The sequence below is a fragment of the Molothrus aeneus genome, chromosome 11 (genome assembly GCF_037042795.1).
Source record: "Molothrus aeneus isolate 106 chromosome 11, BPBGC_Maene_1.0, whole genome shotgun sequence".
Lineage (NCBI taxonomy): Eukaryota > Metazoa > Chordata > Aves > Passeriformes > Icteridae > Molothrus > Molothrus aeneus.
Genome location: NC_089656.1, coordinates 8,800,506 through 8,909,867, shown reverse-complemented (window position 1 = coordinate 8,909,867; position 109,362 = coordinate 8,800,506). Strand labels below are relative to the sequence as shown.

At 41.5% G+C, this 109,362-nt stretch overlaps 3 protein-coding genes and 1 long non-coding RNA gene across 5 annotated transcripts; 1 reads left to right on the top strand and 3 right to left on the bottom strand.

Moving 5' to 3' along the window:
- Positions 1–7,300: 7,300 nt before the first annotated feature.
- Positions 7,301–46,424, bottom strand: TENT4B (terminal nucleotidyltransferase 4B). Its single transcript, XM_066557162.1, has 12 exons — positions 45,862–46,424; positions 24,735–24,858; positions 19,585–19,631; positions 16,698–16,818; positions 15,582–15,689; positions 13,473–13,601; positions 11,973–12,186; positions 11,496–11,622; positions 11,292–11,395; positions 9,626–9,813; positions 8,885–9,049; positions 7,301–7,681 (listed from the first exon to the last, which is right to left on the bottom strand). The coding sequence occupies exons 1-12, from the start codon at positions 46,407–46,409 to the stop codon at positions 7,502–7,504; spliced, it is 2,055 nt and encodes a 684-aa protein (XP_066413259.1). The 5' UTR covers positions 46,410–46,424; the 3' UTR covers positions 7,301–7,501.
- A 706-nt stretch (positions 46,425–47,130) lies between these two features.
- HEATR3 (HEAT repeat containing 3) lies at positions 47,131–70,132 on the bottom strand. Its single transcript, XM_066557318.1, has 15 exons — positions 70,013–70,132; positions 68,487–68,659; positions 67,591–67,678; positions 66,543–66,655; positions 64,725–64,834; positions 63,820–63,960; positions 62,787–63,070; positions 62,435–62,525; positions 59,314–59,471; positions 58,230–58,312; positions 57,836–57,972; positions 55,163–55,251; positions 54,248–54,391; positions 53,969–54,145; positions 47,131–53,134 (listed from the first exon to the last, which is right to left on the bottom strand). Exons 1-15 carry the CDS (start codon positions 70,130–70,132, stop codon positions 53,015–53,017), a joined length of 2,028 nt encoding a protein of 675 aa, XP_066413415.1. The 3' UTR covers positions 47,131–53,014.
- Positions 70,133–70,536: 404 nt separating this feature from the next.
- Positions 70,537–76,454, bottom strand: CNEP1R1 (CTD nuclear envelope phosphatase 1 regulatory subunit 1). Of its 2 annotated transcripts, XR_010784300.1 has the most exons (7): positions 76,349–76,454; positions 74,115–74,186; positions 72,700–72,773; positions 72,262–72,371; positions 72,072–72,126; positions 71,719–71,821; positions 70,537–71,292 (listed from the first exon to the last, which is right to left on the bottom strand). XR_010784300.1 is itself a non-coding variant. In XM_066557327.1 (6 exons), exons 1-6 carry the CDS (start codon positions 76,371–76,373, stop codon positions 71,780–71,782), a joined length of 378 nt encoding a protein of 125 aa, XP_066413424.1. In that variant the 5' UTR covers positions 76,374–76,454; the 3' UTR covers positions 70,537–71,779. The 2 variants fall into 2 exon arrangements, 1 of the variants encoding a protein (XP_066413424.1); XM_066557327.1 differs by having other exon boundaries at positions 70,537–71,821.
- Positions 76,455–76,556: 102 nt separating this feature from the next.
- On the top strand, positions 76,557–88,744 carry LOC136561357 (uncharacterized). Its single transcript, XR_010784320.1, has 4 exons — positions 76,557–76,749; positions 79,356–79,483; positions 87,775–87,909; positions 88,512–88,744. It is a non-coding gene; the product is annotated as an uncharacterized lncRNA (long non-coding RNA).
- Positions 88,745–109,362: the final 20,618 nt, after the last annotated feature.

Sequence of the window (109,362 nt, the reverse complement as noted above, 5' to 3'; positions counted from 1 at the left end):
AACTTTCCAATAATGACATTTGAGAAATAAACATCAGTCCTAATTTATGTTCTTTTAGTGTTTCACCAGCTCATCACAATTGTCTGTTATAGTTTTCACTCACTAAGCAGCACCAGAACATTAGACTTTCATAAATGTCCAAAGACAGTAATTATAGTTCACAACTACTGGGTTTTTTGTGGACAGGTTTTTATGTCAAAGTGTGATAATTAGCAAAATAATTACATAATACAGAAACTACAGAACTGAATTATTTAATGACTTGTTATTATTCTTTTCTATAGCTTTTACTTTTAAAATACTCCTCTAAAATTGTAACATAAAATATCACTTTATTCAATAGAAATGAAGTGTAGCAATGCATATGAAGATTTAGGCGTTGTTTTGGTTTGTTTTTTAATAATCAGACTGTCCATGCCAGGTAAAATTACCAGACTAGTGCTCTCTGTATCTGCAAAGGTTGGATTTATTCTTTTTCACATTAATGCCTCCGCTTCTGGATTCCCAATGTCTGTATTTGCCTGAACTCCCCAAGAAGTTTGTTCTGCTTCTGACAGACCATCGTGTGACTCACCTGAAGAGCTCAGAAGTGCTGACTTGTTACAAAGCACTTGGTGTAGGAGAGCAGGTGCAGGGCAGCGTGGTCTCTGCACAACAGAAAAGGCCAGGGCAGCCTCTCCCTTGGAGCCAGTGTTGCTCCTACCCCCTTGGCTTTCTACCCTACTAACACTGTGCCAATATTTTTTTGCAACAAATTTCAGTTTTCTCAGTTCTACCCTTAGATTAGTGGGATTCTGTGGGTAGTTACCACTACCTGAAGGTGCTACTGTCTGCATTCAAAAAACATTATAAAGCCAGAGCCTTCAAACTACCTTTTATAGTTGGAGCTGGTGGCTTAAACACTGCACAGAAGCAATTCAGGAGGTGGCACACACTGCAGGTCAGACATACTTGAAATTGTCAGCAATCATGCTTTATGACATTATAGTGATGGATAAAAGTTGATATCATAACATTGGGTTAGTAAGACACTTTGGGATGAAAAGACTCTTATAGAAATAATACATTATTTTATAAGTTATTCCTCCCATGCACCATGAAAAATTTTGAAAAGGAAAAGCAAACATGCATTGAAGGAAGACAATATGAAAGATTTCTACCTGCTGTTGGGTTAGCCATTGATTTTTCTGACCGAGAATGTCTTTTCATAGTTACTCATTACCAGGCAACCACAAAGCAGCTTGATTCAAGATCCACTTTAGTGAAGAGGGACAAAACCCCAACCCAGCCTTAATCAGTCTCCTATTTATTCTAAGAATGAACAACAGTCCTGTTTGGAAATAGGTCACAGGAGGAGGGAAATGCAAACAGCAACCATTAATGCACATTTCACCTAAACCACATCATATTATTTTTAAAGAAAAATATTTCTCCACACTCCTGGTGCAATAATATGTTGCGTACAGACCAGGAAGATGTATTTGTTTGGGGATTTGGGGTTTTTTTAAGATGGGAGCTTTAAGTTCAGAACAGATATTTTTTGTGTTACATTGCCAGGCAGCATAAATGAGCAATTTGAACCAGGATTATTTTCAGATTTCGCTGTCACCAAATCTAACACAACAAATGAACTTTAGACCTGAGAAAATGTAGCTGAGAGTGCAGATTAGTTTCACCAACAGCTATTCAGAAGCATTTGATTGCTTAATGATCTTTAAGCTCAAGAGTCAAACATTGCTTCATACAGCAGCAAAGGTCTTTTCATATATCCACACAAGAGCATTTTATTTATTTTAAACAAGCAAAGCACTCACCAAATCTGCACTCATGGTTCCTCAGATTTCTCTACCACCACACAAATGCATTCTTTACAAGCCAGCTCTTGCACACAATCAAGTGTTTTTTTCTGGCAGAGTTTTGCACTATGGAAAGTAGGACTTCATTATACAGACTCACTAAAAAAATCAGCCTCACATCCCAACATTAGATTGTCAAATAATTTACAGGGAAACGAGCTTCAAATATGGATATGTGAGGGCTAAGGGGTCGTATTCCTACTTCAGCCTGCTCAATCAAAGGGTTTTTGGTCTATTTTCTTTTAAAGAGCTGCTGTAGCAGCAGAAAATACCCTTCTTAAAGCACTAACGATCTGCATCCCCTTTGTGCTTCCCTATAACCTGTTGGACAGCATTTGAAAAATGTCACATTTAGCATCAAAAAACAAAGGGTGGGCTCAGAGTTGAAAAAGGATTAGGAAACTCAATGCAGCAAGTTTCAAATGCCAAGAGCTATTTAGGCCTGCTACAGAGCAGAGACACCTGCAAGAGATTCACTGCTGAGGTCATTTGGTATCCTAAGGCAGTGCCTGAGCAAAGGGACCCACCAGAACCCCACAGCACCTCTGCACCTTGGAAGCAGAAAGATGGCATTCCTCAAAAGGCTCTTATGCAGAGGACGCCCAAGATTTTTCATCTTCCTCTACTAATAGGTGTACTTAAATGATTTTCAGGATCCCATCAGCTTTCAACAATTAACTTACAGCAAAATAAAATTCACATTCTTTTTCTTGCCCAGTTTCATCCATATCCTGCACTGCTACAGGAAGGAGCAAGTGGAACAGGCCACCTCTGAGCTGGCTATTGCCAGGAGAAAGGTCCATTGCACAGCACAACCAAGATTCCCAACAAAGGCACCACACTTCTCTCTTACAAGTTTTTGGAGTCCACAGATTAATAAAATTAACATGGTGGGCCAGCCACTAAATATACAAAGAATTAAAATCAAAGCTTTCCAAAAATAACTGATCTAAATTTTTGAGTTATCTGAAATGGACATCAATTTGATCCAGCACTACCATGCCCAAGTAACAGCCACTTTCTGCCTCTTTCTATTTTCTTTTCAAGCAGGTATTTGACAGAAACTTTGGGCTTGTAAAGACTCAATAAAGCCATTTCAATTTGAATTAATGTGTTACTCAGGACACTTAGTAACTTGCAAAGGATTCTTGGTGTTGGATATTTCTTTCCCTAGGATCACCTCAAACATCCTAACAATCAAGGTTAGGTTTGAAGGTTAGTTCATTAGGCTTCAGAGCAAATTACTACAGGGAAGACCCTAAGAGATCTTTGGCACAGGAAAATCTACAACCATGAAGAAATTAAGCACCACAAGAAAAGCAAATCTGTTTTCAATCTGTAGATGAAATCATGAATAATGTATCTGTTAGAACTGCTAGTAAATAACTTGTGGAAATACAGTCAAGACACACATTTAGCTCACTACACCCAGAAAACATTTTTGAGGAAAACTTTTTTGAAACCACTACAGATTAGGTAGAATATAAAGCCCTCGAAATCTGCACTTTCAAGACAAACAGTTTCAAGACATACTAAACTTGATCCTTATAAAATTATTTTGCATTGTTAAGTAAAAGAATTAAGTTCTAGGAATCAGCAGAATAATCACCTTTTGCCCTTTAACAGTAGCTGGAATAATTTATTTTTTGTTACAACCTCTAAATAGGTAAATATACTCCCTTCTTGAGTAATTGCACACTTTATCTCCTATGGCTTTTACTCTTTACAAAATAAAGTTGGAGTCAAACATTCTGTTTTAAGATCTATCATGAGTTTTAGCATCCATCAAGATGTCAAATGACTGGCTGCATTTATTTACAATACATTTTCCAGGTAAGACTATTTCTAACCAGCTGCCCACATTATATTTAGGATATACTCATGATGACTCCAGACATAAAATGGAAAGGGTCCATTTTGAAAGGACATTAAAAGTGTTGTCACCAGCCACTGGACAACAATTAATTATTTTCTAAAGATTTAGTTCTAAGAAAACAAGTTTGGTTTTAGTATTTAAAAACCTGAGCTGAAATTCTGACAAAACAGAAATCAAGTTATGTCTCACAAACAGGAAGATTTACTTACATTTCAGCTTCTTTTCTGCCACAAGGGAGAAGACTGTCAATTAAAAAAGACATAGATTTTTAACCATAAACACCATTTGATCAATTTGCTTTTTAATGAAAAGAGTCTCAGCAAATCAATTTAATGCCAAACAGGACAATATACAAACATTTCAAATTATTTATGTATTTCCAATGGTGTACAGTGGACTACCAGAAGGAAAACTACCAGAACCTGCAGTATGTGCACATCTCCCAGGGAAGGACAAGAACACACTTCAGTAACATCAGCTGTGCTTCAGGAACTGCTGAACATGGATTTTAGCTGCAAGTAAATCCAATTAACTCTTGAATAGTTCTACACAACCCCCTCAGCATGGCAGCTTTGAGCAGCTGCTGCCCTGCAGCTGCAACACCACCCCACAGCCAATTTCAGAAGACAAGGAAAATGGATCCTTCCATAGGTTTCCTATGTATTTGAGGATGAAAATTAGACAAAAGTCATACATTAAGAAATCTTTACACATGTATTATCTTCCATTTATTCTCAGGCTTACAGGCTCTGCTCCAGCTTTCCTGAAAGGAGAACCAGCAGATCAGGGTCACCTGAACAAAATCAGCTTCCAAACTCCAGGCAGGGGGGCCCAGGACTCAGCTGGGGAAGGACCCTGATCCTACAAAAAATGCAACTCGAGTAACTCTTTCCACAGTGCTCTGAAGGGGAAGACAGGGCGTCAAGAATGGTGATAAACTGCAGTAGTTAGATTAAACATTTATTTTTTTCATATATTCACAAAATCTTCACAAAAGTATTGAAACTCAAAAAGGAATTAGACTTGAGTCAAATACAGAGATGAAATGTACAAGACAAATGAGCAGGCAAACTAAAAGGTCTTGAAAGTATTTTACTTCAGATTGAAAAACGAACAGTTCAACTGTTCCGTTTAAATAAAGTTTTGCAAGATATACAGTATTTTATGAATACAATGCTGGTCATTTGAGGCAATGTAAAATACCTCAATTTTTCCTTCATGCTTTTTTTTTTTCTTTTTTTTTTCTTTTTTTTTTTTCTTTTAGAAAGATACTGTTTACCAAAAAGAAACTTGAGCAGTCCAGGAAAAGCTTTTTTCCATTAAATTTATGAAAACCATAAATTGAGGCAAACCTAAGATTCCCAATGGAATCAAGATTATCTTCCCGCTACCACCACCTTAAAATTATCACATGCTTATTGGAACACTAATATCTGCACCCTAGGAGTACATTTGCTTTCAACAATGAGGGTGATTCTTTTAAAAAACACTTCAGTGTGGTAAATGCGATACAGATCTTTGCAAGTATTAAGTTTTGGAACAGTTTTGCTAATAGCAGCTAACAATACTGGATTAATATAATTTATAAATAATTGTTCCCTAAGCGGTGAACATAAGTCTACACATTCACAATAATCTAAAACAAAATAAATAGTGACTATGCATAATGTGGTACAACTTTCACTAGTTTCTATGAAGAAAAGCTGAACATCTTGATAAAATTATCTGATCAAATTAAAATATGACTCTAAAAATTAAAAAAAAAATTGTCAAATTAACATCACGTAAGCTTAGTGTTGGAGTAAATGTTATGAATTGCTGTATTTTTGGAATATATATATATATTTTCCTTTTTGAAGTAAAACACTTTAACACATTGAAAATGTTTATTAATTTAAGTGATAACATTGGTTCTGGTCTCATTTTACTTTAAAAATCATTGCACTCATTAGTGCCCATAAAGGTCAGGTTGGTCTGTAGTATTCTGTAAATGTATATAAAAAGTTTCTCTAAGCTAACAGTACTTTTTATAAAAGCATCATCTCAGAACTGCTGCATTTAATACAGCCAGGTAAGCCAAGTATAGAGTCTCCTCTTTACAGAAATATGTGAAAGTAAATGCCACTTAACTCTCTAGCACTGAAGTGTCCCCAGTCCTGTTCCAAACTACGCCTGTGAGTGCAATTTTCCATTTCTTCCGCATTCATGGCATCAAAGGTACTGCAACCTAGACTTGTGATGTGACTGAACCACACACATGTGGAGTTTCAATGAAATGAGAACTAGGTCAATGAAGAAATATTATGAGATATGAAAGGTTTGGGTCTTTAAGGCAATATAAAGTATATTTCATTATTTGAAATTGTTTTGTTTTTAATAATTAAGTGTATATATAAAAATGCCTAAGAGGGGAGTGAGAAAAAAATACTTTAATTGTAAAATTTACTTAAAGCTTCAACAGTTATCATCTCCTACAGGAGTTAGCAAAAATATAAAAGACAAAAAAACCCAGACCTGGAAGGGGGAGGAAAGGCACAAACAAGGAGGCATGGGATTAAAGCAGCCCAGGAATGCAAACGTCTGTAACAAACTGACTTTTGTTGTTTTGTTTCTTTTTTTTAAACAAAAAAAAAACCAAAAAAAAAAAACAAAAAACCCAAAACCAAAAAAAACAAAAAAAAAAAAAAAAAAAACAAACCAAACCAAAATAAAACAATCATCACCATCAATCAAACAAACAAAAAAAAAAAAGAAAAAAAAAACCCCAAACCCCAAGTGGCCCTTTGTTTTTCTTTAAAAAAAAGAAGGTAGGGTCGAGGAGAGACCACTAAGGGGAGGAAGAGAAGGATGCAACTATAAAACCCCACTGCCTGAAATGATGGCACTCTAGAAAACAAGGTGAAGGTTACTTCTCAGAGATGACAAGCTCAGTGTCTACACAAAGTACATGTACACTTTATACAAATGAAAATCATCATTTGTCACCATAAACCTTTCTTTCAGAGGAACAGCTTTTGCAGATCAAAAGTTCTATGAGATCTTCCAAATGCCAAGAAAAGAAAATCTGAGCAATATAACTAGTAATGTCTCTTTATATGGATGTTAAGATGACAATTCAGATTATTTTCCAAACTAATCCTGAGAAAAATTTATGTTTACAATTTAAACAGTAATGTTATGTAAAAAGTATTAACAAATCCACTATTACAAATGTCAGTTTTCCTATATGGTCATCTATATATACACAATAAAATGGTAAGTATATGCAAAAATAATTAAAAAATCATGCACAAATTACTTTCACCTTTAAAGGCTGGGTTTCCCTCAAAATACAATTTTTTGCCTTTTTTTTCCTATTTTTTGTGTTTTATTTGTTTGTTACCACCCCCTAGACACACTGAGTACTATCTCTACAGGTCAGCATGAGCTGATGGGAAATACATTTATTTTACATTCAAGCTTTTATATCCTAAATGACCCTGTTGTAGCATATGACTTATCAAATGAGCAGCCTTTTTCCTCATTTAAAAAAATTAATTTTTTCCTTTTTTTTCCATTTTTTCTCTTTTTTTTTCTTTTTTTTTTTTTTTTTTTTTTTTGCAGTGATCAATCTTCATGTTCCGTTCCGTGGCGAGCTGGGAAAAAAAAATGCAGTTGCTAATCTATGTCTGAACAGTCTGAAGCTCCAGAAGAGATCCAAGGAGTCACTATCAAACTATCCTGTAGCATGAGATCATTGCACACAGAAGAACAGTCATAAAGTAGGCAACTATCTACAAAGGTCTGACAGGGCTGCATCCCTCTTGTGTTTCCTCTTTTTGCCGTGGAAAAACTGATGGTGTGATTTGCTGCCTTGGTGCTGTTTGTTTGTGACTGAGGTACCATGGCTTGAGTTTGTTGGACCTTGGAAGCCTTTGTTAGAGGAGCGAAATAACCGTGCAGATCCGTGCTGTGGAGGAAAGAGAACATGGTCAATAATCCCTGCAGTGGATAAAGCCTGGCAGTCACACAGCCCTGCTCCTGCACAACCAGCATGCTGACTCCTGAGAACAGCACACCTGAAAACCTGCCATGGCAGAAGGAACCTGAGACAGCACTGCAGGGCCAATCTCCCACCCATCTCTCTGGGTGGTTGCAAACAAATGTTCCTCTCCAGCCCCTAACAAGAGGAGCAGAGCACTTGGAATTTTGGAAAGTATAAAGGTATTTTACAGAAATGTCCATAATCCAAGATAACACAGGAAGATTGTTCAAATCTGTGCATGCCCATGATCTGACATACCCCATCTTTTCAGAGATGAGATCATGGGCATGCACGTTCCAGCCTGGAATTAGTTCTGCCCAATAATACAAACACACACTCACAGTATAGCCAAGGCCAGGTGTGTGAATTGTCTTGTTAGAGGACAGATCATCAGCAGGTAAGAGGCATTTCTTCAGAATTATTTTCAAGGAAAGTATTCCAGAAGGTTCTGGACTATGTTTCAAACATTAAGACCCAATTTCTGAAAAAGCGTAAGAATTTAAACTGCATACATCCAGGGTATACTGTATATAGAGGCATAGAATATTTTCAGAATACTGAAGCATTCCTCAGTTGGAAAATCTCCTAAATGCATAAGCTCTGATAGGTGTCATCATAAGGATGATGTTTGGCTATAGGGGAAAATGAGGGTGAATGTCACATATCACAAAGAATCTTCACCTCCCTTAGTGGAAGACAGATCAACAAGTATCAACAGCTAAAAGAGCAGTCAGTCAGAGTTCTAAACACACATTTTTGCTAACTGCTTTCACTGAGTGTAGGCACACCTCATCTCTCGTATTTTGCAATCAAAACTGGACTGATGTGCTTTTTGCAAAGGAGGAAATGGGTGCAACACAGCTGAATACCTCTGGCAAATTTGGTGTACAAGCCAGACCAACTTCATCTGTTTTAAAGTTGGGAAAGCCACGGTTGCAAATTCATCTGTGCAAGCTTAACAGAGAACCAGGTGGCTTTAGATACAATCAGTGCTGGAAGCTTTTTAATGGGGCAAAAGGGAGGTGAAAAATGCAGTGCTCCCTTTCCAGAACAAGTTACCCTTCCATGGAGGATATGTGTAATATTCAAATAATCTACACAGTTGTTGTTTTCAAACATTTCACAAACCTGAGATTTGTTCGTGTTGCTGGATGTATTGGCTGTTTGGCTATTTTGTGTTTTCCCACTTGACTGGGAGGATTCCAGTGACACTTCTTGTGACCCCACTCTGTTTGTGGTAGACTGACGACAACTCAACTGTTTAGAGGTTTTGCAAGGTGTTCCATCAGAATCCTTCAGGAAAATGTAAAGGATTAGTGAGCTTTTCTTAAGAGTGAGTATTTCTAAAAGTGAATTTTCTTTTAAAAATAAAGTTAACAGTGGACAAAACTGAAAACTTGTTTATTTTACTAGATATTAAAATTCTTTCAATCCAGAATTCTTATCATGTAAAACAGATTTAAAGATGTATTGATGTATGATTCTGGTTTTGAGATTTGCCTTTTATTTTTTAAGTAAAATTCCCAAATATATCTTTTTCAAAGCTTTTGGCCTGTTTGTTTTTTAAAGCATGTGGCTTAGGATTACCAGTCTGTTTTACTTTTGAAATACAGTTTTCCCAGAGAAAAGAGGGCTGTGGATCTTTGTGTCTATATATTCACTTTCTACATGTATTGTGTCAAAAACACACTGCAACTTGTATGTGTAGAAATTGCATAAGAATTAACATCTTATGCAAGTTAGGATTCTGGATGAATTAATTGACTAGGATTGTGAGCTCCCAAAATGTATTTTGTGACAATATAAATCAGAGGGGAAAAAACTCAAAGAAATTTTTAAAAGCACAGTCAGAAAACTTCCAGTACTTACTACATCACTAGAGCTGGACAATGTAGATGATGATGATGATAAAGGACCTGATGAAGAATTTGAAGAATGTTTACTAAGTGTTTCTGAAGTTTTATTTCTAGGTTTTCCCAGTGCTTCATTCTCTTCAGCAAGATTATTGTTGCATTTGTCCAGCTGCTGAGTATCTACTATCAAGGTTACTCCATTACCTAGTAAAAACAAAACAGAAGCATCACCACACATTTAAATGCAAAAATATGTTGCCTTGGGGTTTTTTAATATAGCCCCTAAGATACAAAATACATGTTACATCCACAGTAACACGTGGACATTAACATTAATGTACTGAGCATTGTCCATGGCTTGAGATGGAAATTAGGGACAGCAGATGTGAAAGAAGGCAGCAACAAAGTTCAGATGTGCTGCTGCAGATTGTTTTGTGCCACACTTCAACAGCACTCAAATACAGAGATATAAATTCTGTTCCTATATGCCCAATACTCAGTAACTTCAATTTTCCTTCTGCTGGAGCTTCTAGGATCAGAAGAATACCAAATAAGCCTCATTGCTTTGTAGGATTTCCTCCACTGAAAATTCAAGATACAGAACTCTCATATATCACTAAGCTCTGCCTTAAAAAAAAAAAATTTGGAACTTAGATCTGAACTAAATCAACAAGACAACCACTGTTACTGTCACCATTACTTCCTTAATACAGGGTTATTTTTCTTTTTTGATTGCTGTTCTATTTGAAATAAGACACTTAGGAGGTAGAGATTTACATGATGTCTGTGCCAAAGGCAGCTCAAAGGGAGGTGATGGGGCTCAGGGCCTGCAGGGTGACAGCTCCAATGGCACAGAGTACATCCAGCTGACAAATCACTCACACAAGTTCTAAAAACAAGTTTAAAAAAATCCCAGCCTAGCCAAAAGAACAGGTCCTTGAAACATCCTCTCTGATTAATCGCTAACAAGAGAACACTTCTGACAGGAAACATTCTAAAATTAACTGGAGAGTATGAAAATTAATTCTAGTTAAAAAAACTTCCAGACAGCAGATACACCTGCACCAAAAGAGGGTGGCAACTGGCTGCTGAAGTCAGAAGATGGGCAATGGATTAAAGATGATTCCAAGGGGCATTGTCACCAAGTTCTCTGGCTAGATTTTGTGTTTCCATTTGTTAAAAACAAGATTGTGATTGACATTTCAAGACTTTCTGATAAAAGACTTATTCCACTTACATAGTGAATCCTGGCTTAAGCATTGCTTCCTTACACATACCGTATGTTAGACTTTAAAATTACTAGTAAAAATGCAGAATTTAAGGATTCAGATATAAACTAGCATGCCCAGCAATTCTTGTTAAAACCTCGTCCACATTTAAAGGACAAAGGAAGCATGACACTGACAATGTGGTAATTTAAATTGGAAGTTTTTCCAAAGTCTCTTTTTGGAAGGCAGCACTCTTTACAGATCTCTCTACTAACCAAATCTATTATAGTACAATAAAGATGGGGACATTTTACTCTTGTACAAATCTGACTTTTCTGGATGAAAAGACATGAATACTGAAAAAAAAGAAGAACTGCTACACATAGACTTATGTGAGGCAAAAGCAACAATACAATCTACACAAGCAAAATGTGCAGGAAGTTTCCCCCTCATCCCTGCTGAGTCAGAACTCACCATTACATGAAGATTCTGTTCTGCTTTGCATTCCCCACTGCTTGGATATCCAGTCTCTGTATGTGGCCACTTCTTGTGTTACTCTAATTATTCTCCCTAATATACTGCAAACCAGGAACAAAAAAACCAAATCACCACAATGAATTTTTAGACACAGAAAAATGTAAGCAATGAATGTCTGAGATTTAGACTTGCAGACTTTACCTTTCTGTTTCGTTGTTAGGATAATATTTAGCTATTGGGGAAACAGCATGGCTCAGAACAACATAGGCATAATCAAAAGCCTGCTTCACTTGCATGGCACCATAGGAACTCCTCCCAACATCATTACCTTAAAATAAGAATATAAACAAATGAGTAAGATTGAAACTGTGGTTTTCACCTTTCAGGCAGGAGACAGTTATCTGTTTTAAAAATTGCCCTTAAGTACCAACTAACTGCAGCCATCTCTTGTAGAAGAGGATTAGCATAAAGCAGAAATTTTATTTATTTATTTATTTATTTATTTATTTATTTATTTAGCATAAACAGCTTAAAAGATCTACAGGGATTTAGATGCAAAGAAGTCCAGACCAGCAATTCTCTGGGTACAAGTACAATATATGAAGAGAAAAAAAATCCTGCAGTGCATCTATTAAACATTTAATAGTAGTGCTATTCCATTTTGGTTTCTGAGGATACCTGGCTGTAATGGATCCTCAATGTAGAGCATTGATGGTCTGTAGCCATCCAACATGCTTTTCTGCACTTCATCCTTGGCAACATAAGAGCCACCATCCTTTATTCGGATTCCAGTCTTCAGATAATTGAAGTGACGTCCATATAATTCAAAAAACTCTATTAAAAGAACACCATAGTTGGCATTGGGCATACAGGCATCTTCCCTGGGATGCAGCTATTAAGAAGAGAGAAAAAAAATTCATTCTTTTAAGACTTCAAGTTCTTCTCTTTTTCACAGAAAACATGTCTCAATACAGCAATAAAAAATAATAAACTAGATATGTCTAAATAAAGTATTTTCCCTTGATAAAGCAGTTTTGCATCTTTAAAACAAGATGCTATGACAACTTTTATAAAATAATTACCTCTTCAAAAAAGGCTGTCAAACACTAATCTTTGTGCATTTGAACTTTTAGTCCAATAAGTGAACTTCCAGCACTAATGGCAGGGTTCTTGTGAAAAAGCAGATATTTGCACCTCACAAACCTGGGTCTGCAATACAAATACAGACTTCCCATGTGCACAGCTATACACAGGATCCCCTCTACTATTAAGTGAGCAGCCTGAGAGGCAGCCTGAGTGGACAAAACCAGCTCAGAGTTGTAAGAGATATGAAATTTAACTTTTTTTAAAATTATTTTTTAATGAGCATATGGAAGTGCTGTTACTCAACATAAGAAAAAAAATGGATTAGGAGAGATTTTGGTTTTAAACTATATGCATGTTGCTCTTATTTCCTCTGTGCTCAGCAGGGAACTGCAAAGGCACTCAGCAAACACCAAGCTCCAGTTCCAGGCTCAGGTTTTAGAGTAATTACAGTCTGGAAAAGTATGGACATAAACTTGCAAAAACAGTTATACATAACATTAGTTCAGGAAAATAACAGGGCTGATACAGCCAGAAATCAGCTACTTCATATTTGTCCAGTATTTCCCTCTCCCAGGCACAACAATATAGATTTAGCTCACGCATTTTGTTCTATTAGATTTAAGAGAAAGTTGTAAAATATGTTTGTGTGCTATCAGCTTAGTAACCCAGAGAACCAAGATTACACTGCATTTGTGAAAGCACATACAGGGTGTGTGACCTGGAGACCAATCAGGACTGTTATAAAGGACAGCTGCAGCTAACACCAACCTTATGGAACTTCTTCCAAGCAAGTTATACAATATTCAAGTTGTTTTACCATGAATGACACATGTCATATCATGTGTATCAAAATCATATGTATCAGTGCCTGGCATTGGTACACCAACAGATGTTCCAAACACCTTTAGTACCAAAAGTACCAGCATCAGAGAAGGAACAGAAGATAGATGGGACATATCTAATTTTAAATGAAAAGGGGGTGCAACCCCAAAAAATGATAGCTTAAATGATTAAATTTGAGGGTTGATCAAATTCCTTCTTAAGGTGATGTCCTTAGGCACCAATGGCATTGATAGATTCCATTGAACTTACCTGAAGGAAACTGACAGCCATTAAAAAGAGACTATAAGAACCAATTCCACCTGTAAATACTTCATTAAGGTCCCTCTGCAACAGGAACTGTTTCAATACTAAAACTAGAAATGGTAACACAGGATATTTCTGAAAGAGAAAAACAAAGCTGTTACAATACTGTGATGCATGCATACAATGGAGAGCATATTGAAACCATGTTTTATTATATTTTGTCTTTAAGGTAACTATCATTAATCTAACCTATCATTTTTAGTAACTGTGGAGAAGAGCCAATGCCCTGCCTATAATCAACACAGGTATTTTACCTGCTTGACTCTGGTGGCAGATATTAACAACAGAAAAGAGTTATTACATTGTAAAATCACAAGTATTTGGGTTGAATATATATATATATATATATACACACACATATATATACACTTTTCTCATACAAGTGAAAAGTATAGCAAAGGAACAACTGTGGAGATATTGACATCTGTAACAAAACCTTCTTGCTGCAATTGAGAGGTAGCTCAAAGTGTACTGAGATTTCTGTCCTGCAAGTACTTCAGATGCCCAGAGTTAAAGAAAGCCCTTCAAAATTATTACACCCAGGCAACATTTTCAATCAAGCAAAATACCTTTGGGTAACTGGTCCTTTAAAGGGTTTATCTGCATGGATTCCCCTAAGAGGTCTGGTGAACACAGACCTTTGGGACAGCAGTGGAGGCTGGGCTATGGCTGCACTCTGTACACCCCTCACAGGGGAGGGGCAAAAGAGGCTTAATAAGATCACTGCTCTTATCAACACAGAGCCAAAAAGTTCCTTAGTGTCACAGATGAAATGTGGATCACTATGTCTGTGACCGCAAAAAGATTAAAGGGAAAGAAGAATTTTGACAAGAACCTCTCTGCAGGAGCCTCATGGTGAGTATTGGGAGCCCTATTTAACTGAATAGCCCTATTTAACTATCTAACTGAAGATTTTGAACTATTAAAAACTTCCAGTCACAAGCTGAAGTGTTGAATACCAGTATATACCAAAATTTAAATATGGGATTTTTCTTGGAAAACTGCACACCCTTAATAAAGGCTCCAACTGCCTCGGATTTCCTAAATAACCTGGATGAAGAGAAAGAGGCATTTCCAAGCCTAATGCCAAATATGACATCTCAGTTAGGTACTGAAGGTTTGTGGGACAAAATAAGAGCCAAGAGAATGCCCTGCATGTGTTACATAGAGAGTGCCTCAAGAACACCAACAAAGTCACTTGGCAAGAACGCAGCAAGTTTTCTCCAAGTCAAACAAAGGACCCTCCAGAGCAGCACAGCAGCCTGTGCCACCCCCTCCTCAGCTGTCCGTGCTCAAGGCCAGCTGTGCTGGGGCACAGCTGCACAGCCTTGGCTCAGCCTGCAGGGAGAACAGCCCTGTGGGAAAGCACCACGTGGGGAGCCTTGCTGGGAGTGCCTCCACTCTGCTGAGAGCTGCTTCCCTGCACTGTCAGCCTGATCCACCTGCACTGCTGCTCATCCTGACCCTGACCCTGATCCTGACCCTACCCACAGCCTGCACATCCTCCCTGGCCACTTCCCTGCCCCAGCTACTGGCACCAGACCTGCTCTGCTCTTTGGGCTGGGGTAACACGGGGCTGCAGCCTTGTCCCTGCTGCCACAGACAGCTCCTGCTCCAACCCCAGGGGCACAGATCCTGTGCCTCCTGACCCAAGGCCAGAGGGTCACAAGTAACCCAGGCAACTTGATTTTCTATGCTTTCACACGCAGAAATGCTCTCAGGCTTCCATGAGAAGACTATCTCCCATCTTGAAATTCAGAAGTGCAGAGCTAAATGAACTGCAGTTAAAAGAGCAGAACACTTAAAACAGGGAATAGTGCATTTTTCTTAATAATTGTACCATTAAACCGACGCCACATTTTATTCTTCTATTTTAGTATCTTCATGCTTTTTAAGGCAATATATCTACAACTTAAGACCATCCCTCAGCAATATCAGACAACAAAAAACAACAGAGTAAAAGTGTTTCTCTAGTAAGGATGCAGTTAAAGTAAAACAAAATAAAATTAAGTTATCAAATACTCAGCGTGTAGTTCCATGAGAGTGTTGCCTAACCTCGATAAAATCTTTGATGAGCTGGGCTGCTTTAACCCCATTCTGTACATTAAAGCTTATATCAACTTTTACTTCAGTGAAGGAATCTGTCAGTTTAATAATAGGTACCTGCAAATAAAAGATATAATAAGTCAATACAGATTTCCAAGACATACTCGGTTTCATTTATGACTTATATACACCAGCAAACCTGAAGTTTTTTATGAATTTATAGAGAGGAGGTAGGCAGTGAAATCAGGACTCCTATTTATGAACTCATTGCCTTGCCAATCTGTTTACATAAACTTGGCTTTTCTAACTCATAAACACTATTTTCAATTTACTGTCCTGCTGAACAGAACTTAATGCTTCAGCTTCCAGGTGATTTATTTTGGACTGGTTTGGGTGAGTTGCTGTTGCAGCAGCTCAGCTCTGGCGGAGACCACAGACACCAGAGGGAGACAAACACTGGAGAAACACAGAGAAATGGTCCTGGAGACATCAGAAATTACACAACTCATGTCACCGGGGTCATCACTTCCTCACCAAAATGAACTTCAATTGAGAAGTACGAGATATGGAGAGTATTCTGATGTGCCTCCACCTGAGTGACCATCCAATTACCTCTCTCTACCAATAACAGCTATGACTTAGATATCCCAATACTCTTACAATTAGCAAAAGGTAGGAAATTAGAATGGAATTAATCTATTTTTTGCAAGACATACCACTACCTATTTAGACAATGCTGTACTTAGTACTTCTATGTGAAAACTGATTATACCTGCTTACTTGCAAGAAAAATTACTTACTTATGTAAAAACTCAGTCCAGAAATGCACTGGTTTAAAAACACCAATGCACAACACTGACTAGTCCAATCTCTCTTAAAAGCAACATGTTGTGCGTATCAAATATCAGACAATTTCCACAATAGAAAAAATGCTTTGTTATTGCAGTATCAATTATTTTGTCAGTAGTAAAAATCATACTAAATAAAAAAGTTCTTTATGTTCTATTTCAAATTTAATATACAAAATAAGTTTCTGCTTATAAAAATTCATTCTTTTAACCAACATCTTTCTTTGATTAAAAATTTAGCTTAAAACAAGAGAATACCCTCTTCCCCCAAACTTACAGTTGCTTTATCTAAAACCTTTACTGAGTTTTCATCTGCTACATTGTGCTTTCTAAGAGCTTCTTCCAGGGTCCAAAGAGGTAATGTCTCCCATTTTCCAAACACAACTAAATCAATATCACTGAAATGGAAAAAAAAATATTTATTCAAATTAAAAGAATGATACACTTAAAATAAAAACAACTGACATCTATACATAACTCGGATAAAGCTGACAGAACATAGCTGAACCAAATAATTAATTCTGATTTTTCTGAGGAAACTCTTACACTTGGGGAAATACAGACCATTTCAGGTTACTTGGAGGAGGGGACAGATAAACATAAATCAATTAGGCTGCAAAGCCTAAAATTAGACTCCTCAGGCCACATTGTGAGCAGAGAGGTATCAGCTTCTCTGGAGTGATTCAGAGCAAGAAATGAACTTGTTGTGAATCACCACCTTTGGGCTGTATTCTTCAGGAATGTTGATTTAACAGCCTGACACCAAAAGGAAAAGTCCTGTTTCCCATCCTCTACCCCCACATGTATGACCTGGTCTCCTCCTTTGCTCCAGGTCTCGTGTTTGCCTAATCCACAGCAAATCAGTTCAACCTATTAATGGGTCTGGCAGAAACCTTCTTCACTCCTTTAAAGAACCCACAGAATATTCTGGGGTAATTTCCTGCCTCTTTGCATCTCTGAGTTGGTTTTCTGGATGATCAGAGCACCAGAGGGCACAGGGTAAGCTGCTGGCCTGTATTACCAAGAACAGGGACAAGGCAAGTGAGAAGAAAACATGGCAACTTGGACTTCAGGAAGCAATAAGCTATTAAATAAGATCAAGCCACTAATTAACTTCACTCATTAACTCAGCTCCTTGAAGGGGTGTCTCCATCTTACTGCACTTCCTCCCTATGCACACACCAAACCATTTCATTACACAGGAAGCTGACACCCTAATCCAATCCCTGAACTCAAACTCAAAAGGTGGCTGGTGTCACATCTGAGCCATGGAGGGCTACTGTGAGATTCTGAGCTTCTCCCTCCTTGCTCCCCAAGTCCTTTGATTCTCCTGCTTGGCCAGGAACACAGAGGAGGTGAGTGTGCAAACAACCCTATAGTTATGCTAGCAGGGTGCTTCAATGATATGGGAAACTGTGTAACAGAAAACACAAAAAAGTTTAGAAATACTTCCCCCTGCAACAGATTCTATAGATCTGCTGATTGACAAACACCACTGCTTTAACAATCCCAAAGAAACTGCATCTGCACTAGAGGAGCTGTCCCCTGAAGCAGCAGTTCAGCCACAGACCCCTGGGCTGACAAGGACAGGCAGCACCTGCCACTTCCAGAAAGGTGCTCAAAACTGGCTTGGAGAGCAGGAAATGCTGCTGGACATGTCTCTTCTAAAGTAAATTAGTGTTAAACCCTCTGCTGACAGTTAAAAACAGGAGACATTTTCCTGATGCGCACCAAGAGAGAAAAAGCAGCTCTGTTGCCACCTTGAGCACAGACACTGCCTGCAAAGGGACACAGAGATGCACCAGCAAAGCCACTGTGTGCCCAAACCTTCAGCAGCAGCTTAAGCTAATGGATACAGAGCAAATCCCAACAGAGACACAGCATTAAAAAAACACTTCAGGCATGTCTGAACCCCAGGGCCTGAGATCTAAATAAACTGAGAGGTAGGGAAAACCTAGGGCAGAGGGAAGCTCTGATAGAAGGCAACAGTGAATTAATGACCAACACACAGATGATGAGTATTTTAAAAGTTTGGCAAGCACTGCCACAGGAAGGTTTTTTGTGGGTTTATGTACTACATTTGAAGTATCTGCATTTGCTCTCCCCCAAAACCTCACCTGAAACAAATACTCAAGAAAGGCAGTATATGACAGCAGAAAAGCATTTTTGTTATATCTGTTTCAAAACAATCAAGCAAATATAGTAAAATATCCATCAAGTGGCCAGGAATAGATCTCTAGCATTACCAGCATCAAATCATATTTAATTAAGCCTATTTAAAATAAATTTTAATAAGGCCAGGAATGAGGCCAAATGTGAAAACAGTGAGTATTTGTACACCTCACTTTTGGCTTTACAAACAAAAAGTGAGAAATTAGACTTCCTTACAACTCCTGAAACTAAAGCAGAAACTAAAGCATCTGTCAGGTTCTTTCTTTTACAAATAGAGATGAAACATTGATGAGGATATCCCTCACCTGCAGTCAGTACTAGATGTTCTCCTGTTCCCAAAGTATGGAACTCAGTTCAAAAGTTATCCTCAGATTTATGCTATTTAAATGTGTTTATCCCCTACAGCCATGTAAGCCTTTCACTCCATTTCTATTTAGTTGTCATAAATACTCAGAATTTCTACACAGAAGATACCAGTGTCACTGCTTAAAGACTCTTTTTAAAAACTAGCAGTAAATTTGGTAGTAAAAAAGGTAGATGTTGACTATTGTACAGATTTCACAAAAGAAGACTGAAAGAAAAAACCCAATTCTGTTGTAACATTTTCTCTTCAGGACTAATATTAACAACATTATGTTAAAGGTTTCAGTTTAGTCATCTGTGGAGATAAAGTTAGCTTTTCTTTTAGGGCCAACATCATCTTTTTGTATTAATGAAGCCAAATTCCAACATAAGCCTTTTCTGACCACATGGTAATTCAGAACCTTCTACTGATACATGCAAGATCTATAGAGACACGTGTTACAGTCAATAGTCTTATTTATTGCATTTCTATACACTTTGCAGAGAACTAATAGCTTAACACTTGCTTAGCATAACAAGTATTGACACAAGTAATACAGATCCTGGGAGAGCAGATAAATGACCCCAGGGTTACAAGTCCAACAAGTTACTTTACTTTTGTGTAGAATTTACACTGAAAAATTACTAACCTTGTAGGTAAATATAAACCAGTTTTAAAACTTCCAAATATCTGCACCTGAAACACAAGAAAAGGATATATAAGAAAACATATAGGATGAATTAAGAAATTTTTCAGGCTTCAAAAGACAAAGTTTATCAAGCTGCTTGTAAAGGCTGGCTATTGCTACCCTCCATTGGTAGATTTTGGTATTGCTAACAGGCACTGAACACTTCTGTTAAAGCATACACATCTTCAATGTACTAGAAGCAGCTGATCCTCATTGTTTTACTCATAAAACATTAATAACTTTGGCTTTTCTAATAAACAACTGCTTTGCAATGTAAAAATTGTTCCCATGACCAAATATGTCAAAAACCCAGAACTCAAGATTTTGAAATGCTTAACGATGACAGAATATTTAAGAAAAACAGTATCAGTTTAATTTGATTTTTGTGTACACATTCCAAAGTATACCTCTCAGTATTTAAGCATTTCGAAGTTTAACATATTTGCATTGCTTTGCATACTTAAAAAAAATCAATTCCATCATGCCCCTTTTTTTTTCCTGCATTACAAAGCAAGTAGCACAACTCTATTTCTGCTTAAACAACAAACAGAAGTTTCAGAGAGCTTCACATCCCACAGAATCACTTTGTTATGCTGGATTTTTACTAGCACTGGAGGTGTAAACCATCAGGTTTCCCCTGTAAGCTGTCCAAAACCACGCTCTCATTACTTAGCCAAGCCTTGCAGGGAGGTCAGATTCATGTGCTGAGCCTCAAAGGGGGGTTGGGGAGACTTCAAAGTAAAAAATATCTACACATTTGGGCTCATTTTCAGCCATTCTTCTGATGTGTTTCCTGAAGCCATCTTAAACAGACTTGAGTATTCTGCTTTAATGAGTCTCATACACCAGCTTGATTGCCACCTATTTGTATGTCAAGTGACCCACTTTTTATGTTTTTCCCCTTCAGGATAAGAAAAAGGGGGAGACAAGAAAAGATGATGTTTTGCAAGTGCCTTAATACTTTAGTAGACTAAGAAGCAGTTTGAGTGCTTCTTTCTGATTATTTTTTATCACTTCACTCCTCTTAGCCCCTCACCCCAAGCCCAATGAAAAGTACATACACAACTTAATATTGAAAGTTCATAGCTTCTCAAACTGCCAAAGACTGTGAGAGGTGCCACAGCATGAACATCAATATTGTACAAAAGCATAAAGGCATCACAAAACTAAGAATGTAATAATAATAATAATCACTATGTTTATCCAGGGTAGTAATAAAAGTATCCTCTGTGAAAGTGGATTCAGTCAAACCAGGATTCATTCGGGCACCAAAAACACCAGAAAAGTGCTTTTGCACAATAAAACAGCCACTGATGGGTTTGGAAAAAACTAAATGTGCTTTCACAATATCAAACAAAATAGTGTGTTCAGCTGAACAGCAAAGAGAGCCTTTAATGAATAAACAACCCTGAAAGTATTCATAAACTTACTGATACAACATATATGACCTTTACCAAAAGGAATGAGACAACATCTGCTCTTCTACAATAATCTGGAGTATGAGAAACACTGAACTATTAAAAAAGAAAACCACACCCACATTTCAACCACTCTCTCACAAAAACTGGAAAGACAAAAGAGGAAGAGTGGAGAAATCAGACACAAATTTTAAAGGATTTTGATTTATTATCGATTTGGAATTTAAATTGTTGAAGCACTGTAGCCATGCATGCATTGAAAGCATCCCAAACCAGAACACTATTATGACTTGAGATGTAAGCATTAGTTTTTGTGGTGTGCCAATGCTGCTGATCATGTTTTTATTGCTTGTGGACAGAGATCTGTATTTGCACTCATAAAATACCTTCAGTCTTCACAGTAGTGTAATGACTCCTGCTCCTCTAGGTTATTGTTACTGTTTATCCCACACTTCTGTGAACTTGTTCATATTAAATTCCACAGTTCCTGAAGGAGCTTTAGTAACAGTATGTGTCCAAATATAGGCTCATTAAGCACAAGAGAACTTGGAAATCCACAAAAGCATGGTAAATTTCTGGTACCAAAATCCCTCTGTCAAAACAACAAAAAACCCATCCACAGCCAATTTAATTTCCCTTTCTTCTACAGCTTTCAGTAGAATTTTCTGAAGTTGGTTGAACTAAATAGAGTTCATCTTTCTACCTTCATTCTCAATCTTAGTATCTTCATAATTTAAGTGTGTGAAATATATAACATTCCCTCTTTTCAAATCTATGTGGTCACATGGACATGAAGCTGAGATATCACTACAAATGTATCCTAAATTCAACTGCTTAAGTACTTATTTGTTTAGTAGCCAAATTTTTCTACATTTGTCTTAAAAAGTTTTCATTTAAATGTTTTGGGTTGTTTGGTTTCAGCGTAATTAAAGTGTTTCTTATGGTCAGAGCCCTGCTGATGCCAAGAACAGTTCTCACTTACTAGGAATGTTTCCTTCTAAGCACATTCCCTTGAGTAAGAGAGCAAATGACACAATTGCTAACTTCTATAAATAAAGTAACAGTTTAGGATACCTAGTTTTATCCCCCCTCCATCTGCTTTTTCAGCCTTTTCCTAAGTGGAACAGGGAGGGGAGGGGGAAAAAAAAGGATGTGCTCAGGCACATTCCACATGTACATTCTCTGTACATTTAAATACATGAAGCCCTATTTTTCTTTTCTTAGTATTGGATTTTTATGTATTTATATATTTTTTATATCTTACCTATGTGTTTAGTGAGAAACTACAAGCTAAATGTGTATGTTTAACTTCCAAGTTTATTTAAGCTGGTTTGGCTGTATCAACTACTCAAAATGAACAGCTTAAACATTAACTCATCACTTTACACTACAGCTAGAGCTGAGGACATTGGACCAGGTAACACTCCACCTTCCCAGAGCATGTACCCAAAACCTGAATCTTAGAAGTAGCTAAACCAACACAGATTGTCAAAAGGTTAGTGATTAACTCAAAGGACTGAAAAATTACAAGAGACTGTCCAAGTCAGACACAGTTGAGTTCAGCAGTTCAGTTCCCAAGCTGATCTAGCAAAATAAGTTTTAGAAAAATAACACCACAGTAATGCTGTTGTCACCATTCAGTTCCCTTTCAGACTCCAGAAAACGGAAGGACATACAAAAGGAGAATTCTTCCTCAACGTAACAACTGCAGACAAAATGCAGTTGGGCTTTGAAGAACAGTTACTGACTTGAGAAAAAGGAACTGGCACGCTCTTGCTCTCTAACATTTTCAAGCACAGTGGAGAAAGACAGTCCTGGCAGATTTAAGTGGCACTAATTGAAAAGTGAACTTTAGTTTTTCAACTACACAGTGTGTGCTTCCTCTCAGTCACATTACAGCTAAGCCCCGTGGTCAGCTGTCGCTTGTGGTAGGACATGTAATTTCCTTCCCCTCCTTAAATACCTGGGGGGAACAAAAACCTTTCAGCAGCTTAAGGAAAGACAATTTTCTCAAGGATGCAAAGTTACACATACACACATGTATGTTACATATGTACATAAAAAGTTACTTTTAATACAAAAGACTTTTACAGATCAAGCCTGTCCCACAGAGTATCTCTGGAAGCAGTATGTTCTTGTGCCCCACTCAAAGTGCTAGTGGTAACAAAGAGAGATCCCCTGGTAATAAATCCATTCACCCCATTAGACTAGTTAAGTTTGCAGCACACAAACTTGCCTAGGAAATTGCAACATCTCTAGGCTGAAGCCTCAGTGGTTTTGGTGAAATCCTCTCCTCCAAGGCACTCACAGGGTGGGGCACCCACACTGTTCCCTACACTATTGCCTGCCAGACCACTACTCCTGCTCTTGATTAGGGTCCACCTGACTGTCTCACTGGGCTAGAGGAGAGCTGTGCAACACCTGTGGCACATGCTGCTCTCTTACACAGTTCCCATGGAAAGGTTACTGCATTTGCTCAAAGAGAAAATTGCCAGATCCGTGGAGTAATGCCTCAAACACCTCCCTCCAGCTGTGCAAAGGCAGCAATCACAGAGGGGAGAGTGCTCCTTCCATATGATGCTGATACATTGTCCATAACAATAACCTCTTGGAAAATGTGAGTATATTTTACACACAAACTCACACAACACATACATAGAGCCTATACAGAATTCACATTCTGTCATATTCTGCCAATTTCTAAAAAGGCATTCCAAAAAACAGGTTAAGAAGATTTGAAATTAACAGTGGATTTAAGTCACTCATGTCAAAACACTGTCTTTTACTGTGGCAGGATCAAAGAGCATTCCTTATACTAGAGATTCTGCTGTCTGAATCTGGTTTGCTATTCTGGCTAACGAGCCCTTATTTTCAGCTACTGTTCTCTACAAATAGATGACTACAGCTTGAAATTTACATTCTGGAAATGAACACAATATTAGGAGAAGAATATAATTAAAATAGATTCAATTATGCCAGAAACCCAACTGTGTCCCCATAAAACCATACTGACTTATAAATGCAACTTCTCTGTCTTCTTTTTAATCCAACCTTTATCAAAAAAACCCACAGCTCTGCATAGGAGAAGCTCTTGTTTTCAATGAGTATGTACTAGCAAAAACCCATCTTCAGTGGAAAGAGGCATTACACAGCTCAGCACACAGATCTAGAGATTTGTTTCTTCCTAAACACAGACTCCTGAGTTTTTTAAATTTGTAAAATATATCAATGTAGTATAACTGCCCATTAAAAATACCATGGTCTACATAATATGATATTGCTGGTACACCACCTTAACAGATTTATTCAAGATCACAAGTCTTTGAACTAAAAGCCCTACTACTAAAGACAGGAGTTTCAGAAGATCTTTTTAAACACAATACATGTATACACGCATGTCTGATATGTTTCCATTCATCTTATCAAATAAATATTCACAAGACTGAACATTGCCACACCTTATGCCTTTTCTTTGACTACAGCAGGACTAACTTGACTTTGATCTTATGTGTGATAGAAAATGTTACCCTGTATTATTTGAGTAAGAAAGATGACCCCTCTCATTTCACCAGAAGTATTTTTATGTTTAACATGGAAAAACAAACAGCATTTGCAATATTCAATATTCCATAAAGTAAACAGGCACAAAATGTTGCTTTTATATATTAACAAATAAAACAGTGTCCTACTCACATCTGCATTAGGCCAGAGCTCTTTGATAACATTTTCTATTCTGGACACCACTTCCATCCGCATTCTCTCTTCTTCAGGTCTGGGAGACATATACTTATAAAAGTCAATGATTTCTTCATGAAGACTAAGAAAGAAATAAAACGAGAAAGAACAAGGAATCAGAAAAAAATCCACATGCAAATGAAATATCAACTATTCTAACAAAAAATATTTTAAGCTCCTAGTTCTCAATTTCATTAAGGGGCAATTTTAGAGCAGCATGCAATTAAAAAAAATCCACATTCACAACACTTTGTAGCATTTAGTTCCAATTAACTTCTTATGCCAACAGGTCAATATTGCACTTGATTTGCTAAAAGCATGGAAGCAAATCTAAATCCAAGTGCCTTCAATTCACATTAAAAGTCACACTCTATTTTAATGCCAGCATAACACAGAAATGGTTCAGTCTTCAACCATGAACACAGCTGTAGCTCTGAGTACACACTTCACAAAAACACTTCCTAGTCAGCCCCTTGGCACCAGGCAGGGAGTTTCAGGCAGCAGTCTGTATTCAGTACCACGCTTGCAAAAGTTGACAGTAATTGTGCCAGTACTAGAGCTAGAAAAACTGCTTCTTTTACTGCTTATAGAAGTCACATAAACTAAAAATGTACTCTCCCCCTATAACCCCAGAAAATACATAGCATGCATGCAGCAGCAATTGCTCAGAGAATAAGTGACTGACAGACAGTTAACCCATATATAATTTACCATATTACATGTGTTTTTCATTGTCAGTTATGTTTAGCTTCCCTGTAAGGAGACCTGAAATAAAAATGTCTCCATACAGTGCTACAAATTTCTGTGCTTCTGTAGTACTAGAAACACATCATCAACTTGACTAATAATGTAATTCCAGCCACAGAGTAACTAAATTAATTTCATTTGTTTCCTGCATGACCATTCCAGTAATAGCTAGTTATCTTTTAAGAATGTATTGTTTCTAGTTACCAAGTACAACTGCATCTTTCATTAAAGCTCTGAGGGACCACCAGAAGAGAGCAATTTATTAAGACCAAGCCCTTAGCTGAGATGGGGAATCTAATACTTCTCTACTGCACATACACTTAAATAAATCAAATGTTAATAACTGGAAGCTGTATACAGGGTGTCAACAAAACGGATCAAAATATCCAACAGTTGTGTTTAACAGAGTCAGAGCAGGCAAAGAACTCACACCACCTGCGTGAGGTTCTTCCAATATTGCAGTGTTATGAACAACACAAACTTCTCTCCCTCCTCCCCAAGTTAGGGAAACACTCACAATAGCCTGGCAGCTTGGGGTGGCCATTCCCATAACTCTCTATATAGATAAGGCTAAGAGAAAAACTCCTCTGACAGAGGACATCTCTTACCTCCTCCTACAGCTGCTTTCTTGCTTTCCTTGGAAGCTTACATCCTGGAGTTACTGTGCACATTCCAAACCACATTTACACCTTACACCAGACTGACTACTCTGCCTTCAGCTTCTCAGCCAATTCTACTCTTCACTGCTATTCCATGTGTTGGCATTTAAACTTTCTCACTGTTATCTTCCCAGTGCAAGTACTGGATCCAGGTGAGAAATAGCTGATAAAGGACAAGTTGAGCACTTCAATGACCAAGTTCATTCTGTCCTCACTGCTAGTCACGTGTACTGAATTGCTAATTTGTTTCCACATGCTTGACCATTAATCTAGCTTTCAAAACCAGAAGTAACAAGGAAAATGGGCAAACCCCCAATAATTAACCTCCTGAAAATAAAAATCATGTTTCAACTGTAATTGGTATACCAGCTTACAGGAAGACCTGGGAGTCAGGTCTGTTTTTAGGGGCTACACAGTGGGGAACCGATCAAGAAACACAGCCCCATTTCTGCCTCTGCTCCTCTGGACCAGCTGGAGCAGACTGGTGACATCCACAAGGCACATGGAACTGCTCTGGGGCAGTGTTTCCAGCAAGGACTCAATGCCCACATGCACGGTGAGCCACGAGGAGCAACAGCACACCGCCTGAGGGCACTGAATGGCATGAGACATACTGGGAGGATACCAAGGGAGTATCCCTGGGGAGAAATTCATGCATGGCACAGCACAAATCCATACTGCCCATCATTAGTGGGCCCAGCTGCTCCCAGGCTCGTGCTTTATGGGAGTTAATTGTTGCCCTGTCCCATCAGGGAACTTTGAAAGAACAAAGCAATCAGAAAAGAGGTCCCCAAAGTGCACAGAGAGCCAAGCCATACACACACTGCAGTTCTCAGGGCACTGCTCTTTATTAACTCCACTGACACCCTGAATCCAGATAATTATATCAATTGCTGCATTCTTTAGAAGCACATAAAATAATGATGTGTTGTCAGAACCAGATGTATTTCTTTTTCTAAAGATAAATAACAGATGTCTGCATTTCTTTGAATGGAATCCCTCTTATTCTTAGGTAGTCATGAAAAGCTTTGTGGCAAAACAAAAAATTAAGCTACCTGCAAACACACAAACCTACATTACACATGCACAGAATGTTAGTAAACACTGCACATGTAGAAAAGAATGAAATCTGAACTTTTTCAATGACAGAAGAAAGGCTTAAAGACTACTAGAGAGTTCTCATCAGCACTCCAGTTGGAAACAGTACAGACATATCTGTGTTTCATCTGCTGCAAGACTCCTGCTGCCAGGACCTCCTGTGCTGCACAGAGCCATGGTGTGCAGAAGGCAGGCAGAAGCTACAGGGGCTCAAGACTACACCTGGATCCATATTTCCCTGCCCAATAACAGGCTGCTGCCAAGAAATAAGGGAATGATTAATTAAAGCCAAGACAAACAGAAGTAGGCACACGTGGATTTCAGAGCAGTACAACATGACTTAGAGGCGTGACTCCAATTAATGTGGAGTTAACTCATGCTGTATTGAAAATTAAAACTCAAGGTTATTCACTGTCTTAATCAACATCTATTACAGTTGCTGTTTTTCAAAACAATTTGTTAGGATTAATGGAGTCTGTTTACAAAAGTCTCTAGTGAAATTTTCTATATTTAGCCAAAATGAAGATCAAAGAGACTGAGATGTTCTTTTTGGCATCATAACAGTATTTTATTATTTAATAGCATTACATTCATCAGTAATTTCAGATAAAAGTCCTTAAAAGGAGACTTGTTTATAGAAGGAAATTACACTGTAATAAACCTGATTACACTATTGAAAGGTATTTCATTTGGCTTTATAGTCATACTGAACCACATTCAAAACATACTTAGGATGCATGGAGAGAATTCTCTGCCATTCACAAGAGCATTAGTTTGCCATTTTTGTTACAGCAAATAGGAGTAAACAAGTGGATCTTTGTCCTGTACTTCAGAAAATCTTAACACATAGGGAAAAGTAAAATAAAAAGCTCTCCTACACTTTTCTCTAAACAGGTTTTAAAACAAAGTTCTACCTGCATCACACCTGTTTTCAAGTCTGGTAAGCTGATTCCATCAGAATTTCACAGCAAGAACAGAATTATAATGAAGCCACTCAATTTAATTTCATGTCCCACTGAGAAGGACAGTAATGCATCATTAAAAAATAAACTATGGCTGCAAAATCACAAGAATTACTTCCCATGGTAACATCACTGAATGGCCCCACCAGGAACACAAGACTGTGAGACTCAAGTCTCTTAGGTGAAAAGCTGCAGCTTTTGTGAGGAGCAAGTACCATGGAACACAGTGCATTACATTACTTTCTTAGTTTGATCACAACTTACTTTATTTTGTAGCACAACTTGTGGGCTCTAAATGTAAAACTCAGGAATGTGAAACTCCTTTACATAAGACATTGTTCTGGAGTGTGAATCTTGCTGCATGTCTGGCAATCAATTAAAAAATAATCATGTATGAACAAAATGTCATTTCTGTTTGATATGCAGAGCACACAGATAATGTGGCCTAGCACATACATGTGTATGGCCTAGCTGTGCACTTCAGCTACCTGACACCTAAACCAGCACAACTCTCCTGCTGCAAATCCAGAACTGGAACCAAAGTGACTCTGGGAGGGACATCACACTATGAAGCACAACTGGAGATATACAAGTGTCACTTCTCTGCACTCCGATCTGGATGCAGAATAAATGAGCAGCCCACTGTCCTCACAGATTTTGGCAGCTCGGAGGAAGCCAGCCAGACTGAACCAGTGCCCAGGGCTTGAAAGCCACACCAGTGGCTGAGTGAGACCATTCCCTCAGCCCCCACTGTCCCAAGCAGCTGAGCAGCAGAGCCCAGCCCTGCTAAAGCAGAGCAGTCAGCGAGGTGAAGATCATTCTGACCTGTTTTGCTTCATCACAGGATAGCAGTGAAGTGTTGTTTTGTGTCTCAACACGCTGTATTATACTAACCAGAATAATTGGTTTTATTTTAAAAAATTCCTGTTCCAGACATTCTGGAATTGTGCTATACTTCCACTCTCCTCTGGCTCTTCTTTATTCTTCATTTCACAGGAGAAATTACGCAGGCATGCATGTTCTAATTTCTCTCATCAGGGCGTTACCCATGGCTTCTGCTCCAACTGTTCAAAATTCTGCTCATCCATCCCAAAGAGCTTCTCTGCCTTGGGCTTATATGTTCCTTTGCACACAAAAGGCTATTTGCAACATCACTGAAGATAATTTAAAACAGTGGATATCAACTACACTCAAAGAAATCATCTAGTGCTCATGCACTATTGTTTGGTTTTGTCAGGTTTTCTGAAGAAAGTTTCATTTGCAGAATGATGAAAATCTAAATTATTTAGAAATTCCATGGATGGTGGGCTGAAGCAAGCAATGAACACACAGGTGAATTCCATCTTCCCAAACTCTATGCTTTTAACTTTAAAGGATATTTGCAACATAGTCCTGCAGCACTGAATGGGTCTTTTGTATCTGAGTTTTCTTTGGATAAGTAATTCCTAAAAGACAGTGTTTAATTGCCCCTATCATTTAAAATTTAAAAATTGAAGGAAACAAGGAGAAATACTGTAGTATTTCAGGATTATAATTGTCTTTGGAGAAGAATGTGAAGGAGGAACTTGAGGTATTCTAGCCACTGAAAGCATCAATACTTAAGAATCCAAACTGCATCCATCCCTGCACTCCCACAGCATTGCACAGGAGAGAGAATAACTTCAGTTTGAAGCCTCCAAAGGAATTTTACTAAGAAAAACATGGTAAATTCTGCCAAAACTTTGTAAGTTTCATGAACTAAACAAAGCTTTACCCCTTACTATTCATGACCTACTTGCTTCTGAAATAGTTTTGAACAACAATTGTATTAAGATAAAAACAGAGAAAGCCAAATCCTCACTCTGTCCCTCACAATTATATTAGGGAATTCAACACCTTCCTAAATTAACCTTCAATTTTAACGCTGCTTTTCCACAAGCTTAATAAAATATTTTCTAGATTACTATTACATCTACATGTACTGAATAATGAAGTAGGAACAACAGCAGACACTGTAAAGATCACAAATTATTTTCCCACCTACAAACTCAGGCAAAACCAAACATGAGAGTCCTGAAGGGAACGTAAATATGAAGCATCTGGTGAGGTCCTTTCCCTACCACCTGGGCCTCCAGAGCAGACAAATCCTTTTAATATTTGCTGGCTTAAGCTACTGAAAAAAAACCACTTAACTGCATTTGCAGGTGATTTAATAGGCATTTAAGTTTCATGGTGACTGACACATCAGTCCTCATAAGAAAATAAAATTATGCATAATAAAGGAAACAATTTTCAAAAGCCTCAGAGACTTTGACTATCAAGTTTTATATCCTTAGTTACTGAACCATATCAATATATTATAGGTCACACAGTAATCATATTTTGAGACACATATGCCCTACAGGAGCTTTAAAATCAAACATCCCAAAACATGTCCATAATAGCAACTTGACAAAACCAAGAAAGCTTAAGGAGCTAGGTTTTTGATATCACACATTTTTTTCTTCAGTTCTCCCATTTGAATTACAGCTTCACAGACCATCTTTTCACAGTTTACCTAAAAACAGACATGCAACAGAAAAACAGGTATTCCACTGCCATAAGATTGCTAAACATCACTAAACATCAGGATATCCACTGTATAAACAGTTTCTAAGGTGCAAATGGAGAATTTCCCTTTGCAGACAGGTAGGCAAATGAGGTTTGTATCTGTCCCTGTCCACTGTAGCCCAGGTGTTTGTTACCAGTGCCTGGATTCCCAGACACAGGGTCTGTTATAACAGGATCACACAAACCAACCTAATCCAGCCAGGCAAAGTTAACCAAGCTCAATCCCACTACCATTATCAGTTCAGGTAAAGCAGCCACTTCTCAGAGCTGTGGGGAGCCCAGGGAGGAGTCTGAGCCCCCTGAGCCCCCCAAGATGGCAAAGGGTGGAAAGATGCAAGCAGAACTTCAAAGGGCACAGCTACACCCAAAAAAACACCTCTGGCAACCACCTCTGGTAGCTTTCAGGGTTTACCCAAAACCAGCTTGCCCTTTCTAACTAACATTTGTTATCTGCTGTGAAATTCAAAGAATTGCCTTTTAGGACCAAGGGAGAGCAAAATTTCCACAAATGTGTAAATGACTGAGGAACCCTGATCTTATTTCCAGGACTAAAGTCTTTTGGGATTAATCTGATCATGCTGATACTGAGTTTTGAAAACATGGAGATAGTCTGTTCACTTCCACCAATTATGGTGGACTGATTATGCATGTTTCTTCAAATGCTGTGGGAAAAAAAGTCACTAAATTTACACTACAAGACCTACACTTTCTATACTGAGCAAATACTTGAAAGCCTATTTCTTCCTCCAATCAACACTCACTGCCCCTAAATCCCTCAAATTAATGGGGTTTTTTACCTATGTTCTGTATTTTACATTAACTTATGGGTTTAACTGCATCATAAAAGACACTAAAATAGCACTGCTTTATGGAAACAGTGTGGTGTAGTAGAGACATAAAAATCCTGGACTAAGAAGAAATGTGGACAGTTCTTTTTAATTATTTAGACTGGTATCTCTATCTTTCCAGTTTTTTCTTTATTTTATAGCCCCTTTGTTTCAATCAGCATGAGTGTTCTCTTCTTTAAACTGATTTGAGCTACTTCTACCTAAAATTCCCAAGCATATTCTTTAGTCAGAAGTAATGTAATAGACTCTTTTCCTACCAAGGTAAAAGTGAGCATTTTTTGTCTGTTTATAAAGTTTATTGTGTGCTTTGCCTTCCTAAAGTACACTTGGATGTACTAGAATTCTTCCTACAGAAATCTGTCTTTCAAGAGGGGGAAAAATCCTACTGAACTTTAATTATAAATCAGATGCTTGAATTAGTCCTACCACTAAATGATTTGAAGTGTAACTCGGCAACTAATCCACTGGCTTTTAAATCCTTGCCATATGCATTCTCAGTCTTGCTCTTTATTTTTTGCAGCATTTCCAGCAAAGACATCAAATGCCAACTGGAAAGACTGTTTTGAGAAATACCCTTACTTCCCACTGCTTTTTTTTTTTTTTTCAATCACACTGTACATAAAAACAATCTAGCTGAATCACTGCATGTGTGGAAATAACCTTCTATTTCTTCCCTGGAAAGTATCTCCATATCATCCCTCCTTCCCATCTCTGTAAGCAAGTGCTGTGAGAGTCTGTTGCTTCTCTTCCCTCAGGTGATGGAAGATGCATTTTGCTAACAGAGGAGTGAAGAAAAAAAAAAAGAGGAACTGTTACCTCAACTGATCTGAAAGAAAAAGTCCTTACAAAACAAAAGGATGAGCAGGAGAAAAAGGTTTTGTGCAGGAAAAACAGTGGGAAGAGCAGCAATGGGAAGAAGCTGATTTATTTCATAATGACAAAGAGTTCAACTCTAGTAATATCTAATTATCTTGAAACACACCAGTAATTCTAACATCTCCTATAAAATACAGCCACATGGTTTTTCTTTTGCTTACTTGCAAAACAGTGTTAGTCTGCTGGAACAGCTGCACATACAGACTATGCAGTTTGCAAACTCATCATTTAAAATACAGATATATATTTTTTCAAAGCCCTAAAGTGCAACTATTAGCATGCACTTTGTATATTCTGAAATTACAGCTTCAGGTAAATTCCTAAACATTCAAAACCACAGAGAAGTTGAAGGTAACTTTTTTCTACAGTGGGGAATTAGGATTTCCTCAGCCTGTCAATTCCCTTTGCTTAAAAAAGCACTCAGAAAGACCAAACAACAGTTTATAAGTTCGCTTTAAAACAAGAGCTAACAAGTAAAAGTAGTATCAACAGTAGTTAAATTAATGTTAATTAGTTAACCTTTCCCAGTAAAACAGAAACATTTGGGTTTGTGTTAGAGCTGTAACAAAAGCTACAACTACTAAATTACTGTAACACACAGATAGTTCTGACCCCCTCTGAACCAGCACAACAGATATGATCAGGAGTTTTAAAACAAATAAAGGTCTATTACATCAGTTCTGCAAATCATACCAGTGGTGTTACCATTAAACCAAACCAGAAGGAAACAGCAGGTCATGTAATCTGCCTTTCTGTCTGTCTCCGTAAAGCCAGGTAGCACAGATCTTTATAGAGCTCTAGTATATTGCTTCTATTTTGTTAGTGTAGTAAATATTATCACATAAACAAACAATCTGTGACCTTCTGATAACTAGCACGACATGCTATCTGGGCAGAGGTGAGACTAACACACTCCCAGCAGACTGATGAGTACTGCTGGAGGATAACAGGCTTGGAAAAAACCTCCACCTGAAAACTCTGATGGGAGCAAAAAGCCTGCAGCAGACCTTTGCCACCATGTGCACCCAACAGGAAGCTTGGCAGGTCACCCAACAGGAAGCTTGGCAAGCCTTGCACAGGGTTTTCTCACATAGAACAGAGTGGAGAAAACTCTACTTCCACACACACACACTGGGTTCTGCCTGGCAAATATTCTTGTTTATGACTTGATAAATTATTTGACTTGAAAGATTAGTTAAATGAAAGAATGGAGAGCAGTGTAATTATTAACTCCTGTCTCCTTCCATCAGAGTAGATTTTCACTCTCAGATGTCTACTCCAAACAAGGCCACAGCAGTCCCTAAGAAGGAAGGGACCCTACCACGCTGCCAGGCTTACCCTGCTCACCTGGAAGCCAAGACAAAAGGCAGTTTGGGGTCGGGGCTCCCACCCTCACTTGGCCGCACAGATCAGTTCCGCACCCTGCGTGCGCCCCGCTCGCTCCAGAAACCCTCTGCACGTCCATCTGTGCAGCAAACCTGCTCTGGAACTGCTCAGTAGGCAGGGGAACCAAGAACAGAATCAAACTCTCAACATCTCTCCTTCAGGAATGTGGGATCAAACTGAAAATAATAATTTAATATAAAAATATTAAGTCCAATAACTAGGCACAGTTGCAGTTCATTAATAACTTTACAGCTCCAGAATAAGAACATTTTCAAATTAAATCTGAAGTGCCAGTATGCCATCTGGAAAGTCAATGCAGATTCCTAAGCCTTTCCAGCATCTTCTTATATTCACAGTCTTTTGGACAGTGGGGTTTTTTTAGGGTTGTTTTTTTTTAAGAGAAGGGATTTTTGCACCGCATTTTGGAACATTCAAGGAATACAAAACTGAGCTCCAAATTACTTTGCTACATTTCCTATATCAAAAGTGTTCAAAACTTCTTATGAAAATATCTAAAGCTATTATTACAATTACAATTTAAACCATAAGGTTGAGTTTGTAGGTTAAATTTCTATTCCCTGAGCAAAATGAAGAATGACCCCAAGTTACCTGTTTTGAAACAAGTTTATCACCCATTTATTACTTGTTACTTTGGTGACACTCTCCTACAGTACTAATACAAGCTTAGATGCCCTGCTGTCATAGTCAGGCAAAATTAAAATCACAGATGTAGCTCCCCCTCTCACTTCTAAATGCTTAAAAGCCACTGCAGTGGGTGCACTTTAAAGGGAAGGAACAATCACATCCACTCTGGCAAAGGTGCAAGGAACATTTCAGGTAACTTTTCATTTTGATGAATTGTTATCTTTACAGTAGGGGTGTGCACAGTGAACTATGTTCAAATTAAACAATGCAGTACTCATTTTGGGATTCATGATGTAGTATTATGCTCCCTTAAAGGAGGGAGCATGCTCCCTTAAAATTAGAAAATGTTCATATTCTGATTTGTTCTCCTGTCCTCAGATACTCTTATCTGCAAGGCAGGATGCACAGGTACCAGAAACACCCTGAGCTGGGAGCAGTAACATTGCAAAGTATTTTGCAGTCAACAGCCTCCATTTGCTCTCCTTATTGTCACAGGATAGAAAGCTACAAACAATAACAAGCAAAAAAGGACACTACCTAAGCAGATCACAGAAAAATGTTTCCCACATCACCTCCATCAGCCCAGTGATAAACATGCATGCTTAAGAGCTTCCATGTCATGAACTGCAAAAAATGCTTCTTCTAACATAGGTGACAGATCTCATCTTTGCAAGTACCTGGAGAAGTTGGTCCCTGACTAACCCTGACGATCAAATCATGGGGTTTTATCTTCTAAATTTCCCCTGAAGCTTCACCTAGTATATCTGTCAGAAAACTACCAAGAAGTAGTTTAGTAGAGAGGAAAATACTAGAAAATACTGCACTGGAATACTCCCCATGAATCCAAAATGTTAAAAGAGCAATCCATACTGAAAGATGACTTAGTAAAGATTTCACACAGCTACCTCAAATGCTGGGTTTTGCTTGGACATGAAGACGGAAGAATCAGCACATGATGGAAAAAGGGGGACTTCTAATGGTCTGACTCAGACCTAGTATCACAAAGGTGACTACTGGAACTCCCTCCAGGATGGGGCATCCCTCACTTGGCACACCTGCTCACGCCATCCACATGTGCATTGACACATTTGTGCACAGAACAAAAGAAGTAGCAAATGCACTTCCATTTGTGCACTTCCAATAGAAGTAGCAAATATAGAGTGAAAGGCTGTGCAGAGCTCTCAGAAACACCCTCAAGATTCATCCAACTCACTTGATCAAAACAGTCTCTAAAAATAATTTGAAGATTATGTAGAAGTCTCCTGTGTACCCAAAAAATGAGTAGAAGATGCAGCAGTGACCAGTTGTAAGAGAGGTATAAGAGGGTCGCTGTGAGCTCCACAAAGAGCAGAATCAATAGCAACTGAAAGAGCATGTTTCAGCATGCCTGCAGCAGCTTTGCTTCAGAGCAGCAAAGGCTGAAGTGAACTATTACAGCATATAATGTTCAGTGACTCGCTGCCTACAGGCAAATACCACACTGCACAAAAAACAAGGGAGGAAGTTTGTTAATACAGTTATTCTCTTCTTTACTCCTGGGTACTTCTATGCCAGGAGCTGACACTGTTACTTACTGGCATTGAAACTTTATCTTTTACCAACTGTATGTGCCCTGTCACCTTTGTCCAGGTTGTAACAACAGCAGCTTCAGAAGATCACTGGTTAGGTAAAATTCAGATAGAAAACAATGCACATTATGTACAAAGTAATTACAAGAAAGCAAAAGAAGCAGGACTGTACTGTCCTTTCTGCCTCATCTCAAAAACTATCCCATAAGAAGTAATCTAACAGCTTGATGAGGCAAACTTCCACCTGATGCTGGAAGCAGAGGTACATGTAAAGAAGCTGCTTAACTCAATAACAAACTAGTTCTTCAGGGCAAAAATCAACATGAAAATTTTCTCATGTGAGTACCTGCCAAGTATGACTACTACAGTAGTCATTCCCCATGGATGAATGAGTGTAAGATACTGAGGCTGAAGCACAACCAGAAGGCTGAGTATATAGAAGATCCTCAAACATATGAGTTGAATCACCCAGCTGGAGAGGGCGACAGAACAAAGCAAAAATTAAATAAAATTAACCTTAGGACCTAATTTTTTCAGCCTGACTCAGTACTGCGACCTAAGACTGTGATGTGCAATCATGACCATTATTCAGATCAAGACAGTTCCTTCACCACACTATGTTTAACTCAAGACTTTAACTGGCAACTGTGGAAAGCTTGCCAACCAGGAGTGCCTCTGAATACATAAGAGATAAAGCCAGATGCAAGGCACAAGTCATTCACACCACTTACAGAAATGATATGCATACTTTAGATTAAAGCCAAAATCTTACTGAGGGATAAGGGGGAGGAATGCAAATGCATAGAAAGAAGTATACTTTTTATAACAACCCTGTTGAAATGAAACAAACAAAAAATCCCTCAAAACCAGAACAAAAACCACTTGCTTTTTGAGGCACACAGGAAAAGATAGCTGTTCCTAAAGTAACATAGGAAGTGAACAGCTCTAAAATTAACAGTGAGAATTAAGAAAGCTTAAGAAAGTAAGTTATCACACTTCCTCAGTCTAGCTTAAACACAGCATCAAGAGGTCAGGCAGGGTCAACAAGCTTTGATTAAGGACTCCCTGTCTTGAGACCATACACCGTGACTCAAACAGAAAGATCATCACCTTAGTCATCACTCAAACTACAGCACAACATTGCTGCATGCTGTATTTTAGAAGACATTCAAAGAAAGGCTTATCTATACTTAATATTTGTGACAGGTTAGTGCAAGTTCTTTCAGGTATTGCTGCATCCATAAACAAAGTAATTGTAAGAAATCATATGACACTTTCAATGGGTGTACTTAAATGTAACTGAAAGTGAATCTACACTGAGGGAAGGTGATGAGCCAATGTTGCTGTTACTCACCTATACACCTCTCACTTATCATAGTTTCCCTCGTTTCCCTGATTTAGAAGTTTTAGAGGTTTTTAATATTTGAATTTGTCCCTTGTTATATTTATTACTTGCAGAATCACAATACTATTTCCTCCATGCTGTCTTAACATCTTCAACACATCTTCAATACAGTGTTGGCTACTTCTCCAATAAGAGACCACACTGACACGACAGAAGAGTGGAGGTGCACAAACATTGACTTTGATTTTATGTCTCTGCTACCATTGCTGTCCAGTAAAAATCCTAAAAAATGCAATGCAAAACAAAAAATTGCACATTGTATGCAATACAGTATGGTGATGCAAAATAGCACACCATAAAGCCTTCTCAAGGCATTGTTGCAACACTGTGCCTCTTTCACTGAACATCACTTTTGAGTAAGTCAGAGGGAGGTGTCATACCATGGAGGATGTTATGAGACTGTCAAAGAGGCTGATCTGGAGTGAGGGCTGCCAAATAATCTTAATTGTTACTACAGGAGGAAGAAAATCAACAAATGCTGTTGCATCCCAGCACAAGACAAGCCCAGCCTCAGTGAGGCAGCAGCTCACCCTCACTCTGAGCTGCTGTGCCAGGGCTGCCCTCCCACCCATGACCCACCCTGAGAGCTTGGCAGCCCCAAGGGACACGATCTGTGTGGCTCAGGGCCTCACAGATTTTGTGACACAGCTTTAAGGGTCAGGAAGACAGCCATCAGGGACAGGCAGGATCAGAAGACCTGTACTGAATGCAGCAATACTGACACCTTGACTGCATGACTATGATAGAATACACCAGGATCACCAATACAAAGTTACTGGGAAGATTTATACTGGCTCTAGTGATGTGTAGGAGAGAGTTTTGTACAAACCTACAAACAAAAGTTCTGTTCCCTTAATTCATGTCTGTCTCCTGTTTTGATATCTTAAGTTCATAGTATTGCCGGAAAAAAATTTCTGCTCTTATTTATTGCTTAAAGTTACAAAATTATTAAAGTTCAAACTGCTCCTGCTATAGCTATTTGCAGCCTAGGAAAAACATCTGCAGCTCATATCGACTTCAGCAGTTTTCCTCTCTTTTTCTTGGTTTTAGAAATATTTCCTTTAGCCCCCATTTCTAGGCAAAGGCACAGAAAGCCATACTCAAATACTCATGACATTTTGAGCACTCTTTAGTACTTTGTCCAAAAAGATAATTCAAAAAGAGAAACACTCATAATTTAAGAATTCCCAGCATGTTCAAATAATGAATTAGCATTCCAACTGCCCACTAAGAACAGCAATAGCATTTATTTGCTTATATGCAAATCTTATGTATTATGCAAGATTTGCACTGGTTGTGTTGCTCTATCACTACCAGCACAACTCCCTCCCTCAACACAACACCTAAGCTGGCTCTAGGCTGCATTCTGCTCCTGCTGCCAGTTCCAACATCCAGCAAGGAGAGAACAGGAACCACTGTTTTACATCACATACAACATAAACAAAAAGCTTTAAAGGAACCGTCATCTCTGAAATTTTAGCATATGCATGATTTTGGGAGCACATAGATCATATTGAAAGATGTATTCAGAATCCCCACATGATGAGATCAATAAAAAGAAATATTAAATACTCCTATTTTAGTCTATTTTATCATTTTAATAGCAAAGTTATGCACACAGCTTCTGAAAACCACATTTAAAGTGAATCCCTAAAGCGATAAACAGACTTAACATTCTAATTTTAAATAAATTATTAGAAACGGAGAGGAACATCGTATAATATGGAGAGAGCAGAAAAAAAATTGAAGAGGAGAGAAAAGCAATAATGTGCTCTCATGATACAGGTCTCCATTTATCTGTCTTTCCTGGGACTGACAACGTGATACCAGCCTTCCTAAAACTGACCTTATGCTAACAGTTTGACAATTAAAAAGTAAGAGCTACAACCCCAACATGGTTTGATATGACACTAATAAAGATTCAGGGTGAACAGCTCCTCCTTCTTCAATGCATACTGCTGCATAAAACACACAGCAGCTCTTGGGAATCAGCAAGCACACAAGAGGGAATGACACACTCTTCCTATTACTTAATATAGACATCCCCATCTACCAAAAAAAAGTCTGCCAAACTTGTGTTCCTTATATAGCCACTCCAAGGTAAATAGGTATCCAAGTCCCAAACAGAAGATATGAATTGGAGAAAACAGAACAGTTCACAAGAATACATCCACATGCTGTTCCCTTGCACATGCAGAAATCAGCAGCCTCTGAAGTCCTCCTTAAACTGTTTAAACAAAACACACCAAAATGTTGGCTCTATTCCAAAATCCTGCAACCTCAAGTAATACTGTTATATAATATTCACCATACATTTCTCAAAAGGTTTCATCAAACTGCCTTCAGTCCACATCTTCATCCCTAGTAAACCTGTTTTTCTCTCCCAGCCCCTCCAAAAGAAGTCATTTCTTACTACAGGAGGCTGTGGGAAATATCCAGTTTCACTTCCATAAAGCACAGCTGACTGCCTCCAAGAGCTGCACAAGCTGTCACAAGGATACTGCCAGGAGGGTGCTGTGGCACGACTCAGGACGAGACAGAGAGTGACAGTGGCTCTCATCAGGCGGGTACAAGAAAGGATCTGCACTCCAGTCACATCCCTGCACTTGCACCTCACAGCAGCCACGGAGACAGCACTGAGTGCTGCTCCACCAGGCTCTCTCAGGAAGCAAGCAGTGACTATGGATTTTTCCAAATAACTCCTTTTTACATGTGATGTTCGCAGGGCAGCCTATGTTTTAATGTACATGAGTTCACCAAATCCAAAACACGTGCAACTATTCAAACAGAATTACTGTTATTCTAACAGCATGCACCTTGCTGTTTCACCAGAAGTCTGTTTGCTTGTTTGTTTCACCTACATTAAGCTTTTGTGTCAAATAATGTAACAGTAAATCAGGCAACAACCCTGCATTTGATTTAAGCACTTAAGAGTATATGATGAAAACCCACACAAATTATTAGATTTCCCCCAAGTCAGGCATTCCAGTTTGTTTTATATTTTGCTAGAGGTTCACAGACTTGTTCTGCTCACATCACCCTCAGCCCTTTCTGTCTGTGCTCCAGCCCACATGGAAATCATGCTCCCAAGGCTGATACCATGCAAGGGCCTGAGCAAACAGAGCCAGGGACATGTAGGGTAAGTTATCACAGGCAGACAGCTGCCTTAACGTGCCTCCATGTCCTCTGGTCAGCTCACACGTGGGACAATGGGTTTGTGTTTGCCTTAATGCACTTGGCTTCTTTCAAAAATGAGACTAAAAGATCTGAGAAGCTGGCAAACTTCATATGAAAAACTCATAATGGAATTTCTGTAGCAAAGACTTATGGCTTTAAGCTATTTTCTTCCCTAAAGTAGTTATGGTTTTATTTCATGGTACTCTCTGCAATCCTGGGTAACATGCTGAGAACCCTTACATTAAACAAGCAGAAGTGTGCTCAAGTCTGTGCCAACCACTTCAGCAGCGTGGGAGTGTGCGCATGTGTGTGTGCAACCCCCTCCTGTGGGGGTCACAGGATTCTCTCCCTTTCATGGCAAAGTTTCCATCACTACTTCAAAAAGTGCATTCAGTATTTCAAAATGCAGTTTTCTATCTAATCAATGTTTCTTCTCAGCAGTACACATCACAAATTTATCTCCTTAAACTCACACATTAACTGAGCTCTTGCCTTCAGCTGCAGATTACTGTGAAAACAGCTCCCTACAGAGTCCCAAATCCACATCTCCTTCCTGGGAACTGTGTAGCATTGGGCTCTTTCCTTTGGCACAAGAATCACAGAAACCTACAATAAATAGGCCAAACTTAAGTGCAGGTCTTTATTTTTGGGTTTTGTTGCACTTAAGGCTTCTTGTTTCAGCAGTTCTTTTCTCACATTTTAGCCAGGCTCAATCTAAACATGGTAAAAGCTGTAAAATAGACATTTCACATCCCAAATACTTTTTCTTTCTAATTGTGACACTACTAACATTATTTACTGCTGCCCTTGGGATACACACACACACACACACACACACACAGAGAATCCTGTCCAAAACCCCCAACCCACACATCTTCCTACATCCCTGAGTTTTGCTACTAACTACCCTGCCAAGGCAAACACAATTTAACTCTTTAAAGGTATGTATTAAGCTAATAGTAACATCATTCTCATGCTGTGAAACTTTTCATTCATATTCTGCATTATCTGTTCTTTTCAGAACTGCTGTCTGATGACAGTCCCCAGAGGATGGGAGACATGGAAGCTGACTCTGACTAGTGCAAAGCAACCTGCAGGCAGCACTACACAACTGATTTACAGTGATATTTCACAAATCACCATGTTAAGAATGCCACAACACAGTAGAGTACCTGTCATGCAAACACCTGCATTATTAATAGAACTGCAAGTCTGAGAACTTAGACTAAGGAAAAACATTAAAGATAAGCCAGAATACAATGTACACAACAGCACCATTAACTCCAAGAGAGCAAAAACTCCCTTGTATTGAATGTATTTCAGCACAGGAAAATGTTAGGAATATTGTGCATACTTCAGAAAAAATCTATCATCTTGAAACCAAACCCAATACTGTTGTGGGCTATTTTTTAATTCTTTGACTATCTCTTTATATGTGTACATAGCCTTAACTAAGAGAGTGTATTTCTCAAACCTGGCAGAAAAAAATCAAGATTTAACTGAACAGCTACTTAGCTTCTAACAAAAATCTCTATTCCAACGTTTACCTTACCTAAATCTTTAGACAGCTAGTTGCATACTGTTATGTGTTTACAAAATCTGTTCAACTTGCCAAAAATTATTGGACTGGTTTTCCAGACAGCTGATCAATAAAATTGCACAGCCATATACAACAAGTGACATCCTTGCACTAGAAATGCGAATGCCACATGTCAGCTTTCAACTGTGTTTGCCAGCAAATCTGGTCTCATCTTCATGAAGGTGGGACTGTTCCACAATTCTGTTGTATTCCAAAGAGTCAAAGTTTGAAGTGATCAATTTAACAAAATTACAGGATGATACAGAGGGAAAAGCACTGAGAGCCATTACTACTTTCTCACAATTTGCATAATAACAATCAGGGAAGAAAAAGATACCTGTTAACATAGAAGTAATGCTAACATAGTAATGCCAGTATCTTTTTTTCCCATTAACTGCTACAACACAATTTTGGAAATTTATATTGAAAACAATGAATTTAAAATATTTACTTTAGCAACAACCTCATTTTCTAGGTTACAAACCTCTCTATCCATGCTTACTGCCCAGTGCCTCAAGATGCAGACAGAGAACAGACAGTTGTTAAAGAGAAGCTTGCAGTGGGGAGAGAAGGCAGCACCTCAGGTCCAGGAGGCTTCACCCAGCCCTGCCAGCAGCCAGTCACACTGCAACCTTCACAGACCTAGGCATTGTCTAGGCTTTCCTAGGAAGCTTCTGCTCCTTTTAACAATTATTTCCACAATTTTTCATTCGAGAGTGCTAGCCAACAGCCTCTAAAACTTGTTGTAGCTTTTTAAAAAGAAAACTTCAGTAATTTAGGAAAAGTAGTGTAGGGGTGTATTTGAGAGACACTCTTTGAGAGACCTTGCTCTGCTTCGAATAAAGGAAATAGCTGAAACAGAAGCTCAGGATCATGTAAATATATGCCACAAACTAGACAGTCAATACGCATGCAGACTAAGATACCTGAGTATGTCTTGATACTGTTAAAAAAAAACTCCACAAGGGCCTACCACTTGGAGTTTGAAACTGATTCCACCAAAATTTAACTCTAGCAACACTTTGAATACTTTGGCAAAGTTGTTATTATTGTTATTAATCTCTTGCTGAAGCTCACTCTTTTTTCACCCCATTATTACAATTACTCTCTTGTTGAAACTTACCCTTTTCCACCCTATATCTTCAATACAGAAAAAAATTTACAAATTTACAAGACAGAGAGAGAGCAAAGCACTTCTAAAAATGTTCCGCAGCCTCCAAGTAAATAAGTTACAAGGCAGAATACAACCAGAGTCCAAAAACTAACTTAAAAAAATTCAGTACTTAGTATGTTCTACACACGTTACTTTTAAGTTGTGTGAAGAAATTTGCAGAATGTTCCAAGGTACAGTGACTAAAACACTTAAAATAGTACACTTCTGCCGTGTCATTTTACGAATTATTGTAAGCCCAGCAGTAAAGGTAACACAGGAGCTGGTAAGGAAACAGGTAGCTAGAGCTGGTAATAACTAGTCTTCCAAAATGATCAGCAAATTTGAATAGCCATTTTGACAAATCTCACAGAACAGCAATTTCAGTAGGCAAAGAGGCTGTGGCTTTCCTGTGTGAGGGGACTGAAGGACCCTTAGGTACAAGCTGAGCACACAAAAACTCATGCAACTAAATCACTACTGATTTCTAAAGTGAGCTCTGCCAGGCCTTCAACTCTTACCATACACCTCTGTCATCTAGACCCTGAAGGGTTCAAGGCAAAGGTTATGTTTTGAAAAGCGTGAACTTTACAAAAAAAAAAAAAAAATCCACAGATGTTACCGAATGGCCTTTATCCAGGGCATCGCCCATATCAAAAGCCATCACTGTGTTCAAAAAAAGGGGAGGGCTCAAACCAGTTTTCAGGTAAACAGAAGATAGGTGATTGCCTGCCCTCCGTCTCCATGGGCTCATCATGCAATGCCCACTGATGAGACCTAAGCTAACACAAAAACACTAATGACAAAATATTCAGATCAGCATATGCATTCCATAGCCAGAGATCCATGACAAACATTAATAACCCCACAAGAAAAACCACTGCACACTATACACGCATGGAAGTTTATTTCTGAGAGCAGGTGCCTGCCTGCATGCAGACCTTCTCAGTCAGGTCTCAGAAAACACGCTCCCCGGGAAACTGCCCTGTCTGTGCGCTTTATTTTGACACCAGCAGATGATTATTGTTTTTTTAAGTTCTAGTCCCTACCACGCATTTGTTCTGCAGGCAGCACAAAGGGCTCGAGGTGAGCTTGACAGCGCTGCAGAGGGCAGGCAGGCCGGCCCTGTGCCTGTCCCCGGCCCTGTGCCTGTCCCCAGCCCTGTGCCTGTACCCCGGCCCTGTGCCCCAGCCCTGTTCTTGTACCCCGGCCCTGTGCCTGTCCCCGGCCCTGTGCCTGTCCCCCGGCCCTGTGCCTGCCCCAGCCCTGTGCCTGTGCCCCGGCCCTGTGCCTGTCCCCGGCCCTGTGCCTGTCCCCCGGCCCTGTGCCTGCCCCAGCCCTGTGCCTGTGCCCCGGCCCTGTGCCTGTCCCCGGCCCTGTGCCTGTCCCCCGGCCCTGTGCCTGTGCCCCAGCCCTGCGCCTGTACCCCGGCCCTGTGCCTGTGCCCCGGCCCTGTGCCTGTGCCCCGGCCCTGTGCCTGTCCCCGGCCCTGTGCCTGTCCCCCGGCCCTGTGCCTGTGCCCCAGCCCTGCGCCTGTACCCCGGCCCTGTGCCTGTGCCCCGGCCCTGTGCCTGTGCCCCGGCCCTGTGCCTGTCCCCGGCCCTGTGCCTGTCCCCCGGCCCTGTGCCTGTGCCCCAGCCCTGCGCCTGTACCCCGGCCCTGTGCCTGTGCCCCGGCCCTGTGCCTGTACCCCGGCCCTGTGCCTGTCCCACGGCCCTGTGCCTGTCCCCCGCCCTGTGCCTGCCCCGGCCCTGTGCCCCAGCCCTGTGCCTGTCCCCCGCCCTGTGCCTGTGCCAGCCGCACGTGCGTGAACAGCGAGGGCAGCACCCGGCGCTACAGCAGCGACAACGCCGAGCAGAGCGCGAAGCGGCGCTGACAGCGGAACGACGTGTCCGAGGAGCCCGGCGGCACCGGCCGGCAGCGTGTAACACGTGCACGGGTGGTGACAGCGGAGGGCCGGCGGGGCCCCGGTCCCTGCGGATAGGCGTGCCCGCCCCATCAGCATGCACACGGGCACCGCCGCCGCACGCGTGTGGCCCCGGCCCCGCGGAGCCGCCGCCCCGGCGGGACGCTCGGCGCAGGGGCTGCCCCGCACAGGCCGCTCGAGCACCGGCGGGGCGTAGCTGTCACCACGGCCGGGCGGCACCGGCCCGGCACCCACCGCCCGCCGCCCCTGCCCAACCCCGCGGACCCGGCCCGGCTCCCTGCGCCACCCGCCGGGCCCGCGCCGCGCCCCAGGTGCCGCGGCCCAGCGGCCCCTCGGCGGCCGCTGCCCGGCCTCGGCGTGCGGCCCCGGGGCGGGGAAGGACCTCGGCCCCCGCCTCCTCCTCCTCCTTCTCCGGAGGCCGAGCGCGGTCGGGTCCGGCGCCCCCCTGGCCCGCCCCGCGGACGCTCACCCCACGACTCCCTGGCTGTAGTTCCTCTTCTTCCAGGGGGTGCCGGTGTAGAGCGGCTCGGCCAGGCCGGGCTGGGCGCGGGCGGCCGGCTCGTCGGCCGGGGCGGGGGCGCGGCCCAGCAGCAGGCTGTAGTTGAGCCCGAAGGTGCTGGCCTTGTTGTCGCGCTTCCTCTTGTTGCTGGCGGCGGCGGCGGCGGCGGCGGGCGGCGCCCCCCGCGCGGGCCGGGCCCAGGCGGCGGCCCCCGGGGGCGGCGAGGCCTGGCGGTGGCCGCGGCTGTGCGGGTTGTTGGCGCTCTCGAGCGGCAGGAAGTCGGGCGGGGGGTCGGCGCGGGGGGCGCGGTACATGCCGGGCGGGGAGGCCGGGCCGGCCGCGGCGGGGGCGCTCTGCTGCTGCTGCTGCTGCTGCTGTTGCTGCTGCTGCTCCTGCTGCTGCTGCTGCTGCTGGAAGTAGAGGTTGCGGACCCCCTGCGTGGTCTCCCAGATCTGCATCCACAGGCGGTTCGAGGGGCCGAGCTGCTCTGGCTGGAACCAGGCTATCCGGGGATCCATCAAACGGGGACCCACCCCGGCTGATCCGCTCCCCGCGCCGCGCCGGCCGCCGCCGCCGAGACCCTGTCAGCGGGTCCCAGCGCTAATGGCGGCTCCTATGGAAGGGCAGCTCCGCGCCTGCCTGCTCGCTGCTGCCGCCGTCGCTCCACAGCCCCCGCCCCTCCTGGCGAGCGCGGCGAGGCGGGGCCGGGCCGGGAGAGCCGCCGGCACGCGGGCCGCGCGCAGCACGGGGGGCGGCGGCGCCCCGGCCGCTCCCCCGGCGCCCCCGCGCTGCCCCGGGCCGGGCCGAGCCGCGGAGCGGGACCCGGGGCCGCCGGCTCCTGTCCCGGCACGGCCGCCGCCGACGCGCAGCGGCCCCGCGCCCCACGGGGCAACAGCCGCGCTCCCAGGGCCGAGCGCTCGTCCGGCACCGCGGGCGCCCGAGCGGCCGCGGCTCCGGCCCTGCCGCTGCCAGCGCGCCGGGCTGCGGCTCGGGCACAGCCGGAGCAGCGTTCCCCTGTGGGCACACCCGGAGCAGCGTTCGCCTGTGGGCACACCGACAGCTGCCGCTGCCCTCCCCACCCCAAAACTCTTGTGAGGACGCGTAGGGGTAGTTCAGGGTCTTCCTTCCTTTCATTCTGCACCAGAGGAGGGGCAAAGGCAGCCTAGGTGCAGCCTTTTTTGTAGATGGAAAATACATCACATACACAATACCCCAAACAGCAACAGTGAGTAGTACCAGTTCTTGTCAGACTCGGTTTTATTTTTAGTGTTTTCATACTACAGCTTTAAAACATCTTTAATATCAGCTACAAAGTTTCCAGCGTTTTGCACGAAGGGCCTGGTGCTTCCCCCACTTGCAGAATTGCATGGGAGATGATTTCTCTTTAGGAAGCTGGAGGTGGAGGGTTTAGAATTAAAAAGTCGCATTCCAATTTCAAGCATGTGAAGTGAACAGTTTGCAAGGAAGACTTAGCACCATTTCCTGGTGACAGCCGAAGTCTGAAGTTCTGGCTTCTCCCCACCACCCCAGAGCAGAACATACTGTCCTCAGCACTCCTCTGTTATGTCACAGCATGGCTGATCTGCGTAGCCCAAGAGAAAATTAACCACAGCAAGATGGTTAATTTGGGGGTTAAGCTGACAAACTTAATTGCTTTGAGAATTAGGACCTGCACCTAAAGCTACCAGTGAAAGTCAAATGGAAACTAGTGGGACTTGAACATGTCTTGGAATTGGGAAATAACCACTATGAATAACCGCATTTTCCAAACCCCACATTCTTCAGTTATTCTGATATTTATAAGCATGGCAGGAAAAGGTAACAAGAAGAGTCTGATATTCCCTGCACATCAAAAATTCAAATAAAGTTTCAATTAGCAAACCTTTTTAAAAATGCAACAAAGAAAAGTCAAATAAATGATTTTACATTACCCTTAAGAAGGGTAATGCAACAGGAAAAATAACTGATTTGTTTCCTTTTCTTTTTTAATAAAGCTAATTCTGCAAAAATCTGTGATTTAGTCTACACTTATAGCACGACCTTATATAAAGGTCAACAGGTTTTGTTATAGGACTGAGGTTTATTGATTTGCAGGATTCCTCAGCAGCAACCCTAGTCCCAAGCAAACGTGCCAAGCCAAGACACAATACAGGTGGTGTAGTAACACAAATGCTTTAGATTACCAAGTGTGCCATGGGGGGCATAAAAACTTTAATATCAAAATGGTAAAACTGGGGTTTTTTATCGCTGCTCTGAATTTTAACACTTTTATTTACTAAAAATGGAACTTCCCAGGAAGGGTTATCTGGAAACATCATGCATTTACTAGCTGAATCAGCCATTCTTCCATGAAGTTCTGAAGTGCTTTTCACTCTCCATTTGAAGGGGCAGAGAGGAGGGAAGAGGCTAATGCAATATTCCTTAAAAGTTGGAAAAAAACTCACATCAGAGGAGAAAGAAAACAATTCTAAATGGGATTTTTATCATAGCAGGAACATAAAACCAGAAGTTTTACTGAAAGCCCACAACATCTTCCAGCAGGGTGCAGGGATTTATGTGAGCACCTCACAACGCCAGGGCTGCATCAGGACCTCACTGTGCTGAGAACACACAGCAGCCACAATCCAACAGCATACAGATTATTACCATGGGATCTCACTGCAGTTCCCAAACAGTCTGATTAAAACCCATAAGGTAACAGTAGTGGCCAGGAGCTCCTGACACCCAGATTCAAAAGAAAAAATCATGTTCCTATATCCTCATGTGTGCAAGCCTCAAACTAGGCTTTATGTGGTCACTGAATTACGTCTGTGTGTTTGACAAAACACGTCTCACAGAGAGAAGAAACTTACAAAATTATACAGAAACAAAATGAAATTTAAGTGAATTTACTTCAATGCTTTCAATTTTTATCCCAGAGGGTACAAAAAATAAGTTTCAAAATATCTAAAAATTAGACGGAAAAACCCCCACCACTCAAAGAAAAGCTTCTTCAAATAGAAAGGCTCACTATGTGTCAGCTCTGGTGGAAAAACTTCAAGTTCCTTCATTTGCTGTCTGTCAGAGACCTCAGATTTTGCCAATTATCCTAAAGTTATATATCTTAACAGCTTGTCCAGAACAAACAATATATAGATTGTTTGCTCCAGTCACTTGTGCCAGAAAGGAACAATTACATTATTTTCAATTACCACTACCATTGCCTGAACTGGAATTTGAAACAGTAAATGTAAGGCTAGACTTTTCCATCCAATCCTTGGGAATGTTTTTATTGAAAATCCCTCACTAAGGAAACAGAACTTGAGGTTATGGACATTTTTGGCTGGTTGTTTTATGTTAATATTCCACAAGATATGAATTTAATTTATAATACTTAAACTGCAAACTAATTTTAAACTCATTAGTTCTCCAACACAATTCTCATTTTGTAATTTTATTGTGCTCTCATTTTTTTTCATATTTGTCTCTCAAAATGTAAACATCAAACCAAGCCAAGTACTACCAGTTGAAGTTATTCCTGTTCCTCTAGGAAGACCATCTTAAAAAAAAAAACAAAAACTCCATACTGTGCAAAAAATTACTATACCATAACCCCCAAAAAGTTAAACTATTGTATACTTGACTGTGGTATACAGCCATCTTCTGCTTCTGAATGTCAAGGCATGATGTATAAACAACAAATACACATTTAAAGCTTGCCACTTGTTTCTTTTCATAGAGAGCAAGAATAAAAGCAAACAAGTGATAATTCCTTATTTCTAGAGCTGGGAATTTGACATTTTGCAGGCAGCAGAAAATGTCAGTGGTCTGCTGCTCCTGAACAGGGCAGGGGACCCACAGCCTCATTCACCCTCTACTTGATCCCAGAGCAAGGTAGGCTCAGCACCTATTTTGGTATCACAGCTCAGCTCAGAGCCAGTCTGCTGTGCTCAGCATCAGGCAGGGCCACAAGCAGAGCAGCAATCCATACTTTCCAAGGACTGTGGTTTTTAACTGAAGCAGACAGATGATGCCTTAGGGACCAAAATAAGCAACCCAATTCAGATACCTGTTTTGATACCAGTCTTATCTGTGTGATCAAATTAACTGATGAAGATCACTTACATATATTTAGTATCTATTTACTTATGCTACACACTGTCTACATCAGTCCAATTTCTGCCATCAAGATGTCTTCCCCTTCTGTAGGCTGTAAAGAATCTTGTCTTTGTCTGAAGCTTACCCTAGACCTATTAAATAAACCAGTGTTCAAAGAGCCCCCAAAACATTTAATTGCATATTATCATCACTTCTGCTGCTGCCTTGATTTTCCTTAGTTGTGTAAGAACAACTTTTGTAGCCCCAATCTTGTAGCTTAGCTCTTTTGTGCCAGTGTATCTCATCTGGTTTTAGTCCCTGGTTTGATGCTTCTTTACTCATAACTTGCTTTGTCTTCCATAGATGCATTAATATTCCTCTTTAAGTGATATGGTTTGTACTATGCACCAATCTCATTGTGAATAGCAAAAAAATAATCTGTGCCTTCCTATTGCCAAAACAGTTTAAGATCTAAATGTCAGTCTGTTTTTTCACTTGAAGGAAAAAAAAACAGAGTCTAACTGATAATATTAAGAAAACCATGTTTCTAGTGGATGCCTTCTCTTCTGTATATTTATCTGCAACTTCCAGATTTGTATTTGTAGATTAAATGTTTCTTGTCATTATCAACCTAAAAGAAAAACCCAAACCAAAAAATAACATACTTTGGTTTTCTAATGGTCCCCAGGAAACAGATTCTGGCTGCTACACTTGTAAAATGCAAATTCCTACATTTGGGACAGTGCTCTTGACTGGAGAGAAGGACCAAAGGGTCCTGGTGGACAGCAAGCTGAAGCCAGCAGGGCACCCTTGCAGTGACAACAGCTAACAAATAACAGGCTGTGCTGGCAGAAGCAGGGCCAGCAGGACAAGAAAACCAATCACTTGCCTCTATTGAGCACCTAGGAGATCACATCTGGAGTAGTGTGTCCAGTTTTGGGCCTCAGTACAAGACACAGCAGAGCAGGTCAAGCAGAAGGCCACTAGGATGGCTGGAGGGTGAGAGGGTGTACAAGGAACAGCTGGGAAAGCTGGGTTTATTTGGCTTGGAGAAGAGGGAAATACAATTGCTGTTTTCAGCTGCCAAGTGGGGGTTAGGAGATGGAGCCAGGCTCTTCTTGGTCGTGTGCAGTCAAAGGACAAGAGGCACATTTTGCAGCAGGGGAAAGTCCTACAAGGCACAAGGGGAAAAGGGAAGAAAAAAAAAGTCTTTCCAGTGAGAGAAGTCAAGCCCTGGAAAAGGCTGTCCATCCAGTGTTGCAGAATTTCCATTCTGGGCGGTGCTCAAGGCCTAGCACAACCTGTCTCCCAAGTCAGCCTTGCTCTGATCTGAGGACTAGACTAAGAGACCTCCAGAGATCCCTTCCAATCTAGAACTTTACAATTTAATATAGTACCCAAAAAATGAGAGCAGAAATTTTCATGTGGAAGTCCTTTAAGTGCTCCAAACAAATACTAATACCTTTCATCTGGCTAACAGTACACTATCCTCAGTGTACAGCAAATATAACTAATACCAGGATTAAAATCCACACACTGTAGGGTATTATGCCATAATCCACCTTTCCTCAGCTGTTACACTGCAGACTTCTTCACTGCCTGCCTTGCCAGATCCCTGGATAACCTTTCAACTGCCCCATGCTCTTGACTTCTGCTTTTCCTTAGTCCAGCCCCATTGGCCCTTGAGCCCTCCCAATGCCACCTCTCACTCCTTTGAGTGGCAGGCATCACATCACACATTTCATCTGACTCCTGTCAAGTAACAGCAGTAACAGCACTTCCAGGCAGCACAGCTGCTTAAACTCATCTTTCCTTCCTCTTGCAACTGATGAAATACCTTGTCAGGGTTTCAGAAAGTCAGGCATTTGCAAGTTACCAGTCAGTTTTCAAGTCTACTTTGCAATCTTAAGAGACTGAAATCTAACAAACCAAGAAAATTTCGTCTTTTTAAGTTCCATGCTTTTAACATGGGAAAAAATTAGCTAAAAACTGGATGCCTGAGCTAAGGCAGCACATTGAGAGAGGAGAAAAAACCTCCCATTTCAAAACCCAGCAAAACAAATGCTTTTGTGTTTAGTTGTGGGGTTTTTTCTTGAAAAATGTGTATGAGGACATCTCATTCACAGAAACAAAACCAAAGCTTTTGATATATGGAAAATATCATACAATTTGCATAAAGTGATGATATTATTAAAAATATTTTCTGTATTTTACAGCTTAAAAATCTCCATCACAAATATTTGCAAAAGGTATTTTAAGCAAATATAAATTTACTTCAGGTAATACTTCAGTATAAAAAATACTTTCTGTTAGGTTTACTACTTTCCAGAATTCAGACTTGTGCTGATGTAGAATTAAAAGGAAGACTGTAAAATAGGAGACCTAATTTTCAGAAATACCAATAAAAATAAAGACAGGGTGCTGTGTCTAAGTGTAAGATCTGCTTACACTGATTTTCACAGCAAAGAGCTATCATACTGAATTTATCATAAATGAATCTGAAAATTTTCTCCTGATGAACCTCATGAAATAACAGATCCAAGCTGACTGGGATCTACACATTTGTCACACACTTCTTTGGGGAAGTCTGCCATAAGTGCCTGTGCAATTCTAGGAACAGGTAAGAGCAAATATGAACATTCTCCCACTGCTCCATTCCCTGAAACAGACCTTGAGCTTTTACTTTTTTTTTCCAATCTGTCACATGACCAAGAATATTTTCAGAATTACTTTTTCACACAAGTGTAGTTTTCTGCCAGGGTACATGAAGATATCCAGGCAATGACAGTGGTGCTATGTACAGCCCTCAGGACCTGAAGAGCACCTTCTTACTACTCCAACAACCGCAGGGTATGCTACGGGGTTTTTTATGCTGATATGTCTTTCATATTGCATCAACCCAAAAGTATAAAAATACTGAATGTTATAAAATGTAGCATTAACATCAAAGCAAAACTGCTCTGCTCAGTAAAGTTTGGAAGTTCAAAACAGTTATATTTTTGAAAACATTACTCATTAAGGAAAACCTTAAAAGTTCCTCGATGTTTCAAGTTGGGGTTTTCCCTAGTGTCTCCTGATATGCAATGAATCTTCTCAAATTCATCTTCACATTGTCAAGAACACACAGTTGATCTGTACTATATTGTCCTTTGCCTTCTTTTCGTATCTGTAAAACCAAAAGAACACATGGTTTACTGATGGAGAAGCTTCTCCTGCCAGATCACCTCAAGTTTACTGTAATTCTGTATACAGGTGTTCTATGAGAACTCCAAGGTGTTCCCGTGTGCACATGTGGAGCTCAGCAATTATTTCTGCAAGTCAATTTACTATAATGCACTGCTGCCTAAAGCTAGACTAATAGCACATTATTTCATCCAAAAATCTGAGACATGCACTTCTTTTCTGTGGCTTTTTATACGGAAAACCTTGCACATTTAACCTATCAACTGAAGCACCATCAGGTATGTACTTCTGGACTATGGAAGTCACTCCTCAGGCTGCATCTGACCAAAGAAACAATGTGTGGAAGGTCAGTCTCTGTTTAAGTCTGGATGTACCTAAAATCACAGTTTAGAATGCCAGCCTTGTTATTCTTGAAAATACAGGATACATGAACTGTTTTAATTAACCAAGAATGGAACAAAAACATCCAACTGCTACTGCAAGTTAAAAACCAAAGATGTCAATGTAACTTCAGAAAGGACTTTTCTTCCACCTCCAGAGACATCTGCAGGATTTTTGCACAACTGTTTCAGAACAATACAGTGATTTGGACATCAGTAGTACTGATGGTGTAATGCAGATGTTGCAATGCAGGTGCTGCACTGTTACCTTGACACATCCATGAATTTTAAGGTATTTGCTTTCTTCTAAAGCGGAATATCAGAAAATCACTTTTTTTTCTGTCACCTTAATAAATTAAATCTTCTAGGAGCCCAAAACTCAACTTTTAACCCACATTGTGTGCTGAGACCCTGAGCAGGCTGCCCTTGATGCCTACCCTCATTCTGAACACTGGCTGAAATTCCTTCAGTGTTGAAAGCAACTTGATCTGTAACGCTGCCCTTTCTGCTTCTTCACCATCTGCAAATACATCAAAAAGTGCATCCAAGGCTTCTCCTGCTACCACAAGAGAAGATTCCTTCATAGCAACCTCAAGAAGAAATTTTCCAATCATCTGTAATAAGAAAGAAGAATTGATTTTTCCAGCAATGCTAAAGAAAATTGAAAGAAACATCAAAATTCTTTTAAGCTTGCAATGCAAAGTTTGCTTTTTCACCTTTAGTGTTTCAGCTGTATCTTGTCCTTTTGCCAGGACACTGCCAGAAATTCCAAGGATGCTCACCACGTTCACTCTAACACTGGCATTGCTGCTTTGAATACCAGCCTCACACAAAGCCAACAGCTGCTCAGGAGTCATACACTGGTCAGCAAGGGGAAAGGAGGCAAAGAAGGAAGACACACACAGTTACACTTTCATGGAAATTTTGAAATATGACATTTAGACACTGTACTTTTACAAAACACAGGCAAATTCTTCACAGAGTCCTAGATTATGAAAACTTTAAGAATTCTGAAAATGCAATTACCAAGAAATTTCAATTCCCTTTCATTTTGGTTCTTCCAGAACATATCCAAGGCTGACATGAAGTTGAAGGAAAAGTTCTGAGATTCTCACAAATTTACCTAGCTCAATAGCTGCTTCCAGCTCATTACAACTTACAGCATAAAAGCTCAGTTTTCAGTTTAAGGCCAGAAAGGACTAGCAGACTAGCTAGCATTGTGTCTTGTGTAACAAATCATTATGCTTCATTCCTGTATTCAACTCACTAATTCATATCCAACCAAGATTCAAGGACCACCAGATAGGTGACATCAGGAAATAAGCCATATTTCTAGGTGCTAAAATTCTGAATATTTATCATTATAACTATCTTCTAAAGATACCTGTTGATTTATTGCTATTCTGGTTTCGTAATACCTTTCGTTTGTTTACATGTTGAGGAGGAGATCTATAAAAAAATATTCCAATAAGCTCCATGAAAAACACAGTAAATGCTACTAATCTGTTTTTCCAGTCTTCACAACTGCTGAATTTTTGAACTAAAATTATATTGCTTTGTTTCAAAAACTTTTCAGCCCAATCTCACAGGAATTTGAACCTACCAGAGCATTTGAGTTTGAAAGCTTTTACCTGGGAGATGTTCTTTGATGCCATTGTTTGTAGGAGAGCCCTCAAAGCACTGGTTACAGCTTCCAGGAATTCTGTGTCTGTAGGGAGTTCTGTCAAAGAATAGAACCCAGAGCAGAAGTTAAACAGTAATATGAGGGACACAGGAAGCAAAGAAATACAAATTCCTTAATCCCTAATTGCTTCTCCAGGTACTACCACAACAGGAAAAGCTAGATTTTCAGAGACTAGTCTCTGTAGGTTGTAACCATAGTGATTTGTTTGAATTCAGCATTGAGGTTGGAACACAGCTGGGCCTCGTTTCCAGGCACATCCCTGGTTGAGACGCTGTGTGACCTAAGGGACAGTGCCAGCCACTGTCACCAGAACAGCAGCTGAAAACTGCTATCACATGGAGGAACATACAGGAACTGAGGAAACTGCAGGAGCTGACTGCATACTTCATCTCCTTTCTTCTGCCTTCTTAAGCAAGCTTTTCAGACACCCAGAGCCCTGGACTCTTTCCAATTCATATAAAGAGGATGTTTTCCGGTGGTTTAATAATATTCCAGGAATGTATGACTCAAACACTGCATTATTCTTGTTTAACTACAAACTCATCAGTAGCAGCCATCACCTCCAATCTGTGTTCTGCATTTCCTGAGGCTTTTCATTTTCCTCTAATGGGTTTATTTTCTGGACCACTCCAGATGCAACTTCTTGATTTATGTGCATCTCCTCCCTTCTCATGTAAACAATCAGATCTTTATGCCTCTCTTTCACTCTGTAAACCACAGAATTCCTTCTAACCACATGTTGGTATGTTATCAGCTCTATCTGGCAGTTTTCATTACACAGCATTTAAACACGAAAAAATGGGCCTGTGTCAATTAATTAATTTTAGCATCCTTAGCTGTCTTCAGATAGCAACTTCTCCAGCTTCATCTGAGAGCTTTCTATAACAAAGCATAACATGCAGACCCAAAATTTGGAAGTCCTATCTTCAAGCATGAGCATATTTTATGTGAACTTCCTTGGATATGTTTTCATAGATATTTTCTGCATTTTAGTGTTCCACACACTGCATTTTAGTGTTCCCATAGACTAATCACATGTCTTTAAAGACATTGAGAAAAAAGTATGTTTTGCAGGCAGATGCATTTTCAAGCACTAATGCAGTGTCATTTTATACATCACAGCAGAGCACTACATGAGCTACATCTATGGCTACAAATAGAGACACTTGAAGGAAGGGAAGGAAACTAAATTTCTTGAGCTTTTAAGAGATGAGAAATGACAAAGCCACACATATGCCAGACTTCAACAGAACTGTCTTAGGGAAAATGTTTTCTGACAGTTTGGAGAATTGGCAGCTTTTCCAGGCTATAAGAATCGCTCTTATTTTTTGGAAACCCATCACCACTGACCTTAAAACAAAGATTATCAGAATAGTCTGAAGAAAACAGCCTGTCAGGGACCCAACATCTTCAGTCTGGAAACAGGTGGGCTTTTCTTAAACCTTTTTTTTTTCTCCAATCTTGATTCAGCTTCTCTCATGTCAGTAACAGAGAGATCATAGCATAAATGATCCAACAGGATTATGGAAATGATGCTGCTCTCATGTACAGGATCCCAGAAAGCAGCTGGAAATGCTACCTGCTGTAGACATGATCCAGTAACACTGTACTAGCAGGTGCATGGGGAGACCTCCACAGCATGTCCATGAAATAATGCACCCTGGAGGAACCACAGTGAAGGCATTCTAGTGTTCATCAGGATGTATCACAGAATCTGTGAGGCTGGGAAAGACCTCTGAGATCAGTCCAACCTGTGACCGATCACTGCCTTGCCAACCAGACCCTGGCACTGAGTGCCACATCCAGTCTGTCCTTCAACATCTCCAGGGATGGTGACTCCACTGTCTAAACACAGATCTAATATATATCTACATGTACATACATATAGGTTATATATATATATACATATAGGTTTTTAGAAGAATTAAATTTATTACCTTCTCTGTTGAAATTGAACCCACAACCAGAACAGGGAGCTGAGCAGCTTTAACACTTAGTTGTAACAACTTTGCACACTTTCTTACTACAAGTATAATTCCAATAAAGCTAAGCCATCATAATCATAAAACACATCCTGGGAACAAGGTGGCTGCTCTCTTTTCTACTATAATAAGCATGAACATTCTTGAGATTTTTGCACCAATTGCTTTTGCCATAATTTGGTAAGATTACTAGGAAAAAATGATGTGAAAGACTGTGCTAGACATGTTTTGTTTTCACATCTCCTTAGGCTAGTTAGGGCATTTAAAAAGAAAATGTCCCATCTTCTTCATGCTTGTCTGATAGCTGAAAAACTGTTATTACCACAAATATGATTCAGCAAACAGTTCTGGTCTCCCAAGAAGGCAGTGTTAATCCACTCAGAGACTTTCTGTGCAGACCCAAACGTGAAGCAGGTTCTTGCACTATGAGCAGACCTGCTCAAGGTGCACTTTGGATAAACACATCTTAACAGGATACATTGTCCTGTCAGTACATTGCCAACATTCAGTATCCTTATCTTGAAGGATGAGAGGGATAAAGTTAGTAATAAACAGCATTGGAACATGGCTGCCTTCTATCTAGATGATCAGCAAATCCAAAAAGGGGGTCAGCAAGCCCCCTTTACCAAACATCTTACCTGTTTTAGAAAAGATCAGCTGTGAGAGATGCTGTGCAAGGGACTGAAGTGCTGAAGCTCCCCCAAGACAATCCACATCTGACACCAACAAAATGCTCTGAAGACACGTTAAAGCTCTACACTGTACTGCATTCAGTCTGAAACAAACAAAAAACACACTGAGCAGGTATTTTTGAACACACCTGTTGAAATATAAAGAGGAATCTTTAATTTAATAAGGCTGTGATGCAGTATGCAGTTCAGAAAAACATTCGTAGCTCTTTATTTAAAATCATCTATCAGATCTACCAGTTTCCAGATCTTAAGAGCAGCCCAAAGATGGACAATCCTTCTAAGAGTTCTAAAACAACTGAATATACATGAAAAACAGTAAGAGAGACAATGAAATGCCTACTTTTTAATTAATGGTTTCCAAGATGGATTGTGCATACAGATGTCTACAGCAACACTGTTCGGAAAAGCAGTTTTTTCAAGAATCTGAGGAGGGGAAAAAGAAAGGTTTAGCAATAAGCCCTTTTTCCTTTTCTTTTTTTATAGTGTGTTCAGAGGGAAGACTGAAAATTTAGCTTAATGACAAACAGATACTTCAAACTACATATTTGTAGTTTTCCAGATAGCAAATATCTTGCTTCTAAAAATGCCAGAGTTTTTCTCTATCACTTAAATGTTGCAATTATGCACTGGGTTTAGCATAGAGTACTTAAAGTGTTCAACCGTACTGACAACAGGTGATTTTCTAGGTCTCTGCTATTCTTTCTTCTTTAGCTCTTTCTTCTTATAGATTCTGCTACAGGATTTTCAGATAGCTGCAAGTCTGGAAGGCCTTGCCATGAAACTCTGGCTATTAAGTACAAAAAGCCTTCAAAGTTTTCATCTCACACCCTGATGTCTTAGCTCAGAATTCTACAATGCTGCCGAGCTAACACAATAACTGATTCAAATAACAAACTTCACCTTTACAACCCCAAATAAAAATGAGCAAAAAAACTCTGAAACAAAAACATCTGATTTCCTGTCAGTGCCAAGTACTGTATTTCACACACTTTGTATAAAACAGAGGGAGAGGAACTTGCACTTTTTCAGTGCTGACTGTTGCCATTCATTAATGTTACTTCCACCTCATTTAGCTAATACAGAAATCTGGCTGTCACGCTTCAGCCAAGTTTCCTTTCTTTCTGTGGGTAATCTTTTTCATGTCCAAATCAAGGAATAAAAATCTTTGTATTTTGGGGGGGGGAAATTTTAAAAAGACCTACCAGATTTCTGAAACACGTGACCCTGCTACTCTCACATGAGCAAATTATTTAGGTCATGCAACGATGCACCACCTCTAGGCCAAAAAAGTGGGGCCAAACTCACTTAAAAATACTCCCTTCCTCCAGGTGGATTGAAGTAATTTGTTTGCCTAACCTGGGATACAGAGCAGGAACAAGGGAAAGACCGTAACATGTGCTGGAAATAATACAGAAGACAACTACCTTCTTTGGAATGAGGTTGTTCAGAAATGCTGAGTTAACTTCATCAGAGAGGCACAGGGGTGACAGCAGCAGCCCACTCCCCTCGTTGTATGAGTTTTCCATGAACAAGTCACTCTCATCACTACTGGAGACTTCTTCCCACTCATCATCAGAGGGATCTGAGAGCACAAGACAGATTCGTAAATGTAACAGCCCTCACGCAACAGGTATCTCATTTCCCAACTGAAACTGGTGCCTCCAGACATCTTTGTTTAGGAATCTTTAAGTTCTTGGGCTCTAACAAACTCCTCACAAACCAAGTGCCACTAAGCCACACTTCTAAATATTTTATTAAAAATATTTTATACTCACTGAGACACAAATATACTTATGAGAGAGGTTCTTCATAGGTGTGCATGTTAATTGCTAATACTAACAATGGGTTGTTTAAAAATATCAAAAAAGGTATAGAAGAATCATTTCACAAAGACTTACTAAGATTTTAACTTGGACTGTACCACTTCATTTTCTGAGGTTGATTCAAGCATGCAAATACACCAGTTTAACTTAACTTGTTTACTAATTGCAGTCAGTTTAAGGCAATTGTTTCCTCTGGCAATACTGAAGCCACAGACAGATGTCCTCTGCCTGGGCAGTAACTGGGCTGGATGAAGATGTTACTGTCTTCACAGCAAGGTCAGTTGAAACAAAATGATGACAGCAAAGAAAGCCAAATAATCTCTGATAGTCATTTCAAGCAACACATTTCACATAAATTAGATTTATTATCTTAAACCTGAACTAGGCTACTTACATGATTATACTACCAGCAGATCTTTAAAGGCAGATATGGTGAGAGGAGTTGAAGTTCTATTACAACAGGCTGCTGTGTGAATAACCTGTCCACAGCTGAAGGGGGACTTTGGCTGACAAGCACAAACTAAAATCACCCTCATTTATATTTGAACTCGTCTATCTACATCCACAGAGTTCACACTCATTTAGCTGAAGTTTCTTTAAATCTGGTTACATTTTAACTAGTGTTTACCCAAGTCCTAAGACTACAGGTTGGACTGATCCTCCTTTCCAACAGATGAAACCTCTGTGTACATAGGTCAGGATATTTAACTATTGTGACAAAAAAACCCACCTATCACATTCACCCCCAAGTAATTTTGTTTGACAACACAGATTCTCACGAGATGTAGGTCCTGTAGTAACTACAGGAACAGCCACACATTTCTGGGGCAAAAGGTAAATTCTCAAAAAATACAGCAAGAAAGATCCAAACGAATGCATTTCACTTGTACTGTGCAAATTTATTTGAAGGTTATGGTTTATCAGGTGTGGTTATGGGTTATCAGGTTATGGTTATGGTTTATCAGATGTAAAGGCTTGTAAAGACATCAAGGTGTGGCAACTTGACCACACAGGCATCTTATGGTAATATCCAATTAATTCTACAGCCATAACTTGCTGGTGTTAATAGCCTTTGCATGAGAAAATGGTTGTCTTTCATGCTTTACCAAACCATGGCAGCAAGAGACATGAAAACAAAGCAAGACATCCCCTTTCCAGTCTCCTGCCTCTTCTAAAAAATTCCTTTTGCATCTTTAGAAAACAAAGAAAGCAAAAAACATCCCTCGAAAACGAACTGATTACAACACAAGCTGACAATGCAATTCAGCGATAACAAAGACAGCAGTTGTCATTAGTTGACAGCAAGCGACCAGGGCAGAGCAGGAACTGGGATCTAGAACACTGGCCCATAATTATGATCAGATTTCTTCTAATGCTCTGGGAAACACAGGCATTTCCAGCAGCAATGCCTTCACCACCTAGCACTGGTGACCCAGAACTACAGACTGGACAGCAGTGAAGGAGGAGCACTCTGCTCCTTCCAAGCACTGGTCAGTGCTCAGAACAACACAGCCCTCACCAGCCTGGTTACTTCTCTCAGTTCTGTTGCAAGTTGAGTGTTATTATGAACTCAGCATAATGGCTAAAGCTATTTTAGTCCTCAAATAATTTGAAAATTAAATGAACAGCTGCCTCTGGATTCATCCTAATTTCTAGAGACTGTCTGCCCGCGAATGGGTCAAGTACTGTAGCAAAATACAACACAATCAATCTTACATTACACTGAGTGAATGGTAGAGTATGCAGCTTATCCACAAGAGATTTTCCAATTAAAGGGGAAAGCTATGAATTACAGCTCATTAGATGAGAAATGCAGTTATGAAAGGAGCTTCATACACTAGGTGCAGAATTTCCTTGTGCTGTAAAAGAAAAAAAAAGTTACCATTGGGAATAACTGGGCATTACTGTGGATTTTATAAGAACCTGAACATTTTACTCAGTTACTTTCTACACAATTACTCCTACAGCAGGCTAAAACTATAATAGCAATCAAAGTTTTCAGGTTTTGGAGGGTTTAGGGGATTAGTTTTGTTTGTTTGTTGGCTTTATGAAATAGAATTTGATAATCTCTCATTTGTTTTCCTGAAGATTAGAAAAAAAGCTATCAAAACAGAGTTTCAGAGTTCATAAAAGATACAGAATATCTATATCCTACTCCCCTCCAAATAACAGCCTCTCTCTCTCCTCCTCCTCAAGGCTCAAAAAGGCAGAACTCTGGAAGCCAAGATCTACATTGTTGCCAGAGTTCCATGCAAAAGCTGTCCCTACTCCTAATTTTGCAACACTTGTGGTATCAAAACTAAATCAAAGCCATAAGATTTATCTGCTTTAAAAAATGTGATGCCCCCATCCTGCAATCAGATTCACACACATCTTGCACCAGAAGTCAGACCTCACTCTAACTGAACAAAGATATTGCTGCAACACTTCAGGAAATATCTCTCTGGCATGAGTCCCTTTTTGTTTGTTCTTAAATGTTTGCACATGCAGGATCACACAAAAAAAATAAAATTAAGCAATGTACGTCACTTAAATGAAGAAAAAAACAATTACCTTAGCAATAGAAATGAAAACCTACTTTGCCACCAGAGGAGGATATCAGGGACAACGTGCCCAAGGGCATTTGCCCTTGAAAACCCAGATGAGCAAACAGCAACCTAAAGGTGACCTACTCAGAAACAAAACACACCACAACAGTTGCACTGAACGAGACTGTACAAACCTTCACTGCAGCACATGTTAACAATGATCTCCAGAGCAGTCTGCTGAGCTGTCAGTAAAGCTGTCACTTCTTTCAGTTCCCACTTATCAGACTAAAAAATTAAAAACATGAACCAAATTTGATTTTGGAAAACAACATACAAGTGCCATTTAAAGTATCCAAGCTGTCAGTTAAAAATACAGTCCCAGCCATTTCCTCTTCTCAGTCTACACCCAAACTTGAAAAAAACCCCAAAACACAAACCCAAGCAGTGTTATCTACCATCTTTTTCTTGGATGTTCCAGAGCAAATCTAATTCTCAAGGAATGCCACTTGCACTAAAGCTGTCCAAAAGCCAGTCAGCCACACTTACTGGAAGTAAATCTGAAACATCATTTTCTCTTCTGAATTTTCCTTTTGGTATTTCTTCCATGTTATCATCTTCACTCAAAACACAGTTTTCTGTAGTATCACTCATGTTTTCTTCAGTTTCTGGTTCCACAGCAAGTTTTAACCTGTTTTTCTCAGCTTCATTCATACGAATAATTGTTTCACCAGCATCTATTGCCAAAGATTCTGAAAATATCTTCAGGATTGCATTAACCGTGCTTCCCAGGCTGCCTGGTGGAATGGTATCCTTTATATTCCAGATAGTGCCTAAATACAAGGTAACCAAATTATATAAATTATTGAAGTGCTCAATTCCTAGTTCTGTAATAGCCACTTTGTAAGGACACAGCCTCCACTACTTAAAATACTCAGTGCTTATATTCACTATGAATATTAAAGTCTTTTCTCTACAGATTTCTATTTTTTTTTGTATAACATTTCATATACCCATCTGTAGTAATTGCTATCCTCACATCTTAAGCTCAAGTAAATTTCAGCATGTAAATATTTACAGAATATTTATGTGGAGCGACGTTGGTGTCACTCTGTACCTGAGATAACAAATCCACACGCAAAAATCATTTTCTAAGGAGTCTCAAAATTAATTTATTACACTCCAGTATCAAAAATCACCATGGTTAAACATTTGAGGTAATAAAAATTCAAGGTAGAGAATCTGAGGCAAAAAAACTTACAGCCAGTAAGATCAAAACAACTCCTGCACCACTTATTATTGACTCATTTAACTGTTAAAACCTAAATGAGCAGTTAAAGTGGGCTATCACACTGAGCAGGGGCTGAATTCAGAATCAAGCATTCAAGCCAGTTTTAAAACTAGTTGCAAATACCTACTTGCAGTTCCAAAAGGCAGATATAACCTCACAAACCATCTGTACACCTTGACAATCAGATGTGCAGACCAGAGCAGAGAAGACAAAGCCTTCTGTCCTTCCCAGCCTCCTTTACCTGCCAGGTTCCCCATCCCCAAGCAGTGAACCCCCCCTTGAGCACTGTACCTGCTATCAGCGTTCTCAGAAGGATGTGCTTCATGGTGCTCTCTGGACTCAACATCACTGCTTCCAGTATTTGCTGTGCAGAAGCATTAAATGAAGAAAGAAGATCTGGATTATCTTCTGTCACTGCCTGCAAGCAGTTTGCTGCAGCAAACAACAAGAGCAAACATAATTAACAAACCCAGTAGTAGCTTTTGCTCTGCTAATGAGACAGCATTATCCTCCTGAAAGCTGGAGTAATGAAATGCTGACACAGGAAAAAAATTTCATGCAGCATCATGTTGTAATGGCCTGACACTGTGCTTCACAAGCTGTGTTTTGGATTGAAAGACATTCTGTGGCAAACCCATACATAAAACAGGGTGAGGATGATACCACACCAGCCATAGAATTGGTTATATTAATTTCAGCTACTCAAAATTAAATTTATCCATTATATACTGACAATGGACAACATAAAAAAATGTTGGAAGCACACATACCTGTATGACCATTATGAAACTATAATAACAATAATACTGATAAAACCAGACTGAGAGTGATTGGAATTGTTTGGGGTTTTTTCAGAAGGGCTATCTCCTCTGCTCAACAAATTAAACCTTCCATTACCAAAACATGAAAATAAAATGAAAAACACAGCCTGTCTTTAAAGCCCTCATCCCACAAAATTTTTCTTCCCATGTAACCACCAATAAGCCATTCTCTTTTGGACTGAAAATAAGAGCAACAGAGGTCAACTTCTTTATTATGTGCTGCTCAAAAATGAATTTACAGTCTTACACTCATTGCAAACTTCAGCAATGCTAAAGCAGGTCCATTATGCAATGAATGTAATATGAGTGTTACATTCATACAATTTAAAAACGAAAGGTATCTTTAAAGCCTTTTCTTCTCTTTTTACCACTTACCTACTGAAATAGCCAGATCCACATTTGTGGCAAATTTCTTCATGTAATGTAAGACAGCCTCCAGACATCCTTCTTTATTGAATATGTATAGGGCAGTATTGTTGCATTCACTAATGTATGGAAAAGATCAGTCAAATATTTTTCCAGGAAAAAAAGTACTGTAGCAACATCTTAAGCACCCCATACTTGTTATTACTCACATTTTTAAAAGCTACCTAAGAATTATGCATTAGTCAAAGAGCTATCCTTCATTATGATCAACTATACAAAATGCTGAAAGAGAGGCTGCAAAATCCTGGACACTTTTGAGGAAAGTTGGCTTGTGCCAGCTGCTTCCTCACACAGTGTTTGGAGTTTATCTGGGAGCCTCACTACGGCTCCTGCTGGAGTGAGCAGGGCAGCTCAGAGCTGTGGGCTGCCAGCCAGCCCAGGCCTTCCTGCAGCCACAGGAGACTTCACCCACAAACCCACTGCCAGCAGAGCAGGCTGCTGCCTCTCACTCAGTACCCACTCACCCCAAAAATGACTGTTCTTACCATTCAGAAATGCAGTTACTGTCATTACCTAACAGTGGGATTTGTGTTTCTTCAAGTTCTCACAGCTACTCTCTCTTTTAAATTGATATATTGATATAAGAGTAATTCAAACTAAAAAAAGCACAGGAGCTAACTAGCTGCAAGGGTCTTCAAAACTTTAATTTTGAAAATATAATGTCCCAGCATCGATGCCAGCCCTAATTTTATCAGAATCAAACTTAGCAAGGAAACAAGCAGTTCACACTCATTACCACAAAGTTCAAAATACAGAAGTGATTTACATCACACTTAATAATCATACTTCCTGTTCTCAAGCACTGACTAAAAAGCAAAAATAAATATGAACACACAACATTGCTGAGTCAGTTACAAAGGGTCATGTATTCTGTGCAAGATGCTGAACAAGGAGTTTATCTACTGTCCTAGATTCCAATCCCTAAAAAATAAATATCCCAGTTTAAAAATAAGGCCTCAAGGCAGCAGCCCCAACACACAAGCAGGCACAGAGGCAGTTCCACTGAGGCACTGTACAGTGCTAAACAAAATTCTCTATGCAAAGTGTACAATGTGAGGGGAAAAAAAGAGAAACAACGCTAAGTTCAAGGAGAAGTTTTGGAACAGATTTGTATCACTTCAATGTTTACAGTAATTTCTGTATTAATAGTGTTGCCATTTCTCTTCCTTCACCTGGTGTTTCCAATATAAACTACTAATAGAACAATTTACATTATTTTCTCACATAATAAGTAAATTTTTATCAGTGTCCCAGTAACTAAGGGATAGTTGTCCCAAACAGTTTGGGATGACCTGCAGAGGAAGAAAGTAGTATAAAAACTCCTCATATTTCTAGAGCACTGATCCACTGATTAGAATTTCATTTTCCCCATTTCTTGTATTGTGATATGGACCTACAGGAAATTCCTGCAAGAAGCCACAACCCAAACAACAGACTATGACAGAACATATTCAGAAAACAGGATCAGAACTCAGGATGAAGGACCAGTAGAAAAAGAATTTGTTACTCTTCTAAAACTACCTGCCAACTTTTAGAATCCTTCACTTTAAAAAAGTAATATATACTAGAAGATAAACTTTTATTTCAGATGAGATGAGGGCTCATCATTATTAAAGCAAGGTACATGTAGGAGCAACACAATCAGAATCAGCAAATGAATGCATCTTCCCATGCCAGGACAACAATTTCTTTTCTGCCTCAATTACCACAGTCCTTTTCAGGAACAATTTAATTTGGGTAAAATGCCAGCCTTTACACAGTACTTACCATATATTCCACAGCAAATTAATAGCCTCATTGGCTATGTCTTCAATATAATTTTTGTTCACCCCTCTGCATTTCTTTGGAGAGAGCTGGTTAGCATCCAGTCCAGTGCTGCACTACAACCAAACAAAAGAAGCAAGGTTGGGAAATAATCAGCCACAAAGAGAAGCAAAACTTTAAAGTGTTATCAGCACTGAGTGGAGAGATCCTCTAATGCAGTGTTTATTACCACAACACCTGTCTAGCTTCCTTTCTTTATAAAAACTTGAACCATTGATAACTTTCCTCTTGTAGAAAGACTCATACAGTACTCGCTTTGCAGTTAGTCTTTAGAAGCACTTTCTATAAAAAATAAAAAAAATACTTGGGAATTTTGCAACCTGAAGTACTCTTTCTTGCTAATTGTCTGTCTGGAGCTGTCAACAGTTGTTTCTAACCACAAAGATTAACTCAGCTAATACCTTACTGACCTCTATAGTAATGCTATTACTCATAATTTAAAATGGGGAAGAAACACACAAAAAATTATAATACTGCTCAAGGTTGTTCATATAAAGACAGCAGGTAAGAGAAACCAACGCAACATCCAAACTGCAGTGCAACACCTGGACCAAACAAAAAATACAAATTCAGTACATGTTATTCTCCACTAACTACCCAGCTCTACATCCAAATATCCATTGAAACAAAATTGCTCACCAAAAAACACCACTAGAATAATACTGCAACATAAATGAAGGACCTTGATTCTCACTGACAGAATAAACTTGTCTTAACTGACATTACAGACCCAAAATCTCCAGACCTTTCACTCAAAAATAATCCTAGACAGTAAACCTCACCATGGACACAAGTTAGCTGGCCAGGAGCCAGAAGGCAGTGGTTAGAAATCTTTGGAATAACTTTTGTATCACTAAACCTATCAAAACATTCTTTAAAAAGATCTTTCAAGTACCTTATTGTACTAACAGCTATGGAAATAGAACTGTTTTTGTTATGGGACAATTCAATGCCTAGATCAGGTTTAAAATCAAAATAAAAACAAGCACACCTCTTTCAGAAGTACAACCAGGGGTGTCATGATGTCATTTGTTACCATGTCATCACAGACATCAAATCCTCCACAAGCACTCAGATTTCTAGGGAAAACAAAGAATTAATGCTTCAGATGAGATACAATACTTGCCAAGAATGTTTCAAAAACCCCATACCTTTGATATTCTTCTCTGAAAGTTATGGCATGTTATCATCTTATCGCAGGGGTTCCACACTGTTGTCTCCTTATCACATAACTTTCACCTTCTTGGTGTTTCTCGCAGGCAGCTCCTCAGATCACTGACTCTTTCTTCTTCACAAAGCAGCCAATTGACTCCAGTTCCTTCTCAACCAGCCACCCCACTCTTTTATAGCACTCTTCTCATTGGGTACAGCTGTGGCCTGTTAAAGTCAGGCCTGTTCCTAATCTTTGCTAATTGGCCCAGCTGCAACTCCTTAGGGATAAGATAACTTTCTACACTATCTTTACTTTCTTATATTCTATCCCCCTACATGGTACTTTTTGTTTTAAACTCAATTTGCTTAAACAGTAGCTTTAGTCTTCTACCTCACTAACACAAGAGAATAGCTTTGGAGTTAAAAATAAAACATTATTTCCATTTATTCATGAATTAGAATGCTTATCTGTACTAAAACATCATGACACAAAATGCCATCCAAACTGCACTCAAGTTCTCTCTATTTCCTCATAAAGCCATACATTTCATAAAGCCTGCTCCTGACATTGAAGTCTCACAGAGCAAGAAAAGCCCCTCTCTCACAGACTTCAGCTGATGTAGGCATAGTTCCTCAGACCAGAATTAAAGCAAGAGAGGCTGGCACTGCAGTCCACAGCTGTCATCAGCAGGACCCCACAGTTCCCCCCGTGCAGGATCCCCCACTCGCGCTTACCGGAGAGCGCCCGCAGCCGTCTCGCGCACAGCCAGGCTGGGATCCATCAGCAGCGGCCCCAGGCAGCGTACCACGTCCCGCTGCACAAAGGCTGGGATGACCTGCTTCTGCTGCAGCAGCTGCGAAATACTGGCACACGCATACTCCCTCACTTCAGCACTGGGATGCTGCAGCTGAGGAGGAGACACAGAGCACGTCACACTGAGGGAGAAGGGAGCTGGACGGTTTTACTGAGTGAAGAGATTGATCAGGGCTCTGTGGCTCCCATTCTACTGCTCCTGAGTGGAAGCAGGAATTTTTAACTTCCATGAAAGCTTATAAATCCTTGCCTGGGTTATGTGTGTTAACTTTATGACTAGATAAATGCTGTTCTGGGTATTTGACAAGACAGCCATAGTCCAGACACAGATTTGACACTAGCTGGCACTGGTGAGACCTCAATTACCACATATTAAAAAAAGGACTGAAGTGGAGGGGAAAATATCATCAGTTAAGTATAAGAGACGTAACACATGCCAACATATAGAAAAGCCAAAGAAACATTTAAAAAAAAATAGACTTTAAATTAAAAGCATCTGCATAACACCAAGAAACAAGTGTTCCCGACATTCCCCAAGACAATGTTGACAAATGCTGTAACAGAATTTTAGGTGAGATACAAGAATTACAAATTGCAAAAATAATAACACAGTAGAAATGCATATCCTGGAAGGCCATGGAGTTTGTTGAAAACCTGGCAAATAAACATCTGCTGAAGAGCAGAACAGAAGAGTAGCAACATCAGATCCTGCCTCTATTGAAAAAGATGGCTCAGCTCATCCTCACCTGTGCCATTATTTACTCTCTCTTCCCCTCACTTTCCTAAACAGGTTAGTCCAGAAGAATAATCAATCAGTCAGCTATTCAATGAATTAAGCTGAAGTGAAGTGAGCAAAGGGGATTTAATTTCTTAAAGGAAAACGGATTTTCGTTTCGGATTCTAAAGTCACATCTGCAGAAGGAGATTTACATCAGTTTTCACCCGCAATACTTAAACCAGGACTATGGCCTACAAGTGGCCAAACCCAGTCTTTCTCAGCATTTTCTATCCCTTATTCCTTACATGTGTCTCTTGGACACTTGGCTCTGGCCGAGTAGAAGTCTCCGGCCGGGGAGACGGAACGCAAGCCCCGCCAGGACGGCCCGGCGGCCCGCGCAGGGCCGAGGGCACGGCGCTGTCCCGGCCCGCCGCCGCAGCGCGCACGGCAGCGCGGGCGGTGCCGGTGCCGCCCCGCCGTGACGCCGCGGGAGCGACAGCCGGGAGGGGAGGGGAGGGGAGCGGAGCGGAGGGAGGGGCGGCTCCGCGCGGCCGCTCGGCTCCTTCCCGCCGGGGGCGCGACCGCGCCCGGGCCCTCGCCCGGCACCGCCGCGGGGGAAGCCGAGTCCTCGCCCCCCGCGCCCGGCCCCGCAGCCCCCGCCGCTCCTCCGGTCCGGAGCGCGGCTCCCGCCGAGCCCGCCCCGCGCCCGCCGCCCGCCCCCGCCCGCACCTTCTCCAGCAGCTCCGCCGCCGCCTCCTCCTCGGGGCCGCGCTCGCTGTCGCGCTGCAGCGCGGGGCCGGCGGGGGCTGGGGGCGCCCTGCGGAACCGCCGCGCCCGGCTCTTGCCCATGGCTGCGCTCGGCGCCGGCGCGCCCACGTGTGCGGCCCCGCGCAGGCGCCGCGCCCGCCCCGCTCCGCACACCCCGCCCTGCCGCCGCCGCCGGACATCCGCGCTCGACCCCCGCCGCAGCCCGCACCGAGGGAGGACACCGCGCCTGCTGCGCTCAAACAAGAAAATTATCAATAGAAACAGTTTCCTCTAAGGGCACTTACAGAGGCGGGATTGACCTGGAGGATGGAAACCTGGAAGGGGTTTCCTCTCTGGTGTCAGTATCTTAGATTATAAGACCCACATCAAATACAGGAAATGTTGGTCCGGTATGAAAGTTACAGAGTGCAGCTATAAATTTTCTGAAGTTCTTCTGTGTTCAGTGGAGATCTGTATTTGCACAGTACAAAAGAAGATAACACCTGTTTATACAAAGATTTTATTTTATACACATTTACCTACAAAATATACAGCAGTTAAAAATAATGGATGGGCAGAAGACTTACTGGAAAAAAAATCCAGAAGACAATTCTTAAAGTTTCAACTGACAAAGTTACATCAATAGGCTGCCTTTAAAAGCCAGTCTACCCTGTAGTAGGGGTTACTGAAGTTGCAAGAGCTTTGCAGTTAGAGTCAATTTAAAGAGTTCAAAACATTTAAAAAGGCACCTTGAACAACTTAAACTCTTAAAACTTGACAGTTTTAGCTATTCAAAAGTTACACTTTATGCATATATCATCCACACCTGGTTGTTAACACTCTGAATAACAAATTTTGTTATTTTATTGTGGCACTCTTTAGACTTTCTTCACCAAATCTGATGTTATACATTTGCAATACCAGTTTCATATTCTGACTATCAGAGCATAAAAATCCACTCAGAATGGTCAGGTGGATTTAGATACAGTACAACCTTACAATTGGGAAGATACAAGCATATTTAAGACAATTTTAAAAAAATTAAAATCTTAAAATAAGTGTTTTGAACCAGATCAAACAAGGAACTACGTATGACCACAAGGAAAGTGGCTGGTGCACTATATACACAACTTGACAAATGTAATCCTTGATATATTTGTGAAGTTCTTTAACAGTAAGACCAGTTTTCTCCGGCACAAACAGTCAGTCTTCCTGCGAGCCTTTAAACCAGTTCCAAAAGTGTGACCAGGAGACAAGGACGGCTGTAATGAGGAAGTGTGCTAATAAAACATCAGGAGAATGGCAAACGTTCCTTTCAATACTCCTCATGAGAACAAGAAAATCCATACACCAGATATTTCTTTTTTTCCTCAACATTGGCATCCATCTGCTATTTACAATAGCTTAGAAAGACACGTAACACAAATGAGGTTTCATTTTCAAGTTCAACTTCATTGCCAATTAACATACTTCACCTGTATGTTCTGTTCTAGCTGAAGTAAAAAAGTGACACTAATACTGAAAAAGAGGTAATCAGAAGTAGCAAAAGCACTGATAATGTGATAACAAAGAATTTGGATAAATATTCAAGAAAGTAATATTGCACACTTTCACTGTCAACTGTGTTAAGACTTTTACTCCCAGGCAGTGACAACCAGTCCCATTTGATTTTTTTGCTGTCATACTACCTTAAAAAAGGTCATTTTTGGTTTCCATGGCAGTGGAAAAAAAAATGAAGGAAGACAGCCCTTATTGAACATGAGGCCTAGGTTTCAAAATTAATTTTCCAGTCTGCAAGACAGAAAACAAAATAAATAAAGTTTAAACCCTGAAAGTTGAACCCAACAATTAAGCTTTACGTTCAATGTTACAAGGAGAGTTTAAAACAACACACAAAATGATACTAAGGATTCCACATTCCAGTTTTACAGACACACAGAATTTGCTGAGGTATATACAAATGCTGTTCAGAAAAACAGACTGTGTGTCTTTTTGAATTATTTAACAAAGAAGGTTTAGGCAATGAAGCAGCAACACTTACATCATCACAGGACATATTATATTCTGCCAAAACAGTTCGGCATCGGGCTGCTATACTGCGTGGATTGTGTCAAGGAAAGCAACCAACACTTGTACACACAGTAAGCAAAAACTACCAAAGCAGTATTGGCACAGGCTTCAACAACTGCAGGAATTACACTTTTAACATGACAAACATTATCAAAGGATACATTGATGGTGCCACCACTCTTTTATGTATTCCAGCAAAGAACAAGCCTATTAGGGTAATACAGCTAATTGTGAAAAATGGGTGATTCCAAAGTGACGTGAAAAATGATACCTAGGAAAGAAATCAGGTTAGTTCAACTGCATACTTTCTAAAACACACACAAAGTCACTGCCTAGATCCCTTAACTAAAAATAAAATACTGCTCCCAGCCATCTCCAAGTACTTGTGAACAATTCTTTAGATAAGCATTCAGGGTACAGTGTTTTGGCAGGCATTGTCCCAGGACACATTCCACAATGTCTCCAGACAGCTTGATAGCTTTACTAAAAATCACCTCCCAGTTTCATGTGAGAATGTGTTCAGCCTTTCAGTTTTCAATACACCTGACTGTAGCACCAAGCTACGGAACACAGCACATTTGGCATTAGGCTGACCTTACCTTTTGTGTCTCTGGGTCTATTAACCAGTTCCAAGCCCCAGTTGCTGTGCAGACTGACACCACTATCAAAATCACTGATGAAGAAAAGAATGAGAGTCATAAACAGTATACCTCACTCAAATTTAAATGCATTTATTTTTCAGCAGCAACTCAAACACTTATTTCTTTTCTCACTTCTGAGAGAGGAAAAGCTCTTAATTGGAAAGCAGAAATGAAAATATGCAAAACCACTTCTCATATGTGAAACCCTAAGGATTCTGTACCAAGTTCTTGGACAGAACAAGTACATCTGAAAATCAAAATTCTGTCAAGTAAAAACATCCTGGTCCTTTGAAAGAACCAAAGTTATTTTTTCAAAAGGAAGTTGAAAAAATTTAATCAAAAGCATAGAGCTTCTCCTCTACATCACATAAACACTTTCTTTTCAGGATAACAGGAAGAAAAGTTAACATTGGTCACACACCCCATTATAATTAAAAAAGAAAGTCCCCCTTTTATGTGAATTATGAAACAAACAACTTTGGAAAAAACATGAGCCACTGAATACAATATTAGTCATGCAGACCTCATTTAAATATGCTTAAAAGTTTGCGGTATTTTTTTAAATTATAACTGACAGAAAATAGCAATTTTGGAAGCCAAATGCATTCCTAAAGTAGGTGTGCACAAACTCAGCAGAACTACATATAAATATCTGTTTGCTCTGAAACAAAGGGGTTTGAGGTGGTGCTGGTGTTTGGTTTTGCTTTCTGAGTAGTCATTCCTTCAGTTCCTTCAGTCAAAATTGACCTCAGGAGAAAAGATACTGTTTTATGTGTTCAAAAAAAAGTCTGTATTCTTTCAGTAGGAAAACTTCAGCAGAGTCTCAAAAAAAAAACAAAACAAACAAAAAACCCACCAAAGTTGTGTGTTTCTACCACAGACCACTGATCCCAAAGCTGGCAGCGTATCTGTGGAATTTTTTGCCTTCCCCCCTCCTTCAAACCTTCCTGTCATAACAAAGCTGCCTTTATGGCAAACTGGTGTAACTTTTTCACCTTCAATTTTATAGGGACTATCTCACCTAATCATATTTTGTTTAAGTAACTACAGAACAGCCTGGGAAGCCTGAGTCTTGAAGAAAAAAACTTCAGTAACATAATAAAAACCAAATAAAACAGAAACAAACACAACTTATTGTTTCAGATATTTCCAGAATAATTCAGTCTTGAGCCAACTCAATCTTAACCTCATTTTCCTAATTCTGGCTAAAATATTAGTTTATTATCCTGTATGAACTTACTGCAGAGTGTTTGAATGTATGCCACAAATTTTAAAGCAAGTATAAATAAAAATTTTTCTTTGGGATAAACACTGGTAAATCTAACAAGCTTGAAAGACAGACTCCTATTTATTCCTTGGAACACCAAACTTACTTCTCCAACGTCCTGTAGCTGGTTGCAAACATGCAATGTATTCAGTAAGTCTTCTTTCAAAAGCTTTGAGATCTGGGAAAGATGTATATCAAGCATAATTAGAGCTTCGTCTATTTAGTCATGTTTTGAAGTAGAAGATAAAAAGAATTCCCCCATGCACACTCAGCTCTTAAACAGGCAGAGAAAACCAATGCAATGATCCTTCATATGCAGTAGAAGTCCAGTCACAGTAGCTTTACTCAGCTCCAGTTAAAAAGTACAGTGGTGGAGTTAATCTAAAAGCAAAAAAACTTCCCACTTACAAAAAGAAAAATCAATACAGTTGAGAAATCACACTATTTCAGACATCTTTAGAAATAGTGACTTAGATTTCTAGTAACTTAAATTGCCTCTCAAAACAAGACAAAAGAAAGTATCACATTTTGAAGTAGTAAGTATATCAGGAAACCATTACGTTCTACTATCAATATAAAGGCAATTTAAAAAGTTGGCCATTTGCCACTGTTCAAGGGGTTACTGTAGCAGTGTGGCTTTGATGATTTTGTTTCATAGAAACTTTGAATGTCATTATATATATACACACACATATGCAAAAAATCCCACAGCAACCACTGCTCCAATGATCTTATTCCAATCAATAATCCTTAAAAATAGATCTTCCTTCTCACTGCCATCGTTCTCCCATGGTCTTTCCACTGCAATTGCTGTTAAATCCATTTCAAGTTGATACTCCTAATTGTCTCCAAGGAGCTGTTTCACTTTAAGTCCAAGTTAGATTTACACTTCCTTTCAACAACGTCAATATTTGATAACATTCCAGTTAAAGCTAGAATTCTACCTGAATAAAAGTTGTAATTAGGAACAACTTAACTTTCAGCTAAAGTATCTGTCAGCACCTATGAGGAACTTCAACTTCCAACTACTACTATATTAGTTATCTCAATAAAGCAATTAAAGAATAAGCTTGGAAGAAATAAATCTATTATGACTACTATGAAAGTAGTTCTCTACACTGTAAATTTATTCCTAAATGGTTTGCAGGTGAATTTACGGGGGAAGATTACAGTACCTTGACTTCAGCCACAGAACAGCTAACTAGTCTTAATTACTGCCAAGAAGACGGAAGTTAATGGCCTGTCCTCCACATCCCTTCTGGGGAAGTTAAACCACCGCCGGCAATTACAGCTAATTAACTGTTCCCTGACTAGCACAAACCCCTCCAACTAGTCACTGAAGCGAGAGGGGGAACACGAGACACCACACGAAAACCTGCTAGTTGAGAAACAGCACCCTGAAGGCATAAAAAGAGGCTATTGACAACAAAGCCCTCAAGAAAACACTCACATAATGCAGCCATCACTGAAAGAAAATATGAAAAAAACTTTGTCAGAAAAAAGAAAACGGAAGTTTAAACTTATTTTCAACTATGCACGTTCTAAGAACCTTCTCTGAGTTGATCCCTTTGGCAGCTGTGACTAGCAGGGCACACTTTGGGAACCCTCAGATTGCCCAAGCATAGCAACAAAGCCCTGACAACGCCGGACTATCGGTTTCTGCGGACACTGCCTACTTCTGGTGCCAGCTACGAAACACCTGCTAATTCCGAAACACTGGGCCATTTTAAAAATCCCTACCAGTCTTTGGACATTGAAAAGTCCTTTCAGGGTTTTGACATTCTGTAAGCTGTAACTTCAAAAGATCTTGTAACCCAAACCATCAAGTGTCCCCAGACAAGAAGGGACTACTTGAGGTCGCGTTCTCCAAAGGCGAAAGGAGCCCCGGCTCTGTGTAGCGCCTAGCGGGGCTCAAGAGCTGTAAGAAACGCGTCTCCCGCAAAAAGCCGGGAGCGGGCAAGGAGATCCCACAGCCCAATAGGATTTTCCTCAGCTGCAGCCGAGCAGCGGCACCGAAAGGGAACCGCGGGCACTCCCTCCTCCCGGGGCAGGCAGCAGCCCTCAGCACAGGCCCTCCCGCGGCGCTGCTCTCCGGGGAGCAGCACAGCCCGCCCCGAGCGGGGGACGCCGAGGAGGCCCCGGAACCCCGCCCTAGCTCGCCTGTCTGGGCCGAGGAGGAGCGCCGGGAGCGCGGTGCAGAGGGAGCCGAGGCCTCCCGCGGCCGCTTCGTCCCGCTCCGCAGGGACGGGGCAGCGCGCTTGGGCAGCCCGGGCGCAGAGCCGGCAGCTCCCGGCGCGCCGAAGAAGCAGCTCCGGGCTCGCTCCGAGCGGCCGCACTCACCCTCAGCCTGGTCCAGGGAGTTCATGGCGGGCGGGCGGGCGGGCGGAGCGGCGCGCACCGGGCGGAGCACCGAGCACGGGCCGTTCCCCGCGGCTCCGCGCACCGCCCCGCCGGCCCGGCCCCGCAACAACGCCCCGTGCTACTCGTCCGCCGCGCCGCCCGCAGCAAGCGCGCCTCGCATTGGCTACCGGCAGCCAAGGGGCGCGGCTCGGCCGGCTTTGGGGATGTTGTCGAGCAGCTGTGTTGAACTTTATTTATTAAACAGCAGCGTCGCGGTTTTTTCCTTTTCTGCGCCTACTGACATCCTCACAACACTTGAGACGGCTGTTCAGTATACGTGTCTCGGCAGAAAATAAAAGCTAGGAAAGAAGATACAATATTCTTCCTTCAAGACAGCACAGGTCAACCTCTACACTTGTTCATTTGGGGTTTTTCTGCATCCCCCCACTCGCAGTCACCGGCCAGCGCTCCGGCACGGCCGGCTGCTCGCCCAGGTGCTTGTGAGAGCCACTGCAGTGCACAGGTTTAAAGGCTGCTTTGAAAACAGGTCCAGTAAGACTGACCTGGGATCTCCTCAGTAGGGCCAGGCAAAGCTATTGCAAGCTGCAGGCCCGAGCAGTAGGCTGAAAATCCTACACAGGCAATTCAATTGATCAGGGTTTCTGTGCAGGAGGATGGCACTGGGGCACGAAGACCATGTGTCTCTGGGTATGGGTCTGTATCTCTGTCAGAAGGGCTGTGAGGTGCTTCCACACATCACCCCTCGCCTCTATCCCCTGGGTTTGTTGCTACAGGAGCGGTGTGGCCCCAGAGGGACAGGGTTTGTGACAGGGACAGCAGCAGTGGTGGCGGCCCTGCTGTGCTGCCGGCCCGGGCCCGGCTGTGCTCCAGCGGCAGCAATCGCGGACTGGATGGCTATAGCCGAGTGGTCGGCCAAAAGTAGCGCTGAAGGGTTGGGTTTCTTTGCCGGTTGTAAGTGTCCCATGGGACATCAGGGATCAGCCATCATGATCCCACAGCCCTGCCTGCTGCTAGCCCAGCTGGGCCACAGAGGTAACTGAACTGGTCTGTTTGCTAAATGAAAGCTTTCTGAGTTACTGAGTGACTCGATTAGTGAGCTCTCCCGAGACCCGGGCTCTCTGCACTGCCATCTGTTTTCAGCTAACTGGTACTGGAGCCTGGATTGTATTTTGTAGTCCGGTAAGAATTTTGTGTTGCTTAAAGCAGAGGTGCTGCAGTGCTCTCGAGGTTGGGATGTGGTCTAATTTCTCTCCTTCTGTTTCTTAAAAGGAACCTAGAAAATAATGAAAATGTGATTTATAGCAATTCTGCTCTCATTGGTTTAAGCATAATTACAAAAAATTGTGTATTCTAGAAATTCATACATTACTTTTACTTTGGTGATGGCTCACTGAATATAAATGATGGCCTATTATTTTCTTAAGAGTGTTTGAGTCCAGCCTATTATAGTTTTGCCTAGTTAATTTTTACCGATTTTGCCACTGTAAAAACCAGAAGAAACACGGTACTGGTGGTAGTTGAAATTATGTCTTCCATGTGGAAAAGGCAGAGCACCTCAGTGGTGTTTTTTCTGACTGTTGACAAAGACTATAGCAGATATTAGCACTGGAGTTTCACTGAATCAAAGACTGCAGTATGGGAAGGAGATGTTTTCTTCCTTTCTACAACTGTACTCTTGCAGTTTGTAGAACCTTAAATTAATCAGACCCCAGGAAACTGGATGCTGCTCTGAAAAAGTGAGTTCTCTGCATAGCCCTTGGAGATTTCCAGCACCCCAAAAGGATCAGAAATTTTTTATTTGCATTAAGCTATTTATATTTGTGTGAGCTTGCTGATGTGCAGATCTCCTCTGGTCTTTTACATTGCTCGAGCTATTAGGTTTATATCTGAACAGATACAGATATCATAAAGCTGTTTTTTATTCAAACCTCAATGATTTGTGACACTCAGAGGCTGAACCTACATCAGGGAAAAATTCCAAGATCTATAACCCTTGATATACCTAAGTAGATTATAATTCCTTTATTGTTTCTAATGTAAAACTTCTTGGGTTGTTAAAAATGTTTTGGGTGTTTTTTTTCCCCCAAATAGCTTTTACTGTACAACTCTGTTGACTAGCCAGGATAAATGAGGCAAGGCAATGTAACTGTCATCACACTACAGCTATGACTTAAATAAACTGTTTCTTAGGGTTAGTGCATCTGCTAGTAACCCTTGATATCTTTCTCTGCCAACATGTGTGGAGCCTGAAAATGAGCAGCCTAAGCAAAAGGGCTGGATGTACACTTGGATTGCCTCAGAAGGCAGAGGTGTTGCAGAACCATGCTTTGTCAGATTCGAGTGCTGTCTCAAGTATCTCTTCTTGAGGTGCAAGGAATGCATCTTTCTGACTTTAGCATCTTTGGTATCTATTTCTGATTCTCACAGCTGTACTTGGAGCATAATGTGAGAGCATCTGTTGGCAGCATCTGCTATCAGAGATAATTAGGATGGGTCACTTGTTTCTTAGTTTGCTTTTCCAGCCGTCTGCATTTTTTAGTCTACATATCCTTTCTCATAATCATTTTCCTCTGAACAATCCCTCCCTCTTGAGGCAGCATGTTACTTCAGAGATTCTGTGGTAATGTTTAAGACTGTTACATATTCAGTCTTTTTGCATTTACTAAACCTGTATTTTTATAAATCTGTTTACTGTAGTAAATTTGAAGAATATAATCCTAACTTGTATTTAGTGATACAGTGATAGTGTTTACATGCTTCATATTCCTTTCTTGAGTAGATTTTGGAAGCTTAAAGCTTAAATCTTATCAAGAGACTGTCCTTCTTTTCTTCATTCTATCTCATTTTCCCTGTGGAGTCTTTTACTTATCTGCAGTACTGCTGGGGTTTTTCTGTAAGAGGATCCATACTCTGGACTTTTTGGTTTAGACAACAAAAAAAAATCTGATCAGAAAACTCCATAACTTTTTTTTTTTTTTTTAAGCAGGCCTATAGAAAATATTTTAAAGTTTATCCTGGAAGATGAGCTTCATCAAATAGATGCATATTCTGTAGAAGAGAGAATGCCTTTTGCTAGACATCTGAACGAAGTCCAGAGGATCATCTCTACACAATGTAAGTATAGTGTAGAAATATGGATTTTGTGTGTGTGGCTTGATGTAATAGAAGATTCGTTTTCACTTCTTAGAAGTATAGTATGAAACTTGTTCTGCCACATTGAACATGATAAGTTATGTCTTGAGATGGTTTGAATGGTTTGAATTTTGGTAGACTGTAAAGCTAATTTGTGTTGCTCTGCTCTTTTTCTGCAACTGGAATGACATTTTTTACCATTTGAGGTACTTACAGCAGGTGTGGTAAAACTTCACCCTCATATTCCATCTAAGACTTCAGAAGGCAGGCTTCTTTTATTCAGGATAACTTAATCTCTTATTTAGCTTATTGTTCTTCTTTACACAGCTTTAACACTAGAGGCACATCAGTTTCTGAGCAAGAAATCAAATCCAGCAATCCAATAAGAATCTGCATTTCTGCTGCTTCAATAATTTGCTATTTGTGAATGAGGCTGTGATATTTCTTATGGACTGTGGCTGAACTTGTAGTGCTGAACTGGCTCTGCATTTATTTACTGTGTTGAATTGGCTTTTACACAGAAATTAGGCCCAGCCACCCCCAGCCCTCTGATAACTGAGGACCTGCTGGAATGCAAGGGAATTTATTTTCTGCCAAGTTTGCTTACACTTAGCACAAGAAACTCCCTCATCAACTTCTTGTTCACTTTTTTGTCACTTTCCAAAAATAGGATATGGATTCTTGCTCAGTCTTGAGCCATATGTATTCAGCTTTTCCATTTTCTAGTCCTTCCCATTTAATTCCCCAGTGGAGTCTTCTCAGCCTCTTAATCCCCATGTTCTCTTACACATTGTATTTAGTTTTCTAAAAGCTGTCAGGGAACAGATGTATTCACCTGATTTTGCCTTGTTTTCAAGGCTGCTTTACTGCTTCAAATGTCACTCTTGGTATGATAATAGAGTGACAACATTGTCTTCTTTTACTGACTCTCAGGTTGAAAGTTAAATGTTTAGAACAAGGACATTTTTCTTTGAAATCTTAGATTTATGCCAAAAACATTAGACCAAAACAAGGCTCATAGGAAAACCAAACTGTCTATTACTAACAATGCAGAGAAGGCAAGACTGGAAGCTGGATTTGTTTCATTTCTTTTGGAGGTAGTGGTGTGGAATCTGTGCTGTGGGCAGGCAAACCCCGAGAGGTGATGGGGCCACTGTTCCTGTGTGCCTGGGCATTTCCCGTGGGTATGTCCCCATCTCCCTCCCTGGCTGGCAGCTGCCACCTCTGAGTGGGGCAGCCCTGAGGTGTTGTCAGCAGCTGTGATGGGTGCAGAACACAGTGGGACAGGTTGTGCCGCTGAAACAGCTGCATTCCTGTGGCAGCTTCTGAGAGCTGGCATCCAATCCCTTGTTTGAACTGCTCTGCTCACAGTCTGCTTTGTGCCAGACACAGGAGTAGGAGGTTTGTTGGCTTTTGAAATCATGAGCCATGTACACTACTGGCTTGCCAGGATATGCTGTATTTCTTGCTGTATTTCTTGTTGTTTCCAGCCATCACTTTGGGCATTTGTTTGTTCAGCTTGAGATCCTATTCGCAGCAGCTGCTGTGAGGGCTGTTTGCATTCAGTTGTCTGCTTGTCCTGTAGGGTTAAAGTTGATACTACTTTTGCATAACAAGGATTCCTTCCAGCTTAATAAGTGCTTCTTATGAAAAACAAACAAACTAACCACAAGAACACAAATCTGATTATAGCTTTTTGCTCACATAGCTCCATCCTACACCTGTTTCCCGAAGGGCATATCCTGAAATAACATGGCAATCTCTCTGTTAAGTAAACTTCTCTTGCTTTTCTCTCTGTAGTATTGCAGCTATACCAGAGAAGTGGGAGATAATTTCTCTTGAGGTTTTTGGTTAATCATCTTCTGAGGAAAAACACTGTTTCTATATAAATACAGAATTTAAATGGATTCTTTATATTTAATTATTTGTACTCAGGTTATCAGTACCTTTATAAAACAAAATCCATTGTTAATGCCCTTATAACTGGCACTCCTGAACCCGCTTTCCTGTTGCTTCAATAAACTGTACTATTTATGAACCTGTAATCATGGAAGTTCTTATTGAATTTGACCAGACCTGTAGTGCTGAATTGACTCTAATCAGAAATCAAGCCTGGTCACACCCAGCCCCTCTGATCTCTGAGGACCAGATGGAATGCAAAGGGGGTGTTTATTCTGCTAAATTTCTATTCCCTTAATGCAGAAGTCACTCCTAGCTGCTGATGCTTAATGAAGGCACTTGCTGCTGTACAGTGCAGCAAGTACCTCTTTAAAGTACCTCTTTACTTAAGGGGAAAGTAGATGTAGCAAAAGCTTTAGAAGCATCTTGTGTAAGCAGAAAGTTTGGATTAAAATGTCCCACTGTGGCTGCAAATTTTTGCCATGACTGTTATGATGTCCATATACTTTAGGTTTTATTTAAGCAGTGTCAGGAGGAGCTGACTGAGCTGCTCTAAGTGTGTTACCAGGCATTCAGTAATTTAGGCAAGCCCAAAGAAGGAAATCTGACCTTTTCACATCTCCCTAGCGTTTGTTAATGAAGAGTGTTGAAGGAAAAATAGTACATCACTTCTACTTGATGTGGCACTCTTTACAAAACAAATGTAGTATGAAAATCTATTAAATATGCTTATTTTATCTGTTTAACACCTTGGATTAGTTTAGCTTTTAAAAGTCTTTTCTGGTAACATATAACTAAACTCATATTCTTATCTTTTCTGGTAGAAATCTTTACAAAATGCACTGTACCTTTAAATCAAGGTGAGAGAAACTTAAGCAAATAATCATATTTAATAGTATCTAATAATAATAATAGTAGCTTAGCCAAGTAGTGAGGTAGATTCATTATGCAAATATTGCCTGAATAGAACTGTATAAATATGCTTGTACTTTTGGCCTTTGGTATGTTGTGTGTAGATTTTGCAGATCTCCAAAATATTGGAAGGTAGCTTCTGTTGGAGATAGGCAAGCAAGCTCATTTCTGATGACTCCTACACTGGTGTAGGTCTGTTGTAGGTATTTTTTCAACATGGCTTTAAAAGTATTTAGGAAAGATGTTTTGTAACACAGGTGAAAAATGTTCCTGTTTAGTCTCTAGTGTCTGGCTGTAGTCTGGTTGCTTTTCCTAGTCCCACTGCCTTCCCTTGGAGTGAGATTTGAGTCCCAGCATCAAAATGGAAGACAGTTGAGGAGAGAATCCTACAAGAGTAATATTCTGTGGATTGGAATAGATTAATGGGCTGCTCTCAGTAGAATAATTCTGAGAAGTTTGCAGCCCAGTTTAACCAGCCATGTTCTTAGCATTTTTTACATGTCTAAGAAATATACGCAGGGGAAATGAAAAGGGGGGGGGGAACCCCTTGCTTTAAGGAACTGTTTTTATAATTTTTAGCAGCATTGTTAAGCAGTAAAGTAGTGAAACTTGGTGACATTCTAGTACAGTTTTGCAGTCTCTGCTGCTCCTAAATTGATTTTCCAGTTGGTTGCAGATGACTACACCAGGGGTGATTGTAGAGAGAAGCAGTTTTACCAACAGATACAGAAAGAATCCGACACCTTCTGACTGTCACTGCTGCCACCAGCAAGGAGGAAAAGTAGGTTTCTGTTAAAGGATTTGGATAATTCTGTTACAAAGATGGTAATTACATAGGTAGGGGTAACCCAGTTCAGAAATGTGACCCTGCAAACATGTAGATAATGTTTGAAGATCATGCCTATTTAATGTTTCTGGATCACCTTAAAACTTCTAGTTAGTTTTAAAATTTCTTATGCATCTAAGCAACATCTTTTGCAATATTTAATTCCCTTCCTCTTCACTGACTTCCAAATTTGTTGTATGTCCTTCTGATAGTGATATGACTGGAACTACACCAGAGATTCTCTCTTCTGGTTCATGGAATGTTGCACATGTGTAGCAGTACACAATCTCTTCAAATGGGAGTTAGAAATTCTCTGCCACTATCACAGTTTAGTGATCTATTGAAATGTTTAGGCACAGGAATCCAGATAGAACTACAGCTGCTGCAGCTGGGTTGGTTAATATATCTGAAATGCAAAGACCATGTGGGATCATTGGAGCAGGTTGTAAATGGACATAGAATTTTTTTAAAACAATTAAATAGCAAAGCTGAGAAATTAATTTGTTTTCAGTTGTTTTAAACCAAATATGTGGCTTTATTATGTATACGAGACACTTTTAGAACTGCTTTAAAAAGTAGGTGTATTCCAATATAAAACAATTAGTTCTTCCTTGACTATCTACTGTTCCACTCATAATTTCAGGATCAATGTGAACAAACATTTTTGTTGATGAAGCAAATGGAACTTGTGACTTTCATCTCTTTACATTGCTAAGAAATGTAATCTTCCAAGTTAAATGACTAAAATCAAGTTATCAGTAAAATTCTTAAAGGTTAACATTCAGCATCAATCCTCAGAACATATGTATTGCTTGTCTTAATTTTGAGCTATCTTCAGTATTTTTGCAAAAAACTAGGCTACTAACAAAATTACAGTAATGTCAGTGTAATAGTTCATAATAGACAATATTATTTTCAGCTACATGTTTCTCAGTATGCTAGGATGATGAAATAAAATCAGATTATAAATATAAATTTTAATATAAATTTTAATAATTTTTCACTCTAGCACTAAAATGATCAAACAGGAATCATTAACTAAAAATTTTCCTCTGATGTATATTACAGCTTCCTACTGTAACAAATACTTTCTTTTCTGCATAGCTTAAAATAGAGATCACAGATAGCTCCCATTGTTGTAGAAGGTGTTTCTGATCAAAGAACACATTGTTCTGTGGACTTCTCAGAGCTCAGCATTTGACTTGGTGCTTGTGGCTTGTGGTGCATACAGGGTGGCAACAGCACAGCAATGGGAAACAGTGACACAGACTTTTAGTTTGGTAAAACCAATTTCTCCTTTCTTCAGGGGATTGTTCTAGAATTATAAGCAATCACTTACAGGAACTTGAACATGAGGTGAAAATAACATACCTCACATAAGTCAGATCTCACACCTGCACTCCAAGAAGTTAAATGACTGTTTTGTATTCTTGAACAGCTCAACATAGCGTTTTCCTCTTGCCCTGTAATCAGACTTCATTATTCTATCTAGAGAAAGTTTAGGTTGTTTGAGAGATGTCGCTTAAAATATTCTCCATTTAGAAGTGCAGTTTAAATTTCTTTCAACGCCTTTAAATTTAAAACACAGATTCATTGCATTTCTGGGTAACAGAATTTGACCTAGTTAAAATGAGGCAGCTTTGAAATAGTTCACTGAATTAATTTCTAATAATGCATAATACATGTAGTGATTCAATGTCTGTCCTGCTGCTTGCATGGCATAAAATGCACTTAACAGACTCATATATAATAATTAAATGATAGGAAGCTATATAGTAATTGCCTAATTATAATTTCAGTTTCTTGTGTTGATTCTATGTAACTAAATAAAAATGCTTTTTAAGATTTATCTCTATTTGTTTCAGAACTTTGAACTTTTTATTGTAAATTTACAAATTTCACATATTTCCGTGTATCAGGAACACAGTAATAAAAATGCAATTTCTCCTGGAGAAAAAGTAACTGCCCTGTTCTTCAATTAAAAATATTCTGAAATTAAGAAAAAATCTATACCAATCCTATTGTTTTGGGTGTTTGTGAAAGACTTTGTGTAGAATTGGGAATCTTTATCTTGTTCGTGATCTAAAGTTAAAAGTGACCAATAATGATTTGACATGGGGAAGGAGAACTTACAGCTTTTCATTTATATTTCAAATTGAGTTCATATACTGGTTTTAAATCAAAACTAACCTCTGCAGCTACAGGAGGGCTGGGTCAATACTGAGCTTTAAACATCTCCCTCAGTTATATTGCACAGACTCAACAGCTGTATTTTTCTATCTGTCTGGAGAAGTGCAAAGTCGATGAAAGCACCAGTTTGATAAAGCCATCTCTGTTCTCTGTAGCACATCATGATGTGCCTGTGCAGGGTGCACTGGCTCTCATAGCCAAAGCTCTTGGGAACAGATCTGCTGAGTGTACCAGGGTTTCACACAAGACAGCTGATCTGGTAGGTGACTGCTTAGCATGGGAGCTGTGAGATGTGCAGTGTGCCTCTGGACATGAGACTTATTTCTATTACAAGCAGGAAAATACTTGGATTGGTTGGAGTTGAACCCAGTAAGTGACCCTGTAACTACCAGATAATTGAAGGTATTCATTTTTTTCCCTCTGAAATACAACTTCAAGCAACTTTTAAATATGATTTAAGCGTGCTTATAGATAAGAAATAATCTGTAAATTAATGACAGGCACTAGAGATCAATTTTTTTGTATAAAATGCTGGCATGTCTATTAATGGGCATGTGCACCCTGCAGTATGTGCAGATATTCTTCATAAAATTAGACAAGTTCTAAGGAAATATACACAGGTCCCTAAGGGGAATTGCTCTCTCCCAGGTTACGGTTGCAAAGGGTTTGATCATCTGCTAATGCTGTTGAGGATTTAAGTTGTAATAGCACTGTACACAGAAATGCATTTAAGTTAGTGATATCCCTCAAAATCAAATGCAACTCTTGGTTTAACAAGAGTTAGACTTGGAATGTTGGTGTCATTTTGTCTGTAGAACTGCTGTATAGAAAATTCTTCAATGCCTTTTTTGATAAGAGGGTTGTGAGATTCTCACAGGCTTCTACTTGTGCTCCTAGTTTCTTTTGAAGAGTTGCTCACTACTTCTGTAGACTCAGACTTATTGAACAAACTCATCCTTTACCTGAAGATGAAGACAATCTCATGAGGATGTGAGGCCATGGACAGGCACTGCCATCCACACCTTGAACACACTTTCACCTCCTCTGCTGCCAAGCAGTACTGCTGTCTTAGGCTGGTCATCCTTTCCTGAGGTTAAACCTTGACTTGGGTAAAAGGCTGTCAGGGGCTCTTCTTCCAGCACTCTTTCAGCTTTGTATTTCAAAGTAATTCGTTCTCTTTCTGTGACTGACTTGATCCCTTGCCACAGTACATTTATTCATAGAAGTAGAACAAAACATAGTAGATACTACATGAACTGCAATCAAGTAGATGGGTGAGATGTGGAAAAATCTGAACTTGCAAATATTTGGCAGTGATCAAATAATAGTAGAAAGAGTGGAACTCAGCCATGCTATTTTCAGAGCAAATTTTATGTGAAAGAATTGGAGAGTAGGGGAGTATACTATTCTTTATCTAAAAATGAATTCGTTCTAACATTATAAAAGCATAAGAACATAAAACTCATCTTTCATGTCCTTAGTCAGAAATCAGATTCAACTACTGTCCTTGCATCTGTTTGAAGTTGGTATGGGTTGAGGTGAACACCTGGCTATTTTAGAATGCTTTTTTCCTCCCCTGTTGTGAACTTTTCCCATTCCACAAAGCTTTCTTTTTTAGTTACCAAGTTGGTTGCAATTCTTTTGAGTTACTGAAGCTCATGGGGAAACCAGAAGGGCAGCAGAAACGGTGAGGGCGGTTCAGGTTTTAAACATGAATATTCTTGGATGCATAGAATTAGAGCATAGTGTTTTGTTGTAAATAAATACTGCTTTAATGATTGAAAGTTATGAGGAAGTCAGCAGAAAAATATTGTGACATCTGCTTAATTGGATTATTTTCTTTTATTAAATGCTGGTGTAAAAAGAAACTACACGTACACTCTTGACAACTATTGATGTGCTGAGTCTGATTCCTTGGATGAATACCAGGCACGAACTCTATCAAAACTAGTGACCTACATTATGGTCATGGATTAAATCCTTGCTTAGAACCAGCCTCAGATGACATCTGTTTGTCATGAAATAAAATCTGGCTTTAACTTTTCATACCAATTGCATTTCATTTGTCAGTTTGTTTTAACTTGTGTGCAGGTTAACATTAATATCAGAGTTTGACTTTGTAGTGTGCTCATGCTATGATTAGTAACCCTGCAGGTCAGTGTGCTCTGTTGTTAATACCTATGGGACTGGTAGCTCAGTGCCTGTACATCATTTAAAGTAGGGCACTGAATGAGAGAGGCCAAGGTGTTTGCAGCTCTTGGGCTGTGGTGCCACAGCTTTGGCTGCACATTGCTGTATCTGCTTTCAGTTACTGTTTTCAGGCATTGCTTAAGCCTGGTGGTTTTAGACCTTCACAGTTTAAGGAGTATCCTGTACAAACAAAGGTGGATTTTACTGTTTGTTTTAAAGCAGTTGACAACAAAACACAAAAACTATTTCCAAACAGGACTCTCAGATGCAAAGGAAAATCCTCGACCTCTTCTTTTAGCACCTCTTAAAAGGTTTGGACTTCCGGGATGTTCTTCATATCAACCTGCAGAATGGCCACAGCTTGGAGGGACACCTGCCCTTTTACCACCAGGTGAGTGGCAAAGCCCTGTAGCTGTTTGGTTTAATAACTGTAAATCATTTCTCCTTAGAACCTGATGCTGACAACTACACATCTACTCTAGCTTGAGAACTTAAATCATTTAAATAATGATGTAAAGGGATTTTCATTTAAATAATGAAAACAGCAGCCATGTCTGCCTGAAAAGTACTGTTTCTATATGGAAAATAATTCCTTCCTTCCCTCTCTCCTTCCTCCCTTCCCTACCCCTTACTCAAAAATTCACCACTGTGTTTTTATGCTAGAAGGGACTAAATAACCAGTTTTTCATGCCAAAATAAAACTTTGTGAGTTTTGGTGGTCCCTCTGACTTCTGTCATTCCTATCCAGCCATGGGCATCTATGGAACTGCCTGGTTCTTTCCCTTTCTGTGGGACACCATAAGGACATGGAACACACAAAAGTGTATATCAAATCATTAGGTTTGATAATACAATAAAATGAAACATTAAGGTGGCAATTAACCTTTGACTGATGAAAGAGGGGATTGATTTTTAGATGTAAGCAGATGTGGGGAGGATGACCAAACACAGAAACTACAACTGCCTTACAGTATTTGTTGTTTTTTATCACAGACATTCATGTTAAACCAGTGCAGCACCAATGGGGCACTAAGAAGACACTGACAGCACTGAGAATGTGGAAGTCCTGCAACCACCATCACACCCCCTGTCACCTGCAAGAAGTGAAAAATTTAAGAAGGCTTTTCCTTTAAAACAAATGCTCATGAATGTCACTGCTGCACCTTTGTGATTTTAAATTAAAGTTGTAAAGAGTCACAGAATAAAGTTGTGTGTTTTACACAGTTGCCGCCAGTTTCAGCTTGTGTTTGAAATTCTTCAGACTATTCAGATTAGAATGGGCAGGTCTCATCAGACCTGGCTTTCTCTGCATCTTGGGTAGGATGGAATTTCTCTTAATTCATGGAAAGTCCCTCAGTCATTTCTGCATTTTACATTAGAGAGATGAAGGTGAAGACACTGCCCAAGAACTGTTGGTGTGAATTGCTGGTCTGTTAACTGACAGTTTGAAACAGTTTTATAGCAGTCTCTTGAATGTTGAACTTGCTTGTGATTGGATATTTTTAATTTTCAACTGCTTTAGCTTCTGTTATAAGTTGAAACTATAACAGTGGGAAAATTAAAGAAAAAAATGGAAATAATTATAATTAGAAAAGCAGTGAAGTAAAATAATGTGAAGAACTGCCTTAATTTGTAGTTACATACATTCCAATCAAATATCAGATTTAAACATTTTTAATATCCATTCCACAAATATACCAAGTATGCTTGGACTTAATAAATGTAAAATAAATGGCAGATGCTCTGCCAAAATATTTAACATTAGGTTTAAAATATGGCTTATAGATTGAACATAAACAAACATGCCAGCAATGCTGTTCTTGAAGTTTTATGTGGATTTTTCCAACTTCTGAGAGAGACAATTGTTCTCACACAGAAAATAGTTTAGAAGTATGTGAAGTATATGTCTAGTTACTGAAAGTAACTTTTGTAATGCATTAAATACATCATTACCTGCAACCATAATAGGCATAGTAACTTTGCAGAAATGAGTGAAATTTTAAAATGATTGCCATATCTTTAAAAATGTGAAGTACCTTTTGCTTTATATTTCTAGTGTGTGGCAGCTGTTTTTCATTATAGTAGGAGAAAATTTCCACTGGTAGTGAATAGCAAAGAATATGACTAGTACGTGTTCTTATCAGTATTTCAGAGTAATTAAATTGTTTTGTTCTTTTTGTAAGACAGATTGTCTGATGTCATCACAGTGCATTGTGTGGTGCAGTGCTTCACTGTCTAGAAGGTGACTACACAGTGACTTCAGTATTATGTTTTTCTGATAGTGCTTTCTGGATTTTCTCTATCACAACTCATTGTCAGATGAGTTTTCATTATTAAATTTATTCATTCTATGAATTAGATCAATTCTTTTTTTTTTTTTTTTTTTTGCCAAGAAACAATACCAGCTATAAATCTTAATGGAACAAAATTGCTCTGCAGTGCAAACCATAGAAAATAGTCCTGTGCTTGAGAGCTAAGTGGTGTCATTCTGTAAGACCTGCCAATTTATTTTTATCTTGCAGGTTTTTTCATTCATTCATCATTTTCATTAATACATTAACTAAACCCTTAGGAACTACCTGTCAGCCCAGGAGTAAGTAATAATGTAGCTCACTATTTTTCAAGAATGTAATACCAATTTTTAAGAATGATTTATGGTAAGTGATAGTGTAATGGTAGTGCTGTCATTGAATAGGTAACTAGCCCTCAAAATTATTGAACCTCACCTAAGTCCTAACTATGAATTTATTTAGCTGTTGGTACTACAATGTCTGAGGGCTGCACACACTTACAAATTGCCCTGCTGGTGTCCATGTGAGATAGGAGATTGCATAGGCTTTCCCAGGGGAACCTGGAAGCTTGTTTCAGAGTCTGGAATTGAACTAATTCTCTTGAGCCCCACAGTAGGTCCTTAATCACAAAATCATTCCCCACTTTCCCCAAAGGGATTAAATGTAATAACTTGTATCATTTAAGGGCTTTTCTTTTTTAACACTTGAGGTTGAGGGTTTGAGGTGAACTTTGCTAAAGAGTTAGCTGTCATGGTGTAGAATTTCTCTTTCCAAAGAGGGGGGGTGGGAAGTTGAGATGCTGCTCTGGCACACAGGGATTGATCAGGCCCTGCTGGCCCTGCAGTGGCCTCCAGCTCTGAGTGGCACCCTGGCAAACACTAATCCCTCTGTGTCCTGAGGAAGGTGTTAAACCAAGTATCCCAAGGAAACAGAGTGAAAGATGTGCACACCTGCACTGTGAAGAAATGAAACATGTAAAAGGGAAAAGGAATAATATGTTGCCATTTTAGGAGTCAGCTTGGGCCTCTGCTTTCACATACAAACAGGAAATTTAAGGGAGCTAAAAACCACCAAACCAGTTTATACGTGCATTTGGACACAAGTGGAGCCCTTCTATGGATGCTTACTTTTCAAGTGAATTAACCTAAAGTTAGTGTTTTGACATGAAATTAGTGTAAAACTAAATTCAGCACACCTGTGCACAAAGGAGATCATGTTTGAAATTTCAGTGATTTAAATACAGGAAAAAACCCCACACAAACCAACTGAGCCAAGCAAACAAACCCAAGCTTTGCAGAATGTTATCATGTAAGTGAATTGTAATTTATTTTTCTGAGAAAAATTCTGAGCAGCATATGTACCTCTCATTGTCCTGCTGTTTTCAGATTCTCACAAATGGTCTTAATCACTTTTGGGCAAACAAAAATGCTTGTTTCTCCTTCAATTAGGTGTTTGGGTGAGGTATAGTCTTTTAAAATCGGTTTAAACAGCCAGTAGTCCTTAAACATTCACAGTGCGTATTTTCTTCTTCCACACTGACAAGTGTGGAAGAAGAAAATATGAAGCACTGTAGAGGTGAATAAAGAGAAAGAAAAGGTAAACTGAACCATGGACAGTTCCTAAGTCCTACTGGACATTGGAAGAGCTGGCAGTGCTTCCCTCAGGGAAGAAGTGCTGCAGTGGTTGAGGCACGGTGTGAGGGAGGTGGGCACACAGCACTGCCCAGCACGGTGTGAGGGAGGTGGGCACACAGCACTGCCCAGCATAGTGTGAGGGAGGTGAGCACACAGCACTGCCCAGCACGGTGTGAGGGAGGTGGGCACACAGCACTGCCCAGCACGGTGTGAGGGAGGTGGGCACACAGCACTGCCCAGCACGGTGTGAGGGAGGTGGGCACACAGCACTGCCCAGCACGGGAGGGAGGGAGGTGGGCACACAGCACTGCCCAGCACGGTGTGAGGGAGGTGGGCACACAGCACTGCCCAGCATAGTGTGAGGGAGGTGGGCACACAGCACTGCCCAGCACGGTGTGAGGGAGGTGGGCACACAGCACTGCCCAGCACGGTGTGAGGGAGGTGGGCACACAGCACTGCCCAGCACGGTGTGAGGGAGGTGGGCACACAGCACTGCCCAGCATAGTGTGAGGGAGGTGGGCACACAGCACTGCCCAGCACGGTGTGAGGGAGGTGGGCACACAGCACTGCCCAGCATAGTGTGAGGGAGGTGGGCACACAGCACTGCCCAGCATAGTGTGAGGGAGTGGGCACACAGCACTGCCCAGCATAGTGTGAGGGAGGTGGGCACACAGCACTGCCCAGCACGGTGTGAGGGAGTGGGCACACAGCACTGCCCAGCATAGTGTGAGGGAGGTGGGCACACAGCACTGCCCAGCACGGTGTGAGGGAGGTGGGCACACAGCACTGCCCAGCACGGTGTGAGGGAGGTGGGCACACAGCACTGCCCAGCACGGTGTGAGGGAGGTGGGCACACAGCACTGCCCAGCACGGTGTGAGGGAGGGAGGTGGGCACACAGCACTGCCCAGCACGGTGTGAGGGAGGGAGGTGGGCACACAGCACTGCCCAGCACGGGAGGGAGGGAGGTGGGCACACAGCACTGCCCAGCATAGTGTGAGGGAGGTGGGCACACAGCACTGCCCAGCATAGTGTGAGGGAGGTGGGCACACAGCACTGCCCAGCGCAGGAGCACCTCCTTGCCCAGGAGCGTGAGGGCTCCAGCACAGCCTGCCCTGGGCCCCTGCTTGTGGAGAGCCAAGTGGAGAGATCCAATTCCCACTTGGCTGCTTTTGCTGTTTGTTCTTGAGTCACCTGGGAGCTTTCTGAGGTGCCTCTGCTCTCCTCCGAGCCGGCAGCGTGTGGAGTGTGGGGCTGTGTGAAGCAGCCACCTGCCTGAGGCCAGGGTGCAGTACACAAACTGTCTCCATTGTCTGTCTCAAACCTCTGTGTTACGCCTGAGGATGGGAACAAACCCATGTTTGACCAGCATCAGGGCCCACAGGAGGGCTGCTGAGGGCAGAAAATTGCTCTCAACACATCCTTTGATCAATCTGCTGTTTGTTTTCCGAACTGCTTAGCTGGGCAGGAGTCACTTGAGGCCTACATTGCATTTTACCAAAAAGAAAACATACCAGGTGAGATTTAACCAGAACCGTGCTCCAGTGATCAAGTAGAAAGAGGAATGATAACTTTCATCTATAGTTAAGGCTAAAATATTGCCCAGAGTGCTTGAATTATTGACTTTCTTCATGTCGCCAGTACTGCCGTTGATTTCCACTTCCTCAGGTCTCATGTGGTGATATATTTTAACGGCACTGTATTTCTCATCTTGCCCTCTTACATCTTTAGCTGGATTTACTTTTTCTGACAGAAAACTTGTATTTAAAATATTTTTCAAACACCAGTGCTATTCTGACCTGCTTTTGAACTCAAATATTATGTGTGAACTAAATGAAAATGTTGAACTGTAGTCCGGCTGCAGAGGCCTGGTGAAGTTTGAGTAACCAAGACAGGAGAAAGTAACTTCCTTATTTAAAATGTGTTCTTTCAGAGCATAGAACTTTTTTGCACTGTACCAACATCCTGGCTGCATCTCAGCCTGGTGTTTGCCCTGGTGCCATGCACCTGCCATGGCAGAGGCAGGACAAGGAGTGAAGGGAGTGGGAGGCTGCCCATTTCCCCGGCTAGCGGCTGTGCTGCACCTTTGTGGTCAGAGCTGCCAAGGTGGAAAACAGCTCTCACTGCTAGCCCTGCACCGAGAGCCTGGGACTTGAGCACCAGTTGTGGAGGGCAAGGAGGCATCTGAAGCTGGTCTCCTGCTGGAGCAGATCAAAGTGACACAGGGAGCCTTGTAGCTGCTGCAACCCAACCAAGAAGGAGGAACCAGTGTCCTCGCTTTGCCTTTCATTTCCATGGACAAAATGCAGGTGGCATGCTCTCTACCCACTGCAGACTGGGGAGGAAAGTGCACTGCTCCCTTTGCCTGTCTTTTCTTTTATCCTGTTGCTTCACCAGCTGGCAGCTAGTGACAGGCAGGTGAGTGTTGTGCCAGGGGTGGGCAGCTCTCCCACACCACCTTGAAGGCTGCCTGCTGCTGCAGTGCCAGGAGAAGGACCCTGCTGCAGGTAAGAATGTCTTCATGATATATTTGTCTAAAGTAATCTGCAAGCTGTGAAAAAAAGCTTCAGTTACTTCAATTTTGCTTATGCTTGTTGCAAAGCTGCATGTAAAACCTCAGCACAGTTGGTTTAGCTGTTTCTGTCCTTGTGGTGCCCAGGCACAGAATGAATCCTGGGCAGGCTGTGGGAAAACCTGTCAGCTCAGTCCCCCTCAAACACTCACATGAGCTGTGGGATTGAGAAAGAAGGGTTACTGGTTTATGAAGGTGATTTCTCATGTTTTCCAGCTGCAGAGCATGACTGAGAGACTGTGGTAAGGCAGCAGTAAACTGTCTTTACTGTCTAAACAGTCTTTGCAACAGATGTGTTGAAAAATACAAATACTGGTTGCATGAGTGATGAGGGCTGCTGCTTCAGTCTGAGTGCACTGATGATTAAAATAATTAATCATCAAGTTTCCATCATCTTGCACTGTCTGAGTGTATGATGATGGAAGCTTGGTGATTAATTATTTTAATGCCCTTAGATACTTTAGATACTTTAAGCATTTTGTAATTCTGCATTCTTTATCTTTTTTTTTTTAGTTACCTGTGCTACATAGGGTTGAGCATAAGTTCTTTATTGTGTTTTTAGTTTGCTTTTTTGTTTTAATGAGTTTTACTAATGATGAGAGTGTTCTGTGGGTACCAGGCAGGATGCTGTTCCCTCTTGTGTTAAGAAATTTTCACATTTGCTTGGTTTTTCTTGGTTTGTGGGCTGAATAAATGGTGTGAGCCAAAGGCTCTTATCCTTTCTTTTGGGCTCATTTGTGTGTTGCAAACTTCCTACTATGTTTGTAAAAGTACATATTTTATTGGGTATTTTCCTCTTTGGTAGTTTTTCCTTATAATTCTTTTATAGTGTTTAATGGGGTGTAACACTGTTGGGGAGGTAAGTGGAACGTGTAGAGGGAAGGAAAATTCCATTCTCAAGTCTGTTATGAATGAAATTATGTACAGTGTTGGCTTGACAGTACTTAAGCTACTTTGATGTCTTAGCAGCTTCTTAATATCTCTTCAGTGAGAACTAATTGTTCAGGAATGTTCCCTGGCAAATTCTGGCATCAGTAATTACAATTCCTGATTTCCTGGGTAGATCTTAGACTCAAGTCTAAGTCAGAAACTGAAAGCTGTGGAGTTGTGATTCATTTAGTTGTGTTCAGTGCTGGTTTATGTATCAGGGCTACATTAACAACATTAAAGCTGCAGTATCAAGCGTCTAGAAGATGATGAACTGAGTCTCCAGTCCAGTCACATCCAGTGTGAATGATGATGGTAGTGTATTCCCTAGTTATGGTTGTCCTCTCTTGTGTGTGACTATTGCTCACTTATTTGTGCAGCATGTTTGTGTCAATATATCTGGGGTATTTTAAAATCAAATCTTGTAATCTTGTAATCAGAGAATGTGCCATACTTTACATGGGAATTGGAAACACCTTCAACTTGGACACATTCTAACACCTGAGCACTTTGTTCTGCATCTGTAAAGCTTCATGAGGTTTCCTAGGGTATGAAAAGCCAACAGAAGTGTCACTGTATTGCTTTATTTAGAGTCAGTATTGCTTTACTGCATAGCTTTGCTTTACTTAGTAGCAATTTCCTACATATTTCAGTGCAAACCAGCTGTGGAACATTTTAGTGATGTCTGCTTTGGTCCTTCTTCTCTCTGTCTTTTGGAGGGAAGAGTGCTGGATTGTGTAATTTGTGTATACTAATGAGCTGTAGTGAAGTAAGACATATCACAGATGGCATGAATGGAAGTAGAAACTTCTTGGAAATGTATCTGCTGCCTCTTGTGAGCTACTCTGAAATTGCAACGGGATGTGTACTCGTTTCTCATGAAAGCTGTGAGGCTTCAAGCCTCTTCATCCCTCACTGTAAGTTTAGGCTCTTGGCTAAATCTTTCTGAAATTCCAGCTAGTGACACCTGTGTGGAAAGGCAGGAGGCAGAGGCAGGCTGTGGGCAGGCTTGTGAGTTGGTTTGTCAGGCCAAGCACAGCCTCTGTGCTCATGGGCTCTTCTAAGTGATAGGAACCCTTTTGTAGCAAAACTTTCTGACAGCAAAGCAGCAATGTAGTAAAATAACCAAGATTTTGCTTCTGAGTGACCTGGTTGGCTAAGTAGACTCAGTCAGTGAGCACAGGCACGGGCCAGAGCTGGCTCTTGCACATCCAGGCACAAAGAAAGCAAGTTGTGTTTCAGCTGGGAGATTGTGCTTTGCAGCTGTACTGACCGAGTGCTGTACTGACTGCACTGAAACACATAAACCCAATCCTTGCATGGCTTTTTTTTCTCTTTTGGCTCCATTAGCAGGAGGGAGAGCACTTTTATGAGTGCTACTTTCAGAGGAAAATACTGGAATTGCCTGGTTTGAGTCCATATTTTAGGGAGGATTTGGAGATACACAGGTATTCTATTAGAGACCACAGAAATGAGCTATGGCTGTGAAAACAAGCCTCGTGCTGTTAAAAGTGTTAAGAGACTTATTTTTCTCATTAAAAAAAAAAAAAGTGTTTGGATGTGATAAGCATATCCAGGTACCTCAGCAGAGCAAATAACTAGAAGTTCTTTACCCTTCCTGACAGTGAAACTATGTGCCTCAAGTTCCAGGGCCTGACCCATTAAATCAGGGACTTCTCTTTTTACTGTGGTTTTTTTTTTTTCTTCTTGTCTTTGTTAGTTCTTACTGAAACCACTGTTGATACGGTGTTTCTCTGATGCTTTTTCCACAGTTTTAACTTACAGGGGTGGTTCTTTCGAGAAGTCACCTGGCTGAACGGGCAGGGTAATGAGATAACCAAACGGTGCTGGGCTCAGGACCCTGGCAGTAGCCGGGGGTTATCAGTGCCTCCCTCTTGCCCAGCCGGGGTTGTCGCACGTTTCCTGAGTTCGCTGAACTGTTCCTTCAGTGCTTTTGTTTTCTCCAGCGCCGAGTCTTTCCTTCAAAGGAATGCCATATGCCTGAGTCCTCAAGCGGTGACGTGAGGGGGGAGGGAAGGAGAAAACAGCTCTTTACATAAACTGCTCCGCGACTTTGTAAGTTGTTCGCACACGAATGTACCTGTGCACTTTGCTTCCTCTGGCTCCTGCTCGCAGGGCCCCGGTACCAGCTCTCCAGCTTTGTGCGAAAGGGCCGTGAGGGTTAGGAAAGTTGGGGTTTAAAGCGAGTTGGTCGTTAGGACAAGCGGGAAGCTGGAGGGCTGTTTGGACAGTTTTTGATAGGCGTTGCCACGCGGGAGCAGGGCTCGGTGGGTTTATTTCAGGGCTTTGGCAGAGCCCGCAGATGTGGAGTTGCAGGTTAAGACAAAACCTACAGAAAATCCAGAGGCTGCCCGTGGCCGCGGGGCGGGCTGGCTCTGCAGAGCCCACGGGTGCCGCCCCGGGGAGGGGAAGTCCCCCTCAGCAGGACGGAGAGGAGAACCTCGCTCCCCGAGCCTCCTTCCCGGGGCGGTGCCGGCGTCCGCACGGCCCCTGCCCTGGTCCGCCTGCGCTGCCGCCCGTGCCCGCCAGGGGGCAGCGGCGCACTGGGCAGCGGGCGGGGCGGGGGTTCCCGGCCCGCGCTGGAATCGCGTCGCGCGGCCCGGCCCTTTCCCGGCTGGAACGTTCGGAGAGGGCCCGGACCTTTCCCTGGTGGAACGTTCGGAGAGGGCCCGGACCTTTCCCGGCTGTAGTGCTCGCAGGGAGCTCGGGACTTCCTCAGCTGGAACGTTCGCAGGGGGCCCGGGCCTTTCCCGCTGCACTGCTCGCAGGGAGCCCGGGCCTTTCCCGACTGGAACGTTCGCAAGGAGCCCCGGCCCCCCGGCTGCAGTGCTCGCAGGGAGCCCGCACCTTGGGGGATGGCCAGGCCGCACGGAGCGCGGGCCTGGCAGGCTCAGCAGGACCCGTGCCGGGGGCGGGGGAGGCGGTCAGCAGGATCCTGGCGCTGCAGGACACATTTGGCTTCTGGAGCCATCGGAAAAGAAAGGAGCGGGGGAAAAGCAAGAAGGGGAATTACAATAATGCGTCTGAGCATTGTTCGGCTCGGTTGGGATGGTTCTCATATAGCTCGGGATGCTTATGTCAGTAAAACATGATGGAAGGGCTGCATTGTTTCCTTGCTATCCATCTGTATCACTACCGTATCCTAGGGTATTTTTAACCATTCAGTATGGAGTCTGCTCTGGCTGATGATTACAGAAAGAACAGAAAGGAAAAATAGAGCTGCATGACAGAGGACTTCCTTCCCCAGGCTGAGGGGTATCCCGCACAGCTCCTTTCCCGTATCCTGAAAGCATCAATCAGAGCAGCTGGGGCTGTGTGTGGCGGGTCGGGGCCGCGATGGGCGAGAGCTGCAGCCCTGAGGCCGGGCCCAGGGAGCAGCTTTGTGCGGCTGCACTCCCAGGCTGGCCCGCGCTTCGGCACAAGAGGCGCAGGAAAGCTCAGCAGTGCCGCGAGGCTAAGGAAATCACCAGCCCTCACTTGATTAAACTGGCATTTTGATTTAAAGTTGTTTTATTTGGGGAAAATCAAAGGTGGTCTTCTGTTTCTGCATCTGTCCTCCAACTGTTCTGCCACTGAGAGCTTGTGGAGATGAACTTGGAAGCAGAGGGGCAGAAAGTTGTTTCTGCGTTGCAGTTTCTTTGTTCGGCTTTCTACCTGGAGCATTTATATGAGAACATGTAACAAAATTAAAAACTTGGTTCAAAAGATGGAAATTTCTATTTAAACATTGAATTAGATTTGGGTGAGAAACGGATACTCTTTGTTAGCTACCTCTGAGTTTTAAAAACAAGGAAACAAAATTAGAAACAAACCCCCCTGTCTCAGCCAACCACCCCAGTCTGTCCCAGAGGGGTGACTTTAGTGTTTAGGGGCAGTGGGAGTGACAGACAGGTAACCAGGAGCACTCCACCTCCTGTGCAGGAAGCAACTGTGCCCACCTAAACCATACAGATCATGTAGAAAATAGTGTGTTGCTGTGATTTGCTATGATAACACATTGCAAATGCAGACTGGGTCATATATTAATAGTCTCTTCAATATGCTATTGAAAGATTTGATAAATGCCACAGCAATTAAGCAGCTGTTTTTCTCCAAAATTTTCCAAGTTAGAAACCCTCCCTTTGCACTTTGAGTTCTTTCCTGTCTTCCCACAGTAGCAAAGCAGGCTTGAAAACTCTTTGCTCACAAGCCTCAAATGGGATTCTGAAGGAAAGAGTTAAATTTCATTTTTTGATGTGGGAAGTTAACAAAATTAGCATAATTGTGCTCTGCGGGGTGAGTGCTGTGCAGGCCAGCCACACTGCTAAGCTCTGTGCAGCAGAGCTTGGTGCCCTGGCTGCTGCTATTTTGTACACCTCTCCAATTATTCTTGCTGATTTTTAGAATTAAACTGATCCCCTTTAACATCTTATTGGAGAACTGAGAAGTATTCAGAGAAACATACTTGCTCCTTCCTCCACAGGGTGGAGCACGGCTGTGTCAAGGAGGTCACCTGGCTCCGGGGTGCACCAGGGCTGCTGGGGACATGAACACATCCAGCAGCCCCTTAGCAAAGTGCCTGCACCACAGCCCCATGAAGGCAGGACCCTCCTGTGCTGCTGATTTATCATGTGTGGCCTGGGCAGGGCAGGGTGGCTCATGCCAATGTCTTGGGCCTGTCTGCCCTGGAAAAACGCATCCCCTCAGAAGTGGAGTTGTTTTTCACTGTAGAAAACATTCCTTCATCCCACTGGTGTGAGAAGTCACTTCCCATGCTTAGGCACAAACTGAATTACCTGATTAATGTTAGTCTTCATCTGCACTTTCAGCCTGGGCTAATTTTAGAGCTTGGAATAAGGTTGATAATGGATTTGGTTGGTCAGAAATAGCTATTCTGCTTTGAATACAGCGAGCTGGATTGAGATGAATTTCCCCACAGAGGCAAGTTGTTGAAGCTAAGTGAATTTTGCCCATGTAGTGTGTCACCTGCCAACAGGGCAGGGCCCCTCTCAGAGGTGGGCACTGGGCTCAGCTGGGCTCCTCAGTACCCATGAGGGCCCCATCCCATCCAGAAAGAGACAGGGGGCTCCAGCAGTCATCCCAGCCTGCCTGCCAGTCCCAGCCTTTCCCTGTGGAATGCGGGACCTCAGCCCCCCCCGATGGCAGAACTACCAGCTCCCTGGAGGCACAGGCTGGTTTTGGTACTGTTTATTTATGGTACCTTGCAGGTGACACTGTGCTATCTGTTTTGCTGGTTTCTGTTTGAAAATAAATTGCTGTGTCAAAAAATTGATGCAGATACCTGGAATGTTTTGGAGAATGACGAGGTTTGTCTATGAATAAAAGTGAATAGAAGTTCCCTCTAAATCTCTCCCCAGTGCATTTGCCTTTGTGAGCCCCTTCCACATCTGCCTGTCCCACTGCAGTGCTGTGGGTCATGGTTATGCTGCCATCACACAGGCCTGTGACAGCACACTGTCAGTGGGAAGGGACCACAGCCACCCGAGCCAGGACACAGGGCTGGGTGGAGACATTGGTAGTTCAGGGAAGCCTTGAAAATAATTAAAATTCCATCTGGTCTCTTCTTTAAGAAAAATGCTGTCAAAGAGAAATGGGATGCCAAAAGGAGGAAATACCCCTTCTCAAGTTTGATAACCCTGTTTGTGGGGCCTTCCTTTCATACTGCAAAGCACCTGCCCAGTGGGGATGTGGCCATGCTGGGTGTCCCCACCACACAGTGTGCCCCTTCCCCGTGCCCACCCTGACTCCCAGGCTGATGGGAATGTTGGAGGTGAGATTTCAATATTGAGGTTCGATGTGAATGAAGCATGGCAGGGATGTTGTTTCATGAAGAAATTGTTTGAGAGCAAATTGCCATGGATCAATGTAATCTAATTCCTTTGCTTCTCTGATCTAAATACATGCTTTAATAATTTATTAAGGGGGAGCGTCTAACGGGCAGGAGGGAAATTATAAAGGGTGGTTTAACAGAAAGTGGTATAGGGCAATAAAATATTGAAGTCAGTCATTAAAAGGTGGATAATGTTGAAGTAGTTAAAGGTGGGAGGAGAGAGAAAGTGAAACAGGCTTGGAGTGTTGGGCAAGAAGCCCTGCAGGACCATTAGGAAGTCCTTTGGGTGTGAGGTTTGTTCTGTGCCTTTCTACAGAGATCCTAAAGGCATAGGCTAGACTAAAGGGTCTTTCATCTCTGAATTAGATTTAAACTTAAAACTGAAGAGATACAATAGGAGGTTTCTGGTTCTCAGAATTCACTGTTCTTTTCTCCTCTGCTATTAGTTTAGTTCACAGAAAGGTTTTGTTACAGCTTCAGCTGCTGGACTTGGGGCAGAGCACCCCTAAAGCAGCCTTGCAGGGGCTTGGTGCTGTTGGGGGACTCAGGTGCACAGAGGCATCCAGGTGCCACTGTGTCAGCCATCGTCCCCCCTTCCTCTTGTTGTATGGCCCATTTTTGGAAGAAAGGAAAAGCAGACAAAAGCTGTTCTGAGGTGCTTTTAAAGGGAAACATCTCACTGCTGACACTGTCTGTCCACAGAGAGTGAGAGGACTGAAGCTGCCCAGCAGTGACAGTATTTGGGGCAAAAATAGCACCAGGAGGTACTGGGAGGATTTAATTGCACTGAAAGTTCAGCAGATCTTGTTCAGATGTTTGAATGTAAGTATTCAGCTGAGTCTCACCAGGATCATAGAGAGTTGTACATTCTTCCTGGATATTATTTTCTGTACTTGTAGGGGTCCTCACACAAACTGACACACAGGGAATGTGGGTTCTGTTCACACTGTGTCTTTGCATTTGCATGTGTAAAAACTTTTAGCATGGACATCATCTGGTAAACAAGCAGGAATGGAAGCTTAGGGGGGTTGGGGGTTTTTTGCCTTATTATGTCTTTAAATACCTTAAAATGTGCTATTTATGTTCCTGGATGTAATTCTGCATTAAATAGAATGCAATAGGAAGGACTTACCTGAGGCTTGCTCTGCCTTTTAGACAAGGACTTGTCCAAGACACCAGTTTGATTTTCTGCCACATTGGAAATTTTTCCTTACAGCTCTGAAGATGTTTCTGAACTGCAGGGTCCTGGTGTTGGGACAGTTCTCAAGTTCTCAGGCTTGTGAGGGCTCAGACAGGCTGAGGGCTGAAGAAATGCTATGAAGAATTAATTATTTGCTCCATGTATCCTTGATTTTGCACCCAATAACAGGAAATTGTAATTTGCATTGATTATCTATATATTTAATGTTTTTTAAAGTTTACTCTGCAGAAAAGCATCATTGATCTCTCATACAATTCTGGATCCTGGCTGTACTCTGTGATCTCCTGATGTATTTCTTTTGCTATTAATAGTACTTACTGATTTGTATGTAGTAAGTGATTTAGTCAAAACTGTTTGGAGGCCAAATTTTCTAGGGACTTCTTGTGGTTTTACAATATCATTACTAATGGGGTGAATTTCAAATACATTCAAATTTGTTAAATACTTAGCAATCTGAAGTCTATGTAAGCATTGTTTCAGGTGTGCCTGCTCTAAATGGCCAGTGTTCATTAGGAAAGGTTTGTATCCATGACATTGCTTCAACAGAAAAGCACTGAAATAAATAAATGCAACGGTAACACTTTGCCAAACTGTGTTCCAGACAAAATCCTTCCCCCCACTTTCATTCACCTCTAATTATGACTGGCCCCTCCCCTCTCCCCCCTCTTGCCAGGCTTTCATTCCTGCATTTATGTGGTGCTCCGGAGCTGTTGGTTGGAGGAGCTCCACAATGGGGACAGGAGTTGGGACAGAGCGGCTGACAGGAGTAATGGCTTTGCTTTGTACGTCTGTCATCTAATGCTTAACTAATGCAGAATTACTGTCAGCCTCCCGTGGAGCTCACTTTCCTCTCCACCTGAATGCGTAATGACTCCGTGGCAAGGAATTTGAAATAAACACTTAATGGCTGGACATTTAGAAAATTAGGAAAGTAGGTGAATTTTGTCAGGTTATTGTCCCTGCCAGCTCTCTCTCTCTGTCTCCCTGTGACAGGTGTGGGACAGGAGGTACTCAAACCTCCCGTGCCCAGCCCCTCACGGCACAGGTGATCCCTGGGCAGCCTCTGCCCACCGGCCACCGACCTCACTGGCATGCGGCGCTGCCTGGGGACACCAGCAGGGCTCCTTTGCTTTCTGGTCGAGTTGGGGCCGCCTTCCCCTGAAGGGGTGCTCTGCATGCAGGAATCTGTCCCCAGTGCCAAGCCGCTGGCTGGCAGCCCCGTCCCACTGCAGTGCTGGTGCGTGGGACTTCTCCTGGGCCGCAGTGCGCCCTGGAGCCGCCGCGATGCCTCGCCCCAGAGAGCAGAGCAGTCCCTGCTGAGCTCTTGTCGCTCAGTTTGCAAACCCCTCTGGAACCATGTGGGAGGAAATATGTTTTCTAAATGGCAGTCATTACCAGCTAATGGGAATGTTAGCAAAAGGGGAGAGCTTGGAGACGCGGGGGTGGTCGAGTGGGGGCCAGCAGGAGAGCTGTGCCACCACAGGGGCTTGGCAGGATGTGGGGGCTTGCTGTGGGCTGGCCCAAGACAGCCGGTGCCTCCAAAAATGACTGCTGGACCTGGAGAACTACAGCTTGGTAGGATGCAGGCAAACCCAGGTGACATCTCCTTGTAGATTAGATCACAACTGAAGAAAATGGGCAGGGCTGAGATACCTGCTGTGAATGGGCAGTTGTGAGCTCCTCCACACAAGGATGGGACCACCCTGCCATGTGGGAGGATGTTTTCTGACCCCAGTGGTCAAATTTGAGTTTGTTCTTGTTGGTTTTTTTCCCCATATACTACTTTTCAGCTAGCAGAAAACATTCAGGAGAATAATTGGGTTAAAAGATTTTAAATCCATCATAATTTCTTAGTACAACCACCAGGAAAAATACATGGCACATACAAATATCAAGTGGGGTTTTAAAAATAAGCAGTGTCAGAGGTGATTGATTTTTAGTCTTTGAAATACTGCATGAATCTTGCAATTGAAAACCCAAACATGAGGCAAAAGCAGAGAGCAAAGGCTGAAGCTGCTGTGCTGTTGTGCTGAAGTGGGAGGTGGCAGGATGGGTTGGTGTCCAGCTGCTTGGCCAGCCTCAGCATGGGCACAGGGTACCTGCACACAGCTGTGGAAGAGGCTGGCAGTGTCCTCCTTGGGAGCACAGCCAGTGCCCCGCCTCTGACTGTGCCCTGCCCTGGGATCCATTTGTGCTGTTATATCCATGCTGCCTGCTGAAGGATATGGCTCTAAGGTGATGGGCCTGGGGAGCAGATGCCCGAGCTGGCTCCTGTGCCCAGCAGTGCCCTGGGGGTCAGGAGGAGCTTCCCACTGGCTTAATAACCAGACACGGAGCAAGTCCTTGATGCTCTGATTTAATACAGGCTGTAGTTATTAATGCATCTGGAAAATGGAAACCACAAGTGAGATGCCATCTCCAAGTTGCACTAATGGAAGGATTGTTCCATTTTACTTAGCACAAGCCATTAAAACAGCTTTCAACAAATAGCCTGTGCATAAAGAAATCTAGGAAGCAACTGGTCACTGAACCTTGGTGTTTGTGCACTCACTTGCTTGCTAAGATAATAAAAATATGCTTAATTAATTAGAATCATTAGTTTAATAAGGACTTTCCGCTTTTGAAAACAGATTTGAAAGCTATTTCTGAACACTGTCTTTCAAGAACGTGTTGCACATGTTATCTGCCCAGAGTGCCTTGAGGCTGGTACCAGACAGCCTGGTCTGCATTCCTGAACTCACACCATTGCTGTAGTGACAAATTGCAAAGCCATTAATTTGTCATGCACTTTTGGTTTGTTTCTCTCCACTGTATCTAATCCAGGCTCTTTGATGTGAGCTGATGTCCCAGGGCTCCTTTGCAGATCATGGCACCTCCAGCAACTGCTTGCTGTGCCCAGACCTGTTAATGTATCCAAGGCAGGGTGAGCACTTTGGGTTGGACTGAGTGCAGTTTGTGTGTCTTTATTCCTTGTGCCACCCCACTGTTCTTATGGCTGATGCTTAAACTGAATTAAAAAAAAAAAAAAAGCCAGGAGATAAGGAAGGGGTTAACCAAGAGTTCTGTGTATCCGTAATACCCCACAAAATTACTCAGCTGCTGGAAATCAGCATATTTGCCTCTCTCTTCCCCAGGCTCTACAAAATGCTTGGTGGCTTGGTAGACCTTTGATGTGTGGGATATTTTTGTCTTCATGTGTTTCCAGAGAAGGTAACTCAAACTGCTTTGGGAAAGCATCCTAGGTCCCAATGCAGACAAACTTGCACAAAGTTCCCAGGGCCCAACTCCTTTGAATTCATGGGTCCAAAACACCAAATTTCTCAGCTTTAGGGCCTGGTTTCCTGTAATCTTCTAGTGGAGCAGAAACAGGAAGTCTCACCCAGCACATTCCTTCTGCCATGTGAGATGCTTGCTTTTTGCCCTGGAAATCCTCAAAGTACCGTAGAAACAGTATTTTGGGAATCCGGGTTATTGTATCCTGTTGATTCCAAATTCAGTTTACTCCCTTTACTGATAAAGGATGTTTTTTCCTAACTGCAGCTGTTGTGAGCCAGCCTGACAGGCAGGCTAGAGCAGTTCCTTTTCAGGGATTACCATTGGTAGCTGAGATTTTGCCAGTCAAACTGGGCCTTCAGAGACAGCTACAGCAATGCAGCTGAGACACGTGCATGTCTGCAGCCAAGGTCAGCGTGGCCACAAAGACTCTGGTCCCCAACAATTCTGCATGACCAACTCACTTGTGTCACTGGGTTGAGTTACACAGGGTCTGTTGGTGGGTAGGACAAGTACACACTTGTTATGTACTGGCCAGTCATGCCCTGTACCAGATTCCACCATTTCTGAATAAAGGGAAATTGACCTTATGTTTAGACAATGTCCTTGGAAAAACTTCCACATTCCATCGATATGTTCCCCACAGCAGCATCACCTGTCTCCTAACAGGCACAGCTCTAATTGTTTTGTTAAATTTGATGCACGGTTTGTAGAATCCATTATCTCTTTTAGATGATTCCTTTTGAAGGGGAGGCTCCACACAGGCTCATTCGTGTAGTTCCAGCAGACCTAAAAGGCCAATCTTCAGCTCTTCTTGGTACAGCTCCATCTGCAGAAATCAGAGCATAAACGCAGAGTGAGAAAGGGCAGCAACAACAAGAGCAGAAGAAAGCAGCGTGCCTGGGAGAGGGATATGAGGAGTAAAAGAGAGAATTGTCTTTGATGTATTCGTTTCCTCTTATTAGTATCCATCTAGTGGTGCTCAGGCTGAGGTAGCTGACCTGTCCAAAAGTTAGTGATCCACACACAATCCACTCCCAATAGTGCAAAAGTACAGACATCACAGAATGAAAATAGCAGAAGTCAAGATGAAGGAGGAAACCACGGGCTGCCAGATATGAGTGGGAATAACCTAAGTTCACCCAAGTGGCAGAGGTACTATCTTAGTTTGTGGAAAGTGAGGGGAAAAAATGTCTTAACAATCTCATTCTCCCACCTATAAGCACATCTCTTCTGTTTTCTATGCTGCTACTGATAAAGACTGCCCATGCTTGAAAGGACCTGGCAGGGTACAAGGTCAACCTTACACAATTTCCTCTAATTGTGTGGGTCTGGCTGACCTCCTTATTCCAGTGCAAGGAGGGATAACGGCAGGCAGAGATGACAAAGAAAAAGACAGCCAAAACTTTTCCTGTGCCTGTGTCAGGAGACTTTGTACCATCACAGAGTACAATTTCCATAAAACAGGCTCTGGGTGTGCGGGTGGCTGGCTCCTCCCACAGCCTGCCAGGGACCTCAGCCTGCCCGCACTGCCCACACAAAGCACACAGGGCATTGCCCACCCAAATTAGCCCAGCCTGCCTGGAGCACGTGGCAAGCTCAGGTTTGCCCCACTCTCGGCTTTCTGTTCCTTTGCCAAGGCATTGGGCTGTTCTGCAGAATAGAAAAAGGGGGGAAATACACCTGTGTGTGTCTTTACCTGTGTGCTGTGAGACAGCCCTGCACTCTGCTGTGTAATTGCCTCCTTCAGTTGCAGGACATGCTATGTGCTCTTTTCTTAATTCAGAGGATGAAGTGTTGCAGAAAGTGTTTTTCTATTGCATCATCTGCATGGGTGAAAATGATAACTCATGCCCTGAGCGACCCACCACCCAGACATTGTGTGATGGTCCCCAGAGCATTGGCCACACCAAATCAGAGGGAAGTGCATCTCACAGCTCTCCACAGCAGCACTTGTACAGCTTTTACAGTGGGTTTCTGTAAGTCTTGCCAGTCCTGGAAGGAGGTGTGTTGGGCATTGGTACTACCTGAAAAGTTTATTTGAATTGCTCCCTGGGGACATGGCCAGCTTTGTGTTCAGCTCTGTTGGAAAGAATTGAGAAGAAATTTCACAGAGACAGTAAGTCAATAGGTTTCGCTTATAAGCTCATAGGTATCGCTTCATAATAATCTCTTTTGACAAATGGATGTCAGTTCTCCAGAAACTTAGCTCAAGAAAGCAGAAAATGAAAACTTGCTTCAAGTTTTTATTGCCAATGCTTCATGTCTGGCCACAGGGAGCCCGCATTGTCTCCTTTCTCAGTGCTTGTGTTCCTGAGGAAATTAAAGTCTAATAGATGGACAGCAGTAAAATATATCACTGGCTCTTAAAACTATGGGAAATAGCATCACGGGGAATAATTATTCAGAACCACTTAAGAGGTCTGTAAAGAGGAAATGTGTTTTTGGAACAGATCTGTCACTGCTAGAAGAAGCTGCAAGGTGTGCCCAGTAGCTCTGTGGCTGTGCTGGCCCAGGACTGGGTTGCTAACAACAGCAACCTGATGTGCCATGAGAAATACTGGTGCAAGAGGGAGCATGGCCTCCCCTCCTGTAGCTGGACTGCTGACAGTGACAGCTGTGGCACCTCCTCTGCTGGCACTTGGTGGCTGGGAGTCCTCTCTGTCTGCTACCTGTCCATCAGGTTGCAAATGCACTTTGGAGAGTGTAAGGACTATCTTGGTTTTCCTGTTAATATCTTCTCATTATGAGAGAAAAGGTAAAACACTGTTGGTTGTCAGAGAATCCATGTGCCTGCAGCTGCCATTGACTCTTGTGGGACCTTCAGATGCTCAGCTCGTTTGCAGTGGCTCTCCTCAAAACACAGGCTCATTTAAACTGTGTGTGCTCATGGTTTTCACTGTGGTTTTCACTCTTCTGGACTTTCTGCAGCTCATGGTGGATGGCCACTTGTGCTGGTGCCTGGAGTTGCTGCTGCTGATGGCTGAACCACACTGCTGACTTCTCCACTGGCATTGCTTAGCAGAGATGGGGTTGTGTCTGGGGTTTTTCTCACCTCCTTCAAGCTCCTTTCCAAAGGTGTCACCTCAGTCCTGCTGAAGGAAACACCAGCAGCTGAACCAAGAGTGTGGCTAGCCCTGGACCTGCACCCAGCTGCTCCCTGGGCACTTGCTGCTGCCACCCTGCACTGCTGGGGCCAAGGAAACCCAGTCTTGTCTGTGGCTGTGTTAATGCCATCAGTGCTGTCCTCCCAGAGCTGCTGGAGGTCAAATGAATCCAGTCTCCCCCACAGGGAGTGAGTGTGGCTAAAAAGCTGCATCCACCTCTGGTTCCTGTGCTTTTCATGCCCCAGTGCCATCCTCCTGCACAGAAACCCTGATCAATTGAATTTCCTCTGTAGGATTTTCAGCCTACTGCTACTGTAGCTTGCAACAGCTTTGCCTGGCCCTACTGAGGAGATCCCAGGTCAGTCTTGCTGACCTTGCTTAAAGCAGCCTTTAAACCTGTGCACTGCAGTGGCTCTCACAAGCACCTGGGCGAGCAGCCTGGCCGTGCCGGAGCGCTGGCCGGTGACTGCGAGTGGGGGGATGCAGAAAAACCCCAAATGAACAAGTGTAGAGGTTGACCTGTGCTGTCTTGAAGGAAGAATATTGTATCTTCTTTCCTAGCTTTTATTTTCTGCTGAGACACGTAAATTGAACAGCCATGTCAAGTGATGATGTTAGGATGTGCAAAAGAGAAAAAAATAGGAAGATGTCATTTAATAGATAAAATTCTGGGTTGACGTGCCAGCATGGTGATGATACAGCAACTCTATGTGCCCAGGACACCACCTGACCACAGATCCCTTGGGGCTGAGGTACTAGACCTGCACCCTTCAACACTGCTCCCCTTCAGTGCTTGCAAGCCACCCCAAATAAGCACAATCCCCTGGTTTTACTCCAAAGGCTCAGTGCTCATCTGCTGTAAGCTGCAGCTAATGACTCATGGTCCATGGAGAGCTTTCCAATTGCACTGTTAAACCCTTAGATATGCACTTAAATCTTATGTTAATAATAAAATGTGAAAATGTGCATATCCAGGTAAAGTCTTCATGG

Excerpts from the sequence above, each read along its gene's own strand:
- CNEP1R1 (XM_066557327.1), bottom strand. The coding sequence starts at position 76,373 with ATGAACTCCCTGGACCAGGCTGAGG. Across the intron at positions 74,187-76,348 it reads CTCCCTGGACCAGGCTGAGG|ATCTCAAAGCTTTTGAAAGA; the intron begins GTGAGTGCGGCC and ends CATCTTTCCCAG. Across the intron at positions 72,774-74,114 it reads AGCTACAGGACGTTGGAGAA|TGATTTTGATAGTGGTGTCA; the intron begins GTAAGTTTGGTG and ends TTTCTTCATCAG.
- HEATR3 (XM_066557318.1), bottom strand. The coding sequence starts at position 70,132 with ATGGGCAAGAGCCGGGCGCGGCGGTTCCGCAGGGCGCCCCCAGCCCCC. Across the intron at positions 67,679-68,486 it reads ACGGCTGCGGGCGCTCTCCG|AAATCTGAGTGCTTGTGGAG; the intron begins GTAAGCGCGAGT and ends TGTTTTCCCTAG. Across the intron at positions 54,392-55,162 it reads CATCAAAGAACATCTCCCAG|TGTATGACTCCTGAGCAGCT; the intron begins GTAAAAGCTTTC and ends CTTGCTGACCAG.
- TENT4B (XM_066557162.1), bottom strand. The coding sequence starts at position 46,409 with ATGGATCCCCGGATAGCCTGGTTCCAGCCAGAGCAGCTCGGCCCCTCG. Across the intron at positions 16,819-19,584 it reads GGTTTATATTTACCTACAAG|TGATATTGATTTAGTTGTGT; the intron begins GTTAGTAATTTT and ends TTTCCATTTCAG. Across the intron at positions 9,814-11,291 it reads AACAGAATCTTCATGTAATG|GTAATGGAGTAACCTTGATA; the intron begins GTGAGTTCTGAC and ends TGTTTTTACTAG.